This window comes from Perna viridis, chromosome 12 (assembly GCF_037379345.1).
Source record: "Perna viridis isolate PV_CMFRI_1.1 ecotype Kerala chromosome 12, ASM3737934v1, whole genome shotgun sequence".
In the NCBI taxonomy this organism is placed as follows: Eukaryota; Metazoa; Mollusca; class Bivalvia; order Mytilida; family Mytilidae; genus Perna; species Perna viridis.
Genome location: NC_142456.1, coordinates 24,950,348 through 25,071,174, shown reverse-complemented (window position 1 = coordinate 25,071,174; position 120,827 = coordinate 24,950,348). Strand labels below are relative to the sequence as shown.

The 120,827-nt window shown below is 32.8% G+C and overlaps 5 protein-coding genes, 1 long non-coding RNA gene and 1 pseudogene across 14 annotated transcripts; 3 read left to right on the top strand and 4 right to left on the bottom strand.

Moving 5' to 3' along the window:
* The first annotated feature begins 4,080 nt into the window (after positions 1 to 4,080).
* On the top strand, positions 4,081 to 27,604 carry LOC148601796 (solute carrier family 23 member 2-like). 3 transcript variants are annotated; one of them, XM_088556798.1, is made up of 7 exons: positions 4,081 to 4,254; positions 5,962 to 6,118; positions 6,966 to 7,219; positions 7,678 to 7,951; positions 8,679 to 8,774; positions 9,733 to 10,663; positions 11,247 to 11,381. In XM_088556798.1, exons 1-6 carry the CDS (start codon positions 4,183 to 4,185, stop codon positions 9,792 to 9,794), a joined length of 915 nt encoding a protein of 304 aa, XP_088412924.1. In that variant the 5' UTR covers positions 4,081 to 4,182; the 3' UTR covers positions 9,795 to 10,663; positions 11,247 to 11,381. The 3 variants fall into 3 exon arrangements, with proteins under 3 accessions (XP_088412924.1, XP_088412922.1, XP_088412923.1); XM_088556796.1 differs by lacking the exon at positions 9,733 to 10,663 and adding an exon at positions 27,366 to 27,604 and having other exon boundaries at positions 4,082 to 4,254; positions 11,247 to 14,697; XM_088556797.1 differs by lacking the exon at positions 9,733 to 10,663 and adding an exon at positions 16,218 to 16,785 and having other exon boundaries at positions 4,082 to 4,254; positions 11,247 to 14,697.
* LOC148601795 (uncharacterized) lies at positions 16,644 to 45,000 on the bottom strand. 3 transcript variants are annotated; one of them, XM_088556802.1, is made up of 9 exons: positions 44,739 to 45,000; positions 31,454 to 31,574; positions 30,783 to 30,941; positions 29,586 to 29,714; positions 28,968 to 29,059; positions 28,097 to 28,208; positions 26,278 to 26,365; positions 21,808 to 21,908; positions 16,644 to 19,186 (listed from the first exon to the last, which is right to left on the bottom strand). In XM_088556802.1, the coding sequence occupies exons 2-9, from the start codon at positions 31,565 to 31,567 to the stop codon at positions 19,106 to 19,108; spliced, it is 876 nt and encodes a 291-aa protein (XP_088412928.1). In that variant the 5' UTR covers positions 31,568 to 31,574; positions 44,739 to 45,000; the 3' UTR covers positions 16,644 to 19,105. The 3 variants fall into 3 exon arrangements, with proteins under 3 accessions (XP_088412928.1, XP_088412926.1, XP_088412925.1); XM_088556800.1 differs by lacking the exon at positions 44,739 to 45,000 and adding an exon at positions 33,543 to 33,757; XM_088556799.1 differs by lacking the exon at positions 44,739 to 45,000 and adding an exon at positions 32,347 to 32,506.
* An 8,340-nt stretch (positions 45,001 to 53,340) lies between these two features.
* On the bottom strand, positions 53,341 to 60,035 carry LOC148601794 (uncharacterized). Its single transcript, XR_015917347.1, has 3 exons — positions 59,982 to 60,035; positions 55,413 to 55,481; positions 53,341 to 54,567 (listed from the first exon to the last, which is right to left on the bottom strand). It is a non-coding gene; the product is annotated as an uncharacterized LOC148601794 (long non-coding RNA).
* Positions 60,036 to 61,282: 1,247 nt separating this feature from the next.
* LOC148601793 (protein mab-21-like) lies at positions 61,283 to 64,951 on the bottom strand (annotated as a pseudogene).
* A 13-nt stretch (positions 64,952 to 64,964) lies between these two features.
* LOC148601792 (sialin-like) lies at positions 64,965 to 78,337 on the top strand. 2 transcript variants are annotated; one of them, XR_015917346.1, is made up of 12 exons: positions 64,965 to 65,045; positions 67,695 to 67,900; positions 68,288 to 68,521; positions 69,766 to 69,853; positions 70,533 to 70,628; positions 71,503 to 71,633; positions 71,936 to 72,085; positions 72,931 to 73,063; positions 75,459 to 75,609; positions 77,020 to 77,110; positions 77,459 to 77,770; positions 77,817 to 78,337. XR_015917346.1 is itself a non-coding variant. In XM_088556562.1 (11 exons), the coding sequence occupies exons 1-11, from the start codon at positions 65,009 to 65,011 to the stop codon at positions 77,621 to 77,623; spliced, it is 1,482 nt and encodes a 493-aa protein (XP_088412688.1). In that variant the 5' UTR covers positions 64,965 to 65,008; the 3' UTR covers positions 77,624 to 78,337. The 2 variants fall into 2 exon arrangements, 1 of the variants encoding a protein (XP_088412688.1); XM_088556562.1 differs by having other exon boundaries at positions 77,459 to 78,337.
* Positions 78,338 to 78,905: 568 nt separating this feature from the next.
* On the bottom strand, positions 78,906 to 92,117 carry LOC148601791 (uncharacterized). 2 transcript variants are annotated; one of them, XM_088556563.1, is made up of 8 exons: positions 92,069 to 92,117; positions 87,675 to 87,813; positions 86,472 to 86,565; positions 85,544 to 85,671; positions 84,104 to 84,246; positions 83,218 to 83,263; positions 82,757 to 82,902; positions 78,906 to 81,769 (listed from the first exon to the last, which is right to left on the bottom strand). In XM_088556563.1, exons 1-8 carry the CDS (start codon positions 92,077 to 92,079, stop codon positions 81,631 to 81,633), a joined length of 846 nt encoding a protein of 281 aa, XP_088412689.1. In that variant the 5' UTR covers positions 92,080 to 92,117; the 3' UTR covers positions 78,906 to 81,630. The 2 variants fall into 2 exon arrangements, with proteins under 2 accessions (XP_088412689.1, XP_088412690.1); XM_088556564.1 differs by lacking the exon at positions 92,069 to 92,117 and adding an exon at positions 89,058 to 89,080.
* Positions 92,118 to 92,344: 227 nt separating this feature from the next.
* On the top strand, positions 92,345 to 112,336 carry LOC148601790 (uncharacterized). Of its 3 annotated transcripts, none has more exons than XM_088556566.1 (6): positions 92,345 to 92,487; positions 95,231 to 95,330; positions 97,118 to 97,226; positions 99,284 to 99,499; positions 100,624 to 100,701; positions 101,994 to 112,336. In XM_088556566.1, the coding sequence occupies exons 2-6, from the start codon at positions 95,274 to 95,276 to the stop codon at positions 102,191 to 102,193; spliced, it is 660 nt and encodes a 219-aa protein (XP_088412692.1). In that variant the 5' UTR covers positions 92,345 to 92,487; positions 95,231 to 95,273; the 3' UTR covers positions 102,194 to 112,336. The 3 variants fall into 3 exon arrangements, with proteins under 3 accessions (XP_088412692.1, XP_088412693.1, XP_088412694.1); XM_088556567.1 differs by having other exon boundaries at positions 92,366 to 92,487; positions 95,235 to 95,330; XM_088556568.1 differs by lacking the exon at positions 92,345 to 92,487 and adding an exon at positions 92,528 to 92,544.
* Positions 112,337 to 120,827: the final 8,491 nt, after the last annotated feature.

Genomic DNA, 120,827 nt, shown 5'->3' with positions numbered 1-120,827 from the left:
CCAAACCATCATAAATAAAATAACCTGGTTTGCTTCATAAAAAAGCCAAACAGACAGCTTACGACAAATCAAATTAAAACAGTGAAAACACTGTAAACAAATATAAAAAATAACTATCCTTTTCATTTTTTTTTTCAATTTTTAGTTTTATCCCTAAATACCTATTGTTGTTTCGCATCAAATTTCTCTAAACACACTAAACAATTATACAATTATTTGTATTGTTTCGACTTAAATTTAAGTATTTCAGTGTGTCAGTTTGCTAGTTTTTCGATTTCATTTCAGGCAATTTTTCACTACACAACATCTCTGCTTACAAGTCAGATATTGACTTCCGGAACTCCGTTATTCTTCCACGGTTACAAATGGTAATTATGATGCACTCATTCTATCACTAATTTGTCGTTGTTGATTCGTGTTCCAGATATCAGAATACTTAAAAAAAACTTCTTAATTCAAAATCTTGTAAAAAAACAAGAAGTTTAAAGAAGATAGATACATTCGATTATCATGAAACATTGATGTTGTTTTCTCCATAAAATGTATTAGTCCTCATTTTGGAGAAAGACTTGTGTTCATTGCTCGACCATATCTAGAAATTAAAATACTAGCGACGAAGTTTGCTCTGCTTCTTGTGTCGTCCTACACCTAACATTCGTCGTCATTTGTCATGTCAGTAAAAGATATATGAAAAATATGACAAACGAGATATTTCTAATTTCAAAATGATAAATTTCCCTTTCATGTGTAGTAATATAGTAGCTCCCCCAGGTATTCATATTCTCTAGTGTAAATGCATGGCAGAACCAGTAATAAGTTATCTGGCCTAATAGCACCCTGCCTGAGACGCAGGCTTTTACATCTAGGTCATAAAAATATTAATAAAAAGGGTCTCAACCTCTAATTTTTTTAACGAAATGTTCTGTTTCTGATAAAAGCAAATCACAGACGATGTTTTTCTGTACTGTTTTGACTACTTATTTTACACGGTGGTAGTTTTATGCTGTCCGTTTATGTTGAATATCCCAGAAACAATTAACTGCGCTTTTAAACATAGTTTTACCCACCATTTCAACTGGGAATGTTTGTGCTATGATTGCCATTTATTGGTGGATTTTCTCTTTTGACCATTCCTTCTGACTTTTGCTACAGCTTAAAAGTTCGATATTTTATTTTATTACCCTTCATTTTTACAGGAAACATTGATTGTAGTCTTTTGAGACAAATAATTACTGAATACAATTATCCGATACAACAGGATTGACTGCACATGCAGCGTAAGGTTTGACACTTGAACTGTTGATGGTTTTACATCCATTTAATTCGATTTTGTTGACTCAAAACTTTCTCCATATTCAAAAATGAGGATTTTATTTCAATGACGCTCTCAGTATTCACTTTATTTCAGACCATGGGATGTCTGGCGTTGTCGGGATTTATCCACATGTGTACGGGAATGTTTGGATTTGTCGGCTTTGTAATGAAGTTTGTTGGTCCAATAACGATAATTCCTACTGTATTACTGATAGGTATAGGTTCGGTAAATGTAACCGTCCAGTTTTGCCAGGTCCATTGGGGAATCGCTGCATTGTACGTAAAGAAGTTAAATTGATCGGTTTTCTTTATTTTGTCTTTTCTATTTACAAAATTCTAGAATTTAAAAAATGGAACATAAGTGCGATGAGAGTTCCAGAAAGTGAAATCTCAAACATCCAAGTTTAGAAATATTGGCTTAAGGATTTCTCAGTCTTACGTTGTCGGGCGGTGTTTGTTTTACTTTTTACTTACTTTTTAAATCAATTTTGTAATTTATAGAACAATTCAGAGCGATGTGCATGTGGCTATACCTATTACAAAACGTCAGTTCATGGTTTTATTACGACGTCAACTACCTTAAAGTAGATATTTTCTTGTGTCGAAAGCGAAATGACTTTTCCCTATCAGCGCAAGTTCCGTTCTGGGATAAGTAGTTTGCATTCGCTCGAATGAGTTATGTACATCATGTAGCTTTTTGAGATTTTTTTTTCAAAAATAAAAAAAAAGTAGCAAGGATCGACCTCTTCTGAATCTCTCTTATTTTTTTTTATATCATAAATCTTCAGAGTTTCAATTAAGGTTTATTGATATTTTTAAATTATACATCATTCGACCCAGATCATGTTATTTTGTATTAGTTCGTTTCGGCTATGTACAACAAAGACTTTGACGACAATATACAAGGGCACAATCTAAAGTGGAGTAAGTTTTATTCATTGGTTAAAGTTTTACCGAGATCTTTTTTATTTTCATTTATATGATTTCAACATATTTCGTTATAAAAATGGTATTGGGCAGCAGGCGAAATCCTTGCAAGCCATTTCCATAGAACAAAGTTCAATACAAAAAAAAATTATCTTAACATATGTAAATATATACAATACATGTCATTATATACAAATTGCAAACATTCATTAGATAAATAATAAAAAAAAAGATTTCTGCGTCGTCTGCAGTACAGTCCTTGATTCAATACGTTAACTAATCGTCCTTTTTTGTGATGACCGGTGGTGTCATGATTATTGTGCTGGACTGTGGCTTCGAGGCGAGAGGCGCCGTCAGCGAATCAGTACGTATCTCATACATTTATCACAACATTAATTTCGCTGTGAATTTGAAAAGATTTTGTGCATCGCGTATTAACATTAGTAAATACCATGCATAAAGATTATAAAGTAAGATTTGTTTTGGTTTTGGAAACAATTTCCCAATATAAGATACAACAAATGACTTAATGTATATTGTACGTATTTGTATTTGAAAACAAAAAAAAACTGCTCACCATTTAGTCTGATTATCAAAATACTAATGGCATTTAATAGCAAATGGAAGTTTATAGATTATAGATTATTATTAGCATCGAAACCGTGTATGTTGATTACGATGAAGTAAAAATAACAAATGTGTTCATTCTGAATAGAAATCTTTAAATTGCAGTAAAAAGAGTAAACGAAAATGAAAGGAGCAAATAGAAACAAAACAAAAAACAAACAAACAAAAAACAAACAAACAAACAAACAAACAAAAAACAAACAAAAAAATAGATATACAATAATGTTAATATAAGGAAAAGGTAACCAAAAATCAACAAAATGTTTTTTTTTTATGTAATTGTGGACTTCTATATCTATGGACGTACCAAAACACAACAGTCAACATTGAAAATCTGACTAAGGAGGTAGACTTAGGATAAGATAATTAACTCTTGAAATCAGTTATACGCTTGTATCATATTCAATTTCACTAAAGCCTATCAAGCTTTCGTTTGAAACAGAACAAAATCAGTTCAAGTTACTTTGATGCTTTAATGAGATTAATGTAAAATGCTGAATACAAAAGTTCCAATGATTTGTTAGAGTTGTATCCCTTACCCTTGGTTTACCTCCTTCAACAAAGCATAGAAGACAAATTTTAGTAGACCTGGTCAGCTAGGATAAATGGATCTGCAAAACGATAAATTATCGTTTATCAAAAGAATTCCAGAAATTCGATGGTTATGTTAACTTATTATCAAACCATGAGTTGATAACACTAGTTAAATTCAAAACGAAAACCGCAAACACCCAATCGAAACCGACAGATGGAATAATACACAAAGAAAACCTAAAATTTTGTCTGTTACGTAGGAATGCAATTGTGGACAAATACCATTACATAATTTAATGTAGTGCTTATGTTCGGACAGAAATAAATATATCAATAAAAAATTGATTATAAATTGCAATATCATAAAATCCAGAGCTATTATGATTTAAAAAAAAAACAATCAAGCTGTGACAGTATATTAGGATTGTAGATCTTAAGCTGGATTCTCTCTATTATGTCATTATCTATTTAATATGCTTTCCTCAACAATCATGAAAATATGTTAGTGTGTAAAATAATAAGTTGTACAACACAGGTTTGCCAGAATAAAGTATATATATAGGTGAGGGAATTTCATAGTAGTTCTATGACTAAAAGTAGTTTCTTCAAATGTTAAAAGGAATGTGAATTAAATGTTTCGATGCGTGAATGTAATGTATACGTTCCGCATTGCTTACTATAAATACTGGATTTTAAAATATAAACAAGTATTCAGCATTGTTATGTTTTAGGACTGGCATTACTTCCTTAATTTTGTCCGTATATCTTGATGGATGGAAAATGCCAATTCCAATATGGACCTGTACCAAAAGGTGGCATATCATTAGGTACCCATTTCCACAAGAGTTTTCCGTGAGTAGTTTTTTGATAACAACACTTAATCACTTTCAGTGACATGCAAAGCAGATAAGATTTCTACAGTGAAACCTCTCTAAACTGAACCCTGTATAATCCGAGAAACTGTCTAAACCAGATACTACTTGAAGTATCTTTGTATCAATTTTAACGTATTTTAACCTGGGTGAACCTAACTACTTTCTAAACCGAACAACTTTAAAGTCCGAACGGATTTCGGTTTAGAAAAGTTTCATTGTACCTAAAAAGACCCAGTTTATTGTTTCCTCCGAAAACAATTCAAGGAAAACTAAATTCTACGGTAACTAGTATATGTTTTTTGATAGTCACGTTTCGCCAAGCTATTGCATTCTTTTGATTACCGCTGTAACCTTGGTTCCCTTGATTACTCTTTCACAGCATACCAACATTTTAAAACTCCTATTTTAGGAATTCTTAATTAAGATAATGATGAACCAAATATATCTAATCAATTCATGTGCATAGAATTTCTTCTTTGGGGTTACAATCACTATAAAATCGTAAAGAGGGGAATTTCCGAATTTTCGAATTTCTTCTTTAACACACGATATCGTCATTTTTTTTTCAAAATACCGTAGTTTAAACAAGCATACATTCTGAAAATCGCCACAAGTCTTCAATAGAACGAATCCCAAAATTATTGATTGTGATAATATTAAACAGAAAATATCATTTGAGCCATTTTATACTGAAGCATAAATACTCTAGAAGTTTTGACATTGAAACATATGTCAAATTAAAGCGATATTCCGTTGATATAAGGGTATATATTTGTCATTTTACTCCGAAAAACCCCAAGTGTTACCGCAATTTTACTGGTACCATTGTAAAGCTGAGACAATTGGCTATATGATGATACATATATATGTATTAGTTTCTTTACACAAGCTATCACAGGGAGACTTAGACGCTCGAATAATTGAGTCAGAAAAATATTGCTTCTTGACCCAGTTAGGTATACATGTAAATATAGGCTTTTACTGAAAAAAGAACTCGAGATTATTCTTTGGCGACATATTGATTCGGCAATATAAGGTATAAAAGCATCTGAAAATCACCATTGAGTTGATGTGTGTGTGTTGGGGGGGGGGGAGGGGGGTTGCATGATGACCCCTTCCAGCCCATGAACTAAAATATATCATTCCAAAAACTTCATCTTGGATTCTTCAGTCAATGATTATTTAGTAAATATATTATGATTTTGAGGGTCATATGGCAATATATGGACCGGTAAATATCCCTGGTAAATTATATTGAATATATATTGAATATTTTGGGACGATCAACAGGTCCAAATATTGCCATTTGATCCGAAGTATGACCATGAACTATTTGCTATATTTTACTTTCCAAATGTCATGTACTCTTGATTATTCTCATGAAAAAAAGAAAAAAATGATAAAACATTTTTATATTATGACGTCACATTCTTTATTTGAAAACGAGGCAGGCCATATAATTTCCTACCGGCAGATATAGAAGGTATACAAGTAAAATTCTTTAAAATATTATATCTGTAGATATATCTCTGCCGTTTTAATTTTCAACTTTCGTAGACATGTCTTAAAGTAATTGCAAAAATTTCCAAAAAAACGATTAGGATAAAAAAAAAAACATGAACAACACAAATAAAAAATATGTGCACAGAAAATTTCGTTGACATCATGGTTTTCATTTTTGTAGATATTAATATCTACTATTCTTGGATGGGGAGTTTCAGCCATATTTACAGTTACAGAAATACTACCAAACAACCCGGACAGTCCCCAATACATGGCAAGGACGGACGTCAAAACTGACGTCATCCGTAATACTCCATGGTTTTATATTCCATATCCAGGTAAGGACGCGATCATTCGATCTTGGGGAATTTAGGTTCGTACATGTTGTAATAATTTTTGAATTAATCTTGATGATTTATTGATTTAGGAAATGCCAAATATACTTGCTTCATCTAAGCACATCTGATGTTGCCAGTTTAGTAATGTTATATTTCACTTTTATTTATCACAGACATAAATCAATGGAATTTGATCTTACTTTCGTTTGCTTTGATGTAAATGTGCCGTCTATTGTTAAAAATGTATATGTAATACAAATGAAACCTGTCTAAATCAAATCACTTCTGGTTCGGTTAAGACAGACTTACGGTTGCCCAAGAATCAAAAGTCATTTGCACATTTAATTTCATGGATGGTGACTTAAGGAATAAGACCTAGGGTAAGGGACGCAACTCTTAAAAATCACTGGATCGTTTGTATTCAACATTTTACATCAATCTCATGTAAGCATTCAAGTAACTCGGATTGATTTTATTCTGTTACAAATGAAAGCTTGATAGACTGGTGAAATGGAATATAATATCACTGATTTCAAGAGTTGTTTCTCCTTACAATGTGTGTGATTTAGACATTTTTTTTCGGATTGTTCAGGGTTCATTGTATTATAAAGTAATGGAAGTTTAATGACCAAATACAGAAATATATGTTTAAGATCTAGAATTATAGGACTAAACATGATCTTTGATATTATCTTAGAATGCACATTTATGTTGTCACTGATGTTACAACGTTTAAAGTAATATTTTTAAGAGATAGATGCAGTACGGTGAAATATTCGATTAAAAAATTAACAAAAAGTATCTCCAAATGTGATGTCTAATATAGCTCCTGTTCTTGGTAATTTAGGACAGTTTGGCTCTATTGACTTTTCTGGTGGACTTTTCATGGGATTCTTAACGGCAACCCTATACTCGATAACAGACTCCATTGCTGATTATCACGCATGTGCAAAAATTACCAGAGTACCTCCACCTCCTGTCAATGCTATTAATAGAGGTATATTGGTGGAAGGCTGCCTTACTATGATTTCTGGGCTCTTCGGAGCGGGACACGGCACGTCAACCTACGGTATACATATTGGGACTATTGGATTAACGAAGGTGACAGAGGGACATATAAGTCTTATTATCAAATTAGATTTGTGAAATAAAAAGATAGTTTCCTTGATTATTGGCGTAAAACGCAACGTTAATTATATCATGTATGTTAAAATTGTGGCTTAAATACGTTTCATGTCAGCAGTATCCTTGAACATAAATTTCTGGTAGCTGGTATTCCTTTTTATCAATTTAAATAACTGCACAAAATGCAATGTCTTCTTTGAACTAGAACTCAACCAATACCGTTTTTAATCCACGAATAATATTTACTATTAATCAGAATTCAATAACTGACAAAACAAAAACTGTTTTGTTAAATTAATCAGGAACATTAACTCGGTACGAGTTTATTAGTATGAAGAAATACTCCTATACCTCTGTTCTGTGACAGAAACTTGACAGAATAACATTATCGTATATATTTTTTTAATATTATGGCTTCTCTTCTTCTTTTCTAGGTCGCTAGTAGGTTTGTGTACATTCTTTTCTCTTGTTTACTTATTACGTTTGCTATTATCGGCAAACTTGCCGCCATGTGTGTAACTATACCATACCCAGTTCTTGGTGGTGCCCAGATAATGGGATTTGGGATGTTCATAGGATTAGTGATGTCAAACCTACAGTACATTGATATGAATTCAACACGTAACTTAGCTATCATGGGTGTTTCAACCCTATTGGGATTAATGCTACCATTCTGGGCTGCTAAGAATTCGGCGTCAATAGACACAGGTAAACTTTGTAATCAAATACTTAATCAATTCCGAAACTACACAGACTTTTGGTATCGCGCTAGAAGTCTAACAAATAGGCTTCTGGAACAGGGTTATGTTGCTACAAGATTGAAGTCATCACTACAGAAGTTTTATGGTCATCATCATGAACTCGTGGATCGTTATGGTGTATCCATTTGCACCATGAAAACTGATTTATTCAAAGGGTCATAGTTTACCTTTCCTTGTTTGTCTACCCCGGACTTTACTTTTTATGAGCAACTCGGCGGGTGTTTCTAGAAAAGCAGAGGACGCTTACCCTACCGGTGCACCAGGTCCATGCTCCCAATTTTTAGTGGAGTTCGAGTTGCTCATTTACTTTTGTTACTTTGTATGTATAATTTTAGTTACTTTATGTACTTTGTTGTGTGTGTCTGTTTTCCATGTCTAGTCTTTGTCCCTGGATTACATTCTCTTGATTACCACTATAACCTTGGTTCCCTTGATTACTCTTTCGAAATATCATACATGGGAAAAACCGTAAAAACACAATATTTTCGGGAGTATTCGCTGTTATATAAAAAAAAAACATTCAGCAATGATTTGCAGGAACTTTTTGAAACGTTCCTCGGCAATTATCTTAAAAAAAAACAGGGGACCATTCACATTGCATCCATGTCAATGCTTGAATAATAATCTTTGATGTGCACAAGTTGCAAAAATAAATATTACCCACTATATTTCAGGATCCGAAGGTCTTGACAGTTTCATTTCAGTAGTGTTGTCAAATCCGTCTCTTGTTGGAGGATTTACTTCCTGTTTTCTAGATAACACTGTCCCAGGTATGTGAGCCATGTTGTCTGTAATGTCAAATTCGTATATGCAAAATAATGCAGACGATACAAACCAAGAAATAACAGTTTATGTCGTCAAACATAGTAACGACTCCTTACTTAAGTACCTGTGTACATAAAATGTAAAATTCTGACACACCTTTTGGTGGATGTAATTTTTGTTGTAAATAAATTATATGGTCCTATCAATTTACACATGTTTTTAGTTTGTTTGATTGTTTTGGAAAACGGTACATTTATCTCCCACTATAATTGACCAAAACCAAATCCTATCAAGGACGATAGTTGTTACAAAGTGCCAATTTCATACATTATCTGAAGCAACCGAATGCAAAAACTATCACAATTTAAAAGGTATGTAACTCTCTCTGAATCAGAAATGAAAGTAAATATGGTGAATTTTTTATATGAATGATCACCATTTGCCTAATTTTTACAGATACTGCTACTTAATGAGTTAATGTACCTAATTAAAATATTCTATTGGAAATAAAATTTTACTCTACAAATTAATGTGAATTTTAAAATTTAAAGGTATTTTATGGGTCCACAGGAACAATGACAAAACAATATTTAGGATTAAATGCACAGATACACGTATACAGACAATATAAGACACATAAAAAGAGTGGCATTTTTGTACAATTTTATCATTTAAACAATAGCATAAACAATACCGTGAATGATACAAAACCCTGTCTAAACCAGACACTTTTGAAAGTTCTTTTACACCAATTAAAATTTATTTGGAATGTTAGTAAAACCGAAAACCTAAAGTAAACAAGAGTCTCCCAGGAGCCTGAATTGTTCACCTGGTTAAAATTTGTCTTTCAAGGGTAATAAATTTAACAAGGAGATGTCCAACAATTTTGACTCAAGAAGACTTTGGTAGGCCTTATCATAAGGATCATTTCAGCAATTGAAAGTTTCTTTCTATCTATTATAGGTTTCAAGATATTGGCTGAAACTGTAAAACAAACAATATTTTTCATCTTTCAAGTGCAATAATTCTTACAAGGAGTCGCCTGACAACTTTGATTCCTGCAGACTTTTGAATGCCGTATAATAAGGATTATTTCAGCAATTTAAAGAGTTTGGCTAAACATAACGGTTTTGAGATATATGCGAAAAACAATTGTCTGACCCCTATGTTCTATTTTAAGTAATGGCGGCCATGTTTTCGACGAATCAAAAATCCTCACATCAGTTAAAATGCAAGATATTCCAAGAAACATTCATACTAAGTTTGGTTTCAATTGGTCAAGTAGTGTCAGAGGAGAAGATTTTTGAAAGAATTAACATTAACAAAAGCAAAAAAATCGTTGAAAAAGGACAATAACTCCAACATGGTTTAAGGGAATAAACCAAAACTTTACCAGAGATAGAACTCATCATGCTGAACACTTTTACCCATGTCATAATTAACCTAAACCTAATGGTTTTGGAGATATATTCAAAAATCTACTGTCTGACCCCAATGTTCTATTTTTAGTTACGGCGGCCATGTTTTTCAACGAATCAAACATCCTCACATCAATTCTATACAGGATATCCCAAGAAACATTCATACCAAGTTTGGTTTCAATTGGTTAAGTAGTGTCAGAGACGAAGAAAGAAATAGTATGAAAAAAAGCACAAATCGTTGAAAAAGGGCAATACCTCCAACATGGCTTAACGGATTAAAACCAAAAATTGACCAGAGATAGATCTTATCATATGCTGAACACTTTTACCCTGTCAGAATTTAGCTAAAGGAATATTTATACCAAATTTGGTTCTAATCAGTCAAGTAGTTTCAGAGGAGAAGAGTTTTGTATAATTGTTAACGACGACGAGGGACGCCAAGTGATGGCAATAGCTCATATGGCCTTGGGCAGGTGAGCTAAAAAGAGGTTCGATTTAGCAAAATTTAATTTTTTATATGTGAACTTTGGATAATTTTCGTTGATAACATATCCCAAACAGGACAACTCGGAGTATTGGAATCTTGTCACAACAAAGCTTACTTCAATTATCTTTTTATCCATCCTTAACATTTAAAGTACAAATGTAGCAAATTCTGTTAAACGCACAGGAAGGAGGGATTAGTGATATAAATTACGAGGTGTGTGATGAATACTCCTTTATTAACGAATTAATTTCTGATATACTCGATCTCTTGCAATCGTCCTCTCCGCCATAATGTTCTGATATACTCAATCTCTTGCAATCGTCCTCTTCGCCATAATGTTGTGATATACTCAATCTCTTGCAATCGTCCTTTTCGCCGTAATGTTCGTAGTCGTATCTACATAAAGTATGATCATTGCTTTTCACTTTTTTTATTCAAGCAAATGATTTGATAATGTTCAAATTTTTACTAATTTAAATCGTGGAACATCATGGTGAAATAGTTAATGGAAAAATTAAAGAACGATTAATTACATTTTTGTTTAATGATATTTTTCATTCGTTTGACAGGCAACTTGCATGAGCGTGGAATGTTAACTTGGGGTACAGTTGCCGAAGAAAAAACAGTATCCGGGATCAATTACGATGAAGGATACGAAATCTACGAGATTCAGAGCTGGTCAGCTAAAGTCAACAAGCTAAAATTTACTAAGTATATTCCAATCTTTCCAAATTATAATATTTCAAAATCATGTACGTTCTGTGCAAAGAAAAGTTGAATTTTAGATATCTGTGTTTTATTATACAAAATATTGTATAGGATTAAAAATTGTTATTCCAAAATTTATCGGTGTGTATATTCGGACCATTCACTAACAAAACAAATTTTAATATTCGACAAAAAATATTTGCTACTCCTTGCAATATCTAAGATGAGTGGAATAAAGCAAATAAATACCGTTCAACGCCAATAATCGGCTCTGTCTTTTGTCGAAGTGATGGGGTAGCCATGTTTGTTTACGATATTTATGTACATTGAATTTACAGTGCTGTAAGAGAGTAATCAGTGGAACCAAGATTCAAGTGGAGATCAAAGAATGTAACCTAGGGAAAAAGACCAGGCACGGAAAACAGACAAACACAACATGGACGATAAAATAACCAATATAATACATACAAAGTAACAAAAGTAAATGAGCAACTCCACTAAATCTGGGACCAGGTCCACCGGTGGCGTAAGAGTCCTCTGCTTTTCTAGAAACAACCGCCGGGTTGCTCATAAAAAGTCAAGTCCAGGGTAGACGAAAGAGGAAATCTACGACACACACACAAAAAAAAACTGTCATCACCAAGGTCGAAAAATGTAAACAAACCAATCAACATGCACGAATATAGGCATATGCTACTTAGATTGGATTTATGAAAATTCTATGTGAAGATCTTTCTTAACTGATTCATCAATAAGAGACAAGAGGAATCATTGAAATATTACATTATAACTCGGGTCCATATTGGCGGTCTGGGATTCATCCAAGAGTTTGTGAACTTCCGAGGAAGACATAACAGCTTCTATTCCCGTCTTGCGGACCAACATTTTGTCAACATTTATCTCCCTTTGGAGCAGGTGTCTATTCGTAACACGTAAGGTTTTCCATCCGATATCGACGATACTTTAGAAAATCTCGAAAGTCAAAAGGGAATTTCTCGTTCTACTGACCCTGCCATAAATTTTCTTTATCCGGGATACAAATGAAAATCATCCTTATGTAACCTACCAAAATAATGAAACACCCTGTAAGTTTTAGAAACACCGTTGTGTTTGTCTGCTGGGGATTCCATTTTCATTCAAGTTACCTCTTTTTTCTGCACCCGAATCCGAACATCGATTAGAGAGACTTCGAAATTATATACCTGATCTTACGGGAGGTAACTCTGCAAAAACAAGATAAAATTTGGCTGCATCCCGAGCTCCGCAAGTAGGGAATAGGGACGCGCGGTATATATATATTTCTTCCAAAAATACAAAAATACTTCGTCCGCATAATAGAATCGCCGGAAGATTTGACCAAGCCAATTTAGAAGAGAAAATCAAGGATTAGTTCGGTCAAAGGCAAATCAAAAGTGACAAAGAAATGGTTAAACTCATCAAATACCGAAATCGATAACCAATAATCAACAAATATTATTTTCTGAAAAGCTACAAATTGCTTCGCTGTGTCTTATATTTATTTGGTACACTAGTGTCGTTCGGAAATCCTTATTTATTTGACGCGTATATTTTATATCGAAAAAAATGTTCTCACAACTCGGTTTAAAAAAAATCTTTTGACATTTCTGTGTGCAAACTTCTTTTAAAAGACTGTTTTAGACGACATACAAAAGTTCAACAATTCGATTGATGTGGATATAAATACTGCTTAGGCCTGGAAGAACCGGCATTCCACACTTGCCATTGGTCAACACACAGTCAGCTAACCGAAGCAAGACAAAACTGTGTGTATTTCTATACATAGATCGTTCGTCATACAATTTACGAATTGAGTCGATTTTGCAATAAACACTGTTTTTTTTAATATGAATGCATTTCAATCAGTACATGATCATTTATCAAACTGAAATCTTTTCTGGGCCACATGATCAATGTAATTGTACAAGATATAAAAAGTCTGAAATATTGAAGTCGTCTGCTTAAGCATATTTATCCCATCAAATGTGACATTTCAAATAGTTTGGGAAGTTTGACTTTTTTTAATGTACACATTCTAACCTTTTTATGAGTGACTGACATACACATTTAATATTTGTTTGATTTTTTTTGTGAATCGGAGATTGGAATCGTTAAATGGATTCTGTCCCGACAGCGTTCAGCAATGGACCAATAAAAAGCAATGATATAAATTCGCAGCTTCTGATTGCAAGTACATAGTCTAAGTTATCCAAATTGACGTGTATATCGCATGAACTAAATGCTTCGCTTTTAGAAGCGAAGGACAAAAATAAAGAAAGAATGAATGAATAACAAAAAGTTGTTCGAAAGGAACTGGATCAATATCAAATGCTGCTGATGATAGGTTACTTCTTGTAACCTTGTTCCTTAAAACATGGAAAGCATTTTGTAATGTAAGCATGTTAATGCCATCAGTCAATAGAGCTTTCGTAAAACTTTGATATTGTCAAGCGAGCTGGAAACGATTGATCAAATGTACAAAGTATTGGAAACAAAGTCAGAACATCTTGAAACAATACATCATGACGTCAAATGAGGAATACAAATTTGCTAATAATGGGGGTATGAAAGAAGTATATGGATGAATATTACTAAATTACTATGCAATGAAAAAAAATGAAAAACCAAAGAGATGCAAGTAGATGCAAGACAAACGTGGGGAAATCTGAACACAAAAAGAGGACATTGTATTGAGATGGAAAGTGGAAAGAGCGCTTTAGCGATGTACATATAGATCAGACCTTTTACAACCGCAACGGATATTTAAAAAGCTGGTACTTGAACTTAATATAAATAAGAACGGCCTTCTTCGTGTAGCAGCGGCCAAATAAACAGAAAAAAACAAGATAAATTCTTCAAAATCTGCGCAATACCCATCCTCTTATACGGCTGTAAAGCGTGGCAGATGACAAAAGGCAATGATAAAGTATTAGACACTTTCCACCACTAAAGTCTGAGGAGTGTATTTAAAACCCACTACCGCAAAAATTCCAAATAAAAACCTGCCTGCATTGGCAAAAGCTAACACCGTCAGCCTTAAACAAAATATTCGTAGATGGAAATGGCAACGCCATGTTCTGAGGATGGACAAAAACATACATCAAAGAATTGCCCTGATATGGACACTAGAGGCAACAAAAAAAGGTAGGCAGAGGAAACCTGTCGAAGAACTGTGGAAAGAGTTTGGGGTTTAGGACGTGGACAGAGGCAGCAAAATCATCCCAGGACTTAAGAAAGATAGAGAGGACTTATCCTAGGCCAAAACCTCTTCACGGAGAAAATGAATTAGGCCAAGTAAGTCAAGCTTTTAGTTTACCTATCATCACGTGATAAAATGAAGTCTAAACGAAATTTAATTTCTTGTTTTGAGACTTTTTCCGTGGAAACGTATAGAGAGTAAGAGATTTCTTTTTTTACTTTATCAGATCGACAAAAAGTGACAAGGGTTTCCTTGATTTAAAGCATTTTACACACTGTATACTCTATAACAGATATAACGCCTAGATACAAATACGTAGTAAAAATGCTGCAGTGCTTGATTGACAACATACTTGTCCAATGTGGTTGGTGTATTTTTCAACGAACGTTCGGAATTCAACAAAATTATGCTCCAATTCTTGCTGATCCGTTCTTTAACTCCAATGAGTCTGTTTATATAGCTGATCTTATCAAAAAGAAGGAACATCGTTTAGCAAAATCTTTTGATCCAAGTTGTGGCTACGTAGATGACGTTTTGTCTATAAACAGTAATAGATACGGGGATCTTATACATCGCATCTGCCGAAACGAAACCGGAATAATGGACACTACAAAATACTATAAGCTCAGCCTTATATCTTGACTTATTTTAGGGATCAATTGGAAGGAAAAACTTATGGTCTAACTATATGACAAACGCAATCCGCATCGTTAGATTTCCGTTAGATTTCCTTTCATCTGTGGCAACTTCCTTTAGCACCTACGTATGGCAGTTCGTATCATACCTCATACGTCATGCCCGAGCATGCCGAAACGTCTCCTACATTTTTAACCGAGCTTGACTACTCACAATTAGGCATCTTTAAGACGGTTAAATGTTTGTTGCAACAGGATTAAAGTCATCCCTACAAAAGTTATATGGTCATCATGAAGTCGTATCTCGTTATGGTGTGTCAATCTGCACCATGGAAACCAATTGTTTTACCGTCTACCCCTCAGTGAACATTTTATGAGCAAATTGATGGGTGTTTATAGAACAGAGGACGCTGACTCAACCTGTGCCATGCTCTTAGTGTTTTCAGTGGAATACGCTTTGTTCATTTACCTTCGTTTTTTTGTACGTGTTTTGTTTATTCCATGTGCTTCCAAGTGTGTGCCCATTTCCCTAGTGTAATCGTTAGTTTTGGATCATGTTCTAAGTAGCACCAATGACCTCTTCTAATCAAAAGATGAGACCAAAACTACTGAACACTCTGGCACACGTGAGTGCGCTAATTTTTTTCTTTAAGTGTTTGCTGCTTGCTTTTGAATGGTTTAATTTGTAATCCATGGTGCTGCTTGTCTCATTCGTTGCCTGCTGTACTGTTTTTGTGTTTTGTGATATTCCAACTGTCGTTCGTTTGTAATCAATTTACCCTACTGAATTTGAGAAATAGAACTAGCTCATAAATACATTTTTCTTGTAAAATGAAAGTTATAATATTCTTGGAAACAAGGGATTTTGCTGTATTAAGCTTTATTTAGGATAGATTGATTGAGGAGAAACCGTATGATTCTTTTATTCGGGCAGTACTAAAATACGGTTGTGCGTTTTGGAATAATAAATATTTTTTCAGGTAGAGATACTAGAAACTTATGGACCGGCGAGCACCAACCAGTATTGCATAAGCAATGTTTGTCAATACGCCATATAAACAAAAAATTTAATCTAAACGTGGTTTGATCTGTTGATTGGAAATAACAATTGAATTGTAGATCAAGTGTACTTAGCCAGACGGTACATCAACTCCTCCTTATGAAATTATATATTTTTTTAAATCGTCATATTTTTGTTCAATTAATGTGCTATAACGTACATCAAGACGGTAGTACACGTTTATGAATAATCAGACATTTTGAGCATTATTGTGTCAATACATAATGTTATTTTTTCACATTTTTCGGAAATTCGGAATCCCTCGGGTTTATCCTTATGCAAATATGTGGATCCGCCACTCTTAGCTATGGAACAAAACTTATTCATTGATCAGCTGTAGTATGTGTTAATGTTATTGTCAAGGTATTTATTGATGCAAGTCAAAATCGTACAATGAGAAAAATTAGGACAAACTGAATCATTTCAAATGTTTGCAATAAAATTTGTAAAACAAAATAAAAATTCGTCTTATCAAAAATATACAAGAACATAATATTTATAGTTGCAATCACTTCTAACCTCTCTTAAATTCTGTCAGAATCTGTCAGGATTTCTGTTCTACGATAGTAGATATAACAGAAATCCTGACAAATCCTGACAGGATCTGACAGAGGCCGTCCTGGGTTAGGACACATTTTGCCCTATTCCCTGACAGATCCTGACAGAAACTGTCCTGGTTCGTGACAAAGAAAATACGAAAAGCTGTTCTAAACTATCATACCCCTGGACATTCCTGACACAAAGTTTTCTATTCTGTGTGACGTAATTTAGAACAGGAAGTCCGCGATTAATAAACGAAAGTGTGTGACAAATGTAAATTAGCAAATCCGATTAGGAAAATAAATCTTGATTTCAAAATTTACATTGAATTTCCAGTTACAGTGTACATGTATATATATAAAGCTCGTCGTGGTCATCATCCACAATCACTCGAACGTTGTTCATGCAATTTTGGTCGATCACGATCCAGTCACCCATCGTTCAAAAATTATCATTGTTTACATGTATAATGTTTTACATTCTGTCATACACCTGTGATATTTTAATATTATTTAATTATAAAATTAAAGGTCTATGTTTCTGTTCTAATATAAGTGTAAAAGTGGTAACCGAGAACTTTCAGATGTTTGGTAATTCTCACGAAGTCCAAGATTGACAAAGTACAATTTGAGTGAAACTGCTCGTAATAAAATAAGGGTCACAAATCATTCTAAAAAAAGTTAAAATTGACAATTTTAGCATTAAATGTGTGACTAATACCTAAATATTTCGGTCAAAATTCTTCAAATGCCATTTTAGCTACGAATACGAGTATGAACACTTCCAACTTACATACATGGTCTTGTGTGTAGAAAATGTAGAAATTAAAAATGTTAGTTTCATATTAGTGACTGTGACACCTGTATTTTAGTAAAAATTCTACAAATTCTGCAAAATGTATGAGTGTGAGAAGTTTTATTGTTCATAACGGTCTAAAACTATTGGCTAAAATGCTTGTTTTTTATAATATAAATATCATGTGGGTGGTTGTGACACATATATTTCTGTCAAAATTCGTCAAAGATGTCATATTCTGGCAAAATGTGTGAGTGCGAGCAATTTTAATTTCCATGACGGTCTGAAATTAGTGACTAAAATGCTAAATTTTTAAATATAACTATCATATACATGTAGTGGCTGTGACATATTATAATTTGAGTCAAAATTCTTTAAAAATGTGATATTCTTGCAAAATGTATGAGTGCGAGCACCTTTTAATTTCCATGAGGGTCTAAAATAAATAACTTAAATGCTATTTTTTTTCAATATTACTACCATGTGGGTGATTCCGACTTATATATTTCAGTCAACATTTTTCAAAAACGTATATGTACATCAGTCAAAATTCTTCAAAAAAGTCATATTCTTTCAATGTGTATGAGTGTGAAAACTTTAAAGTTCCATAAAGGTCTAAAACTTTTGTATGGTCTGTTTAAAATTGTCAATATATATAGGTACTCTGTATCATACCGGTGTCTAGATCTGCAACTAAAAGAATTCAGTACAAATTCTTTAAAATGAGATACGTAGCAGGTACGGCAGGAAATATTTTTGTTGGTACTGCACGCCATACATAAAAGTCGTGTAAAAAATGAAAAAAAAAAATGAAAATATAACAAGGCTTCCTTCCCGTCGTACGAATAGGGATTCGGGTGCTACGCCTTTTTTCTGAATCATGTATATATACTGTATGAAATTCAGTCAGAGAAGTATTCTCGAGCTAATGACTGTCAGAACCTGTCAGGAACTCTTCTAATCTACGTATCTGTTCTACCTAGAACAGTTCCTGACAGGAGGGTATCAGGACCCATGACAGATTATGACAGAGCTTGTTCAAAGCCCTGACAGACCCTGACAAGGTGTGTCGCGGGTCAGAACAGTTTCTGACAGTTTAGAACTGTTCTATGACATCGAATCCTGACAGGATTGAAGAGAGATTAGAAGTGACGCAACTGAAGGTGGGTATATCAGTTAAAGATTTAAACAGGTTTTAAAAAGTACATGGTTTAGTACAAGCTTATTATATTTACAAGAACTAGCTAAATTCGGTCGTTTTCCATAAAATGGTAATATCAGTCTGAAGATTAGGTAAATCCAATCATGCATACAGATTTTAGGTCGTCCTTTCAAAAGTTATGGAAGAATTCATCTTGGATTCAAGTAATTACGCGTACTTCATCGATTATATAATTTGCTGGCCATAACGATTGTCGATGTACTACCGGAATAATACTACTAAATGTTATAGAAACTTAATGAACAGTTTCTTCAGCCATATTTGTTCTGGAATGGATCTGATCCTAATGTTGGTATAAGTGGATTCACAATCTCTTTTATAACTGTGTAGGCCTACAATAACACAAAATATAAATATTAGAACAAATAAAACCTAGACTCTATCATGACATGTTTCAAAGCTCTTTAGACCATTGCAAATGGTAAAAAAGTGATAAACACATGACCAACATTTCGTGCAACACATAAGCTGCGTCTATAAAAAATGTGAAGAAACTAGTCGTATCAGAAATGAAACAAACCACGGAAACTCCGTTTTATAATCGTTTAACCACCAGCTGGCCATTTGTGGCGAAATCAGAATAAAAATACTTGTTTCTGGCCCCTTTGTGGCCTTTATTTGTCTGGCTTAATTTAAGGAATAACCCTAAAAATCAAACCCAGTTTTTTATAAGTCACTAATACTTTCTGTATTTGATATTCGCATATGATCTGCATTAATGTGTAGTTATACGCCACATAATCCAGCAGATCTTCGCCGTTTTCACCGCCACAGCATTATAGTTCTAGATGCATACAAGATAAAAATGTACATTTTAAATAGTATACACGTGTTTTCTATGTGTTTCTTGCTTGAATGAGAACGGGAAGTTTACATGAAATGATCAGTTAGCTTTGAACATTACCCAATTTCCGATTCAGGCACTGTGACCAGACTTTATAGGTCATATGCATTAGCACGCCCCGATATTTATGAATATTCATTGCCAGCTGCTTAATCTGATTCATAAACTGGTTCCCTGTCAATATCATAAGCGACCCAAAGAGCGCTACAACGTACCTTTTTAAAAACTAATCAAACACATGTCTATGCGTGTTTTTGTTTGTATTAGAACGGGAAGTTTACATTAGAAGATAAAATGAAACCAAGATTTTTGCAGAAGTCCCCCGATTTCACAGCAGATCGTATTTGTACCATTTCGGATGTTTAAAGTACGCCAAAATCAGTGACAGTAAATATCTGACGATTAGCAACTTTGAAGACTTCAGTCTTTGATTTTAAATATATATGGCACCTTGTTTAATACATGTTCAATTTTAAAAAGATCGATTCATTCACTAATAGTAAAGTTATTATCTTGATATCAGGAAAATGCATGTTTTGTCCCCTAAATTTTGAAATGTTCAAGTTTTCAAGTTCAAAAATCAACTGATGTCTGACCATTGTGGTATAGAATCAATCGGAACTCCTCAGCATTTCTAGTTACACAAATGGAAAACTTTGGAGGCACTACGCAGAAGAATCTGTCTGGAATTTGACCGATCCGATTCTAAAATTATACTTTTAGTGGTTGAAAGTATTAGCATTACTTTTTTCCTAGCTCCACGCTTCGCACCAACATTCTTGACGGAGTTGTGATTCTTTATTTCTAGTGATATCTAACCAAATTTTTAGTGCCACCTTGTGAATACAATTACTTTGAGTCGCGTATGACTTCAATTCCGGCAATTTTTTCAAGAATATATTCTCCTTACTGCATCCGAGGTTATTTTTTAGTGTAGCGGAAATGGCCGAGTACTTCCAATTGGGTATAGAATATTAAGGAACAATATCACAGGCATTCCTATGTTTTTATTGGTGTTACATATTAGTTAAATTCCATGAAATGCTGTTATACAGTGCATGTAATTGAGTTTTTCGTTCTAAAATAGGCCTCCTTTTGATTGGCTAGAAACTGTTAAAAGTGACATAAGTTGTGACATTACCGTATGATCTTCTCATATTTACATGTACAAGTACAAAAAGTTTACAAGAAAAGTATGATCTTCTCATATTTACATGTACAAGTACAAAATGTTTACATGAAATTTATTCAAGCAATAGACATTTTCAGTTATAATTAATCATGTGGTTTTCTCGTAATTATAAGTGCAAAACTAACAAACCATATAGTTCATAGAACATTAGATATTTTTATTCTGCAGACAACTGTTATACAGTGATAATGACGTCATGGACGTGCACGTATGAACATGGACTTGATCCCATTATTTATATGCAGATCGACTCGTACAAATGTATATAAACAGGAAAGATTTGGAGGTGTCTCGGTAAAACATACTTCTGTTCTACTAGACGAGGCCTTATTCGTTAAATACATGTATGCGATGGTCGTTTCATGTTATTTAAAAAATACAATCTTGTTTCTGATATTCAAATAACCCTCCTGTTTCTGTGAGTTTTACCCATCTTTCATATTAAAAAGCCTGTACCAAGTCAGGACCGTAGCGGTAGTTTCTAACTTTCCGGTTTTTTTCCTTATATTGCCATTTGTTATACGGATCTTACTTTTGACAACTGCCTATATTTGATCAATTCGGTAATTTTGTTTTACCCTTCATTTAGCTCATGCTTTTTATTTTCACGTGAGTAAGCCTTCATATACTGTGATAGAATTTTTATTCGCGGATACTAATTTTCGTGGTTTAGGGAAAACACCAGTTCGTAGATTCTTGAAATGGTTGATTTGACTACTCTATCATACAATTAAATGAGAAATTTCTATTTCGTTGGGAACCAAATTTCGTCGTTTTCCAAAACCACGTATACCACGAAAATTGATACCCTACGGATCAAGAATTTCCGTTAACTTGCCAAAGAGAGGAACCGATCCAGATCGAGCATAAGCCCCCTCTTCCACTTATTTCAGCATATAAATAGAAATGATATCTACCTTTGAAGTATTTACTGCAAGAAACCTCAGATAGAGGCCAGACATGCCTCCCTTCTGTATCATACTGGCAGTACAGATCACGTCTTTTGATACTGACTCTCCTACAAGTTAAAAGAAAGAATAAGGTCAAATGGTATTTATGCTTAAGACGGTTCATTCATCCTTTGCGAATATTTTGAAATTAAAGGATTCACACAGCGCAGCTTGATACTACAACAGTCAGAGGTCAATTTCTGAACAGTTTAAGAACAAGTATGCACCAGACAAAAGAAACTTATTTCTGAGTACTTTTTTTATTACACTTTTGAAACAATATCGGTCAATGAGCTTTGAATCAAACAAAACCTTTTCTCAGTTGAAATTTCATGGCCATTTCTACTACACTAATTTGTTTTAGGAAATTTTGCCGGACTTGTAATCACATGCTAATCAAAATAGTTATATCCACCAGGTGGCGCGGAACAATAAGCAAGATGTCACTAGATATAAAGAACAATAACTATTCAAAACTCAAAAAAAAAATAAACAATCTAACAAAAATTAGATGTACCCATTGTTCCATTCGGTCACAGCATATAGCATTTAACAACGCTCAATTTTACTTCCTGGTCGAATGACCTTTTCACAGTTAAAATCTGATTGGCTGATCAGAAAGGTCATCTAAACAGAAAGTACAATGGAGTTTTGTTCGATCCTACATGCAACGACTGAAAGGAACAATTGATAGGTCTATTTTTTTCATTTGATTGGTTGTACGGCAACTGGTGGTGCTATTTTAAAGATAACCATATAATTTTACTCAAATCTTACCCGGACATCTGGTCTCCTTTCAGTCCCTATTTTTTTTTAAATAAGTCCTCCAAAAATCAATCCCAACCGTTCAATGATGCAATGTATACAAAGTGGACAGGGTGTTGAAAAATCTTAGGAGCAATTATCTCAGAGATGGACAAACCAAAAAAAAAAAAAAAAAAACTGTCCCGCCAATTCAGGGAGCCAGGACATTTTCGTTTCAAACTGATACAAAAACCTTAACGTTTGACCAAAGAAAACGATGACATACCAATTAATTCTCTGACAACTTTCCGGAATTATTAAGAACATTTCAATCAATCCTGGATCTTAGTTGAATAACTGCATTATTTAAATACTTGTTTACTTTCTGCAGTGGAACGTAGATAATAAATGACCCGGATACGTGTGAATTATGAATATTAAATTATAATAGTGGCATAACTTGAATAATTTGTGTAAATTTTGTAGTTCTCTCATGATTTTGGAGACTTTTCGCAACCACCAATAAAATAAATGAAAGAACTCTTTAAGCCCTAGAATATGTGCAAAGACACTGATAAATTCAAATTATTCATTGATGTAAAATCCAACCAAATCATTGACATCAGAACGATACATAAAATAAACAGGCTAAATAAAGGAATGACCGTTATATTTTTCCGTCTATGAAGAAGTTGTGCACACTGAATAATCTGCATAGCAAGTTATTTTCAAGTGTGCATCAAGGGTATCGAGGGTGTTGTAAATAGACCGAAAAATCGACGGGTATATCATTAAAAAAGATTGATGACGTCATTGTCGCATTACAAAATTTGGTCTACATGATGACAATTTTTTATCCCATGAGAAACGTATTATCTCTATAATTAAGTTATAAAGGTATATCATTAAATCGTAGACTTTATATACATGTAAACATGGATGAAGAGGAATAAGTATTAAAAACAAATATAATAATTAAGCCTAATCGGGATTGGCATTTTTATACAATTTTATTTCAAACAAAAAATAAACGTTGAACACAAATCTCCATGATGATGTCAAAATCATTACTGAGGAGGGTAAAGCTAAGCCCATTTAAGTTGGACAAAGAATGAAAACTAGGGACTTTATCAGTTAAGTAAGCTTTGCATGGACTGTTTCTAAATACACTCTACAAAAAAAATGAAATTCATCTTCTACACCTGACTTAGGTTGTTTTCAATTGACCGGTGCAAACCAACTTTTTTTAATTCTACTTCCGGTCTGTCTGGTTCGTCGACTGAGGCGAACCACTGAGTACCAGCCAATAATGAAACACAAATCTAAGGTTCAAGCGGAACGAACCGTAAAATGGAAAACAACCCACATATAGTACACATTCTATGGTCAAATGAGATAATAGTATTTACATGTAGGTGGCGACCCTTTTCTATATAAAGGTTACTATCATCTTAACTTAACAACAAATAAACAAATTCACACAAGAATGACCCATTTATAAATGATCACTCAATATACTTGTGCATTTGTGTCAGTACTTTCTAATTAATTACCCAGGACACTACTACTAGTGCATACTAATTATTATAAAGATAACAGCTTTTTATCGAATGTTCCCAGTGAAATAAATTTCGATAATTCACACTGTGAAATAAATTCAGTAATTTCACTCTCGGACTTTCTCCCGTCACAACTTTGAAATCAATCCGCCGTTCACAAAATTTGAAATTTATGTTGAAAATAGCAACGAATAATTGAGGAAATCTATATATTAATAGAATAATCAATTGGTTATCGTGAATAACAAAAATATGATCACTTATACCAAGATCGCAATAAGATTTAACTCGTGCGCGGAACAAGTTCCGCAGACTCGTTAAATCTAGGCGTTCTTCGGCACTCGTGGTCATATTTTAGTTATTCACTCCTTCCAATTAATTATCCTAGTACTAGTACATACACATATACTAATTTATTACCCAGAACACTTAGTCTAGTTCTAATACATGCTAATTATACATTCAGCCCTGATTCTTGTACTTATTATGTAAATGATATAAATGATGTAAATATGATATAAAACAATGAACACAATGTAACATTGTGGTCGTATGCAAGGACAGATAGAAGACTACAAAAACGGAGAGAAATGCTCAATAAATTTAAACCCCCACTCCCCCAAAAATGACCATATACACAAAATACTTATTAATAAATGTAGGCTAGGTAAAGAAAAAAAATTGGGGTATTAATAGAGTCAATGAAATTCTGATATTTTTTCACCCTAGTTGGGTAATTGTCTGTTTTACGTATCACTGATAAAAAATTCATTCTTTTTATAATCAAAGTGCTAAGAACATGTATTCTTTAAAGTATTTGAGAGAATGTCCTCAGTTGCTCCATGGTTTCTTGTTAATAACAGAAACTTAAAATATTTTTTTTTTTTAAATAAAGCTGTAATCTGTCATAGAAATATATTAAAAGCCCATCTAATCACTGTATCACCAAACATCTAATCATTCCTTCCAATGGGTGTTGAGAAATCTACAACAGAAAATTTCCTAATACCGCACATGTAAAAATTATGAGTCGGTTGGAAAACAGGAAGTAGACGACCAAGAAAGCTGAAAAGGGTGGGGGGACCTTATACCTAATATCTAATCATTCCTTCCAATTGGGGAGAAATCTGCGACCGAAAATTTCCTAATACCACAGATGTAAAAATTATGGGTTGGTTGGAAAATAGGAAGTAGACGACCAAGACAGCTGGAAAGGGGGACCATATACATAATATCTAATCATTCCTTCTAACGGGTGTTGAGAAATCAGCGACGGAAATTTCCCCCAATACCTAACATGTAAAAATTCCAAGGCGTTCGGAAAACAGGAAGTAGATAATCTAGACGGCTGAGATATGACATGGTACAGTTCCTCGTGCTTAAGCCATATACGGAAAAAAATCCAATCATTCCCTCCATTAGAAGCCAAGAAATCCGCACATGTGACAGAAATATTTGTTACGGACGGAATGACCGATGGACACCCCCATCACTAGATATTCCCACTTTTACCGTATAGTGGTAGTTTTCCCGGTTGACAAATTTCGCGATTTGCTCTATGAAAACAGGCGTATAAAATTTTCGCAGTCTTTATTTTTAGCCTCCATATATAGCGTTTGCAGGAGTTATAAACTGGCCTTAAACTTGTCGAGTTTTTATTTTCGCGATTCCCCGAACCTTGCAAAAGCGATAATTTCTTGCTATAAGGTATAATATGGTATTGCTAGGCGTGCACAAAAAATAGAAATGACCAATATTAATGAAATTCCGATAATGATACAACGTACAATCCAACTAGAATTAAGTAGAAAACTGTCTTTAACGATTCCGCAGGCCAGGAAAAACTATACCTAAATTATTGATACAGAGTCTGTCTTGCCTGATGTTGCGACCCCTACGTCCTGAAAAATCAAGTCGACATAACACACCAACTCTTAACAGGAAATCAACTTGGTAACTGAATGTCGCTGAATGACAGACAGTGGGAACCTAACACATTAGTCCATTTTATCTTATGCTACTATGAGACTAACACTACTGGGGGGGGGGGAGGGGTTGTGATACGTTGAGCCTTACAGATCACTTTATTTAGATGGTTAACCAGCACCGATATTGAGGCTATTGTAGTACTTACCGAACTTCTTGGGTTTGGAATACATTTTGTATAAATTGTTACTGAGTTCTTTCAGCTTCTTCCCTAGGATAATACAAGTCCCCATTACCTACAGTAACAAAATATACGGTCATGATAAACATGATATTGACACACAAAATAAGTACAAAAAAAGTCTGGAAAAATAATAAAATATCGTATTGTCAGAAAGTATTGGATCTCTCACCTTATGAAATGAAGTATTTTTTTCATAGTTTGTCATCCACATCAGTAGATGTTTATTTAATATTGTTTTTACATGAAATTTTGTTGATTACATTACGAATGATTATGTTTAACTTAATTTCAGAAGTAACACGCTTTCTGATAAAAAAAGTGTCGATCATCTCTTAGACCAAATTAAGATATGTGATTGTGACGTCATCAACCTTTTTCGATGGTTTACTGTTAAATTTTGATACTAAAATGAAATTATAAGGAATAACTGTTATTTTCGGTCTTTCTGAAATAACCTCAAAGCCCGTGAAGCACACTTGAAAATAACCTGCTACGCAGTTTATAAAGTATGCACCACGTGATTGAGGTTATTTCTTCATAGACCAAAAATAAATAAGTCATTCCTTATAAACATATAGATATCGAGCGTTACAATGTATATACAGAGTATGGTTTAGGTATGGCTAAGCATCATCATTTATGCTAACTTAAAAATGCCAACTGATCATCTGCATATTAAATAAACGAAATTAGTTAGTCAAAATTTTATATAAAAACCTTTTGAAAGTTATAAAAAGAGACCAAAATCCAACATCAATAGTCTACGGTCCGCAAACTCTACATCTGTATTGTGATATGATTTTAGGCTTTGCCCATGAAGGAGACGAAGCTATGTGTACTTATATAATAATAACTGACATTATTGATAATGCATCGCTACAAACGTATATCATAACATTGCTCATGTTTCAACCAAAAAATATTCGAGATTTCCTTAACACACATTGTGCAACGGCGTTAAAATTTCAAACAATATCTTCATTACTACAAAAATCGTTTCTGAAATACAACACTTCCGACAAAACAATTTAGGAGCCATTTTCTTGTTTCAGCGTGTCTACATATACAGCAAAACTGATTTTTCGTTCATAGATGGTACGCAAAGTGCAGTAAAGTGTAAGACAACAGACAACCAGTTCACATATACAGGACGTCGCTGACGCTCCGTCTCTTTTATGAGACGAAATTTTGTGGGCATTCCTTTTTGCTTGGTAATGCTTTCCGCTCAATGCACTATGGCCATATATACATGTAGCAGATAAATGATAGTAATAAAACATATTCTAGATCCCATTACAGTCGTACTAAAAATAGCTTCATATTAAAAGACATGTGAAACCAACTGAAAATTCGATTTAGAATTGCACAATTAGACTTTTCTACATGTATTCTTCAAATGAAAAAAAAACACGAACAGTAGCTATTTCATAATTCCAAATGGCTTTTAACACCAAAAGCTAATTTGGCTTTAGAATATACAACTCAATGCACATGGTCCTGAATTTCCGAAAAGTGGGGCGCTGACAAGCCTAAGGGAGTGAAGTACTCTCTAGTGTTTCAATACACATGTAATACATGTAAACCAAACATTTGGATGTTCGAGCATAAGGATAAGGGCCTGTCAGGAGTACCTGAGGATCCGCCTTTAAACTTGAAATGAAATATACATGTAATTTAAGGTTTATGGTCCAAGATTCACTTCATGAGTGAGTGAGGGGGTTTTAACGTCCTTGATTACCCTGTCGGGTCTCGCACGGACAACATTCACTTTATGTGCATGTACCTGGTAATCCCTCATTGATTGTTGGACAGTTAATCCTGGAACATCCTGTAGGTGTGCTGTATCTTTGTAAAATGTTTCCCCATTAACATTGATCTGTATACAATTCTTAAAGCTACAAAGTCATAAACAGCTTTTATTCATGTGAAATTTATCTCGTAACTTTGGGGACTTAAAAATAAAGATAAAAAAATGATCTGCAAACAAAAAAAAAATAATTGAAAAGAAGATGATCGATCCGATTGACAAAAAAAAAAATAATCATAGACCTTGATCACTGATATGGCAAGTGTCCTCTGTAATTCAAAGTTGCTATTTTTTCTAAGGAAGTTGCCTTTCGAGAGAGGAATAAATCAGTCATCATGATGGAAATGAATATTTTAGACGGATCGGAAGAAGTGAATACTTAAAATCGATCGGAAGAAATGAATACTCTAGATCGATCGGAAAGTCCAAAATATACATTCGAACGTGTGGAAATTTTGAATAACTTAGAATTAAGCTTGAGCTCTTCTAATGGAAAGCTCCGGTTGCAACATGTGAAGCCAATAGCTACCCCCCTTTTCTAAACAGCTTATAATGATAATACACAACCTTCTCGTAGATGTAATGTTTTGTCAATTTTCATTAGACTGTTATGAAGTAGCTGCATTTAACATGTAGGTGTAAACGGTAGAACGGAATACAATGTACGTGATAACTATATACCCCGTCCAAACTTTGTTTGCATGCAGGGAGTATAAGCAGCAACTAGTTATTGTTATTTAAAGACATTTACATTTATTATTAAAAAAAAACATGTTCTTATCAATCAAAATACAAGCTATGGTGACCAAAATAATAAGTTCCAGCTTAAAATTACATGTATATGTACCTTGAAAAAGCCCATATTTCGCCTCGAGCAGCCCGTCCACAGGTAAGCCAATCCAGCAAGACCAGATTACCTGTCTCTGACATCTCCACAATCTATAAATGATATGTAAATGAAGTTGTTCAATACACTACCAGTTTTCCAATAGTAGTTTCCTTTGTCTTAACTGCTGGTAGTCACGTGACATACAGTCTACTTCCGCAAGGTATGGTTTTAGGGTTAAAACAAATTAATTTTAATAGCGGAAGTATACATTAGGCATGCGTAAAGACAACCGAAGTCTATATTATATTCAGTATCAAAGCAATATTTATTATGGAATATTTTTGCTGCAGTTCAAACATGTTCTTTTCCCTTAAAAAACTGAATAAGACCTTGTATTACTGAAAATGAATTAAGGATATAATTATTAACAAAGCCTGGCCGTGGACAACTTAAATTTTTGACCTAAACATAAACAAACTAGCAGCTTGCTATACAAAAATCATTGCAAGTTACCCAAAATAATAAATAAATAAATATAGTCTTAGCATCCTTGTATTTTTTTTAAATTAATGGTTGCTATCTTATCCTTTATATTTCTCCTCCATAAAGTGACGTGACACAACGCATTGTATATACCTGAGTTTGTGAAAAATTGGCATCCTTATAACACACACAGTAATCGGGTATTACACATAACAAAGAGTTATCTCCAACTTTGTAGGTTAACCTCTGTATCGTAAGTGATCCATCATCACAGTGATATACCTGTCGACAAAAAAACACAATCATTTGATTTGAGCAACAGTTATATACATATGTACACCGGTGGATCGATCGATCGAGAGGATTCAGGGGTTCCCCTTCCCCATTTTGCTTCATTTCATAAAATGTTTTATATAAATTTCGGCCAAAATTGCAAATATCATAGACTGGAAATCCCTTTTCATAACTTAATGAATCAGAACCCCTCCGATTTACAAATTTCTGGATTCGTTCCTGTCATATGTACATGTATGCTGTACATATATGAGACTTGAGTCTCGTTTGGATTTTTCGAGGAGTGTGAATGTTTTCGTTGAGTACAACGGAAATCGTGGTAATACGTTTAATATCTGTCACGAGTGGAAGATATCGGGTAGAATTAAAGTAGCTACTTCTTTGATAGACTACTATTAATTACAAGGAATCTACCCATATTAAAAGAGAAATCTATAAGCTTTCCCAACAACTGTCCCGGTTGAATAAACGAACTTTTGTAGGTTTGTGTATTGACCTACACGTCTAACACGGTTTAGGGTGGCAAATATTTTTATTATTTTATTAGGGTCCTCAGGGTGCATTTTGAGCACTCTATCTACAGACATCAATATCATGTTAATTGGATGCTTTCCTTTCATATCAGTCAATTGCAAGTGTTAATCTTTATTCTTTGATAATTTGAAGGATTGTTTAACTGATGCCGAATCAGGGACTTTATATTACATTGTCAAATCAATAAACCATGTGAAAATATACAGCCATTTATAAATGTTAACCCTGCAACATATACTGAAACTCAATTCCAACCCTTTCCAAATATTACTAATCACAAAAAGTAGGCCGATATGGGCCGCACACCTGTACCTACACATTGAATTTAAGAATTACCCCTCCTTTCACCGTGTTAACATCAATACATTGCATTATCAACAGAATTGTTATTTGTCAGAGCATAAATCCAATGTACCTCAAAGACAAAGCCTGAAATATTATTATAATTGTCTTCATTTTACATAACAGCCGAGTACGCCTGATCAACATTGTGCCAATCTACATACATACAAGTACTTATACCTTCGTAGATTCCTGACTTGTCAACAATCCACATGTATTAGCCTTTGTTTCTATGGCGATATCCACATGGTCCCCTCCAACCAATCCTCCTCCGAATACAACCGGATATATCCATTTACAGAACTTATTGCCTGTATGAGAGGGTACCAGTACCTTTAACTGAAATGGGATGCGAAATCCTATACATTCAAATCTCAAGGACGAAGCAAATAAAATGATTTCTTATGTATGAATATCTACGTGATTTTAAAGGCATGAAAATAAGCAAGTTCAATTGTTTTTTCATCGTCATAAAACTGGATATAAAGCAGATGTAACCACGTACGTGTGTGTAACCTGTAAGAAGACGAAGTTGAATATAAAAACAAATCAACTAAGATTTACTTTTCTGCTATAAGCATCTTTTTTTCTTTTTCTTTCGTTAAAAAATCCTTACTCGGTAATACAGATTGACAAATCGGGCTCTCAATGCTTCTAAGGTCAAAGGTTTAATTCGTATTGACCATATCGTTATGAGGAGTTCCTCCTCTTTGAAAGCTAAATTAAAATAGTATATTGCAATAGAAGGTTTTCAGGATATGACAAATTTCAAATTAATCTTTTATATAAAAAAAACAAGAACTAATCAAAGAAAATTTGTATTCGTGAAAAATGAACACTTAAATTCTTACAGGATATGAATATTTTAGCGTAATCACTTCCGGTTTACCAAAATCCGATTCCATGCATTCATCATGACATTCTAGTACAACCTCTGCTCGGCCTTGCCTCTTCGTGGAAACCATCAGTCAACTGTGCAAACAGAACATTTTTTAAATAAAAAAGAAATTTGAGAAAGGTTCTGCTGAAGAACAAGTAATAAAGTTATTGCACTGAATTTTGAAAAAAAAACTTTTACTGTTCAAGGGCAAGTATGTGACTTTATAAATAAGACTTGGGTTTAATTTGAAAGAGTAACAACAGAACTAATTAATTTGATAAACAACTGCGCTTATACATATGATATGCCCCCCCCCTTTTCAGCATTTCAAGTTCAAAATATTAAAATGTAAAATAGGGGAAAACATATAGACTGGAGTTTTCTTCCAAACCAAATATCCGTACACTCATGTAGATGTACATAAAATGTATATAATTGGAAATTCAATGTAAATTTTGAAATCAAGATTTGTTTCCTAATCAGGTTCGCTAATTTACATTAGTCACACAGTTTCCTTTATTAATCGCGGACTTCCTGTTCTAAATTACGTCACACAGAATAGAAAGATTAAGTGTCAAGAACTGTCCACGGGTATGACAGTTTAGAACAGCTTTTCGTATTTTCTTTGTCACGACCCAGGACAGTTTCTGTCAGAATCTGTCAGGGAATATGGCAAAATGTGTCCTGACCCAGGACAGCCTCTGTCATACCCTATCAGGATCTGTCAGGATTTCTGTTCTACCTACTGTCGTAGAACGGAAAACCCGTCAGATTCTGACAGAATTTAATAGAGGTTAGAAGTGATCGGTACTGTACATATATCTTAACAACAACGTTTTTCCGTTTCGAGTCAAGCTTACGCACCTTTGCAAAAACAAACCAAGCTGCTATAATGCGTAGTCCAACAAATCGGGGTCCAAAAATGAGAAAGTCCCTGTGAAACTGATTTTTAAAACGTTCTGTTAAGTATACTGCGGCCTTGATAACTACGTAGTATGTCTGTTGTGAATCGTAAATATGACAAACTTCAAAACAATGTGACCTGTGTAGGGTTTATGTGTGTCAAATCTATAAAATCCAAGTATTTTTAGAACGACTGTCTATCTGCTTCTATTCAAACGCAACTATAAATAACTCATTTAAAAGTTTGGTTTTTGTTTTTTTTGTTTTTTTTAAGCGAGTAATTCTATCCATCATTTATTGTCAGGCGTAAATAAAGTGATGCCAGAACGTTACATGACATATTTCAAATGCTATGGTATTATTATAAAATGTTTCTCTTCTATGTAGACCAAACAACACATACCGATGACGGATCAAGAAAAGGGGGAGGGGCTTAACAGGGGCCAAATCTACCTCAGGATACATGTTCGAACATATGCATCATTATAATTATGTATTCACTAGTATTTATTTAAATGTGCTCAGATATATAACGGATTTCTCTAAAAGCCTATGGAATGGTTCCTTTTATAGTATTTTTCAATACTTTAACATAAAATATTAATCATATTTAAAAAAAAAAAAAATTGGAACTGACAGAGGGTTGTCCCTTCAATTGATCCTTTTACGTCCTATGACATAAGCTTCAATGCGTGATCATAATAAAAAACAAAACAAAAAAACAAAAAAACAAAAAAAAACAAAAAAAACAAAAACGGGTGATATAAAATGGATACAAGATATGGCAACATGAAGCATCATCAACCACTCGGTGAAATTATGCACATAAAATCAATGATAGGAATAGAAATTAGAAATAGAAAATTATGTTTCTCCAATTGAAAACTATGGGAAAAAATGTAACTTCGGGGGGTCCACTCTGGCTTTCTAAAGTTTCAGAACATAGATAATTCATAGCAATGAAATCGATTCTAGAATAAGAGTTTTCACGAGGCTTTTCATAGATGATACGGACGAACGGACATGTTCGACCAGACTACTCCTTCACAAAGAAAGTTATGTAAACAACGTACAGATACATTTCAGGTCTAATAGTACCAAAGATACATCATATATTTTTTTTAGAACAAATGGGTGTTAAAAAGAAATGTATTTACCTCAATATATGAAACCCACAGGCTCCACTTTATTTCCGTGCACAATAAAATGGTAAACTGTAATTCTGCCAATTCGCTAAACCGACAAAATTCTACCTTGATGTAAATATAATTGATTGTACATCTACATGTATGAGCACTCGGTTGTAAAGCGAAAATGATATAGTCCCATCAAATGTCGTCGTATTATTAAATCATACCCTTCTTTATTAATAAAAACGCCCACTTGGTCTGAGAGAGTACAGTGTACCAGTACATTTAACGGAAATGGGATGTGAGATACCCTATTTTCATAACTCGAGGACAAAGCAAATAAAAAGACAGTACAGACAAGAGAAACGAACTTAAAATAAAACAGAAAACAGAGAAAATTAAACAAACCGAACTACATCAAGGAAATCAATCGTTTTCTTGTATTTTTGGGGAAAAATGATAGCTGTGAGTTGTTTTTGTATGTTCATCTTTGTGATTTCCAAGGCATGTACATGTAAATAGGCAAGTTCTATTGTTTTATTAAGTGATAATTTCCACCTTCATTAAACTTATAATAATATGAAAGCAGGTATATCCTGTAAGAGGGCGAAGTTTTTATAAAACAATATAGTTTTACATTAACTAGCATATATTTTTCTGATGTGACCAATTTGATTTTTTTTTTGTTTTGTTTTGTTTTTGTTTTTGTTTTTTGTTATAAAAGATCCTCACTCAGTAACACAGGTTGACTTTCTGTCAGACTGGAGTTGGGATCTCAATGCTTCTAAGGTCAAAGGTTTAATTTGTATTGATTACTATTATGAGGATTCGTCCTATAGAAAAGCTAAATAAAATTGTATACTGCGATAGAAGGTTTTCCGGATATGATAAATTATACCGCGATATGTTTTCAGGATGTGTGACAAATTATACTGCGATAGAAGGTTTTCAGGATCTGACAAATTTCAAAACAATCTATAACCAAAAGCAAGAACTTATCAAAAAAAAAGTTGTAGAGTTACGTGAAAATTGAACACTTAAATTCTTACAGGATGTGAATATTTTCAATTAGTGTAATCACTTCCGTTTGACCAAACTCCGATTCTTTGCATCCATCATGACATTCTAGAACAACCTGATCCGCCTCGTTGAAACCACCAGTCAAAAGTGCAAACAGAAGAATGAGAACAGTTTTATGCTGATTCTACTACAGAACGTGTAATAAAACCATTACATTAAAAAAAAAACTTTAACCGTTCTTTAGGGGCAAGTGTGTGACTTTATAAATGGGACTTTAATTCGAAAAAGGAAAAGTACATGTAACAACAACACATATTGTTTTAATAAACGCATGAGCTTAAACATATGTTATGCCAATCCACCTTTTCAGCAAGTCAGCAAGTCCAAAATATTGAAATGAAAAATAGGGGAAAACGGACTTACATTGTAAGTTTTATTTCCAACCGAATATCCGTATATACATGTACTTTGCATTCAGTTACTGCATGTACATGTGCATGTACAGAATCTAACACGACTCCATCTTGATTTTGTTCAGAAGACCTTAATAAGAATCCCCCTGATATTCCATTTGCAATCAAGAAAGTTGAATTCAATTGTCCTGACAAAAAATCATTTGAACAAGACATGGAATGGAATGCTTTTCGATCTTTCATGTCATAATCCGGCAGATATTTAAAACTTAATAATTAAGGACAATATAATCCTAAAAATCAATCCCAAAACATATATATGATTTGAGCCAATATTTGGGGACTGACAGTCAAAAAACAGTAACTACATGTACCATTTATAATAAAGTATTTCCGTTTTCGAGTCAAACTTACATGTAGCACCTCAGCAAAACAAACTAAACTGATATAATGCGTAGGCCAACATAAAAGGGATCCAAAAAGGGGGGAGCCCCTGCAAACCTGGATTTTTCTATAATGTTATATTTTCAGTTAAGATTACTACTGTCCGATTGTTACGGCGTATGCCCGTCTTCAATATTAATCGGTAAGGATAACGAAAATCAAAACAGTGTGACCCATTACAGGGTTTAACTTTATGTGTGCCAAATATTTAAAATCCAAGTATAATTTTAGCACAACCTTCTACCAACCTTGGAGTCTATATTCAAATGACAGTATAGTTTGTTTACAAGATGCTTTTTATAAACCGAATCAGAATATGTTTTTATATATTATTTGGGGTAATTTGCAATGACTTTTGTATAGCATGCTGCTAGTTTGTTTAAGTTGTCCATAGCCAGGATTTGTTAATAATTCTATCCTTAATTCATTTTCAGTAATACACGGCCTTATTTAGGTTTTTTTTATCAAAATCAACGAAGATTCGTACAAAATTTGATTGCAATGAATTCAACTAAATTATCAAGTACAAATTCCCATTATTGTATGGATTTAAGTTTTTTTCTGACGCAGTCGGTATAGTTTCGCTTTTCATCCTTTGACCTTAAAGACGCTCTTTCATGGAAACGCAAGTCACCTAATCGCAATTCTGTTTCCCGAGTTGCTAAATACTGACAACTTAGTGGCGTTCGAAAAAAAAAAAACTGTATCGAAAATAGAAATTGCGTGCCATGTGTTTTTTCCTGAATGGAAAGTACAAATTTTACTGTGTCGGCTATCTTTTTTAACGAGAGTACTAATTGTCTTTAATTTGGATCATCATTTTAAACGCTGACTTAATAACATATGTCAGAATATTACATGACATTTGTAATGACCACAGATATGTGTGCTGTCTCCGTTACTCATCCATGGAGACCAGATATACAGCGGTGTAGAAGAGAGGTAGGTTGAGGGGAAAATTGGGGTTGATTGATTGATTGATTGATTGTTGGGGTTTGACTATGAGCACTATTTAGTCGCCTTTTACGACAAGCCAAGCGCTGCTGCGGGCCTACTCTTTTGACACCCGGAACCGAACGGGACTTAAAATGAGGGTGTAATCATGGCTAGCACCTTAACTACCCTAAGATACATGTGAGAAAATAGGCATAATATTCACTTGTATTTATATAAAAATACCCAGATAACAGAATTATCTGATAGCCAATTTTTCAATCTCAGGTATATAACGGATTTCTTTGAAAGCCTATGGAACTATTGCTTTAAGAGTATTTTTCAATACTTTAACATAAAATGTATATAACATTTATTATTAGAAAAAGAGTACCGAATTCACAACAGAATGGTCCCTTCGTTTGATAACATACACAACAAGAAACGAAGTATGGGTGATAAAAATTGAAAAGACATAACTTTAGACAACATTTATAAGCATGCCACCACTCGCTCGCGTGGAATTACGAAATACAATCAATGATAGGGAATAGGAATTCGTTATTAGGACATAGCTGTTTTATTTTACTAACTGCATTGATTCAAGAATAAGAGTTTTCGGAAAAGTAAACGGACAGACGGACACGTTTGAACAAACAACTCTTTAGGCTTCATAGTTATAGTTATTGATAAGTGAAAAATATGGAACGCCTAAACTGTCTGATGAGATACACATTTGTTTACGTGTTATCAATTTTATATTACTTGCTGTGGTTTTATAATTACATGTGGTTCATTTTGTATTTACGTTATGTAGGAACATCTTTACATTATGTCGTTTTGTTTTTACGTTCTGCCATTTCGTCTTTACGTTCTGTCATTTCGTCCTTACGTTTTGTACTTTCGTCTTTACGTTCTGTCGTTATATGATTACGTCATGTCAACATATATTTACATTATGTGGATTTATCTTTACGTGCAGTGGTTTTCTTATAACGTATAACGTGAGGTCGTTTCACCTTTACGTTATGCCATTTCGTCTTTACGTTCTGTCATTTCGTCCTTAGGTTTTGTACTTTCGTCTTTACGTTCTGTCGTTATATGATTACGTCCTGTCAACATATATTTACGTTATGTGGATTTATCTTTACGTGCAGTGGTTTTCTTATAACGTGATGTCGTTTCACCTTTACGTTATGTCGATCTCTAAATACTTCATGTGCATTTTCTTTTCTTTACGTGCAGTGATTTCTTCTTCACGTGATGTGGTTTCTTCTTTAGTGATGTGGACAAAACTTTCATGATGACGTGTGACCCCGGAACTTTTCGATCCGGTGTAACTTCAAATCAGTCTGTAAAAGGCAAAATAGACGTCACGACGCCGATTAGAAAAATGATGAACGAAATATACTTGGGTAGTCTATCCAGTCACCCTAGAGTGTTTATTCTATAGTAAAAATAGCTTATTTGTTATTTACGTTCAATATTATCACAGTTAATACCCCTGGGACTCTGTTGATGACTTGTGGTGATTTTCGTAGTCAGAATCTATTTTTTGAATTCCAAACACATGGGAATTTCGACTCCCGCGAAAATTTGCATAAATTCGAATCTACAATTATTGCGTGACAAAATTTATTTTCTACATTAATAAACCACCAAAACTAATTTTCAAGAAAGAATTTTCCAAAAAAAAAAAAATTATATATATATATATATATATGTATATATATATATATATATATATATATATATATTACCCCTACCCCTAGAAAACGGGTCTCAGTATCAAACATAATTTTCATTCACAGCATACCGACACTGTGAAACTCATATTTCAGGCATTCATAATTAAGATAATGATAATTTTAAAACATTTAAAAAAAATCTTTCTTGAAAATCAGTTAATGGTGGTTTATTAATTCAGGAAATTTAATTTCTATCGGATTATTCAAAATTTGAGACTTTTTAATCGAGTAATATCTTGTAGAGTCTAAGTTATGCGACTTTTTACGGGAATATTGAAATCCCGATTTTTGCATTTTTTATTATTATTATTATTTTTTGGTTTTGGTTTTATAAAATCTGACTACGAAAATTGCCACAAGTCACCAACAGAATCCGAGAAGTATCAGTTGTGAATATCCAAAACATAAATAACAAATACTAGTAAGCCATTTTTTACTGAAAACTAAGTCAATTTTAGCGATTTCTATGAGACAGAGTTCCATTGCATTAATTTTGATACAAAACCCAAGTGTTACCTCAACTTCCTTGGTATCATTGTAAAGCTGAGACATTTGGCAGCATATTGATACATACACATGTGAATATACTTCGTTTTGCAGAAAAAAAGAAGTTAGAAGTATAAAAAACGTAAACAAGATGCTCCAAGGACCCTAAATAGCTCACCTAGTTATTATTATTTTTTTTCAAGGACAACAACTTTAAGGAGCTGTCCAACAATTTTGACTCAATGAACACTTTGGTAGGACTTATTAGAAGGATCCTTTTATCAATTGAAAGTTTCATTCTATATATTACAGTTTTCAAAATATTGGCTGAAAACCGCTAAAAACAAATTTTTTGTCTTTCAAGGGCAAAAAATTTAACAAGGAGTCATCCAACAAGTTTGATCCCCATAAACATTTGTAAGTAGTGTCATAAGGATCATTTCAACAATTTAAAGTTTTATTCTATCTTTCATAGTTCTCAAGATATTGGCTAATCATTTTTAACCTTTCAAGTGCAATAACTCTAACAAGGAAACCTCTGACAACCTTTTTCTCCCAGGAGACTTTCGTAAGTCTTATAATAAGGATCATTTCAGCAATAAAAAGAATTTGGCAAAACCTAACGGTTTTGATATGTATGCAAAAAACTATTGTCTGACCCCTATGCACTATCATTAGTAACGGCGGCCATGTTTTTCGACGAAACAAAAATCCCCATTTCAGTTCTATGGAGGATACCACAAGAAACATTCATATCAAGTTTGGTTCTAATGGGTTAAGTAGTTTCAGAGGAGAAGAGTTTTGTATAATTGTTAAAGACGACAGACGGCGACGGACGCCAAGTGATGGCAATAGTTCACATGGTCTTGAGACAGGTGAGCTAAAAAATGATTTTTGCCTCAACGAGGTATCAAAAGTAGCCAAAAATACAAAAAAAGTATTGTTTTGAATTAATCAGATATGTTGAGTAAATCATTATCTTAATTGTGAGTGCCTAAAATATGAGTTTCACAGTGTCGGTATGCTGTGAATGAAAATTATGTTTGATACTGGGACCAATTTTCTAGGGGTAGGGGTAATATTTCTAACATTTTTTGAAACTTCTTTCTTGAAAATTAGTTTTGATGGTTTATTAATGTAGAAAATTAAATTTAGTCACGCAATAACTTGTAAGAGTCGAATTTATGCAAATTTTCGCTGGAGTCGAAATTCCCATGTTTTTGGAATTAAAAAAAATATATTCTGACTACGAAAATCGCCACAAATCAACAGAGTCCCAGGTGTCTCAATTGTGATAATATTGAAAGTAAATAACAAATAAGCTATTTTTACTATAGAATAAACACTCTAGGGTGACTGGATAGACTACCCAAGTATATTTCGTTCAGCATTTTTCTAATCGGCGTTGTGACGTCTATTTCGCCTTTAAATTTACGGACTGATTTGAAGTTTACACCGGATCGGAAAGTTCCGGGGTCACACGTCATCATGAAATTTTTGTCCACATCACGTAAAGAAGAAACCACATCACGTAAAGAAGAAATCACTGCACGTAAAGAAAAGAAAATGCACACAAAGTATTTAGAGATCGACATAACGTAAAGATGAAACAACCTCACGGTATAAGAAAACCACTGCACGTAAAGATAAATCCACATAACGTAAATATATGTTGACATAACGTAATCATAAAACGACAGAACGTAAAGACAAAATTACAGAACGTAAAGACGAAATGGCAGAACTTAACAACAAAACGGCATAATGTAAAGATATTCCTACATAACGTAAATACAAAATGACCACATGTAATTATAAAACCACAGCAAGTAATATAAAATTGACAACACGTAAACAAATGTGTATCTCATCAGATAGTTTAGGCGTTCCATAGAAAAACATACAGATACTTTTCAGAATGAAACTTCATGATCTACTTATAAAAAAGATGCATCATATCATTACTTTTTAGAAGCAAATTAAAAAAAGAAGTGAAATGTATGAAAACACAGACTTCACTATTATTATATTTATGTACACAATACACTAGTACACTGTAATAAGTCAATTCGTAATACCAGGCTAATTTTACCTTTAGCCCCCAAGGTTCTGTTTCAGGACCTTTCCTCTTTCTTATCTATATAAACGATATTATAGATGGTGTAGACCGTCATATAAACTTTTGCAGACGATATATCACTATTTGTTATTGTTGATGATCAAAATTATACAGATGCTGCAGACAAGTTATCGATACACTTATTACATATACATATTTGGTCTCGAAATTGGACTACTAAATTTAATCCATCCAAGACCGAGTCTTTGCTGTTCTCTCCGAGAAATGCGGATAACCATCCTGTATATTTTGGGGATCCAGATAACCAGGTAAATTATATCCATGTACATACACACCTGCGTCTTGACTTTCAGAATAATGCAAAATGGAATAGCCATGTAAATAAGATCTACAAAAAGGCATGTGACAGACTAAAATTGTTTAGAATGTTGAAGTAACAGATCTCCAGGAAATCTTTGATTAATATATACTTTTCCTTTATAAGACCAGTCTGGAATATGGGGATATTGTTTGGGATAACTGTACACTATATGAATCGAATTTACTTGAGAGTGTCCAAGTAGAGGCCGGCAGAATTATTACTGGTTTGCGGATGAATTTCTCAAAAACAAAGATGTCTGAGGAACTAGGGTGGGAACCATTATATAAGCGCTGTAAGAAGCGTACTAGGCTAATCTTGATGTACAATATAGTTAACGGCCTTGCCCCAGAGTATTTATCAAACATTATACAGCCTTATATCTTAAACATACATGGTTATAATATAGGAAACAAGTCAATAGTGATAACATACGTTTGCTTGTCTGTAATACTATGGCATATTCTAAGAGCTTTATACCCTCGACTATTCGACTCTGGAATCAACTTCCTACACCAACAAAAAATATAGTCCCCTGTTGATGCTTTCAGAAAGAAGCTGAATTCAGCCAGCCCTGGAGCTCCTGAATGCTTCAACATAGGCAACAGAAAAGATAATACATGACATTGTCAGTTGATGTGCGAAGCTAGCAATCCGAATCATGATTTGCAGCTTCATCACCTGACTGACAATCCAAACTGTCCACAATGTGGAGAGTCCGAGACATGATCGAAGATAATTTTCACTATTTAGTGTTCTGTCCATATTGTCAACTTCAGAAGTGGTCACTACAGAACGTTTGTGCTGAACTACAGATCGATTTTAACTTACATAACATACTTCATGGTAATGAACACCTGATATGTAATAATAATGTCAAGGTGATGTTAGCAACTCAGAATTTTATTAAGATTACTAAAAGATTTCAGTAGTACACCAATGCAATGTATAATGCTTATAGTGCTGTGCAGGTGGTAGTTTTGTTGACAGACTGATGTATATATTGCACTTTCTATTTTGTTTAATTCAAATTGAGTTTTTTAGTTTCATAATAACAGTCAAGAAGAAATTTTGATACACTTTTTCCCACTCATTTTAACTAAGGGGGTTTTTAACGTCCTTGACTACCCTGTCGGGTCTCGCACGAACAACTCATTTTCCTTCCCTTTTTACATGTATTTAGATGACAAAGTGTAAAGTTTAAAGTTTCAAAGATAAAACAATTTGGCATACATATTTTCACTAAATTGGTATTCTTTTAATTCATGAGATAAAAATTTTAAGTTGTAATTTTAAAAATAATCAATTAATTATCTTTTAAATTAGAAGAATACTAATAGTACTTACCGTAACAAATGATAATATTATTAGCCAACTTCCAAGAGAAACAGAGTTATCTTTCTTTCTATATATTCTTTTCTAAATGTCCAATATGTTATACATAATGCCTTGTATGAAGAGGATACATGTAGGCCTAACCTGATATCTAATCCTATTCATAATTAATGAATAAAATATGTTTAAAACAAAACAAAACTTTATCCCTCCATAGATGTACATGTAGGTGCGAGTTACACATCTACATTTTGTAAGAGCATTTCGGTTGCGACGAGAAAATGATATAATCTCATCAAATGCTTGAATTGAGAATCGTCGTATTGCCGATAACCGCCCATCTTTATTCATAAAAACACCCACTTGGATTATAGAGGAATATAATGTACACTTATTACAGATATATTATAGATATGTTAATGATCTATGAATGTACCTGTCCATCAGCGTAAAAAAAATAAAGTTATGAAACACCAAAAAGTCGAGAGGAAAATAATATCATCCTACCTGAGTCTACTCATCAACGGTTATTTCACAAGCAAAAATGGCTAAACTACAAGTACAGCATATTTATTTAATCAATTTTCTCACATTGGGTCGATAACCTACATTTTGTATTCTTGTGACATGAAACGGGTGATTACAATTGTTATAATGGACCAATAATATGAATAATTAATTAATTTTTACATGAAAAAAATGGGCCATTGGCCAATGACCCCCTCTCAAGGTGATCATTGGCAGATCCAGGGGTGGTGCAGGGAGTTGGAACCCCTCCTTTTCATTGGACAATTTGTCATTTTCATGCGTAAAATCGACACACCCCGTTTTTCAGAGGAACTCCGGCTAGAACCCCTCCTTTTCAAAGTGTCTGGATCCGCCCCTGGTGACCCCCGCATACCTTTTCGTTCTCAGACTGGACCTTCGATCTATAACATAACATATCCATATGCTAGTCATGAATTTGTCTACTATACCTTAATTCATACTGCAATGGAGCGTAGCAACTTAATTTGATATGACGAAATTTGAATACATGCATTATGTTTTTTTTTTGCATTTCATTGGTGTTCCCATGCACATATAAATCTCTAAAAAGTTATTAAAACTTAATAAATACAGACTATTTCATTGATAAGGTCAAATAAAAAAGATGTGTGTTTCCTATAACACTATCCATCCTTCAATGTACAATGTTTCTGTTGCAGCAGCTAAAATGAGTAGACCCTAAAGTTTTGTTTTCATTCTCTATTCAAGAAATACTTTAAAGTCAAAATGTTTCTTCGATATAGATTCAATGTAAAAAATATAGTAAAATAAACAAAATAATCGATACCTACCCCCTTTTTCCCTAGGTGTCACAGGAAACACGCAAAATGTTTTGGCCTTAATGGTATGCCTTTAGAACTTTGAGGTGGAAGTACACGTATAATTATTTTTCACAAAAAAAAATCAAAGAAAATCACATCTTCAAATTAAATGTCCCTTAAAATATTCATTGACATTTTTGGTACTGGGGGTCGATCTATTTCTGATGTGCCCGATAATATAAGGAGCAAGAGACTTCTTGGCACCTAATTGACCGGTGCAAAAAAAAAAAAATAAGAGCCTAAATAAAAGTTGCAACCCTATAGCTATCTGACTTGATAAAAAAATGATGTCCTATGTCAACTTGGTAAGAAAAAAGTTGGTGTCCTATCATGGTTTACTAGTTTTGATTTGAAAATATTATATTAACGTCAGTACTAGTGTATTTAAGATCTTACAAATGATGTATTGATATAAAGCTATTTCTATTTCAATACATATAGTTATTCCAATTACAATGAATTATGTTAAATAGTTGTATTTTCTACTGCATTTATATGTTGTAGACTATTTTTGTTATAATAGTTTTTTTTTAAAGTTAACAAAAAAGTTAGTTCAAAGTATTGTTCGTAAAAAACATGTGTCCTATGGATATTATCAGTAAGAAAAAGTTGTGTCCCAACAAAAGCATTATTTCAAAATAAATATCTGTCCTACTGCTATTTGCACTGGTCCTATGTGGTGATAAATTTTGACCGGTCCCTAAGACCAGTTCTGACTCGTTTATTCAATGTGTACACTGGCAGCAGCATATAGCCATTTTTAAAAAAAAAATCATATCAAAAATTCATTTTGTAATTCTTTATATCGCAAAATGAATTTTTATTATAAAAAAATAAACTAAATTTCTGTTTAATCGTACAGATTGCTACATGTACATGTACACATACATACATGTAAATATTTATGTTGACAATCATCATCATGTAGTAGAAAATGTGTCTAGTTTGTTTACAACACATTCAAAGCATTACAATCAGTAACAAACAGATGAAAATAATATATACATGCACATTACACTACATAAATAGTTCTTACCTGAGAGAATACGATACTTCGTTTACGATATCCAGCATGTAAATGTTTTCGGCATCTTTATAAACGAACGGGATTAGAATTACCTTGAGTATAATCTGGGTCAAGTTAAACGTGTCACACACTTAGTACAGCACTTTCAGCAGCACAGTACATGGTGACAGAACAGAGTTTCACATTTTATTCAAAATATGATTTTAAGCTACTGATTTCAGTTATCATAGTGTTAATTTATGTCACAATGACACACACACATGTATCCTGTAAATACATATAACACTTACTGTTTATTATCAACGGTGGTTTACCGATATAAATATATTTAAAGAGTCCAACATTAAAACTACAATGTGTATATGGAATACAATGTAGTAAGAAAAAAAAATCAATACTGTATAACGCGTTGTGCTTTAAGCTGTTTGACTGTTATTCCATATTATTAGGCCTTCTTTCAAGTTCAATTAAGCGCTTAAACAAACCATTTCATTTTCCCATCGCTGCAACAATTTTTGTATTACTCAGAAGTTCGGAAACAGACATATTTAAAAATAAATAAATAAAAATAATAATAATAATAATAACAATAAAAAATCCATAGCCGTGTCAAGAAAATCAAATGATGACTGCCTTAGGAGTTTAATTAATTAAACAAATTTTAAAATTAAGGGTACTAAATATAGTTTTCGATTCTGACTAAAAAAGTCAATAGCGAATCCAGGGGTGCGTTTGGAGAATATGACCCCCTTTTGATTGAACATAATGTAATGTCATGTGAAATTTTTGGAAACTAACAGCCTAGAACCCAACTTTTTTTCGTGAAAAGCCCCTTTTTAAAAACTTGTACCTAACGCCTAATTTCCCTAACGACTTTTTGTCAACCCAACGAAAAACGATTTGTTAAAAAAATACTGTAATCTTCCAGCTGGATATACATTTTTAAACAAATTTGTAACAAATGCACTGATCCATTTTGCATTTCTTTTGCAAAAAAAAAATGCGATTAATTGTCAATGATAAAGTCCCTGTATAGCTAGTGGGGTCGAGTGGCGTTATTTGGACATTTTCCCGTTTTGATAGTGCTCCACTAATTTTAACCTCTTCTTAAACAGTTTTAACATGATTTTGATAACAATGAGGGTGGGGTGGGAAGGAGTGGAGTGTATGTCGTCGTAATGTTAACCGCCGAACATCCTGCCTATCATGTAAAGACGTTTGTATTGTTACTCTCGAAAATCATAACCTATTTCAAAATATAATGCACATTTTATTTTTACATTTTAGTTAGTTATATGTAAAAATAAATAAAATGTTACTGAATGAGCTGTTACTCATTTCTGTTTACATAGTTACGGTAACCAAAACAAATGATTACTTGGCGACACCTCTTTAAATACCAATCCATGTATAACTCAGACACTCCAATGGTAGAGGTGATTCATGAAAACACCAAACAAATAATGCCTTTGCAGTCTACATGTCCCTATAACCCTTTCTGCATACACATCTGTAGTTTAGAGAAATCCGTTCATTCAACTCCACCTTAATCAAACAAAAATTGACAAAAAATGGAAAATGTCCAAGCACCCCCCTTTTTTGAGGAACCCCGGCCTGTCCTCCTTTTCAAAGTGGCAGGATCCGTCCCTTTAACTAGCTCTATTTTAAAGTGACGATCTAAAATCGAAATTCTAAGACCTATCAGTTGTTCCATTCAGTCACTGCATGTAGGATCTAACAACATTCCATTCTACTTTCTGTACAAACGACATTTTTGATCAGCCAGTCATGATTTTGAAATCATTGTTCAGAAGAAAAATCGATAGGAATCTAAAAAGGTCATCATTAAAAGTCATTGCCACTAAAAGCACGGAATTCAATATATGACAATTTTATATACCGTTTGCTTCGTAAATTTTTATGATTTTATATGGCATTAAAGATTTTACTTTGCATTTGAATTAATTATGTTATACATTTTCATACTGGTAGCTACATGAGCTACTTTTTTATTATTTTTAGAAGTGTTCCTATTAAGAACGTCTCTGCTATATGTGATGACGGATTCAGAACCCATTAAGAAAATAAAGAGCTTCACGAATCGCAGTACGATACCACCGCACCATTTTGAACTCTTTTCATTCCGGTCAAATATGAACACAACATGAGTTTTTGACAAACTAAAGTATAAAAGGATTTTCAGTTCATTGTGGACACAACGACTGGTTTTGACACACTATTGCACAAATAAGCTTGATAGTTGTTTTCTAGATGTATTTGAATATGTTTGAGGCAAAAAAGACCAAAAATGATGTGCCACTCATTGCCTGATTCTTACACATTGTAGTACTTAAATGTACCTATAGTCACGGTAAATTTACAGTTCAGACACGTTTAAGTCTGCTCATCTACTTTCGAAAAAGGTAACTGGAGTAAAGGCCAATCTATTCATCAATGGTAGAAAAGTTTCCATTTCAGGTGTCAGAAAATTATTTAAGAATTATTTCTAATTTTTGAAAAACTTATACGAAATAGCATGATTTGCGGCAGTTACATATTTTTTGTACTAAGATAGTACACAACCGAAAATAAGGTCTTTATGTTTTTTACATGAATTTAGTTTATTTCGTTTCGAAGACAGATGGTTCAGTCACAAGTTATATGATTTATATTTCAACTACTTTTCTCGTACACAACTTAAAGCAGTCACTTTAATTAATCGCCAAAAAGAACTTGTAGTGAGAAAACGAAAAGAATAAAGAGGCATTCAGATAGAAGTGTTTCATCATTTGTGCACAGATGCATACATCGTTTATTATAACTTTATCACACTCTTTGAGACATTTCCGATCATTAAAAGTGTTTAAACGCATGATAAACAAACGCTTATAGCGTTTGTTTAAACGATAGACGATCTATGATAAATTTACAATTAATGAATCTAAGTACTCATGTACTGAATCAATTTATACCGGTCTTTTGAATTATTAAGCTTATTGTTGTATAGCTTTATATTGAACTCTTATTTAAATTCACCATACTGATTACGATGCCATTCAATTTACCAAAATTCACGAGGTATCGAAGCAGCGCGCTAGTTTGCGTAACATTCACGTTCGGTGTCGGTTTACTAGTACATAGAACACCTAGATGAATGAACACAAAATTCTCCGACATACACTGCTTAATTGAACTACAAACTTCTAATTGGCCCTTCACAGTTTCTAATTTTCATTTCGAAATTCAATTTGTCGACCTCCAGTTCGAAACTGTATGTCAAATCATTCAAATTTAAGCCACAACCGTTGAAATAAATTCTGCCATTAGATACATGTACCTCTCAACCAGCTACAAGTATATTTCAGTTGCTGAGCTATATACCTCAGGTCCTACAAATTGTCGTATATACACCTATGTGTCACTTAACAGCAGTTAGGTTTTAGCTCTTTGTTCCAGAACCTCGTATATTAACATAAATGCCAAAGTCCTGCCCAGCTTCTCGGTCTATTACAAAGAAATGCTATTTTTTTTTTTAAATGCATGATACACTGGGTGATACACCAGGATGGTTTCGGAGGTTGGGCTACCCTTTTGAAATAATAGCCTGGAACCCCATTCTTATATTTGTCGATCTTAATTTGTAATATTTGGATCCACTCGAGCCTAAATGAAATATCTGGAGACAGCTCTTCCTATTGGTAATGAGTATTTCTCTTTATATTTTTTTCTAGGATTGATGACTACATGTACCTATATATCTCGTAGGGTTTTCATTTCTAGCTAATTATGAAATGGTTGAATAAAGCGTTTGTAGGCAACTTGAATATATCGACAGTGAAAGCCTAGTTTATTCGCGTATTTTTAATTGAATCGTAACCCGAATAATCCAGTACATCTCCGTACCCATTTAATATATTCTACTCTCACGGATTGATCGTAGGGAACGTACAAATGTAATATAAAAACTGCATAATTCGGGTTAATTAGATCGTTGTTAATTCAAACCAAACTTATCAGCATCTACTATAAGTTGTTTAAAAGATTTGGTTACTGACGTAAATAACGTAGGATATATTAATTAAAAATACATATAAAGGGGACCTTACTTTCTGCATTTGGACCATAACGGGGTAAGCCAGTGTAACTATCTTCGTGCGATGGTGTAGGAGATAATTGCAGAACCTAAAAATCTATAAGCGACTGCTATATCAATTCCGATCTTAATTGATAAAACGACAATATATTTTTTTTTTTTAGAAATAATACAAAAAGGTGATAGTAGAAAAATAAACGAACGCACGAACGCTAAAATAGGAAGCGTAAACGTTTCAAGGAGTGTATGTTATTACAGTGAAACATATCTAAACCGAATCATTCTTAAGCTGTAAAATTGATTAATTCGTTTTTTTCGCCCATTTGCAATTCAATTCTGCACATAACAAACAAGTTTTATTTCGTTTCTTTTCCATTTTTTTGTCCACGTTGTATCATGTTTGTCCTTCCAATTCGTTTTGGCCCTTTTTATTTCGCCCGGTTTGTTTGCAATCCGCATTTTAAGGAGGTAAACCAGGGTAAGTGGTATTGTCACGAATAATTGTCAACGTTACAGTGTCTTTTGCACACACGATGTTTTAGGAGCACTGTCACAAAAAAAATATTGTTGAGGAAAGGTAATGGCTATTTCAGCGTTTACAAAAGTGGTTGAACTAAACGTTGGACACTTAACTTTAACGACTTTTATCAATGAAAACTTGTCAATCCGAGGAAGGCAATATGAGATGGTATGCTTGGATATGGAACGCCTAAACTGTCTGATGAGATACACATTTGTTTACGTGTTGTCAATTTTATATTACTTGCAGTGGTTTTATAATTACATGTGGTCATTTTGTATTTACGTTATGTAGGAACATCTTTACATTATGTCGTTTTGTCTTTGGAAATTTTTGTCCACATCACGTAAAGAAGAAATCACTGCACGTAAAGAAAAGAAAATGCACATAAAGTATTTAGAGATCGACATAACGTAAAGATGAAACGACCTCACGTTATAAGAAAACCACTGCACTTATAGATAAATCCACATTACGTAAATATATGTTGACATAATGTAATCATAAAACGACAGAACGTAAAGACAAAATTACAGAACGTAAAGACGGAATGACAGAACGTAAAGACGAAATGGCAGAACGTAAAGACAAAACGACATAATGTAAAGATGTCCCTACATAACGTAAATACAAAATGACCACATGTAATTATAAAACCACAGCAAGTAATATAAAATTGACAACATGTAAACAAATGTGTATCTCATCAGACATTTTAGGCGTTCCTTACTTGGGCCCAATCGGAGAATCTGTTTTCTAGCCCCAGTGCCATAAAACTGGAAAAATTCCAAAAGTCAGAGAACATTCATATCTGTTTTTGACGTCATCAATTCAAAAACTTTGATCGAAGTTATCATGGACGTTAAGAATATTTATATCATATGTAGAAAAATTATTAGATCCGCTTCAGTATGAAATACCGACCTGAGCGTCATAAAACTTGAAACATACTTTAGTTATGCCAAATTGAGCAGAGATGACACTTTTACATGTATATTAACTGCATAGAACTAGAACTAAAAACAAATAGTCGAAGTAAACTAAGATAACTGGCGGATAAGACGAAAACAGTTTCTTATCTTAACATTAACTTTTTTACGGTTATAAACTCATTGCATCGGAAGATGATAAACAAAAATCCTTAAAATGCCTCATAGAAACTGTATTTGACAATAAGACTTCAAATGACAGTTGGCCACTCTAGATATTGTGCATTTTAGGAAAGCGTCACTTCTAACCTACATCCCTAGAATCAGAATTGATATGCAAAAAAAAAAAAGAAAAAAAATTGTATTAAAGTTTGGTTACGTTCTACTATATTTAGAATTTAAAGTACCGTAAATTTTCCCGCCAAATATTGTCACAATAACCAGTCAAAATTATTTCTCGATAAATATCAGATCCAAGGAAATGAACACCGGACGAGTTGTTTTTAGGACGTAACAAATGTGTTTCAACAGTTTCATTGATTATCTTGAGATATGATGAATCACCCCCTGTCTGGTTTTTTAACAGACCCATATTTCAAAAGATGATGTTTTTGTAATCAGAATGGTGAATTTCAATAAAAGAGTATAAGTACAATGATACCAATTAACACCAACAAATTAATGTTTAAATACTTCTCTTTCTGTCCTATCATCTCAGACCTAATGTTGCAAATTGATGCCTATTTGAGACCTACATGTACAGATTGCTTGATTACTAATGGTTTAACCTCTTATCGCAGATATTTCATGCATTTTAGGACGAGAACGATTTGTTAATCAAACATATCTTGCTTTGAATTAGGTTGACACACTTAGCCTGATTTTAGCTCACAGAGGCAACATACCACAGGGAAACACGCCATCACACTCAGACACATTATTCCGACTGCGAGCCCACCAGTAGTCACCCTTTCTCTTTAAATACCGCGTGCTTGGCGAAGAAGCTCTGATTGCAGGGACGGATCCAGACAATTTGAACAGAAGAGTGCCTGCCGAGGTTCCTCAAATTTACACATGCAAAATGAAAACTTTTCAATATAGGAGGTGCCAACACCCTACACCCTTTTGGATCCGCAACTGGACCGCCTATTTTAGTCTTTGGTGTGACTCAGCCGGGGATTGAACCAACGACCTCCAGTACTCGGGGCAAGCATGCTACTCTGAGACCACCGAGGAGGTCAGTACATATTTGAAATGATTCTATTCATTCTGGTTTATAGGGGTGTCAAATGATATATTTACTGCACATGTACTTTGACTTAAACGTATTTGCACTGCATATTTAACAATCTCGTGAACAGATTTCTTTGTCATTTATCAGAGCATAAGTGTCTCTGGCCGAAAGGCAAATGTAACTATAAATACATGCTAATGTGTTTTTTTTTACATTACGTAAAACACTTTACATTACCGTCATGCAGCTATAAAATATGGTTGACACCACAGCCGAAGATCAAATTAATTAGATGTTGTGCCAGAAGCTAAAAAATGTGCATATTGTTTAGACTCTTAGTTCATGACACAATGTTTGCTCATTTTTTTTCATCCTGTGTAATACTTAACTTACTTTCTGTAAACTGCAGTGGTATGTTGAGAAAACAAAATTATACGAAATCATATGTTATAGAAAATCATATGAAAATCATACACTTCATAAATGAAGTCCTATTGAAAACTTAATACTTTTCTATAGTTTTTCATGAATTAATTTGTTAGAAACATATTTTTTCATGATGGTCCTAGCAGGAATTAACATGTGGCTTTTCATATAACCCGCGCTCTTACGAGATATAAATTATATAGAATGTACAGTAGAACTTTCAAATTAAGGGAAATAACTCTGTAAATGACGCTAAAATACAATAGAAACTGTTAGATTTTCAATGTGAATTATCTCCTAAGAGCAGACAGATTAGAGTGAATAATTATACATTTCATCATATAGACCTGTAAAGCAACTTAATAACATAAATAAAAAATATGTAGCCATTTTTGGTGTGTATCACATATTACAGAATTTGCATGATTCTTACAAGGACTACTACTTAGTTTTTCAAATATTGTAAAACCATATAACAAAAATAAATGAAAATGTAATGAACTATAATACTTCAAAGAAAATTCAGAAAATGGGCAATGCTCAGACTGCTTAATATAGAAAAAGATATTGACATAGAAAAAGCAAAAAGCTTGATTTTCGAACTAGACTAGCGTACCTCATGAGAATATGAATTTACGTGTAAAATGATAAATGCTATCATTATCCATCCTACGCAACATGTTTTTGGTTCTTTGCAAACCTTGGGACATGTAAAACAATCATTGTAAAGTAATAATAAATTTGGGTTTAGTGTTTAAGAGCGACTGTTAAGAAAAGAGAAAAACCTTTGAATTCTTATAGCAAAAAGGCTTTGTACATGTAGGTGCAATCATGTATGATCGGTCAGTGAGGCACAAGGGAATATATTAGAAACTGAAAAAAGTAGGAATCAAATTTGAAATTAAAAGGCAGAATAGAATGTTTTAAGAAATAAATTAAGAGGCCAGGGGACGGGACATAAGAAACAAAAAAATCTAAAGGAAGGATCTATTTTTGTCGTTTATTTTTGTTTATATTCAAAAAGAAAACAAAGGTAGGTCATTAATTTTATAAAAAAAAAAAAAAAGAAGTCCCCCCCCCCAAAAAAAAAAAAATAAAATAAAATTTGCTTCGCAAATTTGACAGTTCTAACATCGTTGGGAATTTTTCAGACCCTTCTTTATATATATATATATATCTATCAAATGGTTTTATTTTTTAATTACTTCAAAGACCTTAACAATGCCTAAGGTTGTGAAGGGAATTTACAAGAGAGTTGTGGCAATGAAGTGTTGATTTTGAATAAACTCGCAAATTCTGAGATTACTGGACTGAAATATTGGAATGCATCAATTTTATTAAAAAGGAAAAGTTTGTGGTGATGATTTTGTTACCAATGAATATATAAAAAGACGACTAAAATATTATGCTGCTATATGTTTAAGTCTTCAATATAAAATATAGTTTTTAATTCTGGAAATGTACCTGAATCTTGGGTAGTAAGTAATATTTTGCCGATCAAAAAATATTAATAATAATAAATAAATAAAAAATAAATAAATAAAAAAATAAAATAAAATAAAGGGCATATGTATGACCTTAATGTTGCATGAATGGGCAAACATTTCACAGCAGTACTGGATAGAAAGTTGAGTTTTTTTTTTACTTCAAGAAATTCAATCTGGTTTCCGAAAAGAATAGTCGAATATAGCTATAGCATTCTTACGTGGCACTTATTGTGTGAGTTATTGGAACATATGCATATATAAAAAGAAAAAAGTCATTTTGTGCGGTCATAAATTTTTCATAAGCTTTCGACATTGTTTGGCAACCTGAACTATTGTCAAAACTTCTGACGTTTTCTCTCTTCTTTACTCAGCCCTGAACAGAAAAAAAAGTATTCAAAATTTTTATCATGACTCAAAATTATACATTTTCACATACAAATTTTTACTTAAAGTGCTACTGAAATAAAACAAAAATAAAGCATTCTGCGCTTACGCAAAATTTGATCTCTTGCTCAATAAAATTACATCAGTCCACTTCTTCCCCTATACGAGAAGGAAACGATTATGACCATAGAATTATTCATGATTCTCATTTTTGACCACAAAAAGAAATGAATTACGTCCCATTGGACGGTGGTTTTATGCAAAATAGCAAAAAAATATTTATACAATCTTTGGTGTGTGATTGTTGTTTTTTTTTTATTATGTACACATTTAAACATCTAATAATAAAAAATAATTTGAAAACAGATTGCACAATTTTCTACTAATGGCACCTGTTTAACATGCACAGAAAGTTTTTCCTTGATCGAACATCACAGTCACTATACTCAAACTTTTGTAATTCTAAAACCACAAATTTCGTAGTTACATTTCACTTCATCTTTCCTCGCTATCTGCATGCTAAAATGTTTTAAAATATCGATGTTCGTGGAAAATGTTTTGAATTTAATGCATACGAAATTAGAGGTTGTAGAACTATTTTGTAAAGCCATATGTCCCGTGTAAAGATCGTGTCATATACATGTAGTATTGTCCCACATTTGCCGTGCTATCTTTGGCCCAGACAGTATATCTGTATACACATACTGTTGTCCTCTTCTATGCATATAGTACAAGGAATATCGTTGCTACCAGTAGATTTTAAAGCTGCAAAAATGAAAGAGCGAATTTTCTTTAAGGTTGTCACAAAATTACTGAACTCATAATCATAAATCGGAAAAGGGTACATTAACATATTTAAATAGTACAAACTGGAAAAAATAAGGATAAATCGGAAAAATAAAATTAGTGAAAATAGTATGTTCCTGACCAGTGAAATGGTGGTTTAAACCAGGTTGAATGGCTATCCAAATCTTCCGCTTCGATAGTGGTCATAATAGTTCCGGTGTTGTTTTTTTTTATTGTGCAGATAGGAATCAAATAGTACAGTAGTCAACTCTGCGTTTAACCTAGATTAAACGATTGTTGCAGTGAAAAAAAAACTCAGCTGTGTTTATTTTTCCGTGGTTACGGAATAATCTGCGATATTATTCTAATATAGTAGGCGAACTTTTTAAGAGAGCGATTATGGTGACCAAGTTAACCTTTTCGAGCCTTTTAGGCAGAAACTTTTCGATTGGGTGATTGACGGTAACTATGAAAAACAACATGCACGAGGCTGGGATTTTTATAAGCGCACCCAGAAATTCATTGTGTTCGCCAATATGTAAATGCACCAATGTAACTGTTATAGAATACCACAACTTTTGACATGTATTCTGTCCCATTTGTTTTCCCTGGGAAATTATGGAATGACCCGATTGATCGTGTGTTCACGTATATGAAACAAGGACACATGCTATAGACATGACTTTTAATTGTTCACATTGAACATTTTTATCTAGAAACGAAGTATAACTTTTTAGCTAAGATCACAGTTATATATATAGCCGTTCTATAAAAACTAAAGTGATGTTCCATAAATACGAATCTAAACTTCAACCAGAACTTACCCCAGTCTTTATCAACAAATGAAAGTAAAACCAGAGTTTCTCCAAAAGTGATATATCTCCTCTGCCCCTCTACAATAGACAGCAAAACCATCATGGCAAGGGCCGACATTATTATCTTCATATTGAAATAATGTCTCTCTTTGAAAAAAAATTTCCAAAATATAGAAATTGTGACAAGTGTTGGATGGAGGTGTTTTGTTCGCCGTTAAGTGCTCTTATCAGGTTGATATGCCGATTCAGGCCACTGCTGTTATGCCTTCTAATCATTAATCCTGTACTTAATTATCATAGGTCTAAAATGAACAGGACCTCTAATGAGATATTCTTGTTGATTATTAATAAGTGCCATATACCTTAATGTGTTATACATCTAATCATAAAAAATGACCAAACATTTAGTGGACTATACATGTATAAGTAATAAAACACATGTAAAACTATAAACGAACAAATTAGATTGAATATGTCGGCATATCGTGTGTGTAGGACACCTTTCTTATGAAGGTGTACGACAAACACATGTACTACAATGAACTCTGAGTAGTAAATTACACTTTCTATACATCGTATCTGTACATGTATGTCATATGCTACTTTTGCGAGCAAACATTGTAATTAAGAAAAAACAAAAACAAAAAAAATGGGAATTTGACATATAACATATATACATGTAACTACAATGTCTATTCAATTGGAATTTGCCATTTTTAAGAAAGAAAAATACAACATAGTATTTGACGTCTGCAAAGGTTATAATTTACATGCTAATTTTCATATTCTGAATATTTATCAGTTGTAGGAGAAAGAGTTGTTTATAACACCGATGACGTGACACAATCTCCGAAACAGATGTTTGTAGCGCATTCGTCCCTGTGTTTGTTTAACGTAGGAGATACAAGGACCTCTGTTTCGGAGATTGGACGTGACAGTGTCGTGATTTGATTGAGGATTGATGAAGAATGTCATTGCACGCAAACAGCACAATCAAATAATTAATGAGATTAACTGCTAAAAAACCAAAATATGTATCTACCTTTGCATTCATTTTCAGTTGGTTAAGGTCCATTGAATAGAAATAGCAAACTCGGTAGCGTCTTTAGTTACCTTTAATCCCACAACTAGCCTTGCTTTTTACTATGCAAATTAGACAAAGGTGAATTCTGTTATTTTAAGAATTTTAAGAAACAAGTTTAAGAATTCTTCCTAATACAACCACGTTCAAGAATTGGTATTGAATGATACGATTTGAATTTTCTTACTTAATCGTTTTTTTTTTTTCTGTTTGTAGCAGATATCTCGTCAATTATTAATCATCTGCAGTCATTAAAATTGTGTTTGTTTTTTTTTTTCGAAAATTTATATGAACCATTTTTTTCATAACAGAATGATAAACCAAAAGGAAAACTACAAAGGTAATGAAAAGTTTGACCAATGTGTCTTTTGTTACTTTTTTATTGTGCAATGTCTTAAAAACAATTAAAAACCTAAAATACATGTATGGGGAAAAGTAGAAAATTTACTGTGTTATTCTAGAATATTTGACCGATATGATGTTTTGAAAAAGGAAATACATTTGAATATATAAACAATATAACGAAGATAGGTATTGTGTATATGTAAAAGAGACAAAAACCTGCCGAGATGAACATTTATTTTGACCTTAAAAAAAGTTTTTTTTACACTCCAACCCCAGTAATATATTGGATTTTTTTGTGACTGGGTTAAATTGACGTGGTCGGTTAACGAATACGACGGACAAGAGTTCCGATCTTAACCTTTTGTCGACCAAATGGGTCAAAAACTTTTAAAAATATTCAAATCATTGAAAGCCTATTGTATTAAGACAACTTTTGACAAAATATAGTTTTAAGAAGCATTTTTCAAATATGCTGATTAACAAGCTACTAAATTTTGTAAGAAATGATTGGAAACGATACTTTGTGTTGTGATATTGACATGTACATGTTGTAACAGCTCGTGCATCAAAAAAGTCCAATAGTTAATTGGGTACAAACGTGAGTATGCATGTTCTTTAGTCTCCTGGCCTAAAAGGCTATGTGAGATTTTGTCATTACTTCGCGTCCGTTGTCGTCTGTCGTTAACTTTTCTTTTAATAAAAATCTTTGCCCTTAAAACCACTGAACAAAATTTGATAAAACTTGGTGACAATCATGCATGCCTTCTCCCATAATTGTGTTCGTTATGACCTTTGGCCAAAAGGCATGGCCGATGTTACTAATGTAGAACATAGTGGCGTCACCATATCTTTTTGTTTATATCTCAAAAACCATAACAGATAAAAGAAATCTGAGCTACCTTAGACTCTTTGGTTCAAAAAGATCTTTTTCCCGGAAAATTTCAAGATCAAAATCGATTTACCAATTTTGGCCTTTATTTACTTATTTCACTTTTTGTTGCGGTTTTTGCCAATTTTTTGTGAAAAATTTCAGAAAAATTTGTTGACACTTCTTGGAGTTATGGCCCTTGAACGTGTCATTTTTCAGGTTTTTATCAGTTTTTGTCTATTATTTAGAACAAGAAAGCAGATTGGTGATTAATGTAAATTAATAAAATGTTCAGTATTTCAATATAAATTTTAGGTGCAAATTTAAGAAAAACCTGATGGCACTTTTTGGAAAGTGTCATTTTAATAATTTTCCCATTTTTTGCTTCTTGTTAACAAAATAATAGCAGATTGATGATGAATGTACACTTTAATATGTAAAGATCTATGATTAATGCAAATTTTGAATAAATGTGTTAATTGCATTTTTAATGGTTTCCCCCCCCCCTTTAGTCTGTTAATCGGTTATCGTATATAGAATGATGGTTACTGTTTATTTTAAAAATGTTCATTATCATGACAAATATCATCTGTGCACTCTGGTCAAAGGCGTTTGGTCATTTTTAGTTTTTGTATTTATTTAACTTTTTTAAAGAGTAATCAAGGGAACCAAGGTTATAGCGGTAATCAAATGAATGTAATCCAGGGACAAAGACCAGACATGGAAAACAGACATACACAACAAAGAACATAAAGTAACTAAAATCATACACACAAAGTAACAAAAGCAAATGAGCAACTCGGACTCCACTAAAAACTAGAAGCATGGATCAGGTGCACCGGTAGGGTAAGCGCCCTCTGCTTTTCTAGAAACACCTGCCGAGTTGCTCATAAAAAGTCAAGTCCGGGGTAGACAAAAGAGTAAATGAAGACTATGACACGTTGAACAAATCAGTTTTCATAATTCAGATGGATAGACCGTAACGATCCACGAGTTCATGATAACGACAGTAAAACTTCAGTAGTGATGACTTCAATCTTGTACCAATGTAACCCTGTACCAGAAGCCTAATTGTAAGAAGTCTAGCGCGATACAAAAAGTCTGCGTAATTATGGTAAGCTCTTGCAAAACGAATGAGTTGTTATATGAAAACTCCATACGCAGGTGACGAAAGGGTGTTGCAATAGATGTAACGGAAAGTTGGCAATACGGAATGAAAAGTCATAGCGTTTGTCCCATGGTTTGGTCAATAGTGTTCATTTACCATCGGTCTCTAAGTGTAGGTTAAGATATGAGGCTGACTTCACACTGTCTGTAGTATCCTTTATCTCAAGTTCTTAAGAATATATTCTCTTAAGTTTCCTAACAGAAAGTACACATTTGCGATTCTTTAACACCAAAACTTGTACCAGAAAGAGTTTGTTGCTAAAACCCTGTGTACTTATTTGAACTGAAAGCTTAACGATTATTGTAAAAAAAAAAAAAAAAAAAAAAAAAATCGAAGAAAAACTATGGTTCCAATCTACTACCTTCTGTCCAAATAATATATCCCAATTTTGTTGAATTTTGATGATTTTTTTTTAAAATACAGTATTGATAAATAAAAATTTACTAAGTTTCTTTGGACTTTTCAAATTGCAACATTAATCTTTATTTCTTCGATTTTTGCTTTTCCCTGCTCTGATTTTTCCAGTGTTCTGTGATTGCAGAGATGAAACCATAATAATATTCAACAAAATTTGTTATACCTCGGTATTGTCCCGAAAACATGTCTATCAACTAACATCAAATAGTTCATAAATGTATATCTTTTTTGACTTTGTTGTTGTCTAAAACATAAAGTACCATTCTCCTTGATGCCTGAATTAAATGTGAAGGCTGACTCAAGATTAGTTGACATTCACCTTCACCAAGTTCCAGGGACTGCTGATAATTTCTTTGAGGTTTTTAAAAACCTTCCCCCCAAAAACGATTAAATCTCAACGCAAGGTGCCCAGGACCCTCGGTATTAAAGTAAACAATTTTGTCACCCCCATACTTTTCGATATCGATTAATGATAATCCTTTCCAAGGTGGGTGAATTCCCGACTTGCGGACCAACATTTTGTCAACATTTATCTCCCTTTGGAGCAGGTATCTATTCGGAACACGTAAGGTTTCCCATCCGATATCGACGATACTTTAGAAAATCTCTAAAGTAAAAAGGGAATTTCTCGTTCTACTGACCCTGCCATAAATTTTCTTTACCCGGGATACAAATGAAAATCATCCTTATGTAACCTACCAACAAAATTCCATTTTCATTCTAGTTCCCTCTTTTTTCTGCACCCGAATCCGAACATGGATTAGAGAGACTTCGAAATTATACCTGCTCTTACGGGAGGTAACTCTGCAAAAACAGGATAAAATATGGCTGTACCCCGAGCTCCGCAAGTAGGGAATAAATGGGTAGTTACGAATTTTCTGTAACCAGGACATCTTCAAGGATTTGAGAAAGCAGTTATCATTTTTGAATTTTAATCAGCCATTTTCGTAATCATTAGTAATACTATTTCCTTTGATTTTTTTCTGGTTTTCCTTCACGAAGGAAGTAAAAAAAGTCTCTTGAATGGCCTTTGTTATCTTCAATGGTGGATTCGGTACTACAGTGAAAACTTGGACTGTTTTTAGGAGGGCTAAAAACTTGATGACAGTTGTCCTTCCAACATATGAGAGGTCCTTTCTACATCAACAATTCAAAACATTTTGTACTTTTCTCAATTGTGACAAGTTTTGTCATCTGCAATAATATCAAAGGAAATTTCAAGCATCTTCAATTTACAAGATGTATGCCAAACCAAGGAATTTACAGGAATGTTGTTTTGAACACTTCCGAGCCAACCCATAATGCTTCAGATTTTTTTCAACTCTCAGACCAGCATAAATAAAAAAGCAATAGAATAATTATGTGTAATGCCATTTTTAATGATCTAGGGCTACCATCCTAAATTAATGTAGAGTCATCTGCATATTGACTTAGCAAATACTAAGTGCTATCAACTACAACACCATTTACTTCTTGATCATTTTTTTAAGGATTGCACTAAAAGTTCTAATACAAGGTTAATTTATTAAGGGGATAACGGATCTTCTTGTCTACCCCTTTCTACTTAACAAAAAAACTCATGTGACCAGTATTTACCACAGAAATAGATATCTCTGAATAATTTTTTAATCCATTGACATAATGTTGCACCTAAGTAATCGTATCATGCACCACCTTAAGTCTGCATCTGTACCGAAACTACTAAAAATCTGGAATACAAATTATAAGAAAAATGTAAATATATATTACAATGGAAACAGGAAAGTTGTCACAATTATGGAATTGATATCATGTAAATGCTGGAAAACAAATACAAAATAATATTTCAATGCAATGTACATGCAACCACCAAGTCATTACACACATGTACCAACACTTCATGGACATGAATTAAATAGCTGTTTCACGATATTCAACACTGGTAAGGAACTTGTACCAATACCTCATACTCAATCATGAAAAATCTCTCCATTATCACAAGTTCGAGAAACCGGATAGACTCCACCATGTCAATGTAATTGCCGAGATGGTAGGCACATAAGGAATCTAAGACATGTAGGTACACAACGGGAGGTATTTTCAGGGAATGCTGGAAGTCCAACAACGGCATAAGTTCAGGTGGTAATCGACTCTCTGAGTGAAAAATAAAAATTGCAAAATGTCTCACGGACTTCGTAAACTATTTTTTGATAAACAATTCTCTTTTTGTCTCTGGTAAGTATCCAAAGCCGTCTATTTGAACTTTATTCGATGTGCACTGGGCTAGGCAGTTCACAACGATAGTTCAACATGTTGTGTATTGCTTACACCTATAAAATAATGAAGCTAATTTAATCCAGCCACTACGGGCGTCTGAAGATAGCCCGATATTCAGATTACGCATGATATCCTTAAACTTTCTGTAAAATATTTTGTTAGCATAGGAAATTTCCATATGGTGACTATCATCCAAATTTTGATAGTATTTTGACAGAAGCAGTGTCAATATTTTTGCCGCTGGTTTGCGATATAAGTCACTTAAGAGGAAAATTAGTTTATAGTTTATTCGGAAAATAACGTTGTGGATATCGTAAATAAAGTTGGTGTAACAAATGAAATTACAGATCCACTTAATCTGCTTAATTTGTTATAAAGTTGAATTGTCCTAGCTTCAAAAATACCAAGTGTATTCGAGTTACACATGTCTTTCAGTGTATGGAGCTGTAAGAGTTTTCGTTCAGAATCAGTGAACCTGTCTTCAAAGAAATTGATTTCGGGGATAAAAGATGTAAACAATTATTACATTCAACACAATACGTAAGACGCCGAAAGCATTGCTTTAAACACATGACAAAATATTTGGGTATCCATTTTGATTGGTCTGTCTCCTCGGCTAGCCAAAATAATATTGTTTTTAGAAAGTATGAACACAGAAGATCACCGTGTTTTGGTTTTACAATGTCTGTTAATATTATTTTGAAAGCAGCATAACAAAGCATTTGGGTATGGGTAAAGGTTTGTATGAGTTGTTTTTCTGCCATCGAAAACGAAATTCTCCATTCCAAATCTTCATACTTTGAGTTTTTACATCTAACAGGTACAACTACTATTCAAAAGTCAGTGATGTTTTTGATAAAACCAGGTGGCGGCCATTGCCTCCTAATTCTACATATCCAAGGTTCTGCTGCTGTGATCCATTTATTACACCGAAAACAACGTAAAAATTTATATGATCCATTTTTCGCCGAAACACACGGACCGTGAATTATTTGATCGTTCATAAGTCTTCCTATGACAAAAGTATGAATACTGTGACTTGAAATATACCAATCTTCACCAAAACGTTGTACGAAATCAAGTAAATTGAGTATACGTTCTTAATTCAAAGGATTATTATTTCCAAGTTTCAAACGTGTGAAACCCAGTTTTGTGTTTTCATTCTCCATAACACAGATAGCGTGTTAGTAGGATAGATGTCAACATTAATTTCTTCTAATTGTTCAAAAACCCTGACCACTTCCCATATATACATACGATCATAATTGCTGTTCCATATATAAAGCCCCTCAGCAGTGCTTCCGGTCGTAATCTTTTGGTCTCCAGGAACAACTCTGATGCGGCATATAGATTTTGTCTTCTTTTGATTACATCTTTCGAGCCTATCACATGACACAGGAGATCAGAAAGGTATATCGATAACTCGTTGCCGTCCATTTTTCCTACTTCAGCATATACAAATTCTGCAATAATAAATTTAGAAGGAGACAATGTAACAATTCCATTTTAAATCAGAGTTATTTGAGTAGGAAAAGTACATACAAAGTTTCTAACAAACTTAGGGAGATGTATGAACGTGCAAATGTGCAAATTGTTGTTAAGTCGTAAATATGGAAACAGTTGTAAAATAAAACGAAAATAAAAACTTTCAATGTGTCTGGCTTCTAAGACATTATGCGATTTTAAATCATACTTATCAATTAAAAAAACAATACAATACAGCAGTCAATCGTAGAACTGATGTCCGCGCAGCTTATGTGCTCACACAACGGAACATCCGCCATATAACTGAAGTAGAAATCGACACTGTCTACACATAGGACGTTCTACAATTGTCAACTTGCCTGAAAGATTACGCTCATATTTCTATTACTATCATAACAAAAATCGTGTTAATACTATACGTTTATTAAATTATTCGTTGTTTTAAATCTAGTATTAGAATAGACGGGGACATTTTAATGATTTCAAATGAAAACAAAGATAGGTTGTAGGATTTCCCTTTTTTTTTAACATTCTAAATACAAAACTACTGTACCAGCTTTCCTTCATACGTAAAGTATGAATTGTGATAATTAATTAAAACAATATCTGTCCTTTTACACATGAAGAAAGTTTTGTTTCTAAATAGTCACGTCTAATCATAAAAAATATGATGTCTCCATAGTATTTTTTATCAATGATTTTGTTGTCGTAAAACGTAAACTTATTTTGTCATGAATATAGGAATGATTCCAGTATTATATATATAAAATTTCAATTTATAGCTGTTATAAATCATTTCATTGAGTTTTAGTAGTTCATTTTCTATTTCAGAATTACGGGTACATAATAAATTAAGCAAACTACTATGTTGAGTTGTTAGTGTCTATAATATGTGCACTAGATTTTCATCAAGACTGCACAATGGTCCATATTTAGTTTACTGAGTGACACCCGAGATGCATAAGTAAAATAGACACACCTTTATTTCTTGTAAGTATTGAAGAAACTGAAGAAACTGAGTTGTCAGAATATTGTATCAATACTGGTGAAGAGAATATGGATATGCAAAATCAAAGATAATTTTCTGCAAACATTAAGACAGTTTCAAATAAATATCTAACACCATTGCAATTAAACATAGTTTTGATGGATTTTTTAAACAGAAATCCTCTAAAGAAAACTGTACAGGCAAAAAACCATATCCTTCATGAGATTGTTGACTCTGAGTGACTAAAGGAATTATGAGAGATTGTTGAGCCGAAAGTTTGATTAATCGATAATCTAAGATTTGAAATGTCAGTGAAACAAGTATATCACATGACCATTTCCCTCCAAGAATACTGACAAGGTATACCTTTTCTAGAAGCATTACTTCATTTGAAAGGGAAATTTATAACTTTAAAAAAGAAACCGTGTTAATATGTTTGTCATATATTTTTGTATTTCATGACATAGCCTTTTTTATTTACTTTCTGTTAAATGAACGTTTTAGGCAAATTTATTTGAAGATTTCAAGTGCATAACAAACACAGCTTTCCATTCAGTTAGAGTTACTAATTATATAGTATAACCTATAGAAGGGGACATCATTCTTAAAACAAATTTTCGTACATCTTTATATCAAAAAGCTAAAATATCAATACGTATCTACGGCCAAATATTTCCCCGTTTTCTATATTTTATTATTCTTTATTTTTAACAATGCGAATTGTAAATTTGTAGTTGATATGTAAAGTTTATGGTATTACGACAGGCGACATCCTACGATTTATAACTATACAAGGTGGCATTTTCATGCTCTATCCTTGTCTTATGTAACAATGTAATCCTAGTCTTCCTATGTACAAATATTTCTAATATATCCATAATACTTACCTTGTTATCATGATACACGTGTCAACAGTAATCATTCTTCTGTTTCCCGCCATCATAAGTATGCACCCCCTTTTTATCTACGTAACGGTCATTTACATATATAAGAAATCATGGGGAAAGATGCAGAGGACGGGGATATCGAAAAAGGTAAAACAACTAAAGCTTAAACATGCATTAATTATAGCCGATTTGGAAAACTTTAAACTTCGCCATTAAGAGCAAAGCATAGATTTTTTTAAAATTACAGTTGAAATAAATATCAATTAATACATAATTCAACTAAAATGAAATAGAAACAACATGATGCACTCATAATTAACTTTCCTCCCTTTATTGAATAAAAATATGTCCCTAGTTTTTGTAATCCCAACATTATGGTGTGCTCTCTCGTCATCTTGAGTATTGTGCATTATAGATGAACTTTAAACTTCATCATTAAGAGCAAAGCATAGATTTATTTTTAAATAACAATTGAAATAAATATTAATAAATACATAATTCAACTAAAATGAAATAGAAACAACATGATGCACTCATAATTAATTTTCCTCCCTTTATACAATAAAAATATGTCCCTAGTTTTTGTAATCCCAACATTATGGTGTGCTCTCTCGTCATCTTGAGTATTGTGCGTTACAAAACTTTATTTTGAGTCAAATTTGTTAACAACTTGAAGACTATGTATAACTGACAATTCTCTCTTTCATACAAGAAGAACTGTAGTGCCAAATCTACATTGGTTTTCAAAGACCCCGATGACGCGAAAACATTGTCTACTATACATGACAAATATGTTGTCGTACCAGCAGACAAAGCCCACAACAACATTGTTTTTTCTGCAAAACGTTTTACATCCAATGTTTATTATCAGAGGTAGACGTAGAAAATAATAGCAGTGATAAGACCTATACTGCTACCACACTCTCCAAAGAAGAGATTGTGGAAAATCATATATCTGTGCTATCCTCTTTTGGTCTCTCTACCAAGGACGATGATTGTGATTTACCGTCTATGTACTGGATTCCTAAACTCCACAAGAATCCATACAAACAACGTTTCATAGCTGGATCTGCAAAATGTACCACAAAACCTCTTTCAAAACTTTTAACTTCTATACTCACAACTGCCAAAGAGGGTCTACAGTCCTACCACAATACTTGTTACACCCGTAGTGGTATTAATTCAAAGTGGATCCTAAAAAATTCGAAAGATCTTTTGGAGACAATCATTTCAAGACTTATCTGAATATAATAGCATTAAAACCTATGATTTTTCAACACTGTATACTTCTATTCCCCATACACAGTTAAAATCCCGACTTAAAAATATTATACATCGTTGTTTTTCCAAAAAAAAAATATTACACCTAGATAAAATGTATAGTTCTTGATAGAGATTCCTCATACTTTGTAAGAAATAATTTCAAATCATCTTCCAAATATAAAGAGGAAGATGTTCACAAAATGCTGGAATTTTTAATCGACAACATATTTGTCCAGTTTGGTGGACGTGTTTTTCAACAAACGGTCGGCATTCCAATGGGAACAAATTGTGCTCCGTTACTTGCTGACCTTTTCCTTCACTCTTATGAGGCTGACTATAGCTGATCTGATCCGAAAGAAAGAATATCGTTTAGCTAGATCATTTAATCTCAGTTTCCGCTATATATATGACGTATTATCTTTAGAAAGTCCTAATTTCAGGGATTGATACATCGCATCTTCCTCAAAGACCTTGTGATAAAGGATATTACAGACACAGTGAAGTCAGCCTCATATCTTGACCTACACTTAGAAATCGATGGTAAAGGAAAACTATTGACCAAACTTTACGACAAACGTGATGACTTTTCATTCAGAATTGTCAACTTTCCTTTCATCTATGGCAACATCCCTTCGGCACCTGCGTATGGAGTGTTCATATCACAACTCATTCGTTATGCCAGAGCTTGCCGAAACTACGCAGACTTTTTGTATCGCGATAGAACTCTAACAAATAGGCTTCTGGTACAGGGTTATGTTGCTACAAGATTGAAGTCATCACTACAGAAGTTTTATGGTCGTCATCATTAATTCGTGGATCGTTATGATGTATCTATCTGCAACATGAAAACTGATTTATTCAACGGGTCATAGTCTTCATTTACTCTTTTGTCTACCCCGGACTTGACTTTTTATGAGCAACTCGGCGGTGTTTCTAGAAAAAACAGGACGCTTACCCTAGCGGTGCACCTGGTCCATGCTCCCAAGTTTTTTAGTGGAGTCCGAGTTGCTCATTTGCTTTTGTTACTTTGTATGTATGATTTTAGTTACTTTATGTTCTTTGTTGTGTATGTCTGTTTTCCATGTCTGGTCTTTGTCCCTGCATTGCATTCTTTTGATTACTGCTATAACCTTGGTTCCCTTGATTACTCTTTGATTACTGCTATAACCTTGGTTCCCTTGATTTCTCTTTCCAATCAATTTGAATTAAACCAAACACGTAAATAAATTGTATCAGAATAAAATCAACTGGTCCATCATGACAAACTGTTTCCCGAATTTCTAAGGTATCCTCTTGAAATAATTATGATTATTTTAATCTTTTATTTCATAGTTTCTTTACATTATCAATACGCCAAATAGGTTGACATTCATAAATTACCCTATCCAATAAAACGCTGGTTTTGTAATTCATTGTATAGTTATGTGTTCACATTTATATACGTAACAATGTAAATTGTTTTGTTGCAATAAAACTGGTTTTCTAATTATTTCATTTTTGTTTTACATTTCATACACGTTTAAATTAATATAGACGTACCATGTTGTTGCTCACAGCGATGGATTCTAGCATATATCGGGTTCTTTGGTTTCTTTTGTGTCTATGCTGTCCGGGTTAATATCAGCGTAGCCATTGTTTGTATGGTGAAGTCGGTCAATACGACATCTTCCATAAGTAGTGACAATGCTACATCTAGTGCATGTTCCGGAACCGCTGCAGAAAAGGAAGTATTCAATCAGGTATGGTGATACTGAGGTTTTGATTATCTGATTTTTAATTTAGTCTGCACTTTTAAACCCATTACTCTTTAATTTTTCATTGTATGTGAAAACAATTTAACAGAGATTGGAACGACCAGGGAACATAGTCATGGCAGGGCCCGAAATTGTTGTTTACGTTGAGGGTAAAACTACGATTAACTGCACTGTTAGGACACATTTGTGTCCCTTGATATTTTAACATGTTGTTGTGTGTGTCCTACATGTAATGACAGTTAATAACAGTAATGACCGTAATCACGTATGTCTGTAATAACTTTTTTTATTCTTATTATTTTTATTTCTTTTAATTTCTTTTCTGCATATAGGAAAAATATTTAGATTTATTCAGTTTTGTTTAATTCTCAGCATGCAGAGTTCGAATGGGACAAACAAACCCAGTCAACACTCCTGGCATCTTTCTTCTATGGTTATATAGTAACCCAAATACCGGGTGGATACTTATCCGACAGATTTGGTGGTAGACGTGTGTTTGGGTTTGCCATGGCATTGGCTTGTATATGTACACTCTTAACACCACTGTTTGCAAGAACCAACGTGATACTTGTGTATGTGGTGCGCGTCATACTCGGTTTAGCGACGGTTAGTTGTTTGATATCATATTTATGAATTGTAAGTATTTTTCTACGGGGAAATATAATTATGAGAGAATCACCAGTCATTTTGTAAATATATATATATATATACACAACGTCTCAGAATGTGACGACTCTATTTGCTACACTGCTCCATCGGATCAAATTGATACAGGGAAGATACATAAGCGTATAGAAAGGTCTGAAAAATTCCCAACGATGTTAGAACTGTCAAATTTGCGATGCAAATGTTTAGTCGTTCCCTCCGCGGGACTCGAACTCGTACTGCTGTGACATCTATGGCAACACCGCCTGAACAAAGTCCAGCGCCCTAAACCACTCGGCCAGCTAGGCTATATATTTATATAGCTTTCGCTGCCCGGGTCATTCCTCCTCGTAGGATTAACCTAGGGCTGTAACTTAGTACACGATGTAAGGTGGTACGGGACAGTTCATTTAGATGTTAATATGTAGGATAGAGGATCAAATTAATGATGCATGTCACAACAAATCAATATTATACAACGTCTCAGAATGTGACGACTCTATTTGCTACACTGCTCCATCGGATCAAATTGATACAGGGAAGATACATAAACGTATAGAAAGGTCTGAAAAATTCCCAACGAGTGGTCTAGGGCGCTGGACTTTGTGCAGGCGGTGTTGCTATAGATGTCACAGCGGTACGAGTTCGAATTCCGCGGAGGGAACGACCAAAAATTTGCATCGCAAATTTGACAGTTCTAACATCGTTGGGAATTTTTCAGACCTTATATATATATATATATATATATATATATATATATATATATATATATATATATATATATATATATCAACGTCTCAGAATGTGACGACTCTATTTGCTACACTGCTCCATCGGATCAAATTGATACAAGGAAGATAATGTAAACATATAGAAAGGTCTGAAAAATTTGGCTAGCTGGCCGAGTGGTCTAGGGCACTGGACTTTGTGCAGGTGGTGTTGCCGTAGATGTCACAGCGGTACGAGTTCGAGTCCCGCGGAGGGAACGACCAAACATTTGCATCGCAAATTTGACAGTTCTAACATCGTTGGGAATTTTTCAGACCTTATATAAATGATTAGTTCTACCAACGAATGTCAAAAGACCCGGTTACAATATTGTGGGAATGTTTGTAGTTTTCCGATAGTAAAATAAACTAATATTTACAATACCGATAAAGAAAATCCCTATTATTTAATCTTGCATATTTTATCTTGATATCCAGGCTGTTGCTTTTCCGTCTATGCAGTCCATGTGGGGCAGATGGGCTCCACCATTGGAAAGAAGCAAGCTGGTCACACTCGCATACTTAGGTACATGCTATTATCAATTTACCATCTATCACCTAGGCATGAATAATGTTTAATAAACATTCGTTTTATCTTTTACAATTTAATAGTAAGGTAATTCTTCCCACGCTTCCATAATTTGCATGCACTAGTTATCTTCTATTTACGTCTAATGCGAATATAATACAGTGTTTATACCAGAAGTTAACATATTAGTTAACTAATACTTTAACTAAAATTGAAGATGGTCGCTTGTCATGTTTAGCCATATTTGTCAGATGTTTGGATTCATCTATGTCTGGGTTTATCCATTGCATAGCATTGATATTTTTGCCCAGAGACGCCTACTTTTCTTTTTCATAATTTCATTGAACACACCAAGTTATTAGGAAGTTTTTTTTTCATAAATTCCTTGTTATTTCGTCAGTGGTGTTAATAAATGTGCAAGATAAAACCTATGGAATATCCAGAGAAATCTTTTTCCCGCCACAATTGCAAATGCTCAAAGACAAGTACGCTGACCCATCTTTATTTTCCCTTTATATTTTTCTAGCATGAAATATCTTAAATGATTTTTCAATCCTTTGAAATCCGTCTTATTAAGTAGACCAGCCAGCATTCTAAACCGATATTTTGTGAAAGCTACTTCTTTTAATAGGTGAACCTATTATTTTTACATCTGATGCATATTTCATTATTATAGGCACGATGTTCGGTAATGTAGGAACATTTGCATCATCCGGGTACCTCTGTGAGTACGGCTTTGATAACGGATGGGCTTCTATATTTTATATCACAGGTTAGCATATAATCTGAAAGGTTGTATTTATCAGAAGATAAAATAAACCAAACAAAAGGGAACACCACCGGTGGATAGACAAATTAATTTTTATATTCTTTGTAACATTACTTCTATATATACTAATGGGAAAAAAGATTTGCTGTGCACTCCCGTTTAAATTCAATTGCAATAAAATTTCAAAGGCGCGAATAATTTTTAATATTGTAGATATTCCCTTGTTTACACAACGACAAGGGAATAGCGTAGATAAAAAATGTATAAACTCCAATTTCTGAGATTTAGTGAAAACCACTTATATTGCCTAAAATGAAAAAAGGCAATTTAATCGCAAAAGTCATTATGTAAACTCTCCACAGAATGATGATGAAATGTTTTCGTCGGAAATGATAACCACAATCCGAAATTTAAAAAATGAACGCTGTTTTTGCAATATCAGATTATATTTATGAATTTATTCACACCCTCTTTCTTTATTTTTTTGCAAAGAAAATTTTGCCCCGATTCTCAATCATGAAAATTTGAATTGGAATGTTTAGGAAATGGGAAACTGAATTAAAAATATTGAAAGAAAAACTTTCAGTCTTAAGACTGGAAAAGTGTACACACGTTCTTTTTCCATAAGTATATATTATGTGAAAATCGGTTAAAAGTATGTAAAGGTTTACCCTTTTGGTGCACCTATTTTTATTCATCATTTATTTAGTTCATTAGGTGTTACACATCTTTTTATTCTGTAATCATTCGTCTTGTTGATGATTGTGAGTCTTTATTCTTTGACAGTCTATGTTTGAAATATTGGTAATATATATGTTTTTGTCTGATATTTCTACTTTAAGAAAAAAATAAAAAATGAATTTGTTTTAATTTGTAGGAGCACTTACGGGTATATGGGTGATATTGTGGTTTGTGTTGGTCCGCGACACACCCTCTGCTCATCCGTGGATAAGTGATGCTGAGAAAAAACACATTAACAATAGTATAGAATATGACAACACCAAAAGGGTATCGAAAACATAATTACTTAGAATAGATACTGACCTTATTTGAGTTGAATAAATATGACATGTAAATGGTGCCCCCTTTTGACTCGGCATTTAAACATAAAGCTGTTGTAGTTACGAAAAAAACCACAAAGTAACGTTACGTAGAGCGTAGAAACATAATTATAGTGATTTGATATAGAACAAAAAGAAATCAATATTGAAAATGTTTGCCTGGGTCGCTTGAGCTGAGCTTAGACTAGAATGTCTATATGAGCGGACTATATGTTCAATATATGATATTTTTTACACGTATTTTTCCAGACTTCCAAGGTCCCTTGGTTAGAAATTACCAAATCACCAGCTGTTTTATCATGTATTATCGCTCATGTCTGTAACAACTGGATAAATTATACGCTTATAACTAGTCTACCGGCTTTTATGAAGGCTGTTCTGAAGTTTAACATAAAAAGTGTAAGTGGGGTATATTATTATATGTGAATGATCCAGAGAAAAAGTTGAGCGGATCAGTCGAGTAGAAATCATTTATCTACTCAATACCTACTATATCTTTTATCACATTAATGAATAATTGAATAAATATAATATAATGAATAATATATTATGATCAACGCACAAATGCGGACATATAATGCATTCCGTTTACCAATTAGTTACCACGCTACTTCTATTGTCTTCGAGTTCGTGAATTTATTAATTATCTGCAATTGGTAACATAACTTTCATGAGATCAAATGGGAAATGCAACACGCTCTCGACGTCTAACAGGCAACCAAACCTACATGTTCATTATAAACGCATAATGAATCTGTGGATTTAAAAAAAAAATGCTTTTATTGAAAATCAACATTCGAAAATGTGCAAAGCTATGACCTATGGAATGCCAATAAACCAAACTCGTTTAGAAAATTTCGTTTCGTTTCTATTTCTTCACTTGGATTTACTTTTCAATCGACAATATTTTCAATTTGATAAAACAAAACTTTGTCAAAGTATGCGACATATTCTCTTCTGTTAATAATGCAATGAAAAAAACCCACAAAACAAAAACAAGAATTAGCTTGATAATTTGTTGAATTATTGTATTTCTTTCTCAGTATTTTCCAATGTTTAAATGTAAAAATAAAAAAATGAATAAAAATATTTGAAAAGGGGAAGGATCGCTCGTATCCCTGGGGAAACGGGCATAGCTGATTCGTTCATCATTTTAGTTGGTAATAAAATTTTCAATTATATAAAGGTGTGGACCAAATCCTGTGGAACTGATTTCCTTAAAGATGAATCTATATTTGTTTTAGAATGGTTTGCTTTCTGCTTTACCATATATCTGCCAAGCAGTCTCAGGGTTTTTAATAGGACATATTTCAGACTTCCTTAGAGGTAGACAGATTTTATCCACTACAAATACAAGACGATTAAATAATACTATAGGTAAGTATTACGTTTTATTTGTTTTATAAAGGAAATTATATTGGAATAATAATATGATTTTACTAATAAAGAAACAATAATAAAAGAACGAAAAGAGGGTGCTTTCTACAAACTTATGTGGGGTATCATTATTATTTCACTGATTATAACAATATCGTAATTGATTTTAAGTACCAGTCCATATAAAATTCAGATACTTTCTATGGTAAGGTGATTCATGGTGTAGAAAAAAACCATGGATCAGACGATGCATTTTTTGGTCTACATATGCTATATTTTAGGTGACAATAGTCATTTCTGTATTTAGATCTGTACTTTTGAGGAAACTGCATTTTAACCTCCCACTCAAATCAACCAAATCAAACCAATTCAAGAACGACAACTTTTGCAAAGAGCCAATTTCATATACAGTCTATATAATTTTTATCCCAAAAGCACAACGACTAAATGAAAAACTAAGACTGGTTATGTGATCAGTAACTATTTCTGCACAAGAAATAAATCTGAATTCCATGGGTTTTTGACATGCATGAATCACCATCTGTTTGATTTTTTAGAAAAACTGCTATTTAAAACACGCAAAAATTATAAAACACAAAGGGTTATAGAGAAAGTAGAAATTAAAAGAGAATGATTTAAGTGATATCCGTACATAAATACATAAAACAGGATCTCCGATGTGTAAAAAAGAAATATAACCTTGAAGCATTAGTAAGGTGATTTTGAAAGAAAAACATCTTTCTGTAACTGAAAGTCTGCTGGTATCAAGTCTAGGAAGACGATTATTGTATTTAGAGGATCTAAAGATGGACGTATTAAATGTGTTGACAATTTCGTTTGGGTACACCTGTACAAGTCATTCTACCAAATCATCGAAAATGTATCGCTAACAAATCAAATGATAATCTATTGAGTAGCCCTACTGATCAAAAACTTGTCGATCGATCTCCAAAATGTGTTTGATAAGACGTTCATGTTTGGAATCGGATCGGTTAGCGGTTTATTTAAAAAATTATCTTTCACGGTCTGTTGGTTTATTTGTACTTCAATGAACAAAACCCATAAATAAGATTTTCAACTTGTTCGGACTATCAAATCGCAAGCCAAACTTTTAAACAGAAATTAATCGCTTTTTACGTCTCAAAATCATCGATCAAATTCTCAAACTCTCGTAATAATTCTTTGATTATCAGGCATAATCGATTTACCTAAAATGTTATTTGTAAACGACAATTGATCGATGGTAAGTTTGAACGATTGGTTTAGTCGGCGGTAAATTATTTATGGTCAAAAATAAGATTCATTCAAGATTAATCAATTTTATTATTTTTATTCGATTTCTGAGGGTCAGCTTTAGTTCAAAATAACATTTGACAGAAATTAAAAACAAACAAAGAACGAAACAAACAAAAAAAAACAAAAAAACAAAAAAACAAAAAAAAAGCAAAACAAAAAAAAACAAACATAAAAAACAAAAAAACAACAAAAAAAAAAGAAAAAAAAAGGAAAAGTAACAAACAAGGGAACTAAACAAACAAAAAAAGAAAATAAAGTTATATACATTTCAATGACGACACAAGATTCAACTTTATCGTAATATAAAAGACCAAAGCTCTTTTCTCCTTCAAGATTATTCAAAACTTTTTTACAAATTCCTCTTAAAGAGTATACAAGGGACCCAGTGAACCAAAATTCAAGTAGAAATGAAAGGAATGCAATCCAGAGAAAAAGACTAGACATTGAAAACAGACAAACACATCAAAAAATATAAAACAACCAGAATGATACATACAAAATAACAAAAATAAATGAGGAAATGGGACTACACTAAAACAAGGACAAGGTGCACCGGTAAGGTAATCGTCAAATGCTTTTCTAGAAACAACCGCTGAGTTGCTCATAAAAAGTCAAGTCCAGGACAGGCAAAAGAGGTCTATGACTCGTTGAACAAATCAATTTTAATGGTGACGATGGATCCACGAGTTCATGATGGCAACCATACAACTTCTGTAGTGATGACTTAATCTTGTAGTAACATAACTGTGTTCCAGAAGCTTAGTTACAAGAAGTCTAACGCGATACAAAAAGTCTGCGTAGTTACGGCAAGCTCTGGCATAACGTATGAGTTGTGATATAAAAACTCCATACGAAAATACTGAAATTATATCTGATGGGAATGATAACAGACCTCATAATCCAAAAACATGAACAAAGCAGTAAAACAAAAACCCGAGACGACCAGCATGCATAAAGTATACAACAGTGTAAAGCTTTTTATTCTTTTCATCATATTAGACAAAAATGTGGGACATTTCAGGCAATTATTTCATTGCTTGCTGCTTAGTCTTTTCTTCCGAATCGAGCGATTTGAAACAGACCATTTTATATGTTGTAGCATTCCTTGGAGCAGGCGTTTTTCTCATTGCTACCGGGTTTGCGTCATGTGACCAAAGAACAATGGCTGTAGCCTTTCTGTCAATAGCCGTCTTCTTTACTGGAATAAGCAGAGCAGGGTACATTGTAAATCACGTAGATTTTGGACCGAAGTAAGTGTATTTTTTTTTATTGTAAACAAACTTAAATTTCGGGTTTTAGAATACTTATCTATTGTATTCACGTTTGAAACACTACTTCGCCTTAATGTCCAAACAGAAATACTACTGTTTTGCAATGACTACATGTGCGAAAATATTAAAATATTAATTGGTACTAAATTCCGTGGTTTGTTTAGTTTTGTAAGTTCATAGAATTTGGAATTCGTTGATTACAGGGGAACAATCGTTTGGAATCTGAATTCATTAGATGACAAGTGTCATCAAAACACGGGGAACAATCGTTTGGAATCTGAATTCATTAGATGACAAGTGTCATCAAAACACAAAAACTATGAAAATTGGTACCCAACGAAAAACTTTTTGTCATAGTCAAGATAGTGCTAAATTACATGTACAACATGCAAAATGTTACGTTAAAAGCTCAAGTCAACGGTTTCACTTCAAACCCCGTCAATGGGGTAGTGTATACTATACTATGAAAGGAATGTTCCCTCCTTTATTCTTATACAAGTGGGGATATATATTGTGAAAGGCATTTACGTCCTTCTTTTCTTCCATACATCCCTCTTTTGTTTTTTTTTTCAGGGTGGTAGTTATCTCTTATCCATTACTGCTCCTATATATTGTTGAATTGAATTGGATTTTGATTGTTCTTACAGAATCTTTATTTTGATTTTGGTCAAAATTAATTTGGAAGTTTCACATTAACACGATGGGTATCCATCTCTTTTCTGTTACTACCCCTAAATCAATAAATAGACTTTAACTAAAACATTTCACAGTTTGTTGTGACATGTTCCATCGTGCACCTACTATTCAGGATTTTGATCCAAATAAATTTAGAGGTTTTACGTCAGCAAAACATGACATTGGAACACCTTTCTCAATTCAAAAACCCTTTCTTCATCAATGAATGGAATTTTGTGAAGTTTTCGTCATACAATCTTAATCACCATTTCCATTTTTGCAACTCTTAGTTTGTATTTTGATCCAAATCGATTTGCAAGACAAAAGGTGCATGTTATCGAATGGGAGAGTGTTGATAAATTTAGTAAGCATTGATTGTGTTTTCCTAGTTTGTCCTGGGATTTACTCTATGTGGTCCTCCATATGCTCTGAAATACTCATCCGATGCACCTGGTCCAATCGTTTAGCGTCTATTTATTTGATTTTTTAATATTATAGGTCGCTATCATTTTCTTTATCATTGATCCTACTTCAGTCAGTGTTTGTGTGTCTTTATTTATACATTAATTTTAAATTACAAAGATTATTTTGGAATATTTGTTATCATTCCTTATGAAAATAGTTATGTTAGTAACATAAAAGATACCTTAAACAAAGTTTCATCATTTAATAACCGTAGACCACTACATTGCTAAAAAAAATATTTGGTTTCAGATATGCAGGGGTACTCTTTGGAATAACTAACACATTTGCCACAATACCTGGAATGACGGCGCCTATTGTGGCAGGAGAGTTGACCCCAAACGTAAGTATCAGACTGGAATGAAAATAATAATAATTTTTGTTACATGTATACTACAATTTGCAAAACATACCAGATTAATCTATAAATGTATTCGTAGAAAAAAACCAACTCTTTTATTTACCGGCTACTTTTGTTAATATGGATGATAAAGACGATCAAATTTGGTTTTTACATAACATTTTAGTGATTTTCAACACTTAGTCTGCATTCAACATCTGCTGATGGACGGACTCCCAAGTGTACACTAACTATTAAATATCCCACCTCCATGATTTGTGCAAAATGGTCTAGGATTAACATGTCTAGTTTTACAGTTCCATGAATTTGTCAGATTTTGATTTTTTTCAGGATACACAAGAAGAGTGGAGGAATGTATTCTACGTATGTGGTGCGTTCTGTATAGTGGGTACAGTGGTATTTGGATGTTTCTCTAGTGGTGATGTTCAAGAATGGGCCAAAGATCGTGAAGAAATTATTGTTGAAAAGCCAAAAGAAACTGACACAAAATTTTAATATCATTGTTCTCTTTTTCTCTGTCTCATAACGCTTTACTTTTTAATTTTTCATAAATATGTAGTACTTATGAATGTAGAAGAATGTTTGAACAATAACAGTGTTCATGTTTTAATGGGTAGGTTAGCTTAGTATGCATTACCAATTGTAGCAAATAAATAAATAATTATGAGAAAAAGGTATTTTCGAAAAGTTCAGCAGTTTAACCCAGAGTAATATTTTGCTGAATTCATTTTGTTTTTTTTTTAGGCAAACCGCTAAAATACACCCAAATTAGCAACCTGCGAAAAATACCCACTATACAGTGTTTCTGTGCATTGAAACTGTTCATCTAGAAAATAACCAGATATAGTGGGTATTTGAATCACTAGTGTTGTCGTCATTGTATAGACTGAATGCTTTAAAACAAATTGTTCAAAAAAAAATTTGTACATAAAGCAATACCTGTTTATAAAAAAACAATGATAATGGCTTTAAATTTAGACAAATAACGTGTAAGAGCAGGAAAATAGCTTTCAACCAACGAACTTTAAAGTAAATGCAAAACTAAGGTTTAGTTTTCATATGAATTAGTATATGTTTTATTGATATTGTCGTTGCCAATCATCATGGGAGTATTTTTATATACATGCAATCGTCCTTTATGAGCAACCAAAACACATTGATAGTATATTTATTGATGATATACGGTTACTAATAAACAGTATAAAATACTTTGGCTCAGTCTACTTTTCTTCCCTTGCATGAACTACTTTTTAATCTTTGAGCAACTATAGGGGGCCACAAGTGGGGAAGAAATGTAACAAACATGTGCATATCGCTTTAAACAAAAACTTGATTTTAAAATGATAAGGATTGCAGTATAATGACAATAACTGTTTACTAACTAGAAATAGTAATCAAGGGAACCAAGATTATAGCAGTACTTAAAAGAATGAAATCCAGGGACAAAGACCAGACATGGAAAACAGACATACACAACAAAGAACATAGAGTAACTTAAATCATACATACAAAGTAACAAAAGTAAATGAGCAACTCAGACTCCACTGAAAACTGGGAGCATGGACCAGGTACACCGGTAGGGTAAGCATCCTCTGCTTTTCTAGAAACACCCGCCGAGTTAAAAACGATAGACAAATTTGGCATAAATAAAAAAAACCTTTGGTTTTCCCTAATTCTTAGCCTCTTTGGTATCTTGTTTTTACTTCAAGTCAATACACTGTTATTGTCTATTCTTACTCAGTTCATATTATTCATTGTTGGCATGGTAAAAGAAGTATTTTTATAAATAAATCAACAATTTTAATAGACATTACCAGCATGCCATGTGTAGTATATTAGATCCAGCTACATCAAGAAATATATACATCTACAGTCAATGTTAAACAAATATAAATATAAACAATTTGTCAGTAAAAAAATCAATGGTGCAATAAAAAAAGCATTAACTATGGCAAGCCAATGAGAACAATGATTAATTTATTATTATTTAAAAAAAAATTCAAATTATTTTTGGTTTTTTTTGGGACAATGACAATTCATTTATAAAAGTTCATTACTATAAATGAGGCAAAAATCATTATTTGAATATTAATATAAAAAAATATCTCCCACTCCCACTGATGCTACCATAACAATTTATGCAGACCAACTAAATCAAATGTCTTTTGAACTGTTGTTGTCAAAAGTAAGATATAGTATTATGTTCCATACAAAACATTGCATAAACTTACAAATTTTCACTTCTCTGTTCATGAATAACAAGGATTTTAATTGGTTGTGAAACATGAAGATCTTTCATGCTAGGAAAATATAAGTAGAAAAAATTAATGGCTAAGTGTGTTTGTTTTTTTTTATATAAGTAGTTGAAATTTTGGGGGAAAAGGATTTCTCTTGAATTTCAATAGGTTTTGTCTTGGTAAATTTCATCAATTAAATTTCCTAAAGAAATAACAAGGATTTCATAAAAACTACTCAAATAACATTTAAAGCATGTTTAATGAAAATATGAAAAGAAAAGTTGGGGTAACTGGGCAAAAAGTATTCATGCTATAAAATGGATAAAACCAGAGGAGTACAAAAATCAGCCATGAGCAATGTACATTCTTAAGGAGCCCTCATCAAGAGGAAGCATCCAGGAATTGATTTACTTTTCTCTGTCATTTATGAAAGTAGTATTGATGTCGCTTAAAGAGTTGAAAAATTGTAATTTTTTTTACCACTTTGGCTTGCCATATTAACACGATTCCCTCCAAATCTTTAAATTTAAGAGTTGATGAATATATAACAATATAAAATTAACAAGATGCAAAGTCTGATTTACCTTTACAGCAAAAATAAATTTACTGATAAGCCAGTCAAAAATGATTTATTGTCTCTTAGGCTAACCCTTGTCTTTTTGAGGATGCCTCTTTTCCACTTTTTATCAGCAAATGAAAAAATAAAAACAAAAAATATTACTCCCTCATTATTTCTAGTATTAATACACATTACTTTTAGAGGGTCAATTAAAAGGTACGAGGAAATGCATTCCTTTCTAATTGGTTACACAAAAACGACATGAGAACCAAAAAATTAACATCAAATGACCTTAAAGAAACATTAACTTAAATGTGTTAACAGACTTATTTTCATAGGCATACAAAAATATTTACATATTAGGTACTGGTTTTGTTTTCCTCTTTTTTTGTAACTGTAGGGTATTTTGAAGAAAAAAATTGTGTAAATGAAACTTAATTACATCAGTTTCTGCTTTTTTCATTTTTTTTTCTAAATAGAAATATTGCAAAAAATAAATCCCCACTGATCAATCCATTCTTTATGGAATAAATGAAAAATACTTTAATGTACTTATTTTCACAGTGTTTTAGTTTTTGCTATTTTTGCGGTGGACAGAAAACCGCAAAAGATAATACCAGTGAAGTTGAATTTTACCACTATCTAAAGCTACATTTTTTTAAACTGCAAAAGATGATACTCACAAATATGTTCACTTAACAGAACCTGTGAAAATTAGCAACCGCAAAAATTAATACGTTTTCAATATAGCGCTTGTTGTAAAAAAAAATAGTGGCGAGAGAAAAAAAACCATACACAAATAGAACCGATATCCTGAAACTATGAAAGACCAGTAGTCCCATGACTTCTTTCACATTTCCCAATTGATGTGAGAAACTTCTCAGTTCCAAGTTGACATTTTGCAGTTTCAACTTGGAAGTGAGAAATGTCAAAATGGAAATAAGAAATGTCAAGTTAGAACTGAGAAATGTCTTGCATCAATTCGTAAATGTATAAGTCATGGCACTACTGGTCTTCGGTATTACACCCAAAAATAAATATATCTGAAAATAGGATAGGTCATAATATATAAAAAAAAAAGGAATAATAAAACAAAAATCATATGAAAAGTTCATCACAGACATAACAAAACAAAACATATAATACACTTGGACGGTTCTCAAAAAGTGTTAACATATATCAACTTTATTTTTAATTAGCATCAAACAGTACAAGCAACATATTGTTTTTTATTTTCAGTTGACATTTTATGGAAATTGAGAATTAATTATTTACATTTAACCAATGCTCTTGTTTCAACAGTTTGGTTTTTTTTAACCAAAATTTATAAAACAGCTGCCTTATATCATAAAGTGCCTTTCTTTCAGGAACCAAGAGTTCAAAACACTGAAAAAAATGGAGTGGTGCTTCCTTTTTTGGAGACAATTATTTGACATAAAAAATAAATAAAGTTTTTGATTTATCATGCAGCATGAGGAAGGACATATAGACAGACAAACAAAGTATGGAATAGCAAGATTCATCTACAATGTTTTACAGTCCTATACTTCCTTTCTTTCTTCCCATCCAATTGTATAGCTCTGCCTTCCCCATGTATTTCATTAAGATACTTTACAATTCTACATTTCTGTTTTGCTAACGATCCATCTTCATATCCCTACATTATCAGTACACTCTATACTTCATGTATTTCTCTCCTCTTGTCCCTACAGTATTGTACAGCCCTGGTTATTCATCCCTTCCATCTCTCTATCCTCATCACCATATTCATCATCAAATTCAAGATCCGATGGTAGCCGAGGAATTCCATCTAAGGTCTTCAGCTGAGGCAATGCCTGGAACACTCTGTAACAGAATGTAAAATTCTGCAGAATTAAGACAACAAATCAATAATAAAGATAGAATCTGGTACATAATAAAAAAAAAAAAAAAACAGGAAAAATTCCCTTCAGAATCTTCAAAATCTGTTCCTTTTGTAATTATGGTAATATTGTCTTATAAATGTATGTTTCATATAATTTAAAAAAGTTTAGATGTGAGCAAGCGTTTACTGCAAGTATACTTAAAGTTCAGAAATTATTGCTTTTATTACCATAACAAATACAGGATGTAAGTCTTGTTCCCGTGTCATTTTCCTTTCTGGAATTTTCAACTTAGAATGTATTGAAATCCGACAACCAATCTACATCATATTGTTTACTTCCAGGTTCTCAAAACACTGCATTACAATGCAAAATCTTCCATTTTATGCTTAATTGTATTATTTTTCAATTCCTTACCAGATATTTGCTAGCCTAATTTTAGCTATCTGAAGTATAGATATGTTCTTAATCCACAACCACATCAGTTTCAGGGAAGACACATCATTTCAGTCACCAAAAAATGAAAGATGTGTGCCATAGTACCTCAATACTTGAAACTGGCGTAAAATAAAATCATGACTGCAATTCTTGACCAATTAAATTTTTGTCCTTTTTTATGATGAAAATCTACTCATTAATTCTATATGGCTGAAATTTGCAATAATATTTTAAAAGAAATTTTATAAATTATCACTGTGGTATTTTTCTCAAAACCATAATATTTTAACTCACATTTCTAGCTAAAATAATAAAATCCGAACTATTAATGCATAAAACAATATCTGAATTTATAGTATGCAAAAGGCTTAATCAGTATTTTTTATACTTTTAGAAATATCAATTTTTAAGCATTACTGACGATAGAGCTGTTTCGAATTTGAAAAAAAAATTAAATTGAACTTTCAACTGTAATGACAAAATCGCAATAACTAATGCACACATTCTGGATTGACATCACTTTTTTACAAACCTTGGTCTGTAGTTGATGAGGAATGTAATAGGATTGCCTCTGAGGTAAAGATCCTGGACAGACTTCAATTTCTTTATACCATTAAACGTATCAACATCATTATCTTCCATTATAACAACTTTGGCCTTAGGTATGGATGGCAAGTGCTGAAAATATACATGCATTAATTTTGTAGATAAAAAAACTGATATTTCGCTCAGTCTAATTATAATAATGCTTTAATTGTTCAATGCCCTGATCACAAATTAAAACCGAAATTTGTTTTTTATTGTTTTTGTCTGAACTTACAATTTTACATTTCTGACCTTTTGTGAAATTAAGCAGAGTTCTTATAACTGGACAATGCACTACTGCTATAGAATATAGTCCACTTAGTCATGATCTAGATGATAATTTCCCTTACTAAATTAATATATCTGCAAAAACTTCATAAAAGATTCCCCAACAGATAGTTGACCTACCTTAAATGATGAAATATAATTACTGTTGACATTCAGGAGCTCACACCTAGAAAATGAAAAGAAAGTTTTCAGGAGGCAAACAAAAATATGAGCTTAGACCACTTAAAGTTGATTATTCCATTCTCAGGACATATTTTTTCATAAAAATCATTGAAGGAAGGACGAACACTTTAATTATGTATTGCTTGTGAGAAGTAATGAGGGTGTTTTTGCCATGTCATAGTTTTCCTTTCCTCTTTTGTCTACCCCAGATGTGACATTTTATGAATAACTCAGCTGGTATTTTAAGAAAAAACAGCGGATGCTTACTGTACCTGTGCACCTGGTCCATCACCCTGTTTTTAGTGGAGACTGTGTTGCTCATTTACTCTTCTTTCCTTGTGTGTGTTATTTGGTTATTTCATGTTCTTTGCTGTGTTTGTCTGTTTTCCCTGTCTGGTCTTTTTCCTTGGAATATGTTCTTTTGATTTCCCCTAAAATCTTGGTCCCCATGATTACTTTTACATTATACATTCAGCATTTCTGAGTCATTCATATTTCAGTTTCCCTAATCATATATGATGTTATGGGGGAAATGGCAAAAATTAGCAAAATATAGCATGGAACCTCCCTAGTTTCTGGAAACCCTCTGGAACCCGCCTTTCAAAATAAAATATCTGGAGCTGTCTCTCTGAATTGTCAGAGACTCTATACCAGTGATTTAGCTAGAACTAGTCACTTTTGTCATTGACTAATCAAATTGTCAAGTGACTAATCAATTGGTCCAAAAAGATACAAAATTAGTCACTTTTCATATGATTTTCATCAAATTTAGCAAAAGTGACTAAGGGATTCAAATTCCTGGTTAAACCACTGCCCCATACAAGCATATTTTAGTTTCACTTACTTGGGAAAACTGTAGCTACTAAGAAACTGTAATTCATTGTCAACAAGGTAAAGCTGCTCCACATTAGGAAGTCGTGATAAAATATTAGAAAGGTACTTTACTTGGTAGGAATTACTCAAATCTTGGTAACAAAAACTGGCAGACTGAAAAAAAAAGTATTCTAAGTTTATTCCATCAATAACATCATAAGAAATGAAAATGAATCCCCTTTATTCTTTAAACCAAGAATCAAATTAATTGTCTCCGTTTTAAGCAGCTGTCTTTGTAAGAATCATGCAAAATCTAAAAAATGTGATACACACCAAAAGAGGCTATATATTTTTATTTTGGTAATTAAGTTGTTTTAAGGGTGTATATCATAAAATGTGTAATTATTCATTCCATTCTGTCTGCCCTTAGGAGATAATCAACATTGAAAATTCAGTACATTCTATTGTATTTGAGTGTCATTTACAGAGTTATCTCCCATAATTATTAAATCTCAGGTGCATTCTATATAATTTTAATCCCCTATGAGCATGGGTTATATGAAAAACCAAATGTTAATTTCTGTGAACTAAAGTATTTTAAGCAAAATATCAAAAATAAAAATATGTAGGCTTTCCATCCATGTATCACATTTTGCATGTTTCTTAGTTGGAGTGCTACTTAAGTATTCAAAGAGCCAAAGCCTCAGCACCATAAAACTAGAAAAATGATGTAAGTCTGAGAATTCTTTTTAACTGTCCGTGACACCATTTAATTAAAAAATCTTTATTATTGTTTTAAAATCCTTAAGGGAATGTTTCTATGGTATTTAATTGTCTTTTTCAACCTTTTGAAACTACAATGGATAAGGATGTAGAAAAGGAACTGGAAAGGAAACTAAACAAGGCCTACCACAGACATGTTTTAATAAACGGTTGAAAAAGACTATCAAAAAATTTCTTGCTGGAGTTGCCATGGTAGTTAAGAATCCTCTCAGACATGTTTTAATAAAAGATGAAAAAGACTCTCAAAAAATGTCTTGCTGGAATTACCATAGTAGCTAAGAATACTCTCAGATATATTTTAATAAAGGGTTGAAAAAGACTCAGGCTGTCCGCATAAACAATACATTTCATGTTATCTCAACCCTTCAAATCACAGATCCAGTTAGAAAATTAGGAAAGAGGAGCTAAATATAGAACAAAACAAAACTTAATCATGTTAAACCAAACTCATAAGGACACACTTTGTACATTTTTGTCAAATGCAATTAATTGCTTTTATAGTCTGTTTCTTTAAAAAAAAAAAAAAAACATTTCAACATTCATAGAAAACAAAAAGGATTTGAGATCTTAAAATGGTTATGAATTTCGCCCTAAAACAACCTCTTTTGATTGGCAGTCACTAGAATTAGGTGGCAACATTTACAGTCATGTAAATGCAATTGTAACGAAATTCAGAAAAATAACTAACTTTAGCTTTTTCCCAGTTCTCAGTAGTGGTTTTGTGTGTCAGCCTCTGCCTTCCCTTTTTATTATGATGAATGTATTTGTTCTCTTCATCTTTTAACTTGTAAAATGCATCTTCTTTTTCTTCTGGACCTGAAATAGTATTTAAAATCTCAGTAAACAACATTGAGTAAGAATAATCATGGGACCAAGATTATAGTAGAAATCAAAAGAATGTAATACAGAGACAAAGACCAGACATGGAAGACAGACATACACAAAAAAGAGTAATCAAGGGAACCAAGGTTATAGCAGAAATCAAAAGAATGTAATCCAGGGACAAAGACCAGACATGGAAAACAGACATACACAACAAAGAGTAATCAAGGGAACCAAGCTTATAGCAGAAATCAAAAGAATGTAATCCATGGACAAAGACCAGACAGAGAAAATAGAAACATGCAACATAAAACATAAAATAACCAAAAATAATACATACAAAGCAACAAAAGTAAATGAGCAACTCGCAGTGTTCTCTTCAGGCCATTACAGTGCTGTACTTTAAAGTGTAATGATTTTTTTAGCACTGTGCTATCAGTAATTATAGTTAGAATTTACTATGGGCACTGTACAAAATTTCGGAAGAAGGCCAAAAGAGCTGTGCTATTTAAAAATTATGGGGAGAACACTGACTCAGACTAAAAACAAGGAACATGAACAAATTCCATCATTTGCGGTAAGTAATTCGGTATATATATGACTTTTTAACCATAAAGCAGAGATTACTACACATAGTAATTTTTTCTCTCTATTTCATAGCATTATACTGGTTAGTTTACCTAAATGTATTTTATACAATTTTCATGCACAAAGCAAGACTTTCTTTTAGTTTTAAAGTCCTAGTTCAAAATATAAATCTACAAATCCACTTCATTTTAATAAACTCCACAAACCTTCTCTAACTCTTGGTGCTTTTAAATCTGTTCCTTTTAAGGTGACAACTCTTAAGTCATGCCATAAAGAATATTGAAATCTATGAGAAGGTAGCTGTAAAAATGAAATAAACATATTTTCTGTACTTTTTTATACTTCAAGTTTAAGTTAAGAAATTGTTATGAAATGCATTTTTGCAGTGTAAATGATCACAGATTATAAATGCAGTTACTAGAATACGCAATTTGTGACTACACCAGGGCTCACGCTACTGGGCTTTTAGGGTGAAAAAGTCACCGTAGGGTGGGTCACTTCACCCTCAGATGACAACAAAAGCGAAGTGAAGTCGCCCTCTCATTTTCAGACATCTCTGAAAGAGAAGTCACTTCTCCCTGTTTTTTCTAAACCAGCTTGAGCCCTATACACATGAACGTCTTGGATTATGTAATCACAGTAGCAGCCGAAAAATACCCCAAAATATGGCAAAAATATGGGGGTGAGTAACCAAGCCCTGTGCTAATACCTTGAACATTTTACGGATTTTTATTTTATAGTAAGAACCACTTGACACCTCTGCTTATAACTACTGATAAAAAACCAAATTATTTTGCTGGTTGTTTTTGGGCCATTTATGGGTCGGATACCTTAATGTAGTTTCTTCCTTTGTAAAAGGTAGCCAATATTGCTGATTGTTTAAAACTTTAATTATACGTGTACTTCTTATCAAAATCAATTCAAAAATCAAAGGATATACATATGTACTTCTAACATGCATTCTTCAGTTCAAATTTTTATATTTTTTCAAGTTGTAACAAACAAGTTTAATTTACAACTTTAGCATTACCCTTAGAAAGCAATCATTTGACTTACATGTATATAAAAAGAGGAGGTGTAATTCCATTCATTCCATTAAATTCAAATTATTGATTTCTAAGCAATCAGGTGATGATTTATTGAAAGTACATGTACATGTAGTCTACATTTTGTATATTCAACCGTGTTCTAGGATTTTTCAAAAATTGAGGTTTCCTCGGGAAAAATCCATAAAAATCAACTTTCCCACAGTCAATGACTGTTTTCCTAACAAAACAAATCCTTACAGCATATGAAGTTTTCAACTTGCCACAGGAAAGTGTAACTAAGTACCTAACTTTCCCTGACCTATATTTCACTTGGCCCGGGTAACGGGAAACAGGAATCATAGAACACTGATTCTATAGTACCTGTGGGATATTTCCTGACTTGTCCTTTGATTGTTTAAGATGTTTGTAGGCTGGGACAATAGCTAAAGGGATGCTGGTACTACCAAGCTGTCCTGTATCAGTTGTCCCTGTTTCATGGCTCACATCAGTATGAAGGGAGCTGCAACAACAAAATCATAAGCAGAAATAAATCCAAGGTATTATCTAATACATGTACGACGAGAAAAATCACTTTGGAACAATTTAAAAATGTTTCAAAGGGGGAGGGTTATGATCAAACAAAAGTACTTAAGTAGCTGTCTTTGTAAGAATCATGCAAAATCTGAAAAATGTGATGCACCCCAAAAAAGGCTACATATTTTTATTTTTGTAATTAAGTTGTTTTATTGGTCTTTACTATGAAATGTGCATTCTATATAATTTTTATCTCCTTTATATAACACGGGTTATATGAAAAATTGAATGTTTACTTCTGTTTACTATGGCAATCCAAACAAAATATCAAAAATAAAAATATGTAGGCTTTTAACCCATGAATCACATTTTGCATGATTCTTAGCTGGAGTGCTACTTAAACCCTGTCACACTTCTTGCACCTTTCCCCAAGTCAGGAATTTCTGGCCAAAGAACCTTGACAATTTTTTTTATAAAGCCCAAATTATTCAGAAAGATTTTTTTGGCATAAACATATATATGGTAAAGTTACAAGTATTAATTTTGTAAATTGGGGGATAAATGGCGGAAAAATGTTCTATAGAAATGTAATATTACAAAAAAACAAATTATGGGACATCCAACTTTCTTTTTTGAAATAGAAAGAAATTAGTTTAAAGAAATTCTATACCCCATTTGTTTTTATTGTAATAAGCAAAACAGTGAAAATTCCCTTCAGAATCTATATGTATATACAATGTTGTAAAAAATTGCCAATATTTAGGTTCAACTATCTGGAAATTAAGTTCGGTGATGTATGTTTTTAATCTTTAAAATTACAGTATGTTCTTTCAAGGTCATCTCTCAGGAAGATAAGAAAATCTATCTTAAAAAAAAATTAGGAATGATCTACCATATAAAGTAATTTTTAAATGAAACATCATTATGAGCTTTTCAAACCCTTTTATTGATCAATTTGTGGCAATATTTTTTTTTTTGGAAAACACAATCTTCCCAGAATTTTGTACACAGTAAAACTACTATGATTCATTCAAGCCTAAAAACATGTTCATATCTCAATTTTTAAGTTAGTAGATATCATATAACAGAAAGGTAGGTGAAGGATGGACATCTGATTGTGACATACCCGATAACAACTTTCTTTAAAGCAATTTTTCACTTACAACCTCATCTAAAATACCTTCAAAACATACCCAACAACAACTTTCTTTAAAGCAATTTTTCACTTACAATCTCATCTAAAATGCCTTCAAAACATACATGTACCACTGTACAATCAGTGTTCCAGCTAGACTTTTTTTAACAGGCAGGTGCTTTTTGTTGTGAAGCCTGATGACTTTTTGACTGATCCTGTCACTCTGCCCTTTCAATAGCACATGACGTTGTTGATATTTTGGCTTTGGCATTTTGCATCAAAGTAATTAGCAGAGATTGTCAGTCAGAAGGGTCTGAATAAAATATTACTGAGTTCTTATGTTATAACTTACAAAATGCCGAAACAAGACAGACATTTGAAAGAGTAGTAAAAAAGTCCAAACAACAAATAGAAATTTGATTGACTGTGTGAAAAAAGTAAGCATACATTTTGTATATTTCAAAGAAGTAACAAATATTACATTCCAATGAAAATAAATGAAATTTCACGGTCCCTCAATAAAAAAAGTGAAAAGAAACAGTAATATGGCATTGGCTGAATTTTTTTCAAAGCTGAAGATTTAATGTTGTGAATAAATAATTGAATAAAATCTTTTACAAATGTAAGTTTTAAAAATTTTCTTTTCACTTAACATTCTCATTTTGTTTTTAGAAATAATGAAAACAATGATGTTGAAATTACAAATTCCCTTTTAAAAATGGAAATTTCCTGAAAGTTAAACAATTCAAGAACCTGACTGCAAAAGACACAATCTATCCATATTAGACTCTTCAGTCTACATGTACATTTGGTGATCTACAATTTTTTTCAATGATGATTCTTCAAAACACAAGTCTTTGTCTGTCATCACTGTATCCAAGTGTACATGTACATAAACTCTTCTGCATAGCAGCAACATTGCCGCTGAGCACTGCTGCACAATTTTTTTCTCAGGTTAAACTCATTAAGACTGGCCATAGAAACAAAATGAAATAAGACACCCTGGAAATTATCTTACATGTACAAGTAAAAATAAATTGTGATAAAGATATGTTTTTAAAGTTTTCAGAGAAGGTTGTTCAGAACTTCTTTGAATTCAAATTTCTTGACACACAAAAAGTGTCCCTTTTCAAATTAGCACCCTGCCCTTTGAAATCCTGGCTGGAACGCTGACATGTATTAAAATTTGGTCTGTCTAATAAAAATACCAGGCCATAACATACATTTGTAAATAAATTTAGTCAAAGGTCCGGAAATTTTTACAGCTCACGGTGGACATTTTATCAAATTTCAACATTTGTGTCAGCCTTTTACATGATCATTACCACTGAAAGAACGGCAGGAAAATGATGGATTTGTCAATCTTATTCTTCACTAATCAAGTAATAAATCTACATGTATGATAATTCTCAGAGTCACTTCAATTAATTCTTAAATGCAATGGTGCTGCACATGCACATTTGTGAACTGTTAATTTAATTATGCAACCATCTAATCAGTTACTGGTAAATCATAGCTACAAGTGGCTGCACATACATGTAAGATAATCAATATCGCCGCACACTTGTCAACTAATTTACAGTTATCAACTACATTTGTAGGAGACTGTCAGACAGGTAGATGGGATGTTTATACACTAATAAAACCACACAGACTGTAATTTATAAGGGTTGAAAATTTTTTATGTCTGATATTTGGGAATGGTTGTTGGTCATTCACAAAATTTGTCGGTCAATGACTGGCATTTTTTTTACTGTTTCTGGACCCTTGCATTTAGTATTACATGTATGACACACAAATATCCATCAGACATATAGTCCAGAGCAATCAAAATCATAACCGGTCAGACTCAAATTTTACCAGACATTTTTGACTGTCCAATAGACCTTGAGAATCACTGCCTTGATACTTGAAATCTTGCTACTGTATTTAATAACTCATCAAATGACTTATACTCTGGGTCAACTACAACTGGCGACATCAAATTTTGAAATTTCTAAAAAATAACTGACCTGATGCAAATAAATTCCATAATCCCGAACTCAGGGTGTTTTGCTAAGTTTGGCGACTGCAATAATACTACCGTAGATTGCGATTAAAAAATATACAGCGTTTGTTATGTTGCTATACCGTGTTTACATTACAAAATGACGGCCATTTTTTTTCCGGAAGTCACAGACAGAAAACCTAACTTGCGTCACAATGGTACTCTAGACGGTGTTTTCCGTGCAATGAGGAGTTACTCCTGCAAACAGATGCTGATCAGCTGATATTGACAGCGAATGTTATTTTTGGAAACTACATTATTTTGAGGTTGTATATTGGCTACGACAGCCAAGGTTAAATATGTCAGCATCAAGAATTGAAGAACAAGAATTTCCGGTCTTCCTAATAAGCTCATTCCACACTGTGAATGGCTTTTAATATGTAATTCATGCAAAATTTTCCGATCTTGGAGGAAGTCGATTTGCTTGGTCTACAGTTTTTCTCGAAGAAAATCAAAAAGAAATTACGCAAATTAGATGTTGCTAGGCGATGAAGATGGGCATGACAGAAACAAGTTTACAATGGGAATCCCCTTAAGGAGTGGTACGAAGGCAGGGTTACAAATTTAGCAGACCAAAAATGATGTCAACTGCAAAAAATTAATGGTCGATGCACAGACTTTATATTTAAGTCATTCATTTGGAGAAAAAATGAAACATATTTTTTTTATCACAATTTTCTGTCCAAAAGTGGTTGGGTGACCCAGAGTATAAATAATATTAATCCTGATGTCTTCAATTTAAAATAAATAGTTGAAATATTGGTTTTTGAAATAAATTAGTGAAATATTAAAGAGTATCGTTTAAGTTCCGACATTTCCCCACCAAGACTGTCATGGAAATGGTGGAACTTAAAATTGGCTTCATTGGTTGTCAATGTAAACAAATGCCTGAAATGGTGGTCCATGCAATTAGGAATAAATACTTTTGTTAAATGCTTCAGAATAAGATAAGGCCATGTCCAACATGAGCTTAAACGAGAGGAAAAAGGGTTACGAGAAGGGTCACTATACACTGAAAGGCTTATAAAATTGTACCATCACAATTGTGATTTTGCAGACCTTTCAGACATCTTGAATCGAAACCGGAAATAAATTATCTACACAATCGGAACTAATTTAGAGATTTCGCTTACACAATACGAGAAAATCCGAGTAGTTCCGATTTGTACCTACACTTATATACATTTAACATTTCCCTGTCTATGTTATCTCTTCCTTCAAAAAAATGCAGTTGATGGTAATTAAAAAAAGGAACAATATCCGTCCTATTTTTGGATTCATTCCTTTTCGTTAACATTCATTATCGGGATTAAGCTGCAGAAATGAATATCCGGAGAATATGGCAAACCGTAACCGATTTAATTTTATTTTTGGGGAAATTCCCAGCTGTAAGAAGAGAAAGAAGGAATTTTGTTACTTGTATTCTGCTTCATATTTTCGTTCTGGAGAGTAGTCCCAACTTAGTACACTGTTACAACGTTAGATATCTTTCTTTAGTTTGTTTTTCCTTTAGTCAATTACTGATCATTTGGTTTGTAAGTGGAGTCTATTATGACGGGAATGAACTCTACATTTGATTTGGGGTAGATCTACTCCTACAACTTAAGAGGTTGGAATTCCGTTCCTCTATATAGATGACGTATTATCTTTAAACAATCCTAATTTCGGGGATTTGATATATCGCATCTACTCAAAAGAACTTGAGATAAAGGATACTACAGACACTGTGAAGTCAGCCTCATATCTTGATCTACACCTACTGTGACCTAGAAATCGATGGTAAAGGAAAACTATTGACCAAACTTTACGACAAATGTGATGACTTTTCATTCAGAATTGTCAACTTTCCTTTCATCTGTGGCAACATCCCTTAGGCTAGTGCATATGGAGTGTTCATATCACAACTCATATGTTATGCCAGAGCTTGCCAAAACTATGCATACTTTTTGTATCGCGCTAGAACTCTAACAAATAGGCTTCTGGAACAGGGTTATGTTGCTACAAGATTGAAGTCATCACTACAGAAGTTTTATGGTCGTCATCATGAACTGGTGGATCGTTATGGTGTATCCATCTGCACCATGAAAACTGATTTATTCAACAGGTCATAGTTTTCCTCTCCTCATTTGTCTACCCCGGACTTGACTTTTTATGAGCAACTCGGTGGGTGTTTCTAGAAAAGCAGAGGACACTTACCCTACTGGTGCACCTGGTCCATGCTCCCAGTTTTTAGTGGAGTCCGAGTTGCTCATTTACTTTTGTTACTTTGTGTGTATGATTTTAGTTACTTTATGTTCTTTGTTGTGTATGTCTGTTTTCCATGTCTGGTCTTTGTCCGTGGATTACATTCTTTTGATTACCGCTATAACCTTGGTTCCCTTGATTACTCCTCCATACCCCAACCTCTTACTTCCGAGCACCATATTGCATAACGCTCGTTTCGCTGTTCCTTGAAATCAACTGAATTATAGTAAACTATTTTCCATTTAAAAGGTTTTATACAGTTTCTTTACCATTACACAGGAAAAGGTGACTAAACTAAAGAAAAAAACAATGACCTACCTGATGAGAACATCCAACAATCCTGGAAATCCTTTGTCAAAGCAGTTAAATTGAACTTCATATTTGGTTTTTAGCTTTTTGAGTGTGTAATTCCATTGATAAAATTACAGATTTTAAAATTTGTGAAACGAAAATATCTAATTAACCAAGGAATTGGCTTTATCAACTTTTGTCAGAAATGTATTGTATTCCGTAAAATTAGTGACCTAATTCAAAATTGCTGGTCATTTTGACGACTGTGTTCATTACAAATGTTTTCTAGTTTTTTAACAATTATTTAGGATTTTTATCACTCAATTTCCGGTAGGTTAAACTTCTTTTATGGCTGGGAACTGGGAATAAAAGGGGTCCAGAGTCGGTAATCAGGGAGTGGAAGGTGGTAGTCTAGAGGAGGGATGTAGGGATTAAGTACCCCCTTGTAAAAATGTACATGTAGATTCTTAATTGATGGACTACATGTATGTTTAGTTCAACCAATTCTTTTTGAATACCAGATAAAGATTTAACTTCCAATTTATTGTGTACCTTTGATCAGAAAGGTGACAATGAAAAAGAGTAATCTAAACTTTTGTGTGTGGTACATTGTAGTTGTTTGGGTTCTTGATGACCTAACATGTCTACACCCTTTGAATTTGAGTAGTTATATTTAATCAATTAGCAGCATGCTTACTAAATAATTACTATGCCAAAGTAAAAAACGTGTTAAACATAATTTAAACAACTAAAAAAGAACAGTTTTTTCAGATGTCCAAATTTCCTCTAAATAGCCTGCAACCTCCTCCTTTTTTAATTGGATTAAGACGTTATTCCAAATTGGAAAATCTGTATTTGTTTTAGAATTATATAGGCCTACTGGACAAAAACTGGTACGAAAATAAAACATTCAAGGTACAGTTTATTCCAAGACTTTGTCTGAAACATTGTTGGCCTTCCACAATGATCATAATCAACACTAATTTTCTTCTTGTACATAGTAAGAGCATTGTAAGGCTTTCAGTATCTATTTTCTACTTTAAATGAAAAAAAAAACAAAATAACAGATGTCCCTGTATTAACAGGCATTTTATCCCAAATAATAATCTTTACCTGACATGTAAAATAGGGAAAAGTCTGATGACTTGTTTTTTTCCGAAATTGGAAGATCGTCTATTGATTAATTAGGTTAGGTTCATAGTACTGTACTTTAAACACTTTTAAAAAATGCACATGTAGCTCAATTACAGGTTAATTTTCCTGTAAGCCAATATCACATATTCCATGTACAAATTTCATTTGTTACTGAAGTTTTAATCATTCAACATGTACATGATATTTTATTGATACTTTGAATAGTTTTCATGTGAAAATATGCATGACGAGTTGAGTGGAGCTTGTTGCCATGGTTACTTTTGAAACAAAGCAGATACATGTTTAAAACCCAGCAGTCAATTTCATAAAAGTTTGTACAGTTGTTAGTGTAAAATTATTTAGGTATTGTATTTATATTATTGTGGAGTCATAACATATGACTAATTTTACACTTATGTGATATTTTTGTGATATCAACCAGGGTATCATACAGGTCTTTTACATGTCATGTTATGTAAATAAAATTATTCATGTTTTACATATAAACATTTTATCAATGAGTTAAAAAACTGTTTATCTTAATATCTTCAGACAGGGTTTTCTCATATCATGATCTGAAAAAAAAGAGAGAAGAATGCCCAAGAAAAAGTCATGTGATACAGATGCTGTGGTTGCTGATGCTATGAGAGAGGTGTGTTTAGTTTTATGCTGTTGTCATAAGGAGTTTTAGACTTTACAAAATAAAGGCTTAAAGAGGTGTTCATTCAAAACTCGGTCCCTGAATGGAATAAAATTTACATATACTTGTGGTACAGTTGTACCTTAATGTGTCAAACTCGTATAAGTTAAAATCTTGGAACTGATTGCAATGTCCCAGCAAAACTCCCCTTACTCCAATCAGGGCATAATCTAGGATTCAGTAAATAGGAGAAGTGATTTCTCCCTTCCAGTAGTGATAGGGAGAAGTGAGTCTGGAATGGGGGAAAGCTTACTTCACCGCTAGAATATTTTGTTGCATTGATATGAAGTTGTATCATGTATTCTAATAAATAATAAACAAATAAGATAAGTTTAATACTGTAATTCCATATTCTATACTTGCAAATGAATAAGTACATGTATAATAAGTAAGTTTAATTGAATATACATGTATTAAGTGATCAGATTGTCATTGAGAACTTGTTTCTTATAATAACATGTTCTTAAAGTCTAAGAATGGTCTGTGCCTTCATGTGGTCTCTTCCTGAAAAAAAAGATAATTCATGTAAATCATCTCTGTTCTGACATTATGATGAGTACAATTGTATTGTAATTGATACAAAGCACAAATCAGCCTGTACAGACATGCATGTAAAATGTACATGTATGTTACATGTATGTTACATGTACATTGTTTAGTGGGATTATTTTCGAATAATTGATAGTTATAATTTAGATTGATAAATGAATGACTGCATCTTGATATGCTATAATGGTAGTCTATTATCTAATAAATTTCCTTGATTTTTTTTTATAAGTGATAATTGTTAGCTTAATTATCTTTATTTTGACCTTGTCAAAACAAAGTGTTATTTCAAACCCACATGAACTTACACACATAACTGTGATCCAAGCTGAACCTACCAATTATTGTCTTTTTAAACCATTAAAAATCACTGTAAGAGTCTCTCATTTAGGAAATAAATTAATTGTTGTCATCAAATTACATATTTGATCAAGGAACACAAAATGTACATGTACAATGGACTTTACATTTTGTGATTGTTTTCCCGTGATTTTGAACTCAATAAGTTGAATATGTTTCATTCAAATAAGTTCTGCTGGTTTTATCCATTATCCAAGTTGTTAGAACGGGAGAAATATTCCCTGGATTGCTTGGAACTGATGAAAATTAAGTGAACTTTTTCCAATTTAAGTTTTCTCTTCGTTACGAAAATTGCTGCCATTCTGGTTCTTAATTACCTGGGAGGGCTAGAATTATCTCTCTTTGGTCAAATTTCACAGCGACTTCACTTCTCTTAAAAGACCACAAGCTGGCGACTTTTAGCTATTTTTAAAAATTCTTGGCTACTTAAATCTCCATTTCTCCGTCTAGATTATGCCCTGACTCCAATACAATTTTACTTTTGATTACTTGAACCTCAGATAACTCAAACATTTTTTTATGGTCCCTTAGTTTTCACTGTACATATGTGATGTCTGAAGGGTGCTAAATGTAGGGGACCAGAAATTGAGAGAAAACAAATTCTGGATCAGCCTGAGTTAAAATTTCTATTTGAAAATCAACATTGTTAGATAATTGCTAAAATAGAAAAAAAATCAAAACAATTCCAGGAACCACCACTTAACAACCCCTTTGTTAATAAAATGGTTGGTGCTTTAGGAACAAAAATCCTTTGTGAAGAAATGCTCTCTATATCTACAAATGCTAAATAAACCACTACAGTATGTGCATACAATCATCTCTGCTTTTTGCAGGTTAATATGGCAATGAAAGAAGTAGCACAAGCAACTGCTCCTTTAAAGAGAATGTCAAACAAAAATCTGTCTGATCTAGAAGAAGATTCAAGGCCAGTTCATGAGCCAGGTAAGTCTCTTCTTGGATTTTTATAAAATCAGTCACATAATATCCAATTTGAGCACTCTAATTTCTATTCCATTAAGTGGTGTTAAAGCTTGACTTTAAAATGAAATTCGATTCATGTGATAAATTAACAAAGCATTAAAGGTAAAACACTGATGAATTTATTGGCAGTTTGGTTTTTTTTTTTTTTATAATGAACAGATATTCTTCAATCACACTTAGAGACTATGATTGTTAAAAGTTATATCTATCTACAACAAAATGGTGTATTACATTCAAGTTTAGACCAAATTTCAAAAGCATCATTTAAAGTAATAATAGTAGAATAATTAAGTAGCACTCCAGCTAAGAATCATGCAAAATGTGATTCATGGCTAAAAAGCCTACATATTTTTTTTTTGGATATTTTGTTTGAAATGACCCGTGCTCTTAGGAGATAAAAATTATATAGAATGCACTGTAGATTTCAAAATTAAGGGAGATAACTCTGTAAATGGTACTCAAATACAATAGAATCTACTGGGTTTTCAATGTGGATTATCTCTTAAGAGCAGGCCAATTTGAATGAATAATTACACATTTCATAGTATAGACCCATAAAACAACTTCATTACAAAAATAAAACTATGAAGCTTTATTGGGGTGTATCACATTTTTCCGATTTTGCATGATTCTTACGAAGACAGCTACTTAATTGGAAAGAGTGAATAACCAAAATGTTATCATGAGTGTTGAAGAACACCTAGATTTAACAAGTGTGCAGCACTTGTTCTATGCATGAGTTAAATCCTCAAGCATTTTTGGCAAGAGTGATAATGTTTTGGTAATCCACGATAAACAATTGAATATCTTATTTATTATATAGTTTTTCTGCGTAATTTATTGTTATTTTCAATATGAATTTTAAAATTCTGTGATTGGCGGATTGATATCAAAGTTGTGACATTTTTGTGGGAGAAAGTACCGAATTTATTTCACAGTGTGAATAATTGAAATTTATTACACTGGAAACATTCAATAAAACACTGCTATCTATATGATAGGGTCCACTGACCAGATCACACAAAATTGATAAACCGAGTAAGAGGTTCTTTAATGCTGATAATCATTTTTTTAAATTGGTTTATAATTTTGTGACTGACTGTCTTCATATCATCCATTCCAAAGAGCTTGACATAAGAACACTACATGCACACTGAAGTCTGCCTCTTATCTCATGTATTTTGTCCATCTTGAGGTTGACAAAAGATGAAAGCTTTCAATTATACTGTATGTCACTTGCATTGAATCTTTCTAAAAATGTCTTTTAAAATATTGCCTCCTACCTCATTACCTACTTGTAAGGATTTAATAAAATTCTGCTGAGTAAAAAAAATGAACGTTAAGTAGTAATGTATTCAGATTTTTGTGATCGATAAACGCATAAAGAACATAAGAGAGACAACTCTTACTCAGAGTGAAGATTTCACTAGGGTAATCATTAATGATTATTTTGTCCACTATAAATTGAATGACAAATGTGATGACTTTGATTTCCATTTTGTTAACTATCTTCTCCTATGTACAAAATGCACATGTAGAACATAATTGCCCTTAGGTATAAGAGATTTTGTCTTGAAATTCCTACATTTTTGTTAGAACTGCAATCATTACACCAATTTCTTGACTGTAGATTTTGATGCTCAAAAGCTTACTGGTAGATAAAAGCACATGGGACAAGGTTATGCTGCCTCTAGATGATAGAGTCATCGTTCAGTTTAGCTACTGTCGTCACCATGCCCCAAACAACCAATATGGGGTGTCTGTTTCACTGTTATGAGAACCTTCATTTGTCATATATATATATATAGAGACAATAACAGTATATTAAATTGAAATAAAAACAAAATGCAGATGAGACTTAGACTTGGGGTAAAATGCGAGACTTCGTCGAGCTTTTTTTACGATTCATGCCAAAGTCACAAAGAGATTATGTTTAGGTACATGTAGGTCTCAGTCTATTTGTATCTTTTAAATATCTCTAATTTTAATTTCTAAAATACATATTCTTGCACTTGCAGCTGCACCTTCAGGTGAACCAGCAATTCAGATCAAGAAACCAGGATTATTTGGCAATGCCAATACTGTAATAAACATACAGAGTGCCCAGAATATTCAAATTGGCAATAATAATACAATGATTGTCCAAAGTTCTAGTAGTAGACGACAAGTACGGAGCTATTCTCCACCTCCAAAGCCACCAAAGTTAGACAAATCTGTAGTGAAACGAGTTTTAGGTAAGCTTATTTGTTTATTGAGTTCAACAATTTACAAGACTAATACTATTACTAATAGGATAAGTAATTGGAAAGCGTGAATAACCAAAATATGATCATGAGTGCCAAAGAATGCCTAGAATTAACGGATGTTCAGAACTTGTTCCTCGCACAAGTTAAATTGTTTTGTTCTTGGCACTAGTGATCATATTTGGTTATAACCAATTGATTATGCTGTCTTTTAAGTAGATTCCCTCCATTATTTGTTGCTATTTTCAGCATAAATTTTAAATTTTGTTAATGGAGGATTGATATTAGTGTTGTGACGTTTTGGTGAAGAATGTGCAAGAGTGAAAAATTGAATTTGTTTAACAGTGTGAGCTTTCGATTCTTTCACATGGGGAATATTCAGTAAATCGCTGATATCTATAAATATTATCGTCCATCAACATTTGGTTAAATGCTTTGAAATGATTTTTATGCCCTCGCAACATTCAGTTGGGGAACATATTGTTTTACCCCAGTCTGTCCGTCTTACCGCCCCGATCAGGGTATATAGTTATTCCACTTCTCCTATAGTATTTAGGGTACGAAGTTGATACTTTGCAGAATTATTATATATGGATTGAAGATATGCATATTATCAGGGTTTTCATTTCTGTCAATATTTGACGCTATTATGGATAATCGAACTTGTCATTTTGTTGACATTTTGAGTGAATAGGGTATATGTTATTTCCGGATAACTCCTCCTACATTATTTAGGTTAGGAAGTTTATATTTTACAGAATGATTATACATGTAAATGGGTTGAAGATGTACCTGTCTATCTAGCCATGAAGCATTTTGTCTGTCCATCTGTTTTATTTGGTGGGAGGGTGTGGAGTGTTAGTGCATAGTGTTGTCCAAATGTTTAAGAATTTAGGATCTTGTATTTAGCTTTACCAACTATTTCTATTTTGGCAGTATTTTTTTTATAAATGTAAATTTTAACACTGGTGGACATTTGACATTGAAATGTTAATACTTTGAGCCAAATTTGTTACAAAGGGAAGTTATTCAACTTCTGTTGTTCTGTTTGACTTAATAAGTTAGCATATCTAGATATTAATTAAATTAAAACAGGTCTATTTCTCTGTTTTTAGAATCAACCAGATTATTAGGTGAACGGGATCTGATGATTGCCTCCACAAAATTTATGGGTCAACAGTGGAGAAGAACTTGTAAGTATTTTAAATTCAGAAATTATTGCATGCATAACTTACGCAGTTTTGTTATTTTACCCCTGTAGTCAAAAATGTAATTTTAATTTTTGCTATTTTGAAAAAAAAATCTACATTAGCTATGATAAAAAAAAATACACAATGTGAGTTTATATATTGCAATATAAATTCTATTACATTTTTCACAATACAAAAGCATTGCAGTAATTTCTGAATTTCTGGTATATCAGCATACAAGACAGAATGTCAAGTTTTTGAGCAAGTGAGAACAAGCCCAAAACTTCATAATATGTTTAGTGTAAAGCTAATATTTTCCAGTGTCAAGTTACTATGTAGATAGACTACTGAAAATTTGGGATATTTTAGCGGCGGGTTATTTTGGCCTTTTTGCATCAAAATGTGCATGTTTAATTTTGGTGTGTTAATTTTGGTGCATTTAGAATAATAATTATTTAGTTAAGCATTTTCAAATTAATGTTTAAGTGTAAGTAAGAACAAGCTCCATTGGCAGTGTTCTAGGATTTTTCAGAAATTGAGTTTTCCTCAGGAAAAATCCATATAAAATCAACTTTCCCACAGTCAGTGACTGCTTTCCTAACAAAACAAATCCTTACAGCATATGAAGTTTTGAACTTGCCATGGGAAAGTGTAACTAAGTACCTAACTTTCCCTGACCCAAATTTCACTTGGCCCAAGTAACGAGAAATAGGAATTCTAGAACACTCTATTGGATTTTCGAAAATCAGTATCAGTTAATATAATCAGAATCATTACAATATTAAACTTGTTTTTGTCCACAATAACTCATTGATATACATGTATATAGCCTTTCTGAATTTTTGTATACGTTATAATTTGTTTGGGGTTTAATTTTAGGCATTTTTAAGAGAGGAACCAAATAAACCAAAATATCTCTACGACCAAATATTTTCCAATTTACGGTATCAAGTTTTTGAGCAAATGTAAATGTTGCATATGTTCAAAACACCATAGCATGTCCAATAGGCTGATAATTTTATTGAGTTTCAAGTATACTAATATTCAGTGGATACCAAATTTGACGTTTCTTGTTCTTTTTGTGCAAATATTCAGAGCAGGTTCTGTTTCGACTTCAACAAACAAAAATCTACAATTTCCTGTAAAAAATGTAGGAGTTTTCAATCAGTTTTATTTTATTTTTATTTTTTTTTTGGGGGGGAAGTGTTGCAGCTACCTTGGCAAGTACCAACTGAGCCTGCTCAGAAAATTAGCAAGGAAGGGTCTATTTGCCAGCTTTTTTTTTGTTTTTGCAGTGAGGTTAATAGGCCTGGAAGATATAGAAATAGAGAGTAAATACCAAGATTATTACAATCAGGGAATTAAAGAAGTAACATTTCAAGCTCTTAAATATTGGACCCAGAAGAATCCAGATACTGCTACAGTCGGACATTTAACTAAAGCTTTGTCAGAGGTTTTTTCTCCTGATGACGTCTGTGATAAATTTAAGCCTTGATTGTATAATGTGTTTTAAATGGAGAGATGAATACTATTGTTGAGATATGTAAGTTGTGAATGTTTTATTTTTAATGAGATAATGTGGAGAATTTCTGTTAATTAAAAGGAAAAGGGGCATAAAGGGCTGTTTTTTATATTAAAAATAACTGAAAATGTTTGAAAAAAAGACAATTTTTTTAACAGGTTTTCTTAATTGATGCATAATTATGGTATCATTGTGACGTCATTTCAGTGAACTAAAGCCACAACAAATCCATTTTCCTTTCATGGCCAAATGCCCCTACATCTATTAACTTGAATGATTTAGATTGACACCAAATATGATTATATAATTAGTCTGTTTATCAAAGGATAAAAAGTAATTTGAATCTTCACATGGGATACCCTTACAATTAATCCCCTGAGTATTCAAATATTCTTTCAATACTATTGACATATTGATGAATGACACAATAAGTAGTATGACAGTTGTCAAGCAAAAGGAGAAATTGCTTGCTTGCCCTTCCAGAGCACCTGCGATTACTCCCAGTATTCATTAGTTTCATGCTGCTTGCATTGATCTCTGGGTATTTGTATGTTCCTTTGTATTATATACTATAAACATACTAATTTTCACGGTGTACTAATTTTCACAGTGTACTAATTTTCACTATTTTTGCAGTGGACAGAACGGCAAGAAAAATAATACTTGTGCAGTTGATTTTTAACACTTATTACGCTATAATATTAGGATATTATGTTCCCTGCAATGTTTTTTTCCCTTTAGTTTTTCCCTAAATTGTCCCGTAAGTCTTTTTCCCATTATCCATAATCATTCAAAAGATTGATACTTTAAATGTCTGTTTCACACTTTCACTATCTGTCTATTCTGACATTCTTTCTTATTAAAATAAATGTTTTAGTTCTAAGATGTTCAAGGTTAGTCCAGTTTCTTTGTTTTTGTGCATTAAGTCATTATAATGTTAATACTGTCATGAATTTGTACGATTGTCAATATGATTGATGGAGGCAGATTTAGAGATATTGAAAAAGAGGCCTCTGGAGGGATTCCAGAAAAAAAAAACAAGGGTCCAAGGCTATTATTTGCTCATTTTTGCCCAGGTTTTGCATAAAATTAACAACATTTCATATCACAAAAGCCTCCCTCTGGATCTGCAAGGGTAAAATATTGTATTGGAATAAATCATTTGATTTTCAAATAAAATAGATACATAAGACTTAAGTTATACTTCTTAAACCACATAAAAAAAAAACATGTATTTCATTTTTTTTTAACCCACTTATTTACACATCATGATTTATTTCATCTGTTGAAATGTGTCAATATACATGTATCAAATGATGAATTCAAATGTATGCTAGTAAATGTGACTAAAATTGTTCTATATGTACAGTCCCTGAACCGATCCACACAATGATTTGACGGATTGATGACTGCTGACAGATTGTTAACTGATAACCAGTAACCCTTTTGATCACAGTTTTGTTATGTAAAATTACGGATGATCTGTAAAAAAAATGAAAGTACTAATTGATGTTTTAATCTACTGCATTTTGTTTATATGTGTAAAATTGATAAATACATCAAATGAATTTGTAAAATATATTGAACACTCTGTGATTACATGATGTGATCACCAGTTTAATGGATCGATTTGACAGATCGATGACCAATCGCAATAAATGTTCCATGGACCGGTTCAGGTACTGTACATGTAAGAATCTTTGATTCTCTCTGCGAGAGAAGTTATGCTTATTGCTATTCAGTAGGAATGGGTATAAAATTTCATGGTTTATGTGGTTATGTCAAACCATGTTTAGATTTCTCAAATGAAAAATTGATAATTAAACTAAATTTAAAACACCTGAAAATATTCAAATTTAGAATACAATGCAAACTGATAATTTTAAGTTCTTCATAGCATTATATAAAATAATTGTTTCAAGATGGTTTCCATGGCAGATCCAGGCAGGGGTTTCTCAGGGGGCAAGAACTTTTTTTTTTGTTATAAAATTTTGGTAATTTTTTTTCTTTTTTGTTGCAAAATTTGAACAAAAATGATAAAATCATAGCCATGAACCTCTCCATTTTCATAATTTCCTGGATCTGCTCCTGGATTTCAAGCAACATATTTTTTCATCTAATATATGAATGTAATTGTTTCATTTTTGATACAGCTTAAGGAGGTAGACCTAGGGTAAGTGATATAACTCATGATATGTTTGTATCATATTGAATTTCACCAAACGCTATCAAGCTTTCATTTGACAAAGAATGAAATCAATGTAAGCCACTTTGATGCGTACATGACATTGATGTAAAATGCTGAATACAAACATTCCAATGATTTTTAAGAGTTGTTCCCCTTACCCTAGGTCTACCTCCTTAATCCATCATTATATATTGATACCTGATACTGATGATTGAAAACCTTTATCTTCACAACCCCAAGAGCTTGTTACAGTGAAATACTGCAAACATTTTATAAGATTTAATTATTTTGCTTGATATTCTATATTGCATTGACCATAGTGATAAAGATGTTTGCTTCACATTTTACAGATATACTGATCCTGTGAAATTTTTATTACCACAGTGTGCACTTTACATCTAGTTTTAAATTATTTTAATTATTATCATACATGAACATTTCAATGAAACTTGCCTAAATCAATCCTCTTTTGGACTGTAAAATTGGTTCTTTTTAGACAGGCAGTGGTTCATCAAGGTTCAAAAATGCATTTGATATAAAGATACTTTTTAAGTGGCAGTCTTTCTAAAAATCATACAGAAGGTGATTCACGCATGTTAAAAACCGACCACATACAGTTTTACTTTTGAAATAAAAATTATAAAGATTGTACATGAAGTTGGCACTTTGCAAGAGTTATTGTTCTTGATTTGGTTCCATTTGGTTGATTTTAGTTGGAGGTGAATGTATGATCTTCTCAAAAGTTCAGATCTGGATACTGAAATGATTATTGTTATGTAAAAATATAGCAGAAAAAACATCGTTTGTTCGGTGGGTTTTTCTACATCATAAATCACTCTTCCATTGGCAGTGTCTGAATTTTTATATGGACTGGTACTTAAGATGTCTTGTTTTGATAGCATTTTGGAATGTTCAGGGTTCGGTTTAAACCGGTTTCTCTGTATAATGGATTGTCTTTATGTTTTAAGTAGCTTATGTAAACGCAGCTCCTGAGTTGGTTTTGGTATGGCGTGTCAAACTGCTTGCTGAGAGGGCAGAGGGTATTCGGTATGTATGCTGTGTAAAAGCCTTATTTTTTAAAATGAATTTTTATTGTAAATTTTAGGTGCGATACCAATGAAAGTTATCAGTACGGGTTGCCATGCTGGCCGCTACACCCTATTACTTTTCATACGCTATTCTCCCTCCACCATTTAACTTAAAATGTATGAATGAAGTGTAGTATGTGTCTCAGTTTTGAATGAATACTATAAAAAATTTAAAAAATGCAACATATATTCACTGTTGTATAAATGTCTCATTTTTATGCCATCGCAAAAACACATTATTCCTTAGGACATGGCGGAAGGCCCTATTATTTTTTGCTCTAACCCTTTGGAAATTAGGGGCTTAAAGATGGAAGAGTAACACAGGGAACCAAGATTCTAGCGGAAATCAAAAGAATGTAATCCGGGAACGAGGACCAGGCATGGAAAACAGACACGCACAGCAAAGAACATAAAATAACCAAAATAATACAAAGTAACAAAAGTAAATGAGCATCTCGGTCTCAAATAAAAAAAAACTGGGAGCATGGACTAGATGCACCGGTAGGGTAAGCGTCCTCTGCTTTTCTAGAAACATCCGTCGTGTTGCTCATAAGAAAGTAGAGCCCAGGGTAGACGGAAGAGCTACATGTTGGAAAGGAAAACTATGACACGTTGAACAAATCTGCTTTCATGGTGCGGATGGATACACCGTAACGATCCATGAGTTCATAATGACGACCATAAAACTTCAGTAGTTCAATCTTGAAGCAGAAGCCTAGTTGAAAGCAGTCTAGCACGATACAAAATGTCTGCTTATTTACGTCAAACTCTGGCATAATGTATTAAGTTGTGACATGAAAACTCCATACGCAGGTGCTGAAGGTGTTGCCACAGATGTAAGGAAAGTTGACAATTGGGAATGAAAAGTCACAGAAAATAGTTGTTTCGCTTAGAATTGTTAGAAAAGCTTATTGTTGATCCGATTTCTATAATTCAGATGTCATTATGTTCATTGGGGGGATTGTGCCATGACCAAATAAATTGTTTATTGAAAGTTTTGTTCCGATTTTCGATTTTTTTTTATTGGACTTCTTATGAAAATCCCTGCCTTTTAATCAGAATTCGATCAGATATTTCTTACCATTTTTGAGTTATAATGGGTCAAAGTGACAACACGTACCCCAAAAATAGAGTATTTTTGGTTCGACTTCAAATATAATTTTTTTAATTTCATATTTTGTGCAATATTGTGTTCAAATCAGTTGCTGTGTCCATAATGAACCTCAAAGAGCGTCAAAAACCTATATATCGTATCCACACTTACGTTCAACTACTTGCAGTCGTATCATGCTGTAATCAGCGAAGCTCTTTATTACTATGCTTGTACTCCTAATTTATTTTTTCATAGACGGGTATTCAACATGTTATAAAAACTCCAAATCATTTTCAAAACAGCATTCAAATTGCTAAAATCAATATTTTCATGTGACTGCAAAATACTAGTGGTCATAGAATTTTGTAGTCATTGTTCGGACAATATGTTGTACCTTGGTATTATGTCTTTGAAGCTCTAAAATTGTACCACACGGTGCCAAAACCACAAGAGAAAGGATTGGATGAAGTTTGGTGGTCATGACATGAATATATTATAAAAAAGGAGCAAAACGGTCATAATAAACCAAGTATATTTTGTAAAAATCACAATTTTTGCTAAATAAAACAACTGAATTTTCGATCGCGCATGACGAATTTACTCGATTGCATAAGACCTGTACGCGAACTTTCCGGAAAATTGCTAGACTCTAGTTCGATTTGACAATTATTATCGACCACATACATGTAATATAGAACAATCCTTTGGATTTTTTTTTTTTTTTATATACCCACTGATTTCTTGTAACTAACGAACGTTCATATATCACGCATGATAGAAAACGTAAAATACAAATCTATGTTCACTGTCTCAAATTCATATCTACTCATTAGATGCATTTTTATCACCAGCTCAGGCAGCTGAATAGAAAGACAGAAAGCTTAAATAGTTAGACATGATAAGTTGAAACTGTTGCATAGGCGGAAAAATTAGGGAGGGGTGACACCCTCCCCCACCCACCCACTCACCCCCTCCCCCAAACTACCCCACCTCTTATGCTGGGAAAATTGGGTTGATTGCATAGAAAAAAAATAAAATTCTCTTCGACCATTCAGCGTGCTCCCTGGCTTCTCGAAATTTATATATACACCACTGTAAAAATATGAATAAACTACCATTCATTAAATTAAGAAAGAGTGTTAAAAAAAGTTTGGCTGCGCGTAGTCTTGTTTCAAATAGGAGATCACTAATATTTTTTGTAAGGCACCGCATTTTGTAAAACCCTATTAAACGAGACACCCACTTAAAAAGGTCAGGAAGAAATTATCACGTAAAAATGGATAATTTAGTTTCTATTAGTTTTTTTTATACAACTGCTTATACAATTTTACTAGTAAATCTTAAACTAGTAAAGAGGATTCATCGTAAAAAATATGCAAAATGTCACATGATTTTGGTTTTTCTCAGATTTAAAACAGGGTTATCTTTCTTTGCCCATTAGCTGAAAAAAAACAAAAACAAAACAAAAGATAATGATATACGTCAGACTACATTCCCACCCGTACATACTTGTGGAAATTTTAAAATCACCGAGATGAACATTTATAGTAATTAATAAAATTGTGTAAAGTATTTTGTCTCGGCGAGGCAAATGTATTGCTTTTTTCGGTGTCGATGTCTTGTTTTGGTCAGTTCAATATGAACCACTTGTACTGGGCATGCAGCTACACTAGCACCATTGCATCACAGTTCCATGTCTGTCCGGATCCATGCATATACATGTATGCTTCCGACGTAGTCACGGCCTATTAACTTAGTAATTTCTTTTAAATGTGTAATTAAATGTTAAATTTTCTGTTTAGTAATGAACTACTAAATGCTAGGTCAATGCATGGTTGCATTAACATTACTACATTACGCATCCATATTTGTATGAAGCATATGCCTTTGCATTCAGTATCAAGTATTTAGTAAAAGCGGACCACGTTCGGTAGGCGAGACACATACCATGAAAATAGTGTATTTAAAATTTGAAAAAATAAAAAAAAAATATTAGGAAATCAGAACGAAAACTCAATTTTTTAAGGGCATTATATGAATAAATTTTAATCAACCTTCCTTTGTGGACAGTGAATTACATTTCACTACATTTCTCTGAGGACACGATGCAAACAAGTCACAAATTGACTTCGTCGTAAAAATTGTCAAAGAACAGAATTTGTATTCCAACTGTGATTGCGTTGAAATAAAGTCATTACTAGCTGTCAACGGCATCAGTAATTTACGATAGAGTTGCATAATACAGAAAAGACTTGTACCAATTTTGCATGTCAGAAGAGAAACGAATTTGAAATTAGTTGCTATAGAAACATCCTTTTACGTAAATTGTCAAATCCAAATTATCTCTTTCAAATATTCGATAAACATACACAAAACAGAACTTTGTAAATGAGGTTAGATGCAAATACTGAACTTAGGAAGGATTTTATCTTATATTTTAATACAGCTTAAAACCTTCAAGTCCCATTTGGACATGCTTTTTTTCTGTGTGTGCTAAGATTTAACTAGGAATGCTGATTTGGCGCTCGTGTGTATATAATGAGTTTTTGTGGAAAATATATACTTTTATGTTTCTTGAGTCGCTTGACATGCAGTTTGTCGTGAAATTTTCTCGTGCAACGAAAAATCGATCCATAAAATCCATTACATATGAGTACCCATGTATTGCATAAGGTACATAATTATGTATAATAGTCGCTTTAAATTTCTTCGGCAAACAAGTCAAAATCAATAAATCTGTATATCCTAGGACGATTACCCTACCGGTGCATCTGGTCCATGCTCCCAGTTTTTAGTGAAGTCCGAGTTGCTCATTTGTTTTTGTTACTTTGTATGTTTGATTTTAGTTACTTTATGTTCTTTGTTGTGTATGTCTGTTTTCCATGTCTGGTCTTTGTCCGTGGATTACATTATTTTGATTACCGCTATAACCTTGGTTCCCTTGATTACTCTCTCGTGTTCATGTATGAATATAACGCGTCCCTTCAAAATGGTGAGAAAGCTGAATCGTTTTGAATTCCCTTATAATTCTTACTTTTAAAGGATGATATACTGTCTTTACATATTAACCTATTTTTCATGATAAAAAAGGAATATCTTATCAATTCTTTAAAATTTTTAAAGTGATTTCGATTCCCAATGACTTATTGGTTAGATAGAAACAAAAATAAGAAGAATAATCATAGCAGTACAAAGTTCAGACAAACGTTTTATAAAAGCCGAAAAGAACCAGTCTTTTAAAAATTAAATGTTTTATTTTGTTTCAGCGGCGTTATGAAATGAAGCGTGTGTCAAAGATGTGCGACAGATCATCACTTTTACACTCCGATGAAATTGTTAACGACAAAATTGAAACATGTGATTCTTATTTGACATGTAATTCTCTTCTTTTATTTCAGGAGGTAGACCTAGGGTAAGGGACACAACTGTTACAAATCATTAGAACGTTTGCATTCACCATTTTACATCAAATCTCATGTAAGCATCAAAGTAACTTGGACGGATTTCATTCTGTTTCAAAGGAAAGCTTTAAAAGCTTTGGTAAAATTAAATATGATACAAACATATCACTGACTTCAAGAGTTATGTCCCTTAACCTAGGTGTACTTCCTTAATCTGTTTTAAGGAGGTAGACCTAGGGTAAGGGACACAACTCTTAAGAAATCATTGGAATGTTTGTATTCACCATTTTACATCAATCTTATGTAAGCATCTAATTAACTTGGATTCATATTATTCTGCTTCAAACGAAAGCTTGAAAGGCTTTGGTGAAATTGAATATGATACAAACATATCCCCGACTTTATGAGTTATGTCCCTTACACTAGGTCTACCTCCTTAAAGCATCCGTTTTGGTTATTTTGATTTTAACTTTTAGACGATAGTCCAGTAATTTTTGCATGGCGTGGCCTATATCAATGTTTACATATGCGACTCATTCATGTATAACGTCATTTATAAACATGTTCGGGACCGAGCAATATTAAACGACTAGTTGTACCGGTGCATATAACAATAGACAGATAAGAAAAATCATATGTCACATGAACTTCAAATAAAAAAAAAAGGTTGTGTCTCGTGGTTTCTTTTGGTTAAAAAAGTGCTTTTCCCATGCCCATGAAAAGAGTATATTTTTTTTATTTCCATGTATTAATATTTAGCATATACATTGATTGGTAGATGGATAGCAGGGGCGGATCCAGGTTTTTAGATTGGGGGTGGGGGCGCACAGTTAAAATTTGGCCGAGCGGAGCGAGGCATAAAATTTTTTTAGGTTAATTTTATGAAATATTCTTCTGGAGTGGGTGCAATGTAGATATCTTTTGTGTAAAAAATAGCGAAAAATTAAAGTTTCAACCTAAAACCGCCGAAATCTATGTTAACACCTTTTCCGTACTGTATAAATATTACTGAATATGCAATAAGGACAACATTATCAAAATAACAAAAACTTAATTCATACAGTTTGGTGAGCACGTTTTAAGGAGGTAGACCTAAGGTAAGGTACCTGACTCATGAAATTAGTGATATGTTTGTATCATATTCAATTTCACTAAAGCCTCTCAAACTTTTGTTTGAAGCAGAATAAAATGAATCGAAAATAATGAGATGCGTACAAAGATTGATGTAAAATGGTGAATACAAACGTTCCAATGATTTTTAAGAGTTGTGTCTTTTACCCTAGGTCTACCTCCTTAACCTGGCATGTATGTTATCCTACATTACTTTCAGCCACTAAAATCTCTTGGATGTTAACCTAATAAGCATAAGCACAGTATCATAAAATTCTTTGTCCACTATCTGTTTCTGTTTTAATTCATAACAACTGCAGATGAATTATATCCATTGAACTTTATTTATATATTACTCACTGAATCAAAACTTTTACTGAACTTTTGAGCTGACATTTAAGTAGTGCGAAATCGTAGCTCTCGATCTTTTTTTTTGATTTTGCGATCTAGACGTTAAGAAAATACAAAAAAATAGTTAGAGCTACGTTACGCAACTAACATGTAAGCTGATATATTGTACTCTTTAATTATTATACAGTGATTACCCTCAGATGAGTTGAAATGGGCTAAAGATTATACTGCCATTTTTTTGTATAATATCACAGAATGATGATTCATATGATATAAATACAAATTGAATAGTAAAATTGTCTTTATATCTTGTTGGTGCTGAAACCGTACGCCCACTTACATTCTGGATACTAGTAATAGCTTTTTGACAGAAACATCTTTCATCAATCAGTTGTTTTTAATGTTTCTATCTGTTAGTGCAGATTGTAAGTTATTCAATATATCATTCTAGTTATGTTAATTTTTTGTTCAAGAGTAATCATGGGAACCAAGGTTACAGCGGTAATCAAAAGAATGTAATCCAGGGACAAAGACCAGACATGGAAAACAGACATACACAACAAAGAACATATAGTAACTAAAATCATACATACAAAGTAACAAAAGCAAATGAGCAACTCGGACTCCACTAAAAACTGGGTGCATGGACCAGTGCAAAGGTAGGGTAAGTGATTATTTATTTTGATATTTTATGAATTTATTTTACATATGCTGTACTTTTTAGTTGTTTAGGTTTGCCCAATATTTACTATAGATGCACGTACATTTTCATATTTACATTTGATTAATTTTTAAGAATTGTTAAATGCCAAGATAGTTTAATTGAATTGTTGTTACATCTTAAGATAGTTTGAATAAATTCTTATTAAAACTTGTTACACATTTTGTACATGGTCATTTGTTCTAAAACTGCATGTAATAAATATACAGTAGTACTGTACAGGTCTTGCCTATGATTTACATGTAATTAGATTTGCTTCTTATTAATATTTCTGGCATATATATTTTTTTTTGAAAGTAAATGTCCCACGTGTAAAATGATTGAAAAAAACTTAAGGTCGAATGGACGACCAAATGTTAAAAAGTGGTTGTCCCATGGGCTTCTGCTTCGCTCCTAACTAGCCGGTTAATATTGCATGGTCCCTTATTAAATGAAATAAGCGTGCTTCAATGATATGGATAGCAAATCTAATTATTAACCGATATACATCCGCATCTGTGTAAACGGACTATACATGTATATAGTGCACACACAAAATTAACTTAAAATTTTCTGAAAACCTAGTATTCACAACCACAACAGTTCAACTGACTCATCACAGTTATGTTATCGGTACTTTACGAAATAGTATGAAACTTTCCACAATCAATTAAAAATAATTATAGCACTAAGTGCCTGAGATGAACAGACGGACGGCCTATAGCGTGCATATAAAATGGTTTATGAAAATTGATCATAACAGTTCATCAACCGACACGTTCTCTGCACCTTTACTGAACAGATAGCATGAATTTTTCAACTGAAGGTTAATTCAATATCAAACCAGCTAGATGATTATTACTTAACAACAATTGTTAAGAACCATCTCGTCTGGCTACTGAACTGCTAAGCCCAGTAAATTGAATAAAGAAATGGAAGCCTACACAAAATATCTGATCATTGGATAATTAACTAATTAAAGCCGCATCACGATTCAATTCCACTGCACAACTCACAAATCTGACAATGTTAAGGAAGATCGATGGTTAATTAGGAACACATCTTTCCCAGAGGAGTCAGTTACCTATAAGATGGTTGTATAATACAACCTACTGGAGTTAAGCTATTACTGTTCCATGAATGGCTCAAAATCGTTCTGTCTCGGAAATGACATACATCATTCGAAAGTCATTGTTTGAACTTAAAATCAGGCCCAGTGTGGATATTCTAGGAGGACTCAAATATCCATCTTGGTCGAGAAATTAACCATTACAGCATGATGATGCTCCACCAACAAGGTGGTTATTTCAGTTCAAAAGTCTGTCCCCATAGCCTAATCCTACAACATATAAGAAATTGGCAACTGTTCATTCGTAATCGAGAGGTAAAATAGATAATGAACACAAAAACAAAAATAAGGCCAAAAACCATAACGCAACGACTCAGTTTATTGATAAGTCTCCCACACATAACAGCCACGATATGTTACTACACCTGTTGTGTTTATCATAACAGAAAAAGCCCGGAGTATAAAACTATGAAATGTTCACGCAACAGGCAGACGAATTGTTGTAGAAATTTCAGTTTGCGAAAGGACGCACGTAGACCGCAATATTTTAAATACCGATATGGTGAATAACCAATTAAGTATCAATGAATGGTTGCTAGAGAAGACAGAATGGTTTATTTGATTGTAACATTTGTGCTTTTCTTTACCCTTACTGTCAAAGAAACCACAGGAAAAGTGTTTAAGTCAAATATCTGATGCTAGACAACAAACAACAGATAACAATGTCAGCTCGAAACTGTGTCAAAACGTATATGCTTAATATTCATTATATAGCACAGACTTTTGATATGAGATTGACATTCAAGGCTATTTTGAAATTGTTAAGGTTCAAGTCTCTATGTATGTACCATATTTGGTCAAAATTTATTAACGAATGTTTAAACTTTTTCTCATTTTCCAGTCATTTTCTTTTCGACCGCTTCGCATGCCAGAATATCTCCTTTGTATAACTCATACAAGAAAATATCCATGAGTGGAATGTGGGCTTGAATATTTTTTGGCAAAGCAGATGTAGCAAAAATAATCTTGTTTTGGTAAAAAAAAAGCAGGCTGAACCAGATTGTTGTTCTTGAAGTTCCTATAGAATAACAAATCGTCCGTGGACGTCAAAAGTAAAAGCGAAAATGCATGCGTTATGCATTCATATATTGGTAGTGTGAGCATTCTCACATTTTTTAAACATGTACCCCGTGAATGTTAGCTTACGCCACATTGGGCACAGGAAAGACGACACAAACAACTATCAAGGTTTGGTCTATCAACTCTGCAGTCAATCCAGGTTGTCTGACGTTTTTTAAATATGTAAATTTAAACGTTTTCTACCATATTCGTTAATAGATAATCTAAACAAATAACTGCGCCTGTTTAGTTTTTAAGCATATCATGTCTACATATGAAATAGACTTATGTATTTTATATGCAGACATCATATGTTAAAAAAACAAATATTACCCTAACACTGATGAAACCTTACTAAATGAATGTTACTAGGAACATTAAAAAACTAATACAGTTTCCTCAGAAAACTGACAGGTTTAAAATTTCCTTTTAGTAACAAAACCATGTTAAATCATATATCTTGTCTGTTCCTTTTTTATATCGCCGTCTTTAGTAGTATTCCAGCTAAGAATCGTGCAAATTCTGTAATATTTTATACATCCCAAAAAGGCTACACATTTTTAGTTTTGTTTTATTTGACGAAATGTATAATCATTCATTCAAATCTGTCTGCTCTTAGAAGATAATTCACATTGAAAACCCAATGGTTTCTATTGTATTTTTGTGTTATTTGCCGAGTTATCTCCTTTTATTTTGAATTATACAGTGCATTCTATATAATTTATATCTCTTATGACAGGGGTTATATGAAAAAATAAAAGTAAATTTCTGTTTACTTTAACGTTTTAAACAATATATGTATATAAAATAATATGTAGTCTTTCCAACTATGCATCACATTTCGCATGATTCTTAGCTGGAGCATTACTTAATATCTGTACTTTTGCAGTTTCTTTATCAAATTACGTAATATATACTTGACAGAAGTGTTGGCAACGCGATTTAATTTCAGAACACCAATCAGTCCTTTCCCTGTTATTCAAAATATTGAGTTCGAATATGCAAACGACATTTACCTTTTTTTTTTTAAACAAAATTGAATTAATAACGTAGAACTAATTGGGACTTTGGAATAAATACAAAAATACAATTTTTTGGTTATGCTGTATATGCGTTTGAAGGATATACTTGTCACAAGAACATCAAAACCAAATCAAATACAAAGGATCGAAAATCTAAACCTAAAATAAATAGCATACAAAGAAGTACTCAAAACCATAAAAAAAAAGCAAAAAGCAAAAACAAAACAAAACAAAACAAAAACACCCGAAGTTTTATTAGTGCCATACAAGGAATGAAGCACCAATATTTTAGGGGTTTTGGCTCCTGGGATAATGAATATAATGGCGAGGCGAGACAATATTTGTGCTAAACATTTACTATGGTAACGGTCGTGCCGCTGTTTCCAGGAAATATAATTAAACAAGTGGAAATCAATTCAGGATACAATAATATCAATCATATATATTGAAAATTTCGATATGCGGTGCACTTGCGTCAACGAGTAACCTCTCAACAGCAGCAATAGAATAAGATGTATAGGAATATCGTAATTTAAACCAAAAATAACTGTATACAATAAATACTCAAAACCAACAATATCGAAATAGGAAGCCAAATACATCACATAGAGTGTTTAGGGTTTGCAATACTGATGATTTGGAAATAACACGTGTATTAAAACATTTCGGTATTGTCATTTTTTCGTGATTTATATATTAATAACTGATACCGATCGAGACCTATTTTTATAAAAAAAAGTTCAACACCCCAATCAAGTCATGAGTGGGAATAAACAACTTCCACATTGTATTTGATGCGAATCTATAATATGAAACAAAAAGTAATGTTTTGTAGGTATGATAAGTTTCAATTTGTTTGTTTTATTTATGAGAAGACAAAGTACATAATTGCTGTTATATTGTTTTATTGCGATTGTGAGCGTCTATGTTACACGAAAAGCATCAAATTGTGTAAATAATTATAAGGCATTTTTTTTTTGCACCGAGGATTGATGTTAAAATGCATAATTACCGTCAAACAATTCACAATTAATACGTTAGAGAATATACGACGTTTTTCACAAGTTGGAAGACTGCAATCATGTATTGTAGTACAAAATTTCATTTTTGCCCAAGTTATGCTTGCGTAACCAACTTTGGGGGCAATTTACGCTTCATAAATCCGAAGAAGTTTATGAACAAGCTGTCCCAAAGTTGGGATTTTTAAAGCATAATGTCGTAAAAAAATAATAAGAAGTCTTATAATTTGATTTCTAATCGATTCCAGTAAAAATTAAGACTAGTATTTCAGCAAAGCCTTATTAAGTTTGGTACCAAGTTATTCTATGAAAATATCATATCTTAAGCAGAAGAGAAATAACAAATTAAAAAGCTTATAGCAAATCGAATTGTAAATTATACCGAAGATTGCACGGACGGACACCAGTTAGACTTTCATACAAACAGAACATGGTATCAGAGTGACTCGGGCACAGAAATGGGTCAAGGAATGAAAGTGATTTTTACATTGAAATTGAAATTAAAATGTGTAATTCATACACAAAGAAAAAATATACAATAATTATGTACAGTCTCTAAATCCGGAACGATATTATTTTTTCTTAATGGACAATCCTTTACTTATGTAAATTCTTTCCTTTTACCTATATATCGTTCCAATTTCTCTATGACTCACAACACAACAAAGATGTCTGTGCTCAGTATGTAAATGTGATGCTCGGATGTAGGTTGCATCTTACTCATTTTAACCGAAGTTCATTTTAGGCCGTTTGGTTACATGTATGTCTTGTCTGTGTGGCAAACTGAAATATTGTTTAAAGTAAATATGCAAAAGATGTGCTGTTTTATTGTTAATGTTTTAGTTTGTGGGTTAACATTTTTATGAACAGATTATGAAATATATCTAATTCATAGACATGTAAACCCATATATTAAAATGATGTGAATATGCATTACTACCCAAAATATTTCAATATATAAGTTGAAGAAAATCTGAAACTTTTCACAAGTTTGCAATAACACATTGTTACTTTTATTTGGCTCCGATTTCGATAAAAACATATAAAAATATAATTTAAGCGCAGTGATTTCAAAGTTAGTGCAAAAAGACAGCAAAATGGTTTAGATAAGCGAACAATTGAATTATTTTCTGTTTCATTATTTTAATTGTTCCCCAAAACCATATTTTTAACATGTGTAGCATAAAAAGGTTTTAAAAACTAGAACAATATTTCATGGTACACTCCTTGAGACGTTCACGTTTCCCCTTTTAACGTTCGTGCATCGTTTATCGTGCGTTTACACATCGTTTTGTGTTCGTTTAAACGCACGATAAACACACGATAGAAGCGTTCGTTTATTTTTGTTCTTTGATTATTTCCTTGATTTAACTTTTATTTTTATATTTTTTGCCATTATTAATCATTTTATTTTCATTAATTTCATTTTCTATTTTTTCTTTCGTCAATATTTATCAGTATTATTATTTTTCATCGTTCGTCTATCGTGCGTTTAAACGCACGATAGGAGCGTTCGTTTATCGTGTATTTGGTGAGCGTTTATCGTTCGTTTAAGTATCATGCGTGCGGGAAACCGAAACGTCTCAAGGAGTGTAAAACGAAAAAGAATATAATAATTTCTACCCTCAACATCATTTAAATATGTAAGTCACGGACAATGGTGCATTATTTTACGTTCTTCAAATTGAATGACGCTGAACATTTTATTAATCTTTATTTTGCCAATTTGTTCTAAGGAATCCTTTATGACTATTCCTAATGACTTTGCCTTATCAATTCGATAATATCATAACATTCATTGGACAAAATCAATAAAATCAGTTCATGTTATTTTACATAAGTCACATCAGTCAAGATGTGATTGAAAATCTCTTATATCGAAAAAACTAGTGAAAAATTGGCGTTACATCGTTTAGGTTTTACTCTATGAATGTTATTGCATGTGATAGGGCGGTCCGTCCTTCCGTTCGTACTTTTTCCATCCCTTCCGTTATGCAGCAGGGGGCAATCCTTTATCTGGTTTTTTATGAATTATATGGAATTTGATTAAACTTTTAAAGAATATCTACTACATATCCCAATTGTGTACCACCTATATTAGATTTTGATCCAAGTAAATTGTGGGGTTTAAAAAGGCAAAACACTGACTTTATCATTTCGGGATATAGGGGTATCTTCTTTATCGTTACTCCTCCTACTCCGCTGAATATAATTTCATGAAACTTTCACATAACCTTTATATAGTCTTGAATGTGCACTATTAATTTTTCTTTTTAGAATTTGATCTGAACTGTTTTAGCTTACACATCAGCAAACACCATCTTTCCTTGATGAGGGGGCACCAATCTCTGAACAAAAATTAATGAAACATTTCCAAATCTTTATTACAAAAATCATTGTGCACCTCTTTAAAACAGAAAACAAAACAATCATTTTTACGCAACATTCAATTTGGAGGTCAAAAGATGCATGTTATAAAATGGGAGAGTGGGGAATCAATTCAGTGGGCATTGCTTACAGTTTATTTTTAGTTTTGACTTGTAATCCATAAACAATCAAGTATCAGATGGAAAAAGTGTAATTACTCGCATCCTCAAATGTTTAAGATATATAAGACACAGAAAAAAATGACACATGGGTTTTAATAGAGTAATCAATGGAACCAAGATTCTAGCGGAAATCGAAAGAATGTAATCCAGGGACAAAGACCAGACATGGAAAACAAATACAACAAAGAACATATAATAACCAAAATAACACCCACAAAGTAACAAAAATAAAACAGCAACACTGATTCCACTAAAAACTGGGAACATAAACCAGAAGGGTCCTCTGCTTTTCTAGAAACACCAACTAACTTACTCATAACAAGTCAAGTACAGGGTAGACCAAACAGGATAGGAAAACTATGACACGTTGAACAAACCAGTAAAATTTAGATGATTGTGGACATACTATATATCTCTATGTAGACTGGTTCCCGATCACAATATTCAGTGTGTTACACATATACGAACCGAATACCGATTGGATTGTTTTTGTCTCGTGTCAATGTATGGCTAGTAGCTAATACACGGAACGTAGTCATGGGAACAGGATAATCGCTATGTAGTTAATATAGTGGAAAAGTGTCAATAAAATGTAAAGGTCTATATGGCAGTATTAATTTAGTCAAAACTATTGTGTTCGAACTTACATTTTGAAACAAAATTTGAATACTTGTCATGATATTCAGTATATTTAGCTCATTGGCATAATGTGGAAATGGAAAACATACATTAATGTTTGAATCTGTCAAAGAAATTCACCAAAAATGGTTTATTTTTATTGATGAATTATATGAAAATGTTTTACAATGACCAACATATCTAAAGTTTTAAATACAGGATACAAAATGTATGACATTTAAAGCAAATATTGAATTTCATCATGTACCTCAGATGTTTTGGGACATAATTATAAAGAAAGATTTTTGCTAGTTTAAGGACTCAAAACTTGTATTGAAATTGTATAAAACCGAAGAGTTACTAAATTACTGTTTATACATTTTCTAGAAAAAAAACGGAAGTGGTGAAATTTTACAAATGGACTTGCATACAACTTAAGGAGGTACACCTAAGGTAAGGGACACAACCCTTTCAAATCATTGGAATGTTTGTATTCAACATTTAACACCAACCTCGTGTAAGCATCCAGATAACTTTGATTTATTTCATTCTGTTTTAAATGAAAGCATGAAAGACTTTGGTATAATTGAATATGATACAAACATATCACTGATTTTAAGAGTTATGTCTCTTACCCTAGAATACAAAATAGTACATATAGTAGTTTCAATAAGCCATATGTATATCAGGTACCTTTTAATTATTGTTTTTAATTGTTTGATTCAGTACATTATTTTTGCACAGGAATCAAAATAAAAGAGTTTTGTTTTCGTTTAAATGTTTCATACAAACAGATTACTACAAATAATTTTGAGACTTCCAAAGACATAAAAAAGTAGCAATGTATGCTTAATCTTCCTATTCTCGAAACACTGTTAATTAAATTGTTAAGCCTAACCGAACCATGAGTAAAAAACAAAAAAACCGGCGCATGGCGATTTGTTTTTGTAGAATCTCGGATGATAATTCACTTTGTGTTTCATGCTTTTTGTTTGATTTTTATTCTATGCCTGGCTTATGTATTGTTGATATTTCTACATTGAGTAGTTATATTTTGACATCTCTACAACTGCAGGACCGGACACAGGGGTGGTGATGCGAGGGGTGCGATCGCCAACTCCTTTCAAAACCAACAGGCACTGTTCAATATGTTGTTGTGATTCCACTGTTGATAATCAAGTCGACATTCTGCTCCTTTAAGTCCCGGCCACTTTAAGTTACAACTGTAGCACCCCTTTTTGAACCTCCTGTGTACGGACCGGAACTGAGGATACTGTTGA

Excerpts from the sequence above, each read along its gene's own strand:
- LOC148601790 (XM_088556566.1), top strand. The coding sequence starts at position 95,274 with ATGCCCAAGAAAAAGTCATGTGATACAGATGCTGTGGTTGCTGATGCT. Across the intron at positions 97,227-99,283 it reads AAGGCCAGTTCATGAGCCAG|CTGCACCTTCAGGTGAACCA; the intron begins GTAAGTCTCTTC and ends TTGCACTTGCAG. Across the intron at positions 99,500-100,623 it reads TGTAGTGAAACGAGTTTTAG|AATCAACCAGATTATTAGGT; the intron begins GTAAGCTTATTT and ends CTCTGTTTTTAG.
- LOC148601796 (XM_088556796.1), top strand. The coding sequence starts at position 4,183 with ATGCCAATTCCAATATGGACCTGTACCAAAAGGTGGCATATCATTAGG. Across the intron at positions 6,119-6,965 it reads GTTTTATATTCCATATCCAG|GACAGTTTGGCTCTATTGAC; the intron begins GTAAGGACGCGA and ends TTGGTAATTTAG. Across the intron at positions 8,775-11,246 it reads TCTAGATAACACTGTCCCAG|GCAACTTGCATGAGCGTGGA; the intron begins GTATGTGAGCCA and ends TTCGTTTGACAG.
- LOC148601792 (XM_088556562.1), top strand. The coding sequence starts at position 65,009 with ATGGGGAAAGATGCAGAGGACGGGGATATCGAAAAAG. Across the intron at positions 65,046-67,694 it reads GGACGGGGATATCGAAAAAG|ACGTACCATGTTGTTGCTCA; the intron begins GTAAAACAACTA and ends AAATTAATATAG. Across the intron at positions 67,901-68,287 it reads AAAAGGAAGTATTCAATCAG|CATGCAGAGTTCGAATGGGA; the intron begins GTATGGTGATAC and ends TTTAATTCTCAG.
- LOC148601795 (XM_088556802.1), bottom strand. The coding sequence starts at position 31,567 with ATGGTTTCCACGAAGAGGCAAGGCCGAGCAGAGGTTGTACTAGAATGT. Across the intron at positions 30,942-31,453 it reads CGCTAAAATATTCATATCCT|TTAAAGGTACTGGTACCCTC; the intron begins GTAAGAATTTAA and ends ATCCCATTTCAG. Across the intron at positions 29,060-29,585 it reads CCAATTTTTCACAAACTCAG|ATTGTGGAGATGTCAGAGAC; the intron begins GTATATACAATG and ends TATCATTTATAG.
- LOC148601791 (XM_088556563.1), bottom strand. Across the intron at positions 86,566-87,674 it reads AGTCAGGAAATATCCCACAG|CTACCTTCTCATAGATTTCA; the intron begins GTACTATAGAAT and ends TCATTTTTACAG. Across the intron at positions 83,264-84,103 it reads AGTAGCTACAGTTTTCCCAA|GTGTGAGCTCCTGAATGTCA; the intron begins GTAAGTGAAACT and ends TTCATTTTCTAG.